Source organism: Furipterus horrens, unplaced genomic scaffold, assembly GCF_987537825.1.
Source record: "Furipterus horrens unplaced genomic scaffold, mFurHor1.1.pri manual_scaffold_17, whole genome shotgun sequence".
NCBI lineage: Eukaryota > Metazoa > Chordata > Mammalia > Chiroptera > Furipteridae > Furipterus > Furipterus horrens.
This window is the reverse complement of record NW_028327187.1, coordinates 4,771,825-4,916,003: the sequence shown is the minus strand read 5'-3', so window position 1 is coordinate 4,916,003 and position 144,179 is coordinate 4,771,825. Positions and strand designations below refer to the sequence as shown.

Genomic DNA, 144,179 nt, shown 5'->3' with positions numbered 1-144,179 from the left:
ATCTGATATTTTTTTTGTATTTCTTTTAAAAATGTCATTGGGATTTTCAACAACAGCTCTGGTAAGGGATTAATACTCAGACTATATAGAAAACTCATACAACTCCCCACCAGACAAACTATTCAATTAAAAGAAAAAACAAGCAGAGGACCTGAAGAGACATGTCTCCCAAGAAGACATGCAAATGGCCAACAGGTATATGAAAAGATGTTCAACTTCACTAACTGTTAGGGAGTGCAAATCAAAACTATAATGAGCTACAACCTCACAGCTGTTAAAATAGTTATTATCAACAAGGCAAGTAGTATGAAGTGCTGGAGAGGTTGTGGGGAAAAGGAACCCTCAATCACCACTGGTGGGAGGGTAAACTGGTACAGTCACTATGGAAGGCAGTCTGGCCGTTCCTCAAAATATTAAGAATAGAGTTAACATATGATCCAGCAGCCCTGCTCCAGGGTATCTATCCAAATTTTTTAAAATGTTGATTTGCAAAGATATATGCACCCTTATGTTAATAGCAGCATTATTTACAGTGGCCAAGATGTGGATACAACCCAAGTGTCCTTCAACAGAGGACTGGATGAAGAAGATGTGGTACGTGTATACGGTGGAATACTACTCAGCCATAAGAAAGATGAAATACTGCCATTTGTGACCACATGGATGGAGCTTGAGGGTATTATGCTCAGTGAAGTAAGTCAGTTAGAAAAAGCTAAGAAACATATGATTTCGCTCATATGTGGGATATAAAACTGAAAACAACAAATGAACAAACAAGACAGACAAACAAACAAAAACTCACAGACACAGACAGCAGTAAGGTGGTTACCAGAGGGAAGGGGGTGGGGTTAGTAAAGGGTAAATGGAGTCAGATGGAAGGAGATTTGGTGGAAGGAGATTTGACTTTGGGGGGTAAACACACAATATGCAAATCATGTATCATAGAATGTACACTTGAATCCTGGATAATTTTATTAACCAATGTCAACCCCATAAATTTAAACATGTTTTAAGAATAGATAAAAAAGAGCCAACACTGAAGAGCAGTACCACTTTACACTCTCACCAACACAGAAGTATGCCCACCTCCTTACCTTGGCTAGCGTGTAGTATATTAAAAGATACTAATTTTTACCTGTTGAATAGGTTAAAATATCTTGTTTAGATTTGTATGTTTTTAATTATGAGTGAAGTTGAACATATTTTTATGTTTGATGGCCCCATAGTTTGTTTTTCTCTGTGAATTGTTTGATCATGTCCTTTATTCTCCTACTTCATTTCCTCTTTTGTATTTTGAAGGTTTTTTTTTTTTTTAATACTGGTATGTTTTTCAGAGAGAAGATTTAAGTTTTAAGTAATTTCATCACTTTCTTTATAACTTTTTGATTCTGTTTCTTGTAGAAGCATTTCCCCCATTTCAAAATTATAAAAATATCCATCCATATTTCTCTTTATAAATTATATAGTTTCACTTTTTATAAAATTTTTCACTCCCCTGGCCTTCTTAAAAAATTTTCTTTCTTTGTTTGTTTGTTTTATTTTTAGAGAGAGGGGAAAGGAGAAAGAGAGGGAGAGAACCATCACTGTGTGGTTGCCTCTCACTCACGCCCCCGACTAGGGACCTGACGTGCAACCTAGTCATGTGCCCTGACTGGGAATCGAACCAGTGACACTTGGCTCACAGGCCGGAGCTCAACCCACTGAGCCACAGCACCCAGGGCTAGACTTTATTTTTAAGGAGTGAGTGAGGATGTAGTTTTATATATTTTTCTAAATATGAGTCAATTGTCTCTGTATAAAACTAATCATATGTAAGTGAGGAAGTTGAGGCCTAGAGCAATGAAGCAACTCACCTAAAATTTCTAAGTTATTAGCAAAAGTTGAGAATAGAAATCAGGTCTCCTACTTAACTTTTGGCCTGTAATTTTTCCAGCAAAATGCACTGACTCATTTTCACGGCCTCTGTTTAAGTAAGTACTTTCCTGGCTTGACAGTATTGTGACTTAATCTAACCCACTAGAAATTGGATGAAAAAAAAAGCTTTTTGTTATAAACAATTATCTGCTTGCTACCAGGAAAGTGTGAATTAGAAAATGATTTATTTCCTTGTATAGGAAGATCTATACCAGGAACTTCAGAGAGAGGGAGACCAGCTGTGCTTTAGACTGGGCTTGGAGAAAGCTGGGAAAGTAATGATTACAATGCTATCATGAAAGAGATTGTGGTGAGAATGGGAGCAAGATAAGATGGGGAGCTGGACTTCTTTAAATTTTCCTCTTGGGTCATATCTTCAGAGAGTGAGTACTTGGAGATTATTAGTAAAATATCCCTTACTTTTCTCCGGATTAAATTAATAATAACAATAACCACTTACTGGAAGCTCACTGTGTGTGAGATACTGTTTAGACTCTATAGAAATTATCTCTGGTCCTCAGTTTACAGATAAATTTAGTAATTGCTGAGCCAGAATTCAGACTTGGATGAGCTTGACTCCAGAGTCTTTGATCTTTTAATAACATTTCAATTCCTTCAACATGTAATGAGCATAAAAATACCTGTTTATTTTATCCAGTAATTCTGCTTTCGAATTATAGTTTTAAAATCTATTATTATAAGAACACTCAAAATAAAAAATTGCTAATGTAATTAATTAGATACTGTGGGATCCACACTACAAAATGGTAAAATATTGAAACCAGCAAACTGTGATATATTGCAACAACCCAGAGCAACCTCTATAAAAACTACACAAAGATATACACTTAAAAACAATATAAATAATTACAGATAGAATATTAACATGTTTTCAAATAATAATCAGATAGGCAAGGAAAGAGAAACAGAAGAATGAGAACCACAGGAAGCAAACAGAAAACAATAATAAATGGCAGACTTACGCTCTACTATATCTATAATAACATTAAATGCAGATTGTCTCAAAACATCAATCTAAAAACAGAGATTGCTTAGTGGAAAAAAATGTTTCCACTATATGCTGTTAATGACAAACTCACTTCAAATTCAATGGCATGAATTAGTTGAAAATAAAAGTGCGGGAACAGATATACCACATAAATATTTTAAAATATTTAAAATATATTTTAAAAAGTCAGAATCACTCTATTAATATGCAATAAAGGAGACATCAGAATAGAGAAAATTACCAGAGACAGAAGGACATTAAATAATGATACAAGGATCAATCCACCAAGAAGACAAATGTTCCTAAATGTCTATAAAATAAACAATAGAGCCTTAAAACAAATACACGAAGCAAAAACTGATAGAGTTGAAGGGATAAAAAGACAAATCCACAGGTATAGTTGGGGTCTTCAACATGCTCTTCTTAGCAACTTACAGAACTGCTAAGCAGAAAATCATCAAGTATATAGAAAGAACAATACAATCAACCAAGAGAAATACATATGTATGAAGGTCTATCCAGAAGATATCCAGCATGTAATATGAAAAATAGAGACATTTATTGAAGAAGATACAAGATACAAGAAACATTGTACACAGGACAATGATGCCTCAGTCCCCTTCAAAGTAGGGACCTCACACAGGTCTCCCAATCACCATCAGCTGTCTCATTGTATTTTCCTGAATCTCATCGATGGTCTGAAACCCCTTCCCTTTCAAAGGTGATTTTAGTTTTGGGAAAAGCCAGAAGTCGCAGGGCACCAAATTTGGGCTGTAGGGGGGCTGAGTCACCTGGGTGATTTGATGTTTCACCAAAAAACTCTGCACAAGATGTGGTGCATGAGCGGGTGTGTTGTTGTGATGAAGCTGCCAATCACCAGTTGCCCATAGCTGCAGCCTTCTGAATTACCCAAATAGTTTCCATGGAGGGATATTCAAGCTTTATGCAAAATTTGATGCAGATTCATTGCTCTACTCACTCAGTCATTTTGAATGTGACGACCACATAGTACACATGCTCACTCAATGGTGTCTGCTCCCCCCACTGACTAGTACAGTGAAGTTGTCATTGTTCACACATGCACATTCCAGTCCACTGTCCTTGGCTGCCCGGTTACATTGATATCACGCAAACCGTTCTTATATTAACAGTGGCTGGACTTTTTGTGGACAGACCTTATATATACACACACACAAACCACTCCACCCAACAACACTAGAAAACACAGTTTTTCCAAATACCTATTGAAAATTCACCAAGATAGACTGTATTCAGGGCCATAAGACAAACATCAACATATATGAAAAAACTGAAATTATACAGATATGTTCTCTGACCACAATGAAATCAAAGTAGGAGTCAGTAATTGAGAGACAACAGGGAAATCTCCCAGTACTTGGTAATTAAATAACACACTTCTACATAATCCAAGATAAACTCTAGGGAAATTTTTGAAATTGCATAGAACTAGATGAAAATAAAAATAAATGTATCAAAACATAAGGGATGCAATTAAAATAGTACTGAGAGAAATTCATAGTACTAAATGGTTACAATAAACAAGAGCAGAGATCTCAAATCAATAATCTAAATTCTTTGGGAAACTACAAAAAGAAGAGCGAAGTAAACCCAAAGCATGCAGAAGAAATAAAATAATAAGGACATACATAAGTGAAATTGAAAGCAAGAAAGCATTAGAGGAAAATCAACAAAATAAAAGCTTTATTTTCTCAAAAAATTAATAAACCCCTAGCAAGCTGTCAAAGATAATAATAAAAAGGACACAAATCACCAATATCAGAAATAAAACTGAAGATATCACTACAGATCTTCCAGCTATTGAAAGGGTAATAAGGGAAGAATATGAACAACTCTACATTCAAGGATTGCTCAAGTTAGAGGAAATGAATCAGCTTCTTGAAAATTACAAAGTGCTAAACCTCAACCAAGATGAAGTAGTCTTTTTTACCAAATATTAAAAATTAATTAACATCAATTCTACATAATTTCTTCCAAAAACTCAAAGAAGGAATACTTTCCTACTAACTTATAGGCTGGTATTATGTTGCCACCAAAAATGACAAAGACAGTATAAAAAAGACAACTACAGGTAAATATCTCTCATGGCAATTTCTTATAAAAGTAAATATGCAATTAAGCTGCATCTCAGCTATTGCTTTCCAAGGCACTTTTTTTTCCCCTAGAAAATTAAATCTTATGTTAACACATAGTCCTGTACAGGAATGTTAATAGTAGCTTTATTGATAACAGCCAAAAACTATAGAAACTCATATGTTCTTCAATGTGTTAATGGCTGTGGAACAACTATACTGTGGAATAGTATGCACTGATGTAATAGAATGAACTATAGATGCATGCAACAACCTGAATGAATCTCCAGGGAGTTAATATGAGTGAAAAAGTCAACTACCAAAGGTTACATGCTTTATGAATCACTTTATATAATATTATTAAAATGACACAATTTCAGAAATGAAGAAATAATTAGAGATTGCCAGATATTAAGGACAGAGTAAGGGGTGAAGAGGAGGCTGGGTGAGGCATGGACACAAGGAGCAGACTGACAGTGACCAGAGGAGAAGAGGGAGGGAAAAGGGGGGAAAGAAGGGGGAGGGCTAGTCAAGGAACTAGTATGAATGACCCATGGACATGGACAATGGGGTGGGGATTGACTGTGAGGGGGGTGGGTGAGGCAGGGGAGAGCCATGGGGGAAAAATGGGACAACTGTAATAGAGCAACAATAAAAAAATGAAAAAAAAAACCAAAACACTAGGGAAAGAAAAACAACACAAGGGATCCTTGTGGTGATGAAATTTTCTGTATCTACACTTGACTGGGGATATACACACTTGCACATGTGATAAAACTGCATAGAACTTAATACAAACACAAATGAATGCAGAAAATATGAGGAAATATGAATAAGATTAGAGGATTATATCATATCAATTATTGGTTTTGCTATTGTTTTATATGCATACACACACACACATATAGTTTTGAAAGTTGTTATTGGGAGAAACTGAGTAAAGGGCACAGGGGATCCCTTTATTATTTGTTACAACTCAGTGGAAATCTATAATTATATCAACAGTAATTTCAATTTAAAAAACAGATAGTGGGTCAGATTTGATCCATAAATTGTTGTTTGTTGACCCCTCCTTTAAAGAGTATGCAACACCATCTTTTTTTCAGGAATTAAATGGTCATTCGTGGTAGTTGTTGAATGGCTGGTGTTTTCCTGCGATGTTTGCCTCCAATGTAGTATTGGAAGCAATTTACATTATGCAAATGTGTTCTACCTCAGGGTAGGCCAGAGTATGGCCAGAAGTAAAGCAGGACCAACACATCTCAACAACAGCTAACATCATGCTGATTCAATTGTTATTTAGTCATGGTGAGAGAGCCCTCAACCCAAAGTTTAAAGTAGAGTTAAAATTTCAATCCTGGTTTCCTCTGTCTACAGCTCTTCCTTCCAGATAGCTAAAGGTTTTAGTTCTTCAGCTTCTTCTAGTATTTGATTAAATATCACTTTCTCAGGGAACCTTCCCTGATGATCACATTTAAGACTAATCTCCTTATCCCCTTTCCTTACTTTATTTACCTCCATAGCACTTACTATTTTCTAACATACTATTTGATTTATTTGTTTTGTTTATTTTGTCTTCTGCTCTAGAACGAAAGCCTCCTAGAGCAAACAATTTTGTCTGCTTTGCTCACCACTGTATCTCAAGTGCCTATATCATAATGTCATTGATAATTACTTCTTATTCAATAAGTGAATAGCCAGGTATCTCCTCAGTATTTTGTTCTGAGAAGAGTTCTTGGTAGATTGACCTCTTCTTGGGCACGCTGTCTGTATGATCATTAAAGCAGTCATACCATGAATGAGTTTTATTCCCCAATTCCCTGAAATCTGTCATTATGTGGGTCTATATGCAGGTTATATAGGTAACCAGGATTCCCCTGACTTAAGATAAAGCTAGAGGGAGAGAACCTAGCTAATTTTTATCATTATCGAATAGCTGTAGCATTTCTTGCTGATGGGCCCAGCACATACATACATAAAATGACTGACTTCTCTGCAATAAAATATTTCATGCTTCTGCATTTACTCACTCCCGACTGGTGCTAGACTGAACCAGGATGGCTAGGAGCTGGGTCCAAATGTTCAGGTAGCCTTTCAGCTATACACGCAGGATCAGGTTTATAGCCTTGGCTATCTAAATCAGTTGTTTGCATAAAAATATGTAAATCCTTTCTTGCGTGTCTTGTTTAGAACAGCATCATCCCATACCATACCCTTTGTATAAACTGGAACTCATTCACAGTGTCTGCCTTCTGCTCTGGAAGTACTAGCACCTCCTCATGAGCAGGACATCAGGTAACATCCGAAGTGCTAATACCAATGCAACATAGGATGTGTAGTGTTTCTGGAGCTTTGGGTTTTGTAATATGGTGGTATTGGGTGCCTGCCCTGGCTGGTTTAGCTCAGAGGATTGAGCGTCGGCCTGCGAGCTAAGTGTCGCTGGTTCGATCTTCCAGTCAGGGCACATCAGAGAAGGAAAACTCTGACTCCAAAAAACCTCCGCTGCCTTGCGGCATACCTCTTCAGGGGAAAGGCTAAGGGAGTAAACCCCGACAGAAAATCCGGAGCCGGAGTCCCTAAGGCGGTTCGACGTTGTAGTCAACACCGGCAACTCCTGCGGCGCACCTGAAGCCAAGCTGTATTGACTCCGTCTTTCCCTTGGACCCTTCAGCTGCGAAGAGAGGGGGGGTCTGCTGCATGGGCAACAGCAGACCCTCCATATCACCCTGCCCAGGCTCTGTAGCTTCAGCGTCATCACAAGATGTCGATTCAACACGGGAGGAGACGGATACCATGTCACTCCCGAGTCGGACTGCACAACCATTCTCGGCGGTGCAGATAGACTCTTAAGAAGCTACACCATCGTCTCTCGAGACGGACGGCTGCCGCCGCCGCCGCCGCCGACGGTATTGGGTGAGATAGTACAAAATGCAGTCCTTTGGATTTCCAGACTTGCTGATTTCTCAGCAAGCTGAGAAAACTATTCAGCTGCAAACATGAATTCTTATTTTTTGCAACAAGGAAAGATAGCTTAGAGTTGGAACCAAGTGACCAGAAGGTAGAATGAGGAGTAATAGCAACTTCTTAACAGTAGGACACAAGAGGAAACGCAGCATGTCCATTCTTAGATTTAAGCATTCCTATAGTCTTTCTGTGCCCCCCTCCTCTCATTTCCATTAGTGTCTCTAGTGGCTATGTTAGACCTGCTCCCCCAGTTGTATGTTGGGTATGTCTACCAGATAAATTATAGTTTTAGCTTTTCTATCTTCAAGTCAAGATATACTCAAGGAACTGTATCCAAAGAAGCAAGTCTGAGGATATTCATTTATACCTGGACTTGATTTAGAGAATGAGATCTGGTAGATAAACGTCTGTCGTATGGGATTAGACTTGGAGGAAGGGATCAGTGTATTTTGCATGTGAGAAGGATGTTAATTGTTGTAGCCAATGGGTAAATTGTGACAGGTTGTGTTTTCCAAAGTTAACTACAACAGTATCTCCAATAGCACACGTTCTTCTTAAAATGTGACTTTGACATTTATTTCATCAAGAGCTGGGGTTTACGTTCCTTCCCATTCAATCTAAGTGGGCTTGTAATTAAACAGCTGATGCTGTTTGAGTTTCAAGGCTAGAATATAAAAGGTGATAGAGTTTCTACTTTGTCACTATTGGAACACTTGCTCTTGGAACCCAGTCACCATGCCGTGATGAAGTCTAAGCAGCTACATGAAGAGGTCACATGTTCCAGCTGGCTGTCCCAGCTTAGATTAGAGTTGAAACCATCAATTTCCAAACATGGGAGTGAGTGAGGCTTCAGATGAAGTTAGCCATCTTTGATTCTTCCCAGCTGAGTCCCCAGACACTGTTGGGCATAGACAATCCATCTCTGATGTGTGCTTTCCCAATTCTCAACCCATAAAATCTGTGTGCATAAGCTACATGCCATTAAGTTTGAATGTTTGTTATATTGCAATAGTAACTGAAACAGGACCTAACAGTCAATAGACTTCATTCCAGATAGGCAGAGTGTGCTATGATACTTCTGGTTGAGGAGGTCCATCTCTAGACTTTCGAAGCTGAATCTTAAAAAATTTAGCCTGGACAGTACAAAAAATGTATTACTGCTTAGATTAGGAGTTTGTCAGAGAGATATCTGTGAAATCTGTTAAATATATCAAACAGGTCAGTCTTCTTAAGGCTTTCTAGCCTCCTAACACACATGAGGAATGAATCCCTTTCTCGTAAGTAACAATTTCTCAATGCAGCAGTGGTATTTAGGTATAAGGGTAGGAGGTATATATCATAATCTATAGAGGATAAGAAGATGGAATGCATAGTTTGAAAAAGCTCCTTATCCCTGGAAATTCTTATGTGTTCTCTATTTGAGGTGCAATGATTGACACACTAACATGCCTCTCAGACCTGAGACAAGATAATCCGCAGGTTTCAATGTCTCAGCAGCCAGGGGCATTGAAAAAGACAAAGGGAATCATTAGGAACTGAATTTATTTTACGAGTGTCCCACTGAGTTTATTTTATAAGTGCCCTTGAGTTGCTACATAAGGCTCTGGAGTTTCCTATTTGTTTAAAAGTGGCCCTTTGGTTGATAACTAATTTCAGGGATGCACAAAAATAGATAGAAGCTCCGCAGTACTAATAACGTTATTTCCAGGTGAAGCAGAAAAGCTGTCATCACTTATGACTAGGCTCTTTCTATCAGTGATTCCCCTCCCCTGCAATGACAAGGCTATGTCAAAAGTGCTGAAAAAGTCTAAAGTACTACGATCAAATTTTAGTTCAGTGAGTTTATTGTGTGGTCTGACTCACATCTATTTGTTTCCTGATGGAAGTAAAACTCCATCTCAGATAAACAAGAGCTAGGAAGGATACAGACTCAGAAAGATGATTGTTTGAATTTACCTCTATTTCCTCTAAATCTTTCTTTCCTAATGCATGCTGGCATTTCCAAACCAGGCCCACCCCTTTACTCTTACTCCCTCCAATACTGTGTAGCTAATGTCCCATCTTTGTTATATTTTGTCAGTCTCAGAATAAAGATGTTTTTGTCCACTTATCTTAACTTGGGTCTCTAATGTAATTTATTTCATTATGAATGCCTCTCATTCTTTTTATGGAGTATTTATCTCTTTCCTCTCGACTAAGGTCAATGTGTCTCTAGTGTCTGGATTGCTCTGCTATCTCTTTCGCTTATTCAAAGTAACCACCACATTTGTAGGAAACCTATGAAGTCACATGCAACACTGAAAAAAGCTGCTGCAGTGGGGGGAAGGGGAGAATAGGATCGCATCCAGTATTTCTTTCTAACATTGAAGGTGGGGAGTTGAGGTTCTCAGAGAACCAGTGGGTTTAAAACACGGAAGACCTCTGGAACCCTTGTTTTATTATTTAAAAAAACTTGCTATACAATAAGCTTACTTCAGGTCTGGTGTTTTTGTCAATTTTGTTTTCCAATTTATCAAAGTGCTTACAATATTTTCTGGCATATAATAGGTGCTTAATATAAAGTTTTACTGAATGATTAAATGCGATTCTCCTTCTGTCTAGGAAACAGCCCGATATACTGGATAGACATTAGCTCTTAATTGATCCTTTATCTGACATCAAATGTTGGAGTTACCTAAGAATTTAGTTATGGACTACTTTCTCTTCTAAATCTATATTATTTCTTCAGTCATTACCACCCACTTCCATGGCTTCAATTACCATCTGTAAGCTGATGATGCCCACATTTTTATTGCTACCTCCAATTCCATATATTCAATTACCTGCTTGACAGCTCTGCTTGAATGACTCACAGGCCCTCTTCAATCTCATATTTAAAATTGAACTCATTATCTGTTTCCTATATCAGTCACTGAGATGAGTTCAGCCAGTTCCGCCATGGTGTACATAACATTAATTGAGCCTAATTTTAGCCTCTTTAAATCCTAGAATATTATTTACAGCAGCAGGCTGATGATATATCCATAACAAAACTCCCTTTACTTACCTTATATACACTTGTTCATGAGAATTAGAGACAAATAGAAACAAAAACAACTTTCAATCTCTATTTCTTCTTCCTGGCTATCATCCTAGAAAAATTCCATGTTTAAGATCTGAGCTAACTTAATTCTGAGTTTGAGATCTAATCAAGTTTTGAGAAGTACAATTAGGGCTTGAGAAGGAATATCAGTATTAGGGCCAATGTATACTCTTTATGTAAGTGAAAAGGTATATAAAGGGAATAGCTCACCTTAGCTTTGAATGAGTCAAGGAAATATTAGGGTTAAATATCAGGGTCAGGACAGAATTTTTCAACATCAGCATCAGCACTATTGACATTCTGGACCAAATAATTCTGTGTGTGCACGGCAGGATGGGGGGCTACCCTGTGCATTGTATGATGTTTAATGGTATCCTTGGTTTCTACCCACTAGACCTCAGTAGCATAACTCCCACAAAGTTTTGACAACCAAAAATGTCCTCAGACATGGCTAAGTATTCCAAGTGGCAAAAAGTACCCCAGTTGATATCCATTGATCTAAGAAGATTGTTTTACCAGAGGTTAATGATCTGAGAAATCATATTTAAAATTATAACTAATGGGATTATTACCAAATCATTCTGTACATACACCTTACCTGTTGCAGTAGTGAGAAAAAGTCTGAAAATTTTTGAGTGGCCATGGATTATCATACTCACAGTTACTATGACCAGATACAAGATGTATAGTATGGCTTGTTAGGAATTCAATAAGTTACCCAATTATATTTGTACAGCGTGAATAATAAAATCGCAATCATTGATGCAAGGGAAACATATGTTTATCAGTTTAAGAGGCTGCTTCAGAGAAAAACAGTAGTTCTGCCACCCCACAACACCAAATGGAAAGAGATGGATTAGGTGAACTACCTAGAAGTATTGGTAGTTCCAAATGACAACATTGCCTTTATCAGGGCACTGAAAGAACATGGATTTTGGATAAAGTCCCAAGCCACCTGAGTATAGCCAATTTAAAAAGATCTTTAGAAAATATTAGTTCTGTTGAGATGCTATTAGAGAGAGACTCACATAAGGAAGAACCTCATACATCTTTGGCCTCAGCCATTAAGTTGCATGAACAACAAGATTCTAAGTGGTCATTTCTGCATCATTGCTGTTATTGACCCCTAGGATGCCATATCCGTCATTGGTCTTCATTGTCTCCAATATCTTGCTTGCTTTGGGGAGGGGATTCAATAACACCTTCAGATTAGATGCTACTGGGCATAAGTGGGTGGCAGATTTTTCTAGATTAAAGTTAAAGGCTTTAATCTATGCTACAGGACCAGGATTAGCAACAGACATATGCCATCTCAGGTCTTCAATCTATAGGAAATGGAAACTATTCCCAAGGAGGAAATTAGAACTATTTGGAATTCCTGGAGTACCTGGTACTCTGTTTTTAGCTAATATGTCTGAAAACTTGTGTCTGCCTCCAGATGATATTTGTAGTAGCTGTCAGCTCTGTTGCCCTACATAAATCCTTGTTGCCCCAATTTATGGGGTAAAGGATAGATGCAGAGCATTATGAGCTAAGAGAAGAAGGCCTTCTAGGCCAAGAGGACTTGTGATTTATCAATGAAAATAAATTTCAATTTTTTCTACTACCCACAGTATGAAATAACTTTTATGTCTCTATCCATAAATGTGTATGCATACATAAACACAAAAATATTTAACAGAAACATGTTTCAAAAAATAATTATTTTTCTAAATGCCATGCATTCTTATATTTCTTAGTCCTATTATACTTCACTTTATAAAAATGCTGTTTGGAACCCTCTGACTTGATTTCACATCTTAATGGGCTATGATCTGCAGTTTGAAAAGCATTTTTCTAGGGTGATTAAGGTTTTACTTTAAGAATGACATAATTTGGAAGCAGTCAATCAGATATTATATCAACTTTTGTACTGCTTTGTGCAAGGGAAATAGAAACATTAGTTTTCTTTTTACGTGTTTGGTTTTCCTCAAATGATACTGGCATATATTTACGAGAGCATTAGCAATGACTGTGTCTATTAAAAGAGAAAGACCCTAGACCTACTTAGTCCTGGATTTTCATTTGTTTGGTTTGCCAAGGGTGACAGAAGATTTTAAGTCCACTACGAAACTTCTGCACACTGTGAAAGATGTCCAAATTTGGCAGCCTATTTGGAAACAATCCACAACGGCAAACTCATAGTGTTAATGAACAAAGCTGTCTTGTTTTAAACCAGATAGCAAAATTGTGGGAGAAGCCAACTCTTGTAAATCAAATATTTTACCCATCATGCCCACAATTAAAGGGATCTAAGCATAGGTACTTAGATTTTGTGGAAGAAATGTTTCTCAATATATAGACTATTAAGCAAAGTAGTACAGATGATGGACACACAAAAATCCAGAACCACGCCATCATTATTCTCAGGAGATTCACTACCTAAAAGGTTTGATTGGACTTTACTGAACATGCCAGGAAACAGGAGTGTGGACAGAGCAAAAGAGTTAGCACATGATATTCTTAGCACTTGGCTATATAGATTCTAAAAAATGCCACTTTCTTTAACCTTCAGTTTTTGACACTTACAGAAAATCTTGACTGTCTTCAGACTCCTAACTTGTAGTGGCTGTTCAAAATGGTAATTCAGTAAGCCAGGCCTATCGTGTGGCTCCATAAAATGACAAACAACAGGACTTTCTCAGAGGAAAAATCCCCGTGGTTCACAGCAGTGATGTCAATGCACAAGTGTGGTGCCAGGGACTCCAAGATGGGTGATGAGTACTGTTACAGACTTTGGGCCACCTTGTCCAGTGTATAGTGAATGACAGATGAACATTACACTCCATCTAGCTGGATTAGTTTTGAGGCCACTACTTATGCAAAAAGAGCTGGTATAAAATGAGGTGGATATAATACAGGGGGTTCTATGGACATGATGTATTACCTGAAGATGAATCAGGGAAATATACTTTTCTTACATATGTATGTCTAGCACTTGGGAACCAAAGCAGGAGTATGAATCATCTGCCCATGAGAAAGATAGGTAGAAAGTGAATCAGAAGATGAGATGGGAGTAGTTGTAATCATAATCCGTGGTGTCTGCCTACCCATAACCATAGACTTTCTAATGGACAGTGTTTTTTGAACACATGGCCCACACATAGAGCCTCAGCAAGTTCCAGAAAACATGAAAGACCTGGAGGCTTACTTTCCTAGGCTAAAAGGGATCAGAGACAGAAAAGAAGATGCTCATCTTGAAAAAGAGTACTAATTCACAGCAGAGGTTATTTGAAATCTGGACCAAAGGCCAGCTTTATTCTATCACCCTGGTTGTGCTAAGGGAGGATGTCACAAACAAAGTTCAGGGTTGTTTGGTATGTGAGAATCTGGGCCTGTGAATAAACCTTAGGATGATTAGATAAAGGAGAGCTTATTTTCCACATTCTTGCAAGAATGTAATAATTCCTGCATAAAGATTTACACTGTAGCTTGTATACAACAAAGTTTTTAGTTGAAAGAGAAAGTTGTAAGGAGTCTCAGTATGCACCCAAGTTTTGTTCCAGTTAAGTTTTCACACATTTACACATATTTGGGGAACTGTTGGAAAAGCAGTCCTAGAAGGCTAGTTACCTGAGGGACCAAACAACCTTTTGGAAAATAACTTATCCTCAGAAAACAAAAAGTCCCAGAACTCAAGCTGAGAGCAATGGGTCAGCTGCATTAGAAAGAGTGATTTCAGCCCTGGCTGGTGTGGCTCAGTGGATTGAACGCTGGCCTGTGAACCGAAGGGTTGCTGATTGAATTCCCAGTCAGGGCACATGCCTAGGTTACGGGCCAGGTCCTCAGTTGGGGGTGCATGAAAGGCAATCACACATGGATGTTTTTCTCCCTCTCTTTCTTTCTCCCTTCCCCTCTCTCTAAAAATTGATTTAAAAAAAACTTTAAAAAAAAGAAAGTTATTTCAATGATAGCACAGGTATGTATCACTCAGTTGGATTAGTCACTGACCTCACTCGTTCACAGGCATCCTAGAGGGATGCCCGAACAATAGAAGACTGAAAATGTAGTGAATTGTCTCACCTATTACACTGCAGTACACAACTGTTTTATCGCAGCTGTGTCATTTTTCATGACACATTATTTATTTAATCCTTACACTTAAGTATCAGGAGCATTAATGTCAGCAACCTTAGATGGCAGATGACATTTTCAGTCCACAGTCCACCTATTCTTGTCAGGCTAAGGAAGTAAGCATCACCAAGCTTAATGTAAAAATTTCCAAGAGTACCATTAGCAGTGAGAACCTTCAAAAGCCATCAGTAATTAGTGGTGCTTAAGAGCAATGGGTTCCAGAGTTTTTGTTTTGTTGTCTTTGTTTTTGTTTTGTTTTGTTTTTTAGCGTGGGCAAGGACAAGGCGTTACTACAGCAAAGAGAGTAAGAAAATGAGAGGCACCAAGTAGTAGCCAAAAGACTGACTGATTCACACGCAGCTGAAAGATGTATCCTGAGGATTCTCAAACTTATTTGTGTTGCACTAGTAGGGTGAGGTAGTCAGAAGGCACTAGACTTTTTAATGCAAGTGAATACACAGTGATATAAATACTAGTTGTTAGAATAAATCTATTTTACTTACATCCATGAAAGTGTGGCCTGGCAAACAAAGGCCAATTATGATTATATTAATTTTCTAGAAAAAAATTAATATATAACTAAAAAACTGAATAAGGAATGAGGGAAAAGTAGGTTTACAGTCATGGGTTTACAAAACAGTTTATTGTTGTATTATTTATTAATTATTTTATTATTTTCCATATGAACAACTAAACCTACTTTTGCCCAACCCTGTATATTAAGAAAATAAAACAAAACTAAGTCACATCAGTTTGTCTACTAATGTTAATGATTAACTTATAAGACTATAAGTGTATGCACTAGAGGCATAAAGAGTAAAATCAATGATCCTTCAAACACTAATAACCAGTGATTATCAATCAGATATATCAATAATGAAATGTACCTTATATCTTCTTCAATAAATGTCTCTATTTTTCATATTACACGGCTGGATACATTCTGGAATTAAACTAATACATCTCAAATCCCTCAAATCTATCTACACAGTAGGAATAATAGTAACTAACATGCGAATTGTTCCACTCTGCGTGTTAATTACTGCTATTCCTATTATGTGGATAAAGAAGCTGAGAAAGAGAGACTGTGGTGTGGCCCTGATATACTACAAATATGTGATAAAGTAGGGATTGCGATCTTGTTCCCGTTGACTTCAATCTTCTGCTACAATACTCTGCCTTCTGAGAATGTTGATTTTGAGCACAGAAGAATGTACAGCGCTGCTGCAAGAAGAGCGCTCAAAGGGAATCTGCCTTCATATCCAAGCTGCGTATTCCAATAAATGCAGGCATAATTTTGTGACTATTAAGTGATTGATACAATGCATTTGAAGATCTGCTTATGAGAAAATGAGATTTCATATATGGACCAACCAGAGGCCATGAAATTTCAGCTTTCATTACAGAAAAAAGTACATGCATTTTAAGTAAGGGGGAAGGAAAATTAATGGCAGTGTAGTAACATCTGAAAAGGTAATGATTGTACAAATTTTCTTCTTTTCACAAGTAAAACGTATTTTCTTTACAAATATAATTTATTGTATTTTTTTACAAATATAAACTTCTGAATCCTGAATTCTCATATGTCAGGTAGCCGATTGGTTCTAGTGCTTCATAAAATTCAGGAGTTGGTGGAAATGTGAATAGAAATGTAATGGCATGTTTCCAGGCTTAAGAATATAATTTAATCACTTTTGACTCACATATTGGTGAATGACACCCTAACAGCTTGCATTTCCTTGTGTATTTTCATGTGAGCTAACTGATAAACATAGAAATATTCAAAATTTTCCTGAACTGAAGGTGTACAACTAAAAAATTAAACTTTTCAGTGACTCCCTATTGTTCTAAGGATAAAACCCGAAGTCCTATGACCCTGGAAAACCCTGCATGGTTTTGCATGAGCCTCTTTCTCTGCACCTCATCTCAAGTCACTCAAAGCTTTGATCACTACACTCTGGTCACACTGTTTCATGGTCATTGTAAGTACTGTACCCAAATTATGATACATTGTTGAAGTTATTTTGCCCTGCCATTAGAAAATATTTCAAAGATAAGTATATAAAATGAGAACTGGTAAGTATGCTCACAAGGAACTATTTGAAGAATTCTAGATTAATGTAATAAAGTTTAGATTTATCAAAAGAAAATTACTTTTTATGAATCACATGTCCTGATAAGACTAAATATGCTGGGCAAAGCTAAATGTTATTTGCTTAAATCCTATTTCTTTCTTGCAAGAATTGAGGAGGCTCTAAATCTAGCTTTAAAGAGTGACACTGCACTCTTCCGTTTCTCCTCTGTCTGCTCCTTAAATGTATATACATAATACAGGGAAAAACGGGGGAGGGATAGAGAACAAAGCAAACAAAAGACATAACAAAAAAATGTAATGTGTGGATCTTATTTTGATGGCGATGAGAAAAAAATAAATGGTTATTAAAAGACATCTTTAGGGTAATCAGGAAAAAATTAATGTAGCCTGGGTATTGGTTGGTATTAAGGAATTACTGTTAATTTTTTTTAGGTATGATAATGGCATGGTAGTTATATGAAAAGATAAGTTCTGTAAGTTAGATATTATGTTTACGAGGGAGAAGACATAATGTCTGAAAATGATTGTAAAACATGCCAGCAAAAAGCAAAACAAAAAATAGATGCAAAAAGATTTTTGTGATGTGCACTGAACATCCACGGTAAACTCCCAATGTTAAAGAAAAAAAGCTATGGAAGAACTAGAAAAAAGCACAGATAATTTTTTTTATAATCTAGTAATAGAAAAGGCTTTTAAAATTATGTGGTGCAAGATTCAGAAGCCAAAAAAAGAAAATATCAATAATGTGAACTAATTTTTTAAAAAGACACTCTGTATGACCAAAAAACAAACAAAAACAAAAACAAAAAACCCAAAACCCCATATATTTTAAAAATCATAAAAAGCTGGAAAAATATTTGCAACTTATATCACAGATGAGAGCTAATATTCCTAGTTTATTAAGAGGTCCTAGGTCAGAATGGCCATCATCAATAAATCAACAAACAAGTGCTGGCGAGGATGTGGAGAAACGGGAACCCTAGTGCACTGTTGGTGGGAATGCAAACTGGTGCAGCCACTGTGGAGAACAGTATGGAATTACCTCAAAAAACCAGAAATGGAACTGCCTTTTGAACCAGCGATTCCACTGCTAGGATTATACCCGAAGAATCCTGAAGCCCCAATTCAGAAGAACTTATGCACCCCTATGGAACCAGAGGCATGTAACAAAAAGCAGACTGACAGTGACCGGGGGTCGGGGGGTGGGGGAGAGGAGGGGAAAAAGAGGGAAAGGGTCTAGTCAAGGAACTAGTATAAATCACCCATGGACATGGACAATGGCGGGGGACTAACTGTGGGAGAGGGTGGGGTGGGGGAGGAACAATGGGGAGAAAAGTGGGACAACTGTCATAGAAAAACAATTAAAATGATCTAGAGATTATCTGTAATCCCAGGTTCATTGCAGCATGTTCACAATAGCCAAGATATGGAGACAACCTCTGTGTCCATTGACAGAAAAAAATTTTTTTCATTAAAAAAAGGTCCTACAAACTGATATGAAAAAGACAAGTAATCTAATGTAAAAATTGAGAAAAAGACAGACAGTTCATAGAAAAATGAGTAGAAGTTCTGCATACACATAAAAAATGTTCCATCTCAGGGCTGGGATTGCTGGGGAAAGAGGGATACTGGGTGGAGGGGAGCAAAGGGGGAAAAATTGGAACTATTGTAACAACATAATCAATAAAATATACAAAATAATAATATAAAAATGTTTCATCTCACTCATAATAAGAGAATTGTGCATTAAATAACAACAACAGATAATTTTTACCAATCAGCTTTGGGAAATAAGCATTCTCAATACCTATGGAGTATAATTTGGCAGTATTTGTAAAAAATATAAGTGAATTTATCTTTTGACTCAGCAATCCTAATGGGAAGTTACATCTACAAAAATATCTTCATGTGTATACAAAGCTATTTATTGGTGTACTGTTTGTAATAAAAGGTTGGAAATAACCCAAATGTCCATCACTAGACAACTTGTTAAATAAGTTGTGGTAAACCATACAATGCAACACTATACACCTGTTTAAAATAACCATGAGGAACCTATCTGTATATACTGACATGGGAAAATCTCCAGGATATATAGTTAAATGAAAGAGAGCAAGAAAAAGAAGAGTATCAATAGTATAATAATAAATAAAGGATGGACATGATAATGGCATATATCTTCATTTTCTTATATTTACATAGAAAAACACTGAAAGTATCCACAAGAATTAATAAAAGCACTTAGTTGCAAGGTGTAAGAGAAAGAGGTGCAGATGGGGAAGAGATAGAAATAGGACTTTCCAATGTAAACCTTGATTTTTTGCTTTATTTTTTGAATCATTTAAGTATATTCTATATCCAAAACAGTACAAATAACATTTTAAAAGAAAAAAGTTAACTCCTCAACAAGCCTTGCACATTTCAGCCAAGCAGATTTAGTCTTTTTCTTTACTATACTCCCACACTATTTTATTTTTATTTTTAAGTATATTTCAGTGATTATGTTGTTACAGTAGTCCCAATTTTTCCCCTTTGCTCCCCTCTGCCCAGTACCTCCCTTCCCTCCAGCAATTCCAGCCCCCTTAGTTTATGTCCATAGGTCATGCAATAAGCTCTTCAGCTCCATCCTTTTCTATATTATTCTTAACTTCCCCCTGTCTATTTTGTACCTACTGATTATGCTTCTTAATCCCTGCACCATTTCCCCATTTCTCCCACTTCCCCCTCCCAGCTGGTAACCCTCCAAATGATCCCTATACCTATGATTCTGTTCTTATTCTGGTTTGCTTAGTTGGATTTCATTTTTACTTTATAGATTCAGTTGTTGATAGTTGTTTGTTGTCAGTTTAGTGTTCATAGTTTTGATCTTCTTTTTCTTAAATAACTCCCTTTAATATTTCATATAGTAATGGCTTGGTGATAATGAACTCTGTTAGCTTTACCTTGTCTGGGAAGCACTTTCTCTTCCCTTCCATTCTAAATGATAGCTTTGTTGGATAGAGGAATCTTGGTTGTAAGTCCTTGCTTTTCATCACCTTGAATACTTCTTGCCAGTCCCTTCTTGCCTGCAACGTTTCTTTTGAGAAATCAGCTGGTAGTCTTATAGGCCCCCCTTTGTAGGTAACTCTGCTTTTCTCTTGCTGCTTTTAAGATTCTTTATTTTTCACCTTTGGCATTTTAATGATGATGTGTCCTGGTGTGGTCCTCTTTGGGTCTAGCTTGTTTGGTGCTTCCTGGACTTGTATGTCTATTTCCTTCAGCAAATTAGGGAAGTCTTCCTTCATTATTTTTTCCATATAAACTTTCAATTTTTTGTTTTTCCTCTTCTCCTTCTGGCACCCCTATGATTCAGATGTTGGCACGTTTAAAGTTGTCCCAGAGGTTCCTAAGTCTCTCCTCATTTTTTTTTTTCAATTCTTGTTTCCTCATTCTGCACTGGTGATTGTTTTTTTCTTCTTTATGTTTCAAATCACTGATCTGAACCCCAGTTTCCTTCCCTTCACCATTGGTTTTGTGTGGATATTTCTTCGTTTCACTTAGCATAGCCTTCACTTCTTCCCTTATTTGTTTGCTGTACTCAAGCATATCTGTCAAGCCTGTGAGCATCTTTATCACCAGTGTTTTGAACTCTGCATCTGTTAGGTTGGCTATCTCCTCATCTGTTAGTTTGGCTATCTCCTCATCGCTTAGTTCTCCAACTGGAACCTTGATCCATTTCTCCTTTTCTGCCATACTTCTCTGTTTCCTCAACTTGACAGGCTCCTGTGTTTGCCTTTGTGTCTTAGGTAGAGTTGTTGCACCTGTTATGTTGTAACGGGCAGAACCTTAGGTATTCATCAGTACAGGGTGACCCGTTTCACCATGTTGTGGCACTGGGTGTGGGGGAGGGGTCTGAGAGGGAACAATGCTGCTTGCTCAGCACTCGCCCCCTTTCCAAGCACTTCTCCCAGTTCCGTATGGGACTGGCACCTCTCTAGGGGTTGCCCTGGCCGTTGTTCCCAGAGTGGGTGGGTCTGTGGGTGTTCTAGGACCATGGGGGCCCTTTAAACAAGCAGACTCTACTGAGAGAATGGCAGTTTCTTTGTCTACCCCAATCCCCTCTGGTTTGCACAGTCAGAAGCAATGAGGTTTTATCTTGCCTGGCACTAAAACTGTGAGCTGTGTGGTTTGGTCTGGTGCTGGGAGAGCTCTCTAAGTGTCTCTCTCGACTTTTTAAAACATGTGACTGAACTTTCCGCTGGCCTACCACTGCTGCCACCACTGCCACCACTACACTGCATCCTCTCTGTCCCGGCTCTGCCCGTCCTGCCTGTCTGGATGAGTTTTCTTTTTTACATCTTTATTTGTTGGACTTTCATGCAGCTTGATTTTCTCGAACTTCTGGTTGTCTCTAGTTTTGAGGCAGTTGTATTTCTTCTTCATTGTGGAGGGAGACCCAGCGTGTCTGTCTAGGTCTCCATCTTGGCCGGAACTCTCCCACACTATTTTAAATGCAGTTTTGTATAAGACTCTTTACTCACTTCCATAAATTTTGTTTCTTGTCAGTCATTCCTACAAAGCTATGATCTTCTTAAGCATAGGAATCCTGTGTTAATGCATTTCTGTCTCTTTCATAATGTGCACAGTGCTTTGCATGTAGTAGTTGCCCATTAAATATAGACTTTTCAGGTCCAGCTTCTTTTAATTAATCTTTTCCTGTAGCATCTTACCTTTGTCCCCTTTCTTGCATTTATTACTATCTCATATTATAATTATTTATTTGGTTTTGTTTATTTTTATCTGATGGTGAACCCCTAGTGATTTACTAGGTATTCAATTAAAATAATGAACTGCAAGGCCTTGGATAATTAGAAATATTCTTTTCCATAATTTCTAAGTTAAATGACAGCAGTACTATCAAAATACTTGGTGATATCAAAGACAATCACTCCATAGTAAAATAATAGAACCTCATTAGCAGAAAATAAGAATCACACCTTTAAAAAATCTTTGTTCATTACACTGATGCACTTATCCATGAAGACCTCCCACATCTTACAGGTCTTTATTAAAGGTATGCAGAAATCTATGAAGCTGCTTTTAAAATCTACCTTTGGGTTAGTTTCCATAATTTGAAGAATTGATTTTGAAAGACATTTATGATATTTAGACAGATTTCTATAGACCAGTAGGGTAGAACAACATTAACAGATAAGAATTGAAGTTCCAAGACTGATAGAAATATTTTCCTAGAAAGCACATAAGTTCTTTGGATGCATGAAAGTCCCTAGCTGAAATTTATTTATTTCTTTTACAATATTTTAAAAGATTTTTACTTATTTATTTTTAGAGAGAGGGGAAGGGAGGGAGAAACAGAGGGAGAGAAACATCAATGTGTGGTTGCCTCTCACATACCCCCAACTGAGGACCTGGCCTGCAACTCAGGCATGTGCCCTGACTGGGAATCAAACTGGCAATCCCTTGGATTGCAGGCCAGCACTCAATCCACTGAGCCACAACAGCCAGGGCTGAAATATACTTATTAACATATTAATTCATTCAGCAAATATTTTTGAACAAATGTTATGCCAGGCATTCTGATGTATTAAGATATAAATGAAGGCCATGGCTGCTATAGCTTAGTGGATTGAGCATTGGCCTGCAAGCCAAGTGTCGCTGGTTCGATTCCCAGTCAGGGCACATGACTAGGTTGTACATCAGGTCCCCAGTTGGGGGTGCGAGTGAGAGGCAACCACACAGTGATATTTCTCTCCCTCTCTTTCTCCTTTCCCCTCTCTTTACAAAAAAAAAAAAAAAAAGATATAAATGAAATATAATTTTTGTCCTCAGGGAGGCAGTATTGCATAGTGGTTAAGAACATATAAAATTAAATAAACATAACTTTGAAATATTGTTCTCTACATAACCTTGCACAAGTTACTAAACACTGCCTTATTTTTATATTCTGTCAAAGAGGGCACTGAGAGCTATTTCACAGGATTGTTATGAAGATTTAGATTAAATAATGTGCATACAGACTGTACACAGTGCTTGGCACATAATAACCACTCCAAGGGTTTCTTTCAGTCTTATTGTCTAAAAATGGAAGTATTCTTTTTTTGCACTCTATCTGTTCATGAAAGTAGCATTCATATCCTTTATTGTAGAATATAGTCCCATTCCAAATACTTATATGTTATTCACACATGGTACCCTTATCCTAATTCTCAGGCACTATAAGGCATGGGAGAACAACTTTTTAGAGTAGTGAGGATATTAGTAAGTGAAATTGATTAATGATTATTAGTCCTCTTAATAAGAATGAAAGATGTTTTCCAAAACTGATGATGGGAAAATACATGTTATTTATTTGATAAGTGTTATTTTAACAAAAATTTTATTTTTTAAAGAATTTATTTATTTATTTTTAGAGAGGAGAAGGGAGGGAGAAATAGAGAGAAACATCCATGTGTGGTTGCCTCTTGTGCGCCCCCAATTGGGGACCTGGCCCACTACCCAGGTCCTTGCTCTGATTGGGAATTGAACTGACGACCCTTTGGTTCACAGGCCAGTGCTCATTCCACTGAACCACACCAGCCAGGGCTCATTGCAGTTTTAATTTGCATTTTCCTAATAGCTAGTGAAGTTGAGCATCTTTTCATATGTCTGTTGTACATTTGAAGGTCTTCTTTGAAGAAGTGTCTGTTCAGGTCCTCTGCCTATTTTTTAATTAGATTCTATGTTTGTTTGGTGTTGAGTTGTATAAGTTTTTTTATATATTTTGGAGATTAACCCCTTGTCAGAGTTGTTGTTTGTAAATATGTTCTTCCATTAGGTTGGTTGCCTTTTTGTTTTGTTGGCTGCTTCTGTTGTTGTGCAGAAGTTTTTTAGTTTGATATAGTCCCCTTCATTTATTTTTGCCTTTACTTGCCTTGCCTTTGGGGTCAAATTCATACAATCTTCTCTAAGATCGAGGTTTGTAAGTTTAGTACCTATGTTTTCTTCTATGTATTATATGTATTATTGTTTCAGGTCTTATACTTAGGTCTTTGATCCATTTTGAATTTTTTTTTGTATATAGGGATAATCAATAGTCTAATTTCATTCTTTTCTATGTGGTTTTCCAATTTTTCCAGCAGCATTTATGAAAGAAACATTCTTTTATCTATTTTATGTTTTTAGTTTCTTTTTTATTTTTTTAAATTTTATTCTTTGGTTTTTCAATTACAGTTGTCCCATTTTTCCCCCATTGCTCCCCCCCTCAGCCCATCCCTTCTCCCACAATCATATCCCTCCCCGTTGTCCGTGTCCATGAGTCATTCATACACGTTCCTTGACTAAACCCTTCCCTCACTTATCCCCCTTCTCTCCCTCCCCCCTCCCCCCTACTGACTACTATTCTAGTCTTTGCCTATTTAGTTCGTTTGTTTGCTTTGCTCTTTAGTTTCCTGTATTAGGTGATATCATATGGTATTTTGCTTTCTTTGCCTGGCTTATTTCACTAAGCATAATTCTCTCTGGTTCCATCCATGTTGTCGCAAATGGCGGGAGTTCCTTCTTTCTCTCTGCTGCATAGTATTCCATTGTGTAAATGTACCACAGTTTTTTGATCCACTCATCTACAGATGGGCACTTAGGCTGTTTCCAGCACTTGGCTATTGTAAACAGAGCTGCTATGAACATAAGGGTGCATAGGTTTTTTTGAATTAGGATTTTAGGATTTTTCGGGTATAATCCTAGCAGCGGAATCACTGGTTCAAATGGCAGTTCCATTTTTAGTTTTTTGAGGAAATTCCAAACTGTTTTCCACAGTGGCTGCCCCAGTCTGCATTCCCACCAACAGTGCAGTAGGGCTCCTGTTTCTCCACGTCCTCGCCAGCATTTGTTGTTTGTTGATTTGTTGATGATGGCCATTCTGACAGGTGTAAGGTGGTCTCTCATTGTGGTTTTTACTTGCATCTCTCTGATGGCCAATGATGTTGAGCATTTTTTCATGTGCCTATGGACCTTCTGTATGTCCTCTTTGGAGAAGTGTTTGTTCAGGTCCTTTGCCCATTTTTTAAATTGGGTTGTTTGTTTTCTTGATGTTGAGTCATATAAGCTCTTTATATATTTTGGAGATCAGTCCCCTGTCTGAGATATCATTGGCAAAAATGTTTTCCCATATGGTTGGTTTGCTTTTCATCTTGCTGATGTTTTCTTTTGCTGAGCAAAAATTTTTTAGTTTGATGTAGTCCCTTTTGTTTATTTTTTCCTTTATTTCTCTTGCCTTAGGAGATGTATCCGTGAAGATATTGTTATGTGGGATATCTGAAATTTTCCTGCCTATGTTTTCCTCTAGGACTTTTATGATGTCACGGCTTACATTTAAGTCTTTGATCCATCTTTAGTTTATTCTTGTGTGTGGTGTAAGTTGGTGGTCTAGTTTCATTTTTTTGCACGTCCCTGTCCAGTTCTCCCAGCACCATTTGTTAAAGAGGCTCTTCTCACTCCATCTTATGTTCCTTCCTCCTTTATCAAAGATTAGTTGACCATAGAGGCCTGGGTTTATTTCTGGGCTCTCACTTCTGTTCCATTGGTCTGTGTCTTTTTCTGCCAATGACATCCTGTTCTGATTATTGTCTAAACAGGATTATTTTCAAGTGCTAAAGATTGTTGATGAAAAAACTTTTGTAACAGTGAGAGTCTGGATGATATCTTATTTCAAAGAGTAATTACTATTGCTTTTGGAGCAATATCAGATTACCTCAATCTAATCAATGACTCTTTGGAATGTGGCCCAGTATTGTTTTCTGTGTTTGGATTATGGCTTTTTGGAGAAGCAATGCTATGTGACTTCCAAGGTAAGGTCATAAAAGGTAATAAAGCTTCTGCCTTGTTTGCTGGAGCTCTTATCTGTATTTTAAGAAGATCAACTATCCGAAGCTGCTCTGCCACGAGAAAGACGGAAGTCACCTATTGAAGTCACATGCAAGCACTTTAGTCAGCATTTGCAGTTGAACTTAGTACTTGAATCATCTCCATAATATGCACCAGATACATGAAGGAAAAATTCTCCAGATGATATTTGCCTCCAGTTGTTAAGTGACTCTCACCCTTAAAGACTTTGTAGATGAGGCCACAGACACTGTAGATAAGACACAAATATTCACTGTTGTGCTGTGGCTGAATTCCTGACCTAGAGAATCTTTCAGCATGATGAAATGTTTTTTCTCATGACACTATGTTTTTTAACTATATTTTATTGATTATGCTGTTACAGATGTCCCAATTTTTCCCCTTTGCTCCCCTTCACCCAGGACCCCCATCCCTACAGCAATCCCTCCTCCCTTACCTGATGTTTATCGGTCATGCATGTAAGTTCTTTGGCTTCACCCTTTCCTATATTATCCTTAACATCCTCCTGTCTATTTTGTACCAACCAATTATGCTTCTTAATCCCTGCACCATTTCCCCATTTCTCCCCCTTCCCCCTCCCAGCTGATAACCCTCCAAATGAACACCATACCTATGATTCTGTTCCTGTTCTGGTTGTTTGCTTGGTTTGTTTTTGTTTTTCTTTTTCAGACTCAGTTGTTGATAGTCGTGAGTTTGTTGTCATTTTAGTGTTCATAATCTTGATCTTCTTTTTCTTAAATAAGTCCCTTTGACATTTCATATAATAAGGACTTGGTGATGATGAACTCCTTTAGCTTTACCTTGTCTGGGAAGCACTTCATCTGCCCTTCCATTCTGAATGATAGCTTTGCTGGATAGAGGAATCTTGGTTGTAAGTTCTTGCTTTTCATCGCTTTGAATACTTCTTGCCTGTCCCTTCTTGCCTGCAACGTTTCTTTTGAGAAATCAGCTGACAGTCTTACAGGCACCCCTTTGTAGGTAACTCTTTGCTTTTCTCTTGCCACTTTTAAGATTCTCCCTTTATCTTGTACATTTGGCATTTTAATGATGATGTGTCTTGGTGTGGTCCTTCTTGGGTCTAGCTTGTTTGGGACTCTCTGTGCTTCCTGGACTTGTATGTTTATTTCCTTTGCCAAATTTAGGAAGTTTTAATTTATTATTTGTTCACATCAGCTTTCTATTTCTTGCTCTTCCTCTTCTCCTTCTGGCACCCATATGATTCAGATGTTGGCACGTTTAAAGTTCTCCCAGAGGTTCCTAACCCTCTCTTCATTTTTTTTTTCCAATTCTTGTTTCCTCATTCTGTACTGGTTGGCTATTTATTTCATCCTCATGTTCCAAATCATTGATTTAAACCCCGGTTTCCTTCTCTTCACTATTGGTTTTGTGTGGATTTTCCTTCATTTCACTTAGCTTAGCCTTCACTTATTCCCCTATGCATTTGCCATAATTAAGCATGTCTGCCAAGTCTCTGAGCATCATTATCACAAGTGTTTCAAACTCTGCATCTGTTAGGTTGACTATCTCCTTGCCACTCAGTTCTCCCACTGGAACCTTGATCTGTTCTCCCTTTTGGGCCATACTTCTCTGTCTCCTCAACTTGACAGCCTCCTGTGTTTGCCGCTGTGTCTTAGGTAGAGCTGTCACACCTATTATGTTGTAAGGGGGTGAAGCCTTAGGTATTTGTCAGTGTGGGGTGCTGTATGTGGGGATAGGCCAGAGAGGGAACAATGCTGCTTGCTCAGCACTCACCCCTTTTCCAGGAACTTCTCCCACTTCCTGTATGAGAATAGTGCCCTACTAAGCTGTTGCCCTGGTTGTGGTTCCCAGGGTGGGTGGGTTTGGGGACATTCTAAGACCATGGTCACCTCTAAACAAACAGACTCTGCTGAGAGACTGGCAGCTTCTTTCTCCAACCCAACCCCCACTGGTTTTCAGTCAGAAGCAATGAGGCTTTATTTTCTCCAGCTCTGGAACCATGAGCTGCATGGTCTGGTCTGTGGCTGGGATTGCTCCCCAGGTGTCTCGCCTGACTTTTTAAAATGTGTGACTTCACTTTCTGCCAGCTTTTCACAGCCACTGCCTTGCTTCCACTGCTGTTGCCACCACTTTTGCCACTGTTGCTGCTGCCAAACCATGTCCTCTCTGTCCTGGATCTGCCCCTCCTATATATCTGGATGAGTATTGTTTCTTTATATCTTTATTTGTTAGAATTCCATTCAGCTCAATGTTCTGGTAGTTCTGGTTGTTCTTAGTTTTGAGGTAGTTGTATTCCATCTTATAGTTGTGGAGGGAGGTGAAGTATGTCTACCTACACCTCCATCTTGACTGAAAGCACATGGCACTAAATTTTGGAGTTTTTTATTACACAGAAATTGTAAACAGAATGAGTGTTTTAGACATGTCAGTTCAATAAGAAAATGAAAATAGTATGATAATGGAAAGAAAAATAAAACTGTCACTTTCTTAATATCAACATTTGTGTTTAGCACAGTTTCTGGACACAAGGTCACTATCCAAAAAACAATTGTATTTTTATATTGCGGTTATAAACATTCTAACTTTTTAAAAGAAATCATAGAGGACTATGAACAGTCAAGACACTTAACAAAGAAGATCAAAGTAGAAAAACTTACTGTACCAGATTTCAATATATTAAAGTTGATAGTAACTCAGATAGTGTGGTACTGGCACAAAGGTAGATGGACAAATGGAATGTAATAAAGATACCAGAGCACACCAAGTCCCAGTAAAGGCATCCACAAATAACAAATTGTGCCATAGCTCAAGACAGTTAGCCCAAGGCTGGTTACAGCCTGTGTCTGACATCAACCTACACTGGAACCCCACCGTAGTGGATCCAGAACAAACAGAACCAATGGAGGACATCAGACCACACCAGAGCATGATCCCACTAAACACACAAGTGGCACACCCAAAGGAATATCCCAGCAAGAACCAGACCTTGCATGAAAAAACTCTACCTCGGAGGCAGCCTCTGCACAGTGGCCATACACTGTGATTGAGGTCTATCCTTACAGTCAGCCAGACCAAGTGTTAACCTCACCCACAAATGGGCCAACAGCATTATAAGACACTGAAGAAAGAAACTGTAGAAGATACTAATAAGCAGAAGCATATGCCGTGTTCATGGATAAGAAGAATTAACATCATTAAAATGTCCATACTATCCAAAGCAACCTATAGATTCAGTGTAATCCCTATTAAAATACCAATGACATATTTCACAGACCTAGAACAAATACTCCAAAAATTTATATGGAACCAAAAAGCGACCCTGAATAGCCTCAGCAACCTTCAGAAGAACAAAGCAGGAGGAATCACAATACCAGACATCAAACAATACCACAAAGCCACTGTAATCAAAACAGTCTGGTACTGACATAAGAACAGACATATAGATCAGTGGAACAGAATAGAGAGCCCAGAAATAAACCCAGGTCTCTATGGTCAACTAATATTTGACAAAAGGGGAAGGAACATAAAATGGAATGAAAATAGCCTCTTCAACAAATGGTGTTGGGAGAGCTGGACAAGGACATGCAAAAAAAATGAAACTAGACCACCAACTTACACCACACACCAGAGTAAAGTCAAGATGGATCAAAGAATTAAATGTAAGCCATGACACCATAAAAGTCCTAGAGGAAAACATAAGCAGGAAAATTTCAGATATCCCACGTAGCAATATTTTCACTGATATAGCTCCTAAAGCAAAGGAAATAAAGGAAAGAATAAACAAATGGGACTACATCAAACTAAAGAGTTTATGCTCAGCAAAAGAAAACATCAGCAAGATGAAAAGGGAACCAACCATATGGGAAAACATATGATACCTCAGACACAAGAGATTGATCTCCAAAATATATAAAGAACTTATACGACTCAACACCAAGAAGTGAGATACCACCTCAAACTAGTCAGAATGGCCATCAGCAACAAATCAACAAACAACAAGCAAAGGAAACAGTTTATGCTCAGCAAAAGAAAACATCAGCAAGATGAAAAGGAAACCAACCATACGGGAAAAGATATTTGCCAATGATATCACAGACAGGGGACTGATCTCCAAAATATATAAAGAGCTTATACAACTCAACATCAAGAAAACAAACAACCCAATTAAAAAATGGGCAAAGGACCTGAACAAACACTTCTCTGAAGAAGACATACAGAAGGTCCATAGGCACATGAAAAAATGCTCAACATCATTGGCCATCAGAGAGATGCAAGTAAAAACCACAATGAGATACCACCTTACACCTGTCAGAATGGCCATCATCAACAAATCAACAAACAGCAAGCGCTGGTGAGGATGTGGAGAAACGAGAACCCTACTGCACTGTTGGTGGGAATGCAGACTGGTGCAGCCACTGTGGAAAACATTATGGAATTACCTCAAAAAACTAAAAATGGAACTGCCATTTGAACCAGTGATTCCACTGCTAGGATTATACCCAAAAAATCCTAAAACCCTAATTCAAAAGAATTTATGCACCCCTATGTTCATAGCAGCACTACTTACAATAGACAAGTGCTGGAAACAACCTAAGTGACCATCATTAGATGAGTGGATCAAAAAACTGTGGTACATTCATACAATGGAATACTATGTAGCAGAAAGAAAGAAGGAACTCCTGTCATTTGCGACGGCATGGATGGAACTAGAGAGAATTATGCTTAGCGAAATAAGCCAAGCAAGACACATACCATATCATCTCACCTAATACAGGAAACTAATGAACAACACAAATGAGCAAAATTGAACTAGAGGCATTGAAACAAGAAGCAGAATGAGAGTGACCAGGGAGAGGGGGGAGGGGAAAGGGGGGAAAGAAGGGGAAGGGTCTAGTAAAGGAACTAGTATAGATGACCATGGACATGGACAACCGGGTGGGGAATGACTGTGGGAAAAGGGGTGGGTGGAGTGGGGGGGAGCAATGGGGAAAACGTGGGACAACTGTTATAGAAAAACAATTAAAATAAACTGGGAGAGAACACCAAGCTCAATCCCTTTAAATTTGTGGGGCTAAAGAATTTTCCTTGTACCCCTGAGAGCCTGTGTAAGGTGCTGTCTATGGATTTCCCTTTTGAGGTAGATGGACTTCTCTTCTACCACAAGCAGAGCCACTATAGCCCTGGAAGCACTCCTCTGGTGGGCTGGCTGCGCCCATACATGGTGTCAGATATTCTTGGTGTGGCTGTGCCCGCTAGCCCGCTGACCACCAGGCCGGAGTATGCTGGCCACCAGCTCCAGCAGATTATTGAGCACAAGAGGAGCCAAAAGGAGGACGTGATAGAGAAACCCATGCACAAGTCCTTTGACAACGGGCACTATGAGCTGGAGCACCTGTCTACGCCTAAGCCGAAGAGCAATCCGCGCCAGCCCGGGAGCCTCATGGAAAACTAAAGAGGAGAGTCTCCTTTGGGAGTCATGGGATGGTGCTTGGTCCCAGAAGGGAGGTTGGGGAGGAGAACAGTGACAACAACAGGTGACTTCATTTTAGAGTGGACTTTCCAAAGCCACTCCATTGGAAACAACTCCTGTAAAAAGTGTACCCTGAATCCACAATGTAAATATATGTGATTCTTAAGAAAAAAAAAAAAAGAAAAAAAAAAGCTGTTTGCATTTATTAACCAATGCCACCCCAATAAATTTAATAAAAAAAAGAGAAAAATTATGAATGGACACGTATAAATGAAAAAAAATGATACAAACACTTGTGAATGTTTGAGCCCTTGATTTCTGACAAAAGTGGCATTGCAAACCAGTGGAAAAAGAATTCTTTTTCCCAGAATTCCTGAGCAGGTATTCCACAAAATAAAATATCCAAAAGGCAATAAAATGTGAAAAGATGCATAACTGCCTAGTAATTAGAGAAATGCTAACTAGAGCCACAATAAGATAATCATTTCCCACCAAGTAGAAGGAATAAAAGAGAAACACAGGGTCCAGAATGAGGACGCCATGTTACTCTATATGGTGCTAATTAAAGCATATTTGGAGCATGAAATTCAGTTCTGGAGGCCACTCTTTCAAGAGAGATGCTGACAAACTGGAACATATCGAAAGGAGCGATCTGTAGACATCACGGCACACAGAGTATGGTTAGAGTAATGGGAAATATTAACTTAGAGAAGGCTTCCCTTACAAAAGCCTTCAGAAGAATAGAGATGAGTTTATAACTGTGAATTATTAGTATGAAAGAAACATAAAAGGAAACAGTTCTCAGCTCAACCTCAGAAAAATATTTCTAAAGTTTTGAGCTGACCGAAAATGGAATAGGGATGTCTCAAGAACTGTGAGCCAACTGTAACTGGAGGAGTTCACAAGCACTGTCTGGATGAGAATTTGATGATGTCATTATTGTTAGGGTGTGGAGGGAGCTAGGGGTGTTAGACTGAGCTCTGAGGTTCTTCTCAGATTTATAAATCCACAAATCATGGAGTGTGTTTCTGTGTGAAAGAGATCTTAAAGCAATCCTCCCTTTGGAAGAAATAATGTCTGCTCCCTATCCCCCATTACATCTCCTTTTAGTGATTACTGAGTTGACTCACTACTCTTCTGGAATCTGTAATTCCCAATAAAAGAATAACAGACCAGTTGCCTTTACTGCAATTACAAGAAGATTTTAGAAATAATTATTGGTGTTGCTGGAGTCCTATTGTTCCCTAAGAACTTTTCTTGTTACTTCTCAGGGACAATGGATAAAATGACATTCTACACGTGTCTCTGTTGGGATTCTGTATGGAGCCGATAAGCTTATTTTTAATTTTGCTTTCCTAATCACGGAATATTTATTCTCCATGGGTATATAGCGCCCTCTAGTGGCCACAACTATGGACATAACGTAGTGGGTGAGATCAGAACTCTGGACTCAATACAGCGAAGACAACTTTTGGCACCAAGTCATGACGTGGCTTTCTGCTGATGCCCCTCACCACGTAGCAGATAAGTGAGACAGGCTTAGAATTCTTAAGCACAACACTCTACTGACACCCAGAGAGAAAAACAGTTTAGTCCTCCAAAGTGCAGTATTTTTCTGTATTTAAATATTTTGTGTTAATGTGTTGTTTGTTAACAGAAGAATAATGTAATATTCCTAGTCTGCCACTTGCCAGAGCAGCCATAAAATTACGGATTATGTCATCACTGAGTAACGCTGTTGATGATTCAATCTAATCAAATCTCTTTGAATACAATCAAGAACCCGGGTACTCTTATTGTGGAAACGCCACCCCACAGTGTGTTAAAAAATAAAAACTCAAATGTACCTATTTAGTTATTTGTTCATTTATTCATTTATTTATTTAAATTTTACTTATTAATTTTGAGAGAGGGGATATATATATATATATATATATATATATATATATATATATATATATATATATATATATATAAATTCAGAGAAGGAAAACTCTGATTCCAAAAAACCTCCGCTGCCTTGCGGCATACCTCTTCAGGGGAAAGGCTAGGGGAGTAAACCCCGACAGAAAATCCGGAGCCGGAGTCCCTAAGGCGGTTTGACGTTGTAGTCAATACCGGCAACTCCTGCGGCGCACCTGAAGCCAAGCTGTATTGACTCCGTCTTTCCCTTGGATCCTTCAGCTGCGAAGAGAGGGGGGGTCTGCTGCATGGGCAACAGCAGACCCTCCATATCACCCCGCCCAGGCTCTGTAGCTTCAGCTTCACTGGAGAGGACACTCCAGCGTCATCGCAAGATGTCGATTCGGCATGGGAGGAGACAGATACCGTGTCACTCCCAAGTCGGACTGCACAACCATTCTCGGCGGTGCAGATAGACTCTTAAGAAGCTAAACCATCGTCTCTCGAGACGGACGGCTGCCGACGATATATATAAATTGATTGTTCCACTTATTTATGCATTCATTGGTTGATACTTGCATGTTCCCTGATCAGGGAATGAACCCACAATCTTGGCATATCTGGCTGATGCTCTAACCAACTGAGCTTACTGGCCAGGGTCCCTACCTTCTTATTTAAATAGACATGAGAAAATGCCCATTGTAACTAATCATCAGAGAAATGCAAATTAAAACCACAATGAGATATCACCTCACACCTGTCAGAATAGCTGTCTTCAATAAATCCACAAACAAGCGCTGGCGAGGATGTGGAGAAAGGGAACCTGCATGCACTGTTGGTGGGAATGCAGATCTTTACAGCCAGTCTGGACAACAGTATGGAGCTACATCAAAACTTAAAAATGGAGTTGCCTTTTGACCCAGTGACTCCACTTTTGGGAATTGATCAGAAGAAACCGGATACACTAATTCAAAAGAATCTATGCCTCCTTATGTTAATTTCAGCGCTATTTACAATAACCAAGGTCTGGAAACAGCCCAAGTGCCCATCAGTAGATGAGTGGGTAAGAAAGCTGTGGTACATTTACACAGTGGAATGCTACTCGGCCATCAGAAAAAGTAAATCTTATCTTTTGTGAAAGCATCGATGGACCTGGAGATTATTATGCTAAATTAAATAAACCAGGCAGAGAAAGACAAATACCTTATGATCTTCCTTGTATGTGGAATTAAACTGAGGAACAAAACAGAAACAGAGGCACGGACACATGGAACAGACTGGCAGCTGTCAGAGGGAAGGGGGCAAGGGGTCTTGGATGAAAGAAGGTGAAGGGATTAAACAAAAAACATAATATGACACATAGACACAGACAACAGTGTGGTGATGGCCACAGGGAGAGGGGTGGAAGCTGGGTGGAGGCGGGCAAATGGAGGGTAAATGAGGACAGAAAGAGACTTTGCTCAGGGTGGTGGGTGCAGGATGCAGATGCTGTTTTGCTGAGGTGTACACTTGAAACCTGTATGGTTTGTGAACCAATGTCACCCCAATAAAATTAATTTAAAAATAAGTAAACATATATATTAAATATATATTAAATATAAAGTATTAAATATAAAGTATTACAATTTTATAATTTTGTTTTTAAATTTAAAATTATTTAGTCCCAAGCAAATTATGAAACTATGCTTGACAGTGATTTTTTGGCAACCATTATAGATACTTGGGAATTCTGCTGAAGAAAATTTAACTCCCAATTGCTTCCAATGAAATGGAAATTTTATGAACACTAAATTTAATATTTAAACAAGTTGATATGGTAATGTTTTGTAGACATTTCATTAAACATTTCTTAACTGTGTATTTTTAGGCTTTTTTGTAATGTGGTGTAAATAGTATTTTTACTTTCTCAAAAGTTTAAAAATAGGAAAAAAAAACTTACTCTGGCCATTGTGGACTAGATAATCTGGAAGAACCCTTTGCTAAAGGAAATTTGAAATGTTAGAAGACACTTTACAAAATTTTCTTAAAAACATTGGCGATCTAGACAAGAAAGTGAAGAATTACCAGGTTAAGAAAAGGGGATAGATTACAACTCTGAAAAGCTCAGCGATGACCTAAAGCTGCTTTTGCCCTAGTCAGACCTTTTCTTTTGGCACGAGGAATAAAGATAACCTGCCTGGAGACTCCTAACTTTCAGTGGGGTGTGAGAACACAAGGAGTCTCCACTTGCAGGGGAACTGCTGCCCTAAAGAAAAAAATGATCAGTGAAGGCAAGGGGATAGAAAGAACACCCAGAGAAAAGACTGAAGCTGTACGAGTGTTTTCTCATTATAAAATAGAACTTCCAGTGAGTGCAGTGAGCAAGTTTGGGAAAGAGGAATGGATGGACACTGAAGCCTGAAGTAGAAGTTTTGAATGGAAGATGTCTTTTTGTACTTATACTGTGCCATATGCATGACCCATATTACAAAAATCCTCTATGGAACCCTCCCATGTGAACAGATGTCCTCAATTCTGTCTCCTTCTTATTCTTGTTGTTCACCTATGCCCATCCCTTACACCCTAATTCTTCTACTGTACGTACAGCCCACTAAAACTGTACTATACTATCCTCTAGCTCAACAGTTGGTCCAAAAATGTAGGACAGAAAACAAAAATGTGTATTTTGGGTAGTGATGTACTCAATCTGACGCCATGAATGTTATGAGTATCTGATTCATCAACAGGATTATGGGGCAGAGAACTATTTGTAAGAACTTAACTGTCACCTTAGAAAAGTGCTGAATGTTAGGGACTTATATCAAGATAATCAATGAGGAGGCAGAGGGGGGTAAAATTCTTGTGACTGGGGTAACATCAGCTACTTCTTCAATACAATTGTCACTTGCACTCTAGACCATGGCAACACTGGGCCCAAATTATAACATTGTAACAATAAGCTGGAATGCCTATCCAGTTTGCCAACAATTCCACATCTAGGGATTTATTCTGAAGAAATTATTAGAGAGGTGGACAAGAATTTATTGAAAAGTATATACTTCAGGATACTGAGACTTCTGGTCAAGATGGAGGCGTAGACAGACACACTGTCTCCCTCCACAACTAAGAAGGAATACAACTACCTCAAAACTAGAGACAACCAGAAGTTCCAGAAAATCAAACTGCATGGAAGTCCAGCAAACAAAGATATAAAGAAGAAATACTCATCCAGACATGTAGGAGGGGCGGAGCCAGGGTGGAGAGGACGCGGTGTGGTGGCGGCAGCAGAGGCAGCAGTGGCATGCCGGCAGAAAGCACAGTTATATGTTTTAAAAAGTCAGAAGAGACACCTGGGGAGCATTCCCAGCTCCTCACCAGCCCTCACAACTCACAATCCCAGCACTGGGGAAAATCAAGCTTCATTGCTTCTGACTGTGCAGGCCAGAGGGGATTGGGGTGGAGGCAGAAATTGTGGGTCTCTCAGCAGAGTCTGCTTGTTTAAAGGGCCCCCATGGTCCTAGAACATCCGCAGACCCACCCACTCTGTGAATGACGGCCAGGGCAGCAGCTAGAGGGGCACCAGTTCGGTGCGGAAGTGGGAGAGGTGCCTGGAAAAGGGGCGAGTGCTGGGCGGGCAGCATTGTTCCCTCTTGGACCCCTCCCCACATACAGCGCCACAACGTGGTGAAATAGGTCACCTTGTACTGATGAATCCCTAAGGCTCCATCCCTTACAAAGTTACAGGAGTGACAGCTCTACCTGGGATGCAGAGGCAAACAAACACAGGAGCCTGTCAGAATGAGGAGACAACTTCTGGCCAAGATGGAGCCTAGACTGACATGCTCCGTCTCCCTCCACAACTAAGAAGGAATACAACTACCGCAAAACCAGAAATAACCAGAAATTCCAGAAAATAAAGCTACATGGAAGTCCAACATTTGAAGTTATAAAGAAGCAGTGCTCATCTGGACGGGTAGGAGGGGCGAAGCCACGGTGGAGAGGCCGAGCTGTGCTGGCGGTGGCAGCTGTGGTGATGGCGTCAGGACAGCGGTAAGCACAGACACCTGTGTTCAAGGGGAGGGAAGAAGCACCTGGGGAGCACCCCCAGCTGCAGACCAGACCCATCAGCTCGCGAATCCAACACCGGGGAAGGCAGGCCCCCATTGCCTTGGGCTATGAGAGCTGGAGGGCGTGGGGATGGAAGAGGAGGCTCCCTGTCTCTCAGCAGAGAGTGAATGGGGGGAATCCATCTTGGACTCCCCACACACACAAAGCCCCACAGCGTGGTGAGAAGGGTCGCCTGGTTGTGACGAGTACACTGGGCTCTGCACCCTACAATGCAGGAGGTGTGACAGCCCTGCCCAGCAAGCAAAGGTAAACACATAACTGTCAAGATAGCACAGATCACAATAGAGATCCCAGTGACGCAGCTGACCAGACAGCAAATATCTAATCTAACGGCTCAGCAGATAGGAAATCTTTGTGAGGCTCAGTTCAGAGCTTTGGTTATATGAATGCTTACAGACCTAACAGCAGATCTTAAACAAGACAAGGAAGGAATGAAGGCTAGTCCTGCTGAAATGAACAAAAACACATATGAAACTAGTGGTGAGGGAAAGAAAACCAGGGATCAAGTCAATAAATCAGAACACAGGGAAGGAACAAACAGTCACCCAGTGCAGAAAGAGAAAACAAAAAGTGAGGACAATGAGGAGAGGCTCAGAAACCTATGGGACAGCTATAAGCGGGCCAACATCTGAATCATAGGATTGCCAGAAGGTGAAGAAGAAGAACTAGAAATTGAAAAATTGTGTGAAAAAATAATGAAGCAGAACTTCCCTAACTTGGTGAAGGAACTAGACTTACAGATTCAGGAAGCACAGAGAGTTCAAAAAAGCTGGACCCAGGGAGAACCACACCAAGACACATTATAATCAAAATGTCAAAAATTAAAGATAAAGAGAGAATCTTAAAAGCAGCAAGAGAGAAGAAGAGAACTACGTACGAAGGGGTCCCAATTAGACTATCAGCTGATTTCTCAAAAGAAACTCTGTAGGCAAGAAGGGACTGGCAAGAAATATTGAAAGGAATGAAAAACAAAAACCTACAGCCACGATTACTCTATCGAATGAAGCTGTCATTCAGAATAGAAGGACAGAGAAAGTGCTTCCAGGACAAAGTAAAACTGAAGGAGTTCATTAGATCCAAACCATTGTTATATGAGGTGTTAAAGGGACTTATTTAGAAGAAGAAGGATCAAAACTATGAACATTAAAATGAAAACTGTATCACAACAACCAACAACAGAGACTAGGGAATAGAAACAAAGACAAACTAAATAGGCAATGAGCATGGGAAAAGAACTATAGGTATGGGGAACATTATGGGGGCAGGTCAGCAGGGAGGGGGTAGGGGGGAGAAGGGAGGGAGGTGGTGCAGGAATTAAGAAGCATAGTAGGAGGGAGCAGAGAAGACAGGGAGATGTTGAGAAGAACTACATGCACAACCAATGGGCATGGACTAAGGGGGGGGACAAGTGGAGGGAGGGGGGGTCACTGGGTGGAGGGAAAAAAAGAGAAAAGAAATTGGGACAACTGTAACAACATAATCAATAAAACAATTTAAAAAAAGAAAAGTATATACTTCAGCATAAAGTGCAATATAAAATAATTGAAAAGCAATATGTTTAATAATGCAGAATTATTTAAATAACTTTGGTATGTCTATAAAATGTAATGAAGTAAAGCCATGGAAAATCATTTTGTAAAAATCATACTTTCTGACATGGGGTAATTTGTTTTATTTTATTTTCAATTACAGTTTACATTCAACCATTCAGTATTATTGTGTATTAGTTTCAGGTTTTTACCATAGTGGTTGGACATTTATATATAAAATTTACAAAGCGCTCCTCCTGATATTTCTAGTACACATCTGACACCATATGTAGTTATTAAAATATTACTGACTATACTTCCTATACTGTTCTAACTACCAATCTGTACTTCTTAACCCCTTCCCCTGTTTCACCCAGTCCCCCAACCCCTATCCCCTCTGGCAACCATCAGTCTGTTTTCTGTATGCTTTTGTTCTGTATAATTTTAAAAATATATTTTCTAAGTGAAAAAGGACCATTTACAAAATAGTATGTATCTTATCATAAATTAATTTTAAGAACATATGTACTCTCTCTCTTCCTTTCCTGCCACTCCTCTCAAATCCTCATAGCTATCCTCATGTCTCTAATCTCTGACTAGGCCTGGAAAGATTTACATCTACATATTAAAAAATGGTTATCTCCAGATATTGGGAGTATGGATGATTTTTTATTTTCAATGTTTATTTAGTTTTCTGCACACGCATGTATTTATTTTATAGTTTTTGAAATTTGTTAGCATTTCATTAATAATAAATAGATTTCTTATGACCATAGATCACAGATACTGTTGAAAAACCCTTTGATCCATCTTAATCAGGCTTTAACCTTTCAGTCAAATTATATGAACAAATACTTTTCCAGACAGGGCTGTGAGGGAGTAAAATGGTGCAAAAATGACCATTCTAGGATATACATTCCAGGGGTGGTTGAATATAGTAGGTAGCAAGCCCAATATTATCTATTGTGTTAATTTCTAGGACAAAAATACTGGTAAAGCGCTTCCCCCAAACATGTCCTAAATGTTCCTGTTAATAAAGATCAACAGATTTTGTTCATATATCAATTTATTGGGGATATTTCCACTTATAATAATACATCTGTATTTAAAAGAAATTAAGTATCAGAGAACATCTGCCCATTCATCAAAGTTTCAGATAAGGCCCACTGGAGGCATTGCTAATCCTGGTATTTAGTTCTCTGGAGATATGAATTTTGTCATATGGATATGTAGAATAAATAGAAGAGTTGTTCTTTTTTTCTCTTTATTTTTTTCATCAATTCCAAAAAGACTATCAGTTCAAATAGAATACATGTTGGGCACTGAGGGTGGCAAGTTATGTCAGTTTTCCCAAATCAAAACGCGGAGGAAGATTTCCCTGTCCTGTAGCCTGGGAAGCGCAATAAGTGTCAACCTACTGCTGACAATGATGAGGGTGACGTAGGTGAGCCTGCGGGGTCATCTGAGTAACAATTTTAATTCGGATCTAGAAAAGGTAAGAGTTGGGCAGATGGGGCGGGCAGAAAAGAATGTGAGGATGTGGGAAAAGGTGAACAAAAGGATAAGAAGAGCAAAGGCATGAAAATGAGTAAGTAGTGCGATCGCAGTGGGGAGTCAACAATAATTATGCAAGGAAGTTAGTTTAGGGGAACACTGAAGACCCTATCAATAGTGTAGCGCCAGTTTATGGTGGGAGCTCCTTAGAAACGTAATTCAGGTTCGATTTGATCATCTGGAAATTTGAATTACAGTCTGAAGTATATGGGCGCTCTCTGGACATCATCAACTGTTTGCTTATTTTCCCAGAGCTACAAATAACCATCTGCTCCCTTTCTGTTCACCATTTGAACATGTCCTGCAACATAGGATCCAAACTCCGTTTCCTCAGTGAGTTAATAAGGAAACAATGCAGTACGAAACAAAACATCATTTACTTTCTCACACTGCATTTTCAACAGGTTTTTTTTGTTTTGTTTTGTTTTCAATTTTCTTCCTCCATTCTTGAGTTTGCCAGTCAGTCTTCCTGCATATTCCCACAGAAGCAGGATTCCTTATCTTAACAAAAAAGGCAAGGTCCAAAAGCAATCAAATTCTGCCATTTCTGGTTTAGGGAAACCTGAAACTTTTAAAAACCTTCTGTGGCATGGCTAAGTCCTTCAGTGCCCAATTCTTGTCACCAGCTAACATCAGAACAATCAGTACATAATAAACAGGTTTTAAGAGCATGGGCTTTCTTACGTGCCTGCATTCAAAGAATATCTGTCTTCTTATTTGCATACATTTCTGAGCGGAAAATTATATGTAGAACTTTTAGTCTCCGTGGGAAAAGGTCCTTCATTCTAACCTAATTTAATTAAATGCTCCTTTTTTCTGTTTCTCCTATCCCTCTTCTCAGGAAGGGAATAGTAAAAAAAAAAAAAAAAAAAAAAAAAAAATGTTAACAGATCTCGCGGTGCTATTCGAGATTCCTTTAAAAAAAAAAAACTAGAAATGATGCAAACAAGCCTGTGCCTTCCGGGGTTTGGGGCTGGGAACCCAGCCCAGTGCAAGCGGCCAAGGGAGGAGGCGGGACTCTAGCGAGTTCCCCTTCCACATTCCCCCACCCTTGTCTTCCAGCCCCTGATCGGTGGCTAGCTCAATTCCAGCCCCTGCTGCCGCTGCTCTCCAGCCATTTGCAGGACCCAAACCACCGCGGCCGCTGTTTCCAGGATGGTGATCCGCGTGTATATTGCATCCTCCTCTGGCTCGACGGCGGTAAGGAGGGCGGGGAGCCCATCTTTGTTGTTTTCCTGCACGCCCCGCTTCTGCTGCCCCAGAACCGTTAAATTGCAGAAGTTCGTTGGGCAGCTTCTCTTTCGGAAGACACTCCCACCCCACCCCCTTCTTCCCTTTCTTCCCTTTGTTGTACTGACTCATTTTCCCATGGAGTTTAGCTCCGTTTCCCTTGTGACGTTGGGACCACGTTTCTTCTTCGAAAGAAAAAGGAAGCTACTGAATTTTGGTAGATGAGAGATGGTGGTATAGAGTCTTTAAAGTCAGGTGAAGAAGTCGGGTAAAAATCACACAGCGGTGATTTTCATGAAGGGGACATTTGACATGTGTGCTGTAGCTACTGAGGTGAGGGGCAGGAGTGCACATCTGTAAAGGATGTGACAAGTGAATGGGGGCCTGCTGAGGCATTGCGATTACTTTCAGAAAGGAATACCCCTGTAATCAAAGTGCTATTTTACTTGCATGTAGGAGAGGCTGTTCAACTTCCACCTAAAGACTTTGTCAGAACTAGACAGAATGGGAGGGGAAGTTGGGAACCGTGGTACGAACTTGTGTGTTAAAAAGAAAAATAAAGATAAAGGATCTTTTTCCTCCTCCCACATTGTACCTTACTTTGACCTTTGCTTTTTTCTTTCAAAAGGTTTTACTTCTAACAGTTCCTAACTGCTTCAAATACACCGAGCAAAATGAATGAAAAGGGAACCGAGGAGTGGTTTCTTGGGTAGTACCAGACCAAAGTTACTGCTTCTTCAAATTATAGGACATACGGGCAAAGTCACATGCTCACAGTTTACAATAATGTTTTATCAGCAGCTATGGGTAGCAAAAGGATAAACCTGGGTGAAAGCTGCGTACGTATCCGTGATGAAAGTTGCCTCCATTTTCCCCAACTCAGAAGAAAAGCCAACACCAGCAAGAGCAGATGTGTGGGATCAGACTTAGGGTGTAGGAACAATACCCTCCCTCTTCTTCTGCGCTTTAGAGCAGCAGCTTCTCCATGTTTTTGTTTTTGTTTATTTAACCCCTAAGAGGATTGGGAGTACAATTGAATGTTGTGTGAAATCACAAGAACTTTCATTGAACCTTGAACTTTGACCTCTCTAGCCACCATGTCTGAGTTGTTTAGACAGTTTTGAAATAGAATACTTACTTTACACTTTTTGAGCAAGTTCAGGTTCAAAAAAGAAAGCTCTTAAAATTGCCTTTGAACATCACTTTTTTGAGCTTCTTGCCTTATTATTTTCCATATATATTAATTCTGATGTTTCAAAGTAATATTTGAGTTGTTCAGAATTTCAAGTCCAATACAATGATTATAAAATTTTAAAGACCTGCCCTGGCTGGTGTGGCTCAGTGGATTGAATGCCGGCCTGTGGACCAAAGGGTTCCCAGTTCGATTCTCAGTTCAGGGTACATGCCTGGGTTTCAGGCCAGGTCCTCAGTTGGGGGCATGAGAGACACAACCGATCGCTGTTTCTCTCACACATCATGTTTCCCTCCCTCTCTTTCTTCTCTCTCTAAAAATAAATAAATAAAATATTTAAAAATTTTTAAAGACTAGCTTAATACCCTTAGTTAAACCCTTGATTAGATTAAACAAATAAGGAAATTAATTTCATTTTGGGTAATAGGCAGTTTCGATATCGCTGTTGATTCTTTGTTTTCTTACTCTCCTACACCTCCCCCAAAAGCATATTCAAGAAGAAACTCCTTTCAAATTTCTATTCATGTAAGAACAACTGCACCTCTCTGTTTATTAAGACTTAAGTTTCTAAGGGCCTTAAAATTACTGCTGTCTCCTATTATGTTCATTTTTAGACTCCATTGTTGAAGACTATGCAAATAAGAAATAGTTATGTTCCCTGTGTTTTGTTTCAATTTTATTTTCTAATGGCTGATTAGAGATTTGTATATTGTTGCAGTTATACTTCTGATGAACCTGTTATCAAAGTTCTACTGCATATTGCTGAAATAAATCATTGTTTTATTGCAATCTTACAGCATTTTAAAAAAATACTAAGTATAAAGTGAGTATACTTCAGGAAGTGATCCTTTCTACCTTAAATGGGGACACTTCAGTTTGCATTATTAAGGGTTTTCCTTCAATACTGATGACATGTTGTTTTTAAAACAGGATTTAGAAATTTTGCAACAAACATCATAATGGGAACCCAACAATTGCACAAGTGAGATACTCCTGTTAAGTGACTAAGTGTAGTTCTCTGAAGAACATTTAAAAGATAGCTTTTGCTTTTGTATTGGCAATCTGACTGTTCTGACTCTTTCTAGTGGTTGTCATAAAAATAACCAGTATTAGATGTTCTATCAAGTAGCATGGGATCTATGAGAATTGCAAGACAATATTAACTTATTCTTTCCTTTTCTGAAGATGCCCTGTCCCTCATAGACTGATTTTTTTTTAAAACAAGTTTTCAAACTTGTCCTCAGCTCTGCCCCAATATGGAGGAATAACACCTGCTTCTGAAAAGTTTAGAAATGAAAGCAAGTGCGTTTGTTTTTGCAGTGGATTTCTTGATAGTACCCATAACAATGATAATGGAAACACTTAAGTTTGCCAGATACTACCTCATTTTTTCTTGACAATTTGTAGTCCTATGAATTAGACACTATGATTATCTCTTTTTCAGATAAGGAAATACAGGTAGAAAGGTAAACAGCTTTCTCAAGGTTACACAACTAGTAAGCCACAGAGCTGGAATCTAATACAAGCTGTTTCAATCCAAATAATGTGTTTAAACACCAAGAAATATATCCTCCCAGTGATGCTTGACAGCTAGAAGGAATGAGCAGATAAACATTGACATGAGGGGAGAAGTATGGAAAATAGTAAGTCCTGTAACTGGAATAATTGCCTGGTTATATGCATATAGGGGAATGGGAGAAAAAGGAGCTAGTGTGAAGGAGGGATAGTATATCTAAGGGTGAATTTCACCGTGTGGGCTAAATGGCTATTCATTCAAGGCCAGGGGGATTGCAGAGACATGCACATTTGGAACTGATCTTTTATAGGTCAATGTATGAAAATTCAGTTCTTAATACTGCTTCTTTTTTATGGAAAACATTTAGCAGAAATGCAACCCTGCAATTGTCTATAGGAAGTGATTTCTGTCTATTCAGAACTGTTCATGCATGTCTTAATCCACTGTAACAGTAATATATAGCATGCATTTCTTGAGATTGTAATACCTTGCAAATTTACATTTAATGGGAAAAGAATAGCAAGTACAGGGGTTATCTAGTTTAATAAATTTCAATAACTTTTTAACAAAGATCAACATTGGCCTCTGATCAGAGTTACTACAGTGATAACAGCTTGGGTTTAACTGGTCCGGGAGTTTTCTTTCCCTAATCCTTTACCTTAGATCCATAGTAATCTCCCTTTTGTGGCCTCTGTGCATTCTAGGTGTGCTTGGTGTAGACATTTTAAGGTTTTGGTAGATAGATGATTTTTGAGGGTTTCATTTAGGGAATAACTTTTAAAAAGTGGTCTCTTTTATGACTGCTGAAGCATAGACTACTTGCATTGTCCATATAGCAAATGAAATATACATACTGTTCCTCTATGGCAATATTCAGTGCACATGCTATAAAAACAAGTGAGGAAAATGAACACTTGTGATAGCCAGTGCAGGAGTCACTAGTCACAGTGTTTTCTTCATTCGGATAATATGGATATAGAATAACAATCCACAGTTCTTTGCCTGCATAATTCTCAGTTAATTTCATAGTAGGTGACAGAGTATTTTTGCTGCTCTGTCTCTCTATTTATAAATTGAACACTGGTTTGATTTACGCAGTGGTCTTTGTCATAGCTTCTAAGGTTTGATTGAATGCTGTTTAAAGCTATTCATTAACTACTTAGAAGAGCAAAATCAAAAGCTGTTCATCAAATGACTGCTTGGACATGCATTTTTGGATGTCTTGAACAGTAAAAAAAAAAAAAAAAAAAAGGGCATATTTACATGGTAAATGCAGGAACTCAAGACCAGTGCCGTCAGCTTGGTGCCCTCTATTTGGTGACTGATTTCCTAAACTTCACAGGAATGGTGAAGCCCTTGGAATAACTTGGCCCAACTTAAAGAGGCTTGGGAAACAGTTATCAATGATGATGAATCTTGGACATTTAAAAAGGTACTTAAAAGTCAATTGTTTGTACAGAAGAATGTATTGTGGAATTTAGTAAGATTCATCATCTGGTAGGAGGGATGGATTCATCTCTAGATCAAGTACTTTATTGAGGAAGGGTTTTGATCAATAAACCTTAAGGTCAGTCCTCACTCTGGGTTGGCTTGGAAAAAAATAAATTGAAGCCTCACCCACAATCAGGTAAAATGTTCTAACTCTCTAGTTAATCTCTAAATTCTTTTCTGAAATATATATTGTACAATCAAACATATCTTTTACAGGACTACCTTCTGATTTAATTGAATTATCAAGGGTGAATGATATAATTCATTTCTTACTGATAAAATTAAACAGATTGAGAATCTGTTGGTGACTATCTGACCATCTGTTTTCTTTTGGTTCTATTTAGCAGTCCACCAGGAGGCCTTTTAAACCCATTACGTAAATACTTACTCCAATCCACACCAAGATTAAACAGACTATACATTCAGAAAGAAGGGGCAGCTCATTTATGGTGGTGGTTTTTAGTAGTATGAGAAGCAAAGCTGAGTTTTTTCATTCGTCTAAGAGGGAGCAATTCTAAGCAAAGGAATTATGTTTTCTAATCTAGTCTCTCACATTTTGGCTTTATTAGTTTGTTTGAAGTATTATAGATTGCCAGACATCAGGTAAAAATTAAATATAAGTTTAAAAATGTGACAATCTCAAAGTCCATATATTTAAAATTATCCAGTGTCAGTGCTGCTAGCTTTTTTGGTTTTAGTACCCTTCTATTAACATGATTGGTCAAAATTTGACTCTAGTAATAGTAAAAACTAATATTTATTTATGCATCATATATGTCAGGCATTGTGCCCTGTGCTTTACATACATTGTCTCAATTATTTTTATGCTTAAAATAACCTTGTGAGGTAAGTGCTTTTATTAGATCCATGTCATGTAATGGGAGGGTGTGTTTCTAAGATCCAGAAGTATTAGGTACATTGTTCAAGATCAAAGAGCTACAAATGACAGAACTGGGATTAGAACCCAGGTTATTCTGACTCCAAAACCCACTCGTAAACACTGTTATTTACACATCCTCTTAGTGTATAAGTATTGAACAGAGATTATGTCACTAGCACATTAAAACCTTGTCATGTGATTAGGAATCTATAATTGCCATTTAAGATGGCATGATTTCTGAAAAAAAAAAAAAAAAAAAAGACTGGGTGATACTTAACCAAGCAAATGTGTCTGTATCCATAATCTGCGTGTCAGTTAAGTGAGCATGGGGGAGGTAGGAAGGTTGGTAGCACCATTTTCACGTGCAGTTTAGTTTTTTAAAAAAAATAAAATTGTCGAACCAAGGGCACATTTTTAAATAACATGTGTGCCACATGTTGACCTTTTATGTCTTTAATTATTTCCCTGAAAAGTAGCTTTCTGTGGTTAAACCAACAATTAAAAGGTGGCTTTTTATGATTCTGTAAATCTTCAAAATTCATTAGGAATGCAGTACTACTCTAGTCTTTGAGTCCTTTCCCTTTGACTTAATTCTTTCTCAAAATGAGACCCTGTCAAAGAGTTGGAGTGGAGGCAAACATTTTCGCTTAGGCGGTTTCCAAAAGTGATTCAAAACAACTAGAACTTCACTTTTTAAACACCAGAGAATATTCATCTCATTTAACAGTTATAAGTAAAATTTGCCAGTTTCATCAGTACCAGTCAGCCAACTGTTTCATCAAAGTGCAGCATATTTTTCAATGTTAAAATTGTAACAGTAAGTATATATTTAATAATAGCAGTATGATCTCAGAAACCACTCTACCCAGTGTGATATTTCACAGTTAATTTAGAAGGAAGGTGAGCGTAGATAATTACTTACCATGCTAAAAATATGATACACCATTTCACTTTAATTTCTCATGCAATTAATTTGTCAGCTTTAGTTGTTAAAAAGAGCTATCATTTTTTGAGCAGTTAAAATGTGCAAGGGATAGTGGTAAGAACTTTACATGTATTATATTATTTAATTCTCGTGGCAACTCAATGAATCCAGTAATCTTATGACCATTTTTAAGAAGAGGAAACAGGCCCAAAGAGCTAACAATGTCGGAAAACTAGGAAGGTACCCCCAGTTTATCTGACTCTGGAGCCCATGATTCTAACCCCTTATGCTATTTCTGACTACTCATGAACATTTATTAATCACTCACTTGAATGTGGCTCTGCAACTAATTTAAAAGTCATTGAAAAATGGCTTTTCTTATGAACCTGGAAAATTAGAAAAAAAAATACTTCTTAATTAATTGGTCTCTAGAAGTACCAAGAATAATTCTAGTGGCCTGTTACATCGTGTAGAGAACTTAAAACTCTTCAGAGCAGAAAATCAAAGTTCTATAGTATATACTATTAGTTAGAATGCAGAGCATGTATACAGTTATTCCCATATAAGAAATTCACCTTGTGTAAGGCCGTCTAACTAAAAGTAGATGGACAAATTATTTTTGGAAGGGATTTTAAGCTTTTAGCTAGAGCACATAGCTTTAGAGTGATGTATGCATTATTGGCTCTTGCCTGTGTGATTGAGTAGGTCACTAAACCCTTCTTTGCTGCTCATCACCCTCACAAGTAGAATATAAATGACATAAAGTGAAGAGTAGCATGCAAGAAAGCTTCTAGAAATGTTGTTATTGGAAATTCGTTACTGGAAATTATGGAATCTGATATCACACTTTCAGAAAATAAAACATAATTGAGCTTATGGATCAGCTAAATATTTTGAACTCAAAAGAGGCAATAGTTGGGGCAAAACTTTTTTCAGTGAACTTCTACTTTAACAAAAAGGGTTTGAATTTGAATTTTCTGAGCATTGTTGAGAGAACAATCAGGAGTGTTGGTGATACAGAGAGTTAGCTAGGTGACAAGACAAACATCTAGTGAGTTTTAATGGGAATAAGTAGGAAATGTAACAAGATCTAAAATAAGGCCAATTCTATACCAGACTTCATCTGATTTTTAAAAAGAGGTTGTTAAAAGGCAAGTACAAAACTATTATAAGAAAAATGTGACTAAACATTTACTTATTCTCCAGTTGCATTTAGACTTATGATTACATTTTGAAGTTGAAACTGAAGAATTATTTTGGACTAGTAAGTGTTTCCACCCCCTTAAACATTGTATGATTATGATCAGGCTCTGCATAGGGTGCTTAAGAGAGAAGCATATATTTCTCACTTGGAATTGAGTCTGACTCTACTAAAAGGTTGACTTTGAGAACTAGAACTGCACATCGTTGGGGATCCTTACACTGCACAAATGTCTGGAACTGCTTGGGAGAAGTCCCACCAGCCACAGTGCATTGTGCGTACCTTTAAAAGTCAGTGACTACATTTACATTTCATGAAAAGTGATGTACCATGTGATGTTTTAAAACACAACACATCTAACACAATCTTATCTAAATAATTTACATCTAGATGCGCAAATGGATTTACTGTAAATCAATTACTAATTACTTTTTGAAAATCATTCATTTACAGAGATAGATGTGATATTTTTCACTGCATAATGTGGTTGGATAGAGACATATTAGAATTGTACTTTTAGGTTATGTATAAAACTAGGGAAACAGTGCATAAAAGTATTAAAAACAAAAGGTGGTAATGGTACAACAATTAGATATCATATTGCGCAACAGCTCATATTAAGAGATTCTGGGGGAAGAGAAAAGCAAACTTTGAACACTTGGGTTTTCAAAACGTAGATTGCTCCAACAATTACAAAGAAAGGTAGTTCGATGATCTTCCAGTGAATGAGATAATTATGGCCTAATTCTATACCCCCCACTTGCAAAAAGGACCACCATTTGATGTCCTTTTAAGATTTGAGGTTGGAATGGTGGGCATAAATTTATGTGTCTATTTTGTTTTAGTGAAAGTGTGTAGCAATTTTCGTTTCATAAGATTAATGATAAGCACTTATTCTATGTAAAAGAATATAATAAAAAAGAGAAGGACATGTATATATAACATTAATTTTTTTTCTTCTAAACCTTTTTTAAAGCTATGGAGATTGTATCACAGTAATTATTTTAATTCACATACATAAAAAAACAGATTTTGAGGCCAAATCAATGTTTTCACAATTAATGTCCTAGCTTTTCTCCTTTTATATTGATGGGTCTGTCAAAATTCAAGATATTTTGTGGAGATCTACTTTGGAATAGCATTTCAAAATTCAACAGAGATATCAACAACTAATCTATTCTTCTGCACCAGACCATGAGCTTCTTACTGCCCAGCATATTTTTATACATGGTAAGCTTCTAAATAAATGTTTGTGATGCACAAATGGATGACATGTTTAAATTTAAATAATCTAAATAGAGTTGTGTAGTTGCTAGCAGGAAATGTGTGACTAGAACTTGGGAAAGATGGTGGCTGGAGAGTAGATTTGTGAGTCATTCACAAAGAGGTGCTTGAAACCGTAGGAAAGAATGACTCACTTGGTGGGCAGAATTATAGAGTGAGATGGAAAGAAGGCTGAGAATAAGGACAGGACCCTGGTGGATGTTCACATTTAGGATAATGTGAAAGGAAGCAGGTGGGTAAGGAAACAAGAGGATTCATCGAGACTTCAGAGTAGTGTTCTTTAATGGAAATGGGTAGGGAAAAGTTTTCAAGGAGGGTGAACATTGTTACTGGTGCTGTACAAAAATCATAAAAGCTGACTTGAAAAGGCCATTTAATTCAAAATAAGGAAATTATTACTGAAGTTGGAAAGAGGAGTTTTGGTGAAATAATGAGGACAGCAGCCTAATTGGAACATGTTAAGAAATGCAGTATGGGAGAGGAATGCTCTGCCTGAGGAAGATGGCTCCTGCAGTATGGCGAGTGATTCAGCACAGGGATCCAGGTGACTGTTCCTTCAGTTGTCTCCCCAGAGCCACCATCCCCAGACTCTCCCCAACCATCTCTAGTGCACTTTATCCTCCTTCTGCTGGAGCCTAGGATAGAGGCATAGACAGACACGCTGCATCTCCCTCCACAGCTAAGAAGGAATACAACTACCTCAAAACTAGAGACAATCAGAAGTTCCAGAAAATTGAGCTGCATGGAAGTCCAGCAAACAAAGATATAAAGAAGAAATACTCATCCAGACAGGTAGGAGGGGTGGAGCCGGCGCAGAGAGGATGTGTGCTGATGGCAGCAGTGGCAGCAGTGGCAGGCTGGTGGAAAGCGCAGTCACACATTTAAAAACTCAGAGGGACACCTGGGAGGCGCTCCCAGCACCAGACCAGACCTCGCAGCTCATGGTCCCAGCGCCAGGGAAAATAAAGCTTCTGATTGTGAAAACCAGTGGGGGTTGGGGCGGAGGCAGAAACTGCTGGTCTCTCAGCAGAGTCCGTGTGTTTAAAGGGCCCCTACAGTTCTATAACATCTGCAGACCCACCCACTCTGGAACGACAGCCAGGGCAACAGCTAGAGGGGTGCCAGTCCCATATGGAAGTGGGAGAAGTGCCTGGAAAAGGGGTGAGTGCTGAGCAAGTGGCACTGTTCCCTCTCAGACCCCTCCCCCACATACAGCACCACGACATGGTGAAACAGGTCACCCATACTGACAAATACCTAAGCCTCTGCCCCTTACAATATAACAGGTGCAACAGTTCTACATAAGATATGGAGGCAAACAAACAACGGAGCCTGTTTAAAATGAGGAGACAGAGAAGTATGGGCAAAGAGGGAAAAGATCAAGGTTCCAGTTGGAGAACTAAACAACGAGGAGATGGCCAACCTAACAGATGCAGAGTTCAAAATGCTGGTAATAAAGATGTCCAAAGGCTTGACAGATATGCTTGAGTATGGCAGATGCATAAGGGAAGAAATAAAGACTATGCTAAATGAAACAAAGGAAAATCCACAGAAAACCAATGGTGAAGGGAAGGACACCGGAGTTCAAATCAATGATTTGGAACATAAGGAAGAAAAAAGTCAACTAGTACAGAATGAGGAAACAAGAATGGAAAAAAATAAGGAGAGGCTTAGGAAGCTATGGGACAACTTTAAACATGCCAACATCTAAACCACAAGGGTTCCAGAAGGAGAAGAAGAAGAGCAAGAAATGAAAAGCTTATGTGAAAAAATAATGAAGAAAAACTTCCCAAATTTGGTGAAGGAAGTGGACATACAAGTCCAGGAAGCACAGAGAGTCCCAAACAAGCTAGAATAAAGAGGACCACACCAAGACACATCATCATTAAAATGCCAAAGATGAAAGATAGAGAATCTTAAAAGCCGCAGGAGAAAAGCAGAGAGTTACCTACAAAGGGGTGCCTATAAGATTATCAGCTGATTTCTCAAGAGAAACTTTGCAGGCAAGAAGGAACAGGTAAGAAGTATTCAATGTGATGAAAAGCAAGGACCTACAACCAAGATTCCTCTATCCAGCAAAGTTGTCATTTAGAATGGAAGGGCAGATAAAGTGCTTCCCAGACAAGGTAAAGCTAAAAGAGTTCATGATCACCAAGCCCTTATTATATGAAATGTTAAAGGGACTTATTTAAGAAAATGATCAAAACTATGAACATTAAATTAAGAAAAAGAAGACCAAAACTATGAACATTAAAATGACTACAAATTCACAACTATCAACAACTGAATCTAAAAAATAAAAACAAAATCCAACTAAGCAAACAACCAGAATAGGAACAGAATCGCAGGTATAGGGATCATTTGGAGGGTTATCAGCTGGGAGGGGGAAGGGGGAGAAATGGGGAAATGGTGCAGGGACTGAGAAGCATAATGGTTGGTACAAAATAGACAGGAGAAAGTTAAGAATAATATAGCAAAGGGTGAAGCCAAAGAACTTACATGCATGACCCATGGACATGAACTAAGGGGGTTGGGACTGCTGGAGGGAAGGGGGGTACTGGGCAGAGGGGAGCAAAGGGGAAAAAATTGGGACAACTGTAACAACATAATAAAATATACTTAAAAAAAGAATTGCAGTGTAAAGACAGAGCGGTGAATATATATATAGACTAATATTTGAGTAGCTTGGTGAAAGGAAAGAAGTAAGATAGTTGAAAAAATGAAGTTATTGTAGAGCTATTAAAGAAGAAAAACACTACGTGAACTATAATTTTGCCTTGAAAAGTCCCTTTTGTCAGTTTTCCAGAACATTGTTGATTTAAAAAAATTTCACTGTAGAATCAACAAAACTAATTCAATGACTAATGGCTGAAATATTAAAAAACTAATATTTTGTAAACTATGACAAGAGAGAAGATGAATATTTGTGATTACAAAACAATGAAACCAAATGTGCATCTTTATGATCTATATCTGAAAATGGCCAACAGATATTTTATCAAGAGAAATACAAATTACTTTAGACAACATTGTCTTTGAAGAATAAGAGCCTTTGTTAATTTCAGTTAGAGATAAAACCATATAAAGTCTGAATTGACCATGTGGAAACATGTCTTTCTTTTTAGTGGCAAATTTAAATTAGCCTTGTAAGAGAATAAGCAGGAAAGTTGTTCCTATAGAAATTAATATGAACAGCTGGACAACTTCCATTACCCTACTTGCCAAACTTCAGTAAAGACCAGTTTGACTCTTTACAAAATATTGTTCTAACTTCTTGCTATGAGATGGATTATTTTAGTCATAAGAAAGTACAACTAATGTTTGTTTTTTTAATTTAGTCTTTTACATTTGGTCCACTCCCCCAATCCTAAATCAGTTTCCAAGAGGCTGAAAGGAGTTATAGGATTGTCAGGTCAATAGGCAGATAGCCCACTTAAGATATCTGGAATGACTTGGGATGTGATGAATGCAATTTAAGAAAACAAAAACAATAAAAGGTAAATGGAAAGAAATTAGAAATTTGGGATTCATATAAATTCAATTATTAAATTCTAGATCCGAGTTAGCAATATTTCTAATTGAACAATCATAATAGTATATGTACACACATATACCATATAAGCACATGGCAGAGATGCTCAACAGCACAGCCTTACATGGGGGCAGGTGGACAATTTGAATAAATTACATAGACAATTTGAATAAATTATGTAGACAGGCCCTGTCAATTCTGGATCTATAAGCTGTACTGGGGGTTCTCTTCTTCTACCCCAAATTTGTTTATTCACAAAATATTTTTTGCCATGCACTGAGCTGGATTCTCGACTAAGGTGCTTGAGGGCAGAGAAGGACCAGGATTGAAGGTTTCTCAGCCTTTTCCCTGATCCAGAATATGGAAGGAAGTATGGGGATATCACTTCAGGGACTAAACTATGTCTGCAAAAAAGGAGGCATATATGATAGGCTGAAAGACAGAAGTACTTTAGTACTACTTGCTTGCAAGTTGGTATACTGTATCACAGGAATCAATCTCCTGCCTCCCAACAAATTTTCCAAAGTATTTGGTCTTCCCCTTCCGGTCATCTGGGCGATGAACTCCTCCTTGAATAACTATTGTGGAAACAGCAATAGTTTATGAGTTCAGTTGAACTTCTATTCAGTTTTCCTGCCATTTCGCTAGTGAAAGATGTGGGAAGTAGATTGTAAGCACAAAATGCCCTTTCCTCTTATATCTGAACACTTGGCACAGTCATGATTATTGCACAGTTCTGATTAAAGCCAAATGTATCAGCAATGATGCAAGCTAAAGATCTGTGGTTTCATTGCCTATTTCTACCTGTTATCTTAGGATTCTGCAACGAGGCATTCTAAATGGCCCTTTTCACTGTCTGAAAAATGCCTTTTAGACTTTGTAATTCCTTCACCTTGGGATCACACTGGCCTTGATTTTTGTGTAAACAATTAAGCCTTACAAAAATCTTAGGTGTATTTACTAACTCCTTCATTTGTAACAGTCCAGCCATCTTATGCTTGTCTCTCCCTTCCTGCTCTCCTTAGCTCTTTCCATGTTTCCCGAGGATTTTTGGGTTCCCAATAGTATGTTTTAATGTTTGGTTCAGGGTTCTGCTTATCAGTGTGCTTTATTTACTTTGGGTTTAGTTCATGCCACTGCTACAATGAAATTTGATAAGGATCTCTTGTGCTAGACCTTCCCCTGTGGGCATTACTCAGTGTTTGCCTTTGGTCAAACATATGGCAAAGAGGGCAAGTGCTGAAAATATCAATATTTCTCCCTATGTTTCCACCAAATCATTGTATAAGTAAAGATAATCTTAGTTCTTTCTTCATCCTTCCAACATATTTCTAACTCTCCCCGACACAAACATTTGAACTCTGTCAACAATGGTTGCCTCATTACCAAGAGTTAATAAGCATGAAAATCTAGTTCGGTCCTGTTGTTCTGGTATATAACTTTTCTCCTACTATCAGATTGTTCTTCTTAAAATAGCATTATGACTTTCAAATTTTTATAATGGGGCTCTTGTACACTAAAATACTTACATCTAGAAAGAGGGGGCATAGAAGAAATTAATCTTTATTGTGATTAAAAGCACTTGTTATTAAGAAACACAGAGTATAATACTGGAAATCCCTTCTCCATTGCAGAAAAAAGTGACTTTTGGTCTTTTTCATTTTTATTAGCATCAAATATACTGAAAATAAAATATCAGAAGCATCTGGTTAGAAGGGATCATAGGAGGTCATCCAGTCCATCCACATAAGGAGTGCTTGTGAACTGTCCCAGAAAGATTGTAATCAATTTTCTTTTAGTAAACTCTCCAAAGAAGGAAATATACAACCTCCCTTGGTAATATGCTGCAGTACTACTTTCTATTACTTGTTGTCCTTGACTCTAGGACTAAGATTGTGGAAATCTGGGTGACCAATGAAAGATATTTTTTTTTACCTCTTTTTGTGTAGTGAAGAGGAACATTATATATTTGAAACCATGAAAGCGAAGGAAGTAAAGCACTCTAAAATATGTAGAGATCTGCCAGTTACTAATTTAACATATATTTCCTAAGTATCTGCTGGAGAAATGTTCCACTAAGGACAAGGTCTTTCTCCTACCAGAGCTTACAACCTACCTTGGTTTGGAAAGCTTGAAATAGGTCTCTGGTTCTTTTCTCTTTTCTTCTGACCCGTTTCTTTTTAGGGAAGCATGATGAATTCATGCTTATAGATTAGTACATTATAAGACCATGCCTTAAGGGAATAATCTCATATTGGTTATCTTGCCATATTCATGATTTATTAAGTTTAAAGTAGTCTCAAATAAGCCTTTTAAACATTTTAAAATCAATAAGTCCCCGAAGCCCAAGTTTTGGGCATTGTTCATTCATGATACAAAATGGTGTTATTAATGCAGAAAATAATATGATATGGCTAACGTAAAACCTCATGCAATGCTTTAAAAAATTTCAATTTCTGGAAAAATATTTTGTTGTGAAATTATGAATGGTACTGCTTGCTGTTACAGAAAAAAACCTCGAGCTGTTTCAGAACTCTGAGTTGAAGGCTGTGACTTTTTAATGTTATTTAATAGTCATTTGTTTAGACTCGTTACCATCATTAGTGGACTAATCAACTAGGAGGGCCTGTATTGGGGAGCAAAGGCCTTAGGCTAATAGGTTAATCTCTATGCTTTTTTCCCCTCTGTTAAGTGGAAGAAATGACATCATCCCTACTTCCAAAGAATGTTACTTAGATTTTAGAAAATGTAATTAATAATAATTACCTTGAGTTCCTTTGGAAGAATTTTTTCATCAGCAGCCCGAAATAACTTCTCAAAACTGTTAAGGCACTTGTCTTTCTCTGACTGGCTTATTTCACTTAACATTATGATCTCCAGGTCCATCCGTGCTGTAGCAAAGGGTAAGAGTCCCTCTTTTTATGGCCAAGTAGTATTCCATTGTGTAAATGTACCACAGCTTTACCACATGATTTCACTCATATGTAGAATATAATGAACAAATTGAACTAACAAGTAAAATAGAGACAGACTCATACATAGAGAGTGGGCTGAGAGTTGTGGGGATAGAGGGATTGGGGGGCTTGGTGAGGGGGGGTGGAGGGATTGAGCAAGAAAAAGAGAAAAACTTATGGACACCGACAATTGTTTGGTTATTGCCGGGGAGTGGGACGGAAGAGTGGAGGAGGAAATAGGGGAGATAAATGATGGATGGAGACTTGACTTGGGTTGGTGTACAGATGATGTGTTCTGGAATTGTGCTCCTGAAACCTGTATAATTTTTAAAGTATATTTTATTGATTATGTTGTTATAGTAGTCCCAATTTTCCCCCTTTGCTCCTCTCTTCCCAGTACCCCCTTCCCTCCAGCAATCCCATCCCCCTTAGTTCATGTCCTTAGGTCATGCATATAAGTTCTTTGGCTTCACCCTTCCCTATATAATTCTTAACTTTTCTCTGTCTCTTTTGTACCAACCAATTACGCTTCTTAATCCCTACACCATTTCCCCACATCTCCCCCTTCCACCTCCAAGCTGATAAGCCTCCAAGTGATCCCAGTACCTATGATTCTGTTTATATTCAGGTTTGCTTAGTTGGGTTTTGTTTTTATTTTTTAGATTCAGTTGTGGATAGTTGTGAATTTGTTGTTATAATTTTAATCTGTTTCTTAAGTAAGTTCCTTTGGCATTTCATATAATAAGGGCTTGGTGATGATGAACTCCTTTAGCTTTACCTTGCCTGGGAAGCACTTCATCTGCTCTTCCATTGTCAATGATAGCTTTGCTGGGTAGAGTAATCTTGGTTGTAGGTCCTTGCTTTTCATCACTTTGAATACTTCTTGCCAGTCCTTTCTAGCCTGCAGAGTTTCTTTTGAGAAATCAGCTGATAGTCTTATAGGGACCCCTTTGTAGGCAACTCTCTGCTTTTCTCTTGCTGCTTTTAATATTTTCCCTTTGTACTTAAACTTTGGCATTTTAATTATGATGTGCCTTGGCGTGGTCCTCTTTGGGTCCATCTTGTTTGGAACTCTGTATTTTCTGAACTTGGATGTCTATTTCCTTCTTCTTCAAGAACACCCTTTAACATTTCATATAATAATGGCTCGGTGATGATGAACTCCTTTAGCTTTACCTTGTCTGGGAAGCACCTTATCTGCCCTTCCATTCTAAATGATAGCTTTGCTGGGTAGAGTAATCTTGGTTGTAGGTCCTTGCTTTTCATCACATTGAATACTTCTTGCCAGTCCCTTCTTGCCTGCAAAGTTTCTTTTGAGAAATCAGCTGATAATCTTATAGGCACTCCTTTGTAGGCAACTCTCTACTCTCTGCTTTTCTCCTGCTGCTTTTAAGATTCTCTCTCTTTATCTTGAAACTTTGGCATTTTAATTATGATGTGTCTTTGTGTGGTCCTCTTGGGACTCTGTGCTTCCTGGACTTGTATGTCTATTTCCTTTGCCAAATTTGGGAAGTTTTTCTTCATTATTTTTTCACATAAGCTTTTCATTTCTTGCTCTTCTTCTTCTCCTTCTGGAATCCTTATGGTTTAGATGTTGGCATGTTTAAAGTTGTCCCAGAAGTTCCTAAGCCTCTCCTCATTTTTTTTTTCCATTCTTGTTTCCTCATTCTGTACTAGTTGACTTTTTTCTTCCTTATGTTCCAAATCATTGATTTGAACCCCGGTGTCCTTCCCTTCACCATTGGTTTTCTGTGGATTTTCCTTTGTTTCATTTAGCATAGTCTTTATTTCTTCTCTTATGCATCTGCCATACTCAAGCATATCTGTCAAGCCTGTGAGCATCTTTATCACCAGTGTTTTGAACTCTGTGTCTGTTAGGTTGGCTATCTCCTCATCACTTAGTTCTCCCACTGAAACCTTGATCAGTTCTCTCTCTTGGGCCATACCTCTCTGTCTCACCTTGACAGGCTTCTGTGGGTTGTTTTTTTTTTTTTTTTTTTTTTTTTGCCTCCGTATCTTTGGTACAGCTGTTGTGCCTGTTACATTGTAAGGGGTGGAGCCTTAGGTATTCGTCAGTATAGGCGACTTGTTTCAACACGTTGTGGCACTGTATGTGGGGGATGGGTCTGAGAGGGAACAATGCAGCTTGCTCAGCACTCTCCCCTTTTCCAGGCACTTCTCCCACTTCTTATGGGAGTGGCGTCTCTCTGGCTGTTGCCCTGGCCCTTGTTCCCAGGGTGGGTGGGCCTGTGGATGTTCTAGGACCATGGGGGTCCTGTGTGGATGAGTATTTCATTTTTATATCTTTGTTTGTTGGACTTCCATGCAGCTCGATTTTCTGGAACTTCTGGTTGTCTCTAGTTTTGAGGTAGTTGTAATCCTTCTTAGTTGTGGAGGGAGACGCAGTGTGTCTACCTACGCCTCCATCTTGGCCGAAAGTCTATATAATTTTATTAATCATTGTCCAAGATTAGGTTTCAAGAGAACTTCAGCTTCTTTTTTGCTTTGAAATGCTAATATTGGCTCAGAATAGTGTCCTACCTATTACTATTTCTTTTCCTTTGAAAGAGAATTCTTCTCTTAAGGAAAAATATTGTGGGCTCTATCTCTGTCTCCCTCCCCCTCTCTCCCCCTTCCTTTCTCTCTGGTTCTTTTGTATGTCCTTGAAAGAATGCACAGTAATTTGCAATAAGTTGAGTGTGATATGTAATAACAAAGGTGAGTTCCAAAGGAGATATATTTTAAGCAAGAAAAAGGTATAAAAACGTTATACAGGATACTCAACTCTGGAAAATGGGCTAATAATGCTACTTGCGACATAAAAATTTCCAAATTAGAGTTGTCCCACACAAATAATTTTGCATATTTATTTTTGTGTTTTGGAAAGAGAATCCTATGCTACAGAAAATGATCACATTCTTTTCATTGATAATCTTTTTCTTCTTAGATGATTTCCTCTGCACCTTCTGTTTCTTCTGAATCATTAGTAGCTCTTATACTTATTTGTAAAATATTAAAAATATTTTCTCTTTGGTTATACTTCAACTCATACTGGCAAATTTGTAGTTACTTCCAGTTTCAAGACCATCCTAAATTATAAACAAATTTATGATGTCTTATGGTATATACCCCAAATATGACTACTTTGAAGTACAATTTATGAATCAGGAATACAAGCTGAGGCACAGTTTATGGTTATCCCAAAACCACATAGTTGGAGGCAAGACTGAGAATGAACCAAGAATAGCTATTAGCAGGCATTATTTCAGGTCACAATTAATGTGTGAGGTTATTTTACACATAAATCTTACTTTGAGCATCTATTATGATTCCACTGCATTTTTCTTAACCTCCATTTTTTGATAGTGTAATAAAAGGACCACTAATAATTCTTTGTTTTAGTCTATTTTGTCAACAGTCTTTTTTTTCTCAACTCTGTGTTGGGAACATGGGTTTTGTTTTGTTTTTAATAGAGAAACCATAAGAGGGGTGGTTTTATAATTTCTGCTTAGTGATTTAAAGCTAACTCAACTTGTCTTTTCTAAAGAAGATAATGGATCAGATAATGACCTGATGAAAGATATACAGAGCTAAGTAAATCCGGTTTCCTCATAAAAGCCCTGTACAAGTAGAGACTATATTTCACTCAACACCCAGAAATTTTTCAAGAGTTTTAAGCCTGACATAAGTTCTGCCACCCCCACCGTGACCCTAGTTGGACTGTTTAACCAAAACTATGGCTCACCACCAGTTATATGGAAGTAAAGTCAGCCCAGAAAGAGGAATGCTGCGCTTTAACCTGCATTCAGCTCAAGATTCTTTTGCATGTTCTTTGGTGAAATCTATGCATTTTTAAACATTAGTTGAACGATTGCTCTTATGAAAGTTTAAAAAATGAATTAGTTATGTTGATAATGTTAAACTTGATAAATAGAAGGGATGGCTTAGCAATCTTAGAATCCAGTTGATAATGTATATATTTCTGAGAAACACAGGCTAAATCCCAGCTGAATTAAATTGGTACTTTACCGTTGATTGGGAGAAAAACCAACCATTCTCACAAATGTCTCTGCAACCCATTGCATCCAAAATCCCTATATTAACTTTCCTAATTATACTTTATTCTTCTCTATGAAATACCTTCAACATAAGTGTGTTATAATCCAGTAAAACCTTGTGCATATTTTATTGTGTATTGTCTTATAATTTTCTGTTTACATCTGTCTTCTCTACTAGACTATGAGCAACTTGGGCTCATGGACTTTGTTTTGTTCATCTCCACTGTGTTCCCAAACTGTAGCACAGTGCCCAATTCCTAAGAATTATGTAATGAGTACATTCTTTTGGAATTAGTGTGTGCATAAATAAATGCATGTGTGAATAAAGCAGTTGGTTTATCCCAAACAGTAGTATCTGTGACTCATGGGTTTGATATGCTAATTGCCTATTTTTTCTGGTACATATTAGTATAAGCACATAGAATTGGATAAATATTTTCATTCATGTACTAGTTCTGGCATGTGCCAGGTGTATCTCAACCTCTATGCTTTGTTTCCAGTGTTTGCTCCACCTGAATTATCCTTCTCCTCCCATTCCACAGGCTTTGGTCTTACCCATTCTTTACTCCTCACTAATGAAGTCCTTGGCTATGTAAACTAAGGAAGTTTTTTCTCTACCTCTAAGTTATTTTGGCACTTATTGTCTATGTTCTTTGAGGGATGCTACTTATATTGTCAGTTGTCTTTTTTTGTGACCATGTTCTAATCACTTCATTAAACTCTTTAAGGATAGGGACTATATCATATATATCTTTAATCCCTAGCCCAGAAGAGATGTTCAGTAAATGCTTGTTGATCAGTTTCTTTACTTTTACTTAACAACATTGTTGCCTGAATAAAATAAGCAACATCAGGGTAAGATTTTATGTGGAAGGAATTGTATCTATTGGAGAAGTCTAATTCTAATCTCATAGAATGTTCTAGGTGAACTGGAACTATAGCCCCATTTTCCAACATTTTATTCAATGCAGACGTCTTTTATTTTTTTTACAACCTTTTAAATATTGGCATTCTCCAATCTTCAAAAAGATTGTTTCATTGTTACACAACTGGTTAACTTATACTTCTAACTATTAATTACTACTACTAACTACTAAGTTAGTAAATGCAACTTCTAGTAATTCTAAAAATAGTTTGTTTCATTATTAGACAACTTTAGTTATTAAAAAGAATGTTCAATTAAGCTGAAATGTGGTTCATTCTAAACCCTACCCATTGGTGTGGACTATTGTGTCTGTAAATGCTCTCCTTGATATCACAGCCCTTCACCTGAAATGAGACCCCTTTCATGTCACCCTGCAGTTTTCTGAAAAGATTTTTTGAATATCTGTCTCCAAATTGAACATTCCCAATTCTTTGAAACATTGTATATTATACATATATTTTATGTTCTTTACCATCCTGGCTGCCACCTTCTAATCTGAACCTCAGTAATTATTTTTAAAGTTTTTAATCCTGAAACCTTTAGTGATGGTCTTCAATGTAGTCTTGGAGATTATATATGTATGAAATTTAATAAATTTTAATAAAAGCGTATTCAGACAGATGGTATGCTCAAATTGTCTTTGTGAATGAGAGAGACTCTGATGACAATGGCACCTGGAATAAATGTTGTTATAGAGATAGGAGCTGTGCTTCTGTTTTATAATTAATTACAAATGTGATTTTCAAATCCTGTTTTCTGTTAAGAAAAATTGAGGAGGAGCAGTTTTGTGATCATTGGGCTACTCTGGACACATTCACTGGGTGAATTCATTGAGTGAATTTATGCAGCTGATCTGTGTCCAGTCGCAGTGGATTAATTATTGGTGTTAGGGCTAATCGTGGTCAGCAGAGTAATGGCTTCCCAGGTATATCCACATCTTCATCCCTGGAACCTGTGACTGTGTTACCTTATATGGAAAAGGAGGCTTTGAAATTGTGATTAAGTTAAAGATTGTTAGATGAGAGAGTATCTTGGATTATTCTGGAGAGACTAATATCATCAAAAGTTTCCTTATAAGTGAAAGATGGAGACAGGAGACTCAGTGTCAGATTGATGCCTTATAAAAACAACTTCACAGACATTTCTGGCTTGAAGGTGCAGTAAAGTGCCAGAAGTGAAGAAATGTGGACAGCCTCTACAAGATGAAATAAATAACAAAATGGAATATCGCCTTGAGCCTCCAGAAAAGAATGCAGCCATGCCAATACCTTGATTTTAGCCCAGTGAGACATGTTGAACTTCTGAAACTCCAGAAACATAAGATAATAAATTTGTGTAAGTTTAAGCCACTAAATTTGTAACAATTTGTTACAGAAACTAACACAAATGTTCACATTTAATAGTCTGAGTTTTCCCTGACATAATACAGAGAATTGAAAATAGGAGGTTCTAGAATATTGCCAGCAGTGAAGAGGCAGGATGATTTTCCTTTATGAAACAATTGAGCATTTTTCCAATGATCTGCTCATTTTCAATTGACTATTGCCCTGGCTGGTTTAGCTCAGTGGATTGAGCGTCAGCCTGCGAGCTAAGTGTCGCTGGTTCGATCTTCCAGTCAGGGTACATCAGAGAAGGAAAACTCTGATTCCAAAAAACCTCCGCTGCCTTGCGGCATACCTCTTCAGGGGAAAGGCTAAGGGAGTAAACCCCGACAGAAAATCCAGAGCCGGAGTCCCTAAGGCGGTTTGACGTTGTAGTCAACACCGGCAACTCCTGCGGCGCACCTGAACCCAAGCTGTATCGACTCCGTCTTTCCCTTGGACCCTTCAGCTGCGAAGAGAGGGGGGGTCTGCTGCATGGGCAACAGCAGACTCTCCATATTACCCTGCCCAGGCTCTGTAGCTTCAGCGTCATCACAAGATGTCGATTCAACACGGGAGGAGACAGATACCATGTCACTCCCGAGTCGGACTGCACAGCCATTCTCGGCGGTGCAGATAGACTCTTAAGAAGCTACACCATCGTCTCTCGAGACGGACGGCTGCCGACGACGATATGGGACTATGACCAGATCTCTGGAATATCTAATCTAGCATCACAGGAATTGTGCCTGTCTGCCTGTTTTTTGAGAAAGACACATCACTTTGGACACAGTTAGTATGCTATGTCTTGTCTGTATAACTTAATTTCCATATGAATACTTTCTGACTATATAATATAAATAGTTACAAGCCAGTATAGCAGAAGGAATCAAATGCAGGCCTATTTTAAAGTCTAATCCCAAAGTTTTTCTGTCTCAAGAAAGATACTAAACAAGTCTCCCTGCTTCTCTATGCCTAAGATCTTCGTGAATAAACAAATGTGTCATATCTCTCATATTAAAGGCTGTTAGCACATTGTATGATATTTGTGTTATTGGTTCTTCTCAAAACTTCATGAAGATGATAAGCAATGGCATATTTAACTTATACGAAGGTTGTTAAGCATCGGTTCATGGCAGAAAACTAAGGTATGATGATATTAAATGACTGCCCTGGCATTCTTAGAGAAGTAGTAACAAAGTGAAAATTAAAATTTTATTGGTTTCAGTGAGTAGTATTTTTAATTGTACCATATTTTACTATAGGAAGGACATTATTCTAGGGGGGTGATTTATGTCATTCATGGAAATAACTTTTTATCTGAGAGAATTTTTGTTTCATCTTGTCTAGACTCATTTCACACATAAAACAGTTTCAGAATGATGAAGAGATTGGACCAAAGTTACACAAGTCACTAGTGATCTAACCAGGAGAACATATACAATTTTACATATATTGCTGATGTCAAATGAATCTTAGTAATTCAGATGGAATCTCCAGAAATAATTTGTTGACAGAGGTAAAGATATTTTGGGGGTGGGATGGGGGAGATAAGGATAAGGAATTAGTGGGTTTATCTAGATTTCTGTTTCACTTGCATTATTTGAACTTAATAGGTAAATACCAGCCATCCTTTTCACTTACGTGTATATAGGTCTGGCTTTTCCTCTACCTCTTGGACTACTGATTGCTATCTTAAAGCTAGAATTTAATTTAAAAATATAACTATGAAAATATTTTGCTTTGTTGCAGATTGGCTCCAATACTTATTTATATTTTCATTATTATTGTATGTTTTTCAGAAGAACAGTTTTATTTTAAATTACAACATTGATAATCTGTTTTAACAATGTCTATATATGGGGAGAGAGAGAGAGAGAGAGAGAGAGAGAGAGAGAGAGAGAGAGAGAGAGAGAGAGGATGAATGAATGAGAGTGAGTTATTTCTTTTGCAAGAATTCCAGAGTCACCGAGAAAACCAATAGCAACCCACGGCAGCCATATAACTGTGGTTAAGTCATCTTTAGCTTAGTGGATGAAGCATGAATGTGCTTGGATTTGGTTTCATTCCTGAAGTAGGCAGAATAATAGCCCGCAAAGATATCCAGGTACTAATTACCAATGTCTGGAACCTGTGAATGTTACCTTATATGGCCCAATGGACTTTGATGGTGTGATTAAGTTCAGGATCTTGAGATGGGGAGATTATCCTGGTGAGCCCTAAGTGTAACTATAAAGGTCCTTATAAGAGGGAGGCAGAGGAAGATTTGATGAAAGAACAAGTAAGTGCTATTATGATGGAAGTAAGAGGTTGGAATGACACAAAGAAATGCTGGTGACCTCTAGAAACTAGAAGAGGCAAGGAAAAGAGAGTGCACCCAAGAGCCCTCAGGTGGAACCAGCACTGACACAGTCTTGATTTTAGCCCCACAAAACTAATTTCAAACTCTGACCTCCAGAGCTTTAAGTGAATAAATCTGTTGTTTTAAAACCCTAAATTTAGCCCTGGCTGCTGTGGCTCAGTGGATTGAGTGTTGGCCTGCAAACCAAGTGTCGATGGTTTGATTCCCAGTCAGGGCACATGACTAGGTTGCATGTCAGGTCCCCAGTTGTGGGTGTGAGAGGCAACCACACAGTGATGTTTCTCTCCCTCTCTTTCTCCTTTCCCCTCTCTCTAAAAATAAACAAACAAACAAATAAATAAATAAATAAGACCCTAAGTTTGTGGTGATTTGTTATTGCGACAATAGGAAACTGAGAATTTCCATCTCTGACATTGATAAGTTATGCACACTCAAACAATTCGCTGAACTTTGTCACTGCTTTTGTTTCTCTGAAATCAGGATGGGTTTTACTTGCCTGTACTACAGATCTTTCAAGCCTGTCGTGGGTAAATTTGTAAAGCTGGACCTGAAATAAAATCTTTGGGATTTGCACAATAATGATAATCATTGTGAAAAATGGAAGGCCAGTGGCCAAATGTTGAGTACTTGGTTGTTGGACCCCACGTGAGTTAGAAATATGGTGCCAATTGTTCAGTTACTTTATGGATTTAAAATCGCCACATTTATTATACTGATCTGAAGGAGATCACCAAAGCCATTGCTAAAGCAATCAATTAGTCTCTCATTAAAGAGTTCCATTTTATCTTTCTACTTAAAATTAACTAAAATATCTCCTTTTGTACATTCTCCACCAATGCATATCCTAACTCTACTGGTTCTGTTCGAGAACAAAGAGCCTGCCTCATTATTTGTAAAACCCTTGAGAATTGAGTCTGTGTGACGAATGAACAAAAATTTGTGAAGAAACTATTAGATGTGACTGTTGACAGCCTCCTAGCCTAAAGGAAACCAGTTATTTTATGCTTTTAAATTTAGCTTTAGAAATGACTTATTTTTGCTTGCTGTCTTGCTAAGTATCTAAATGGCACAATAATTTCATTTGCTTTTTAAGGTTTAAGTAATACTATTTGCTCGCAAATACTCTTTTAATTATGGAATTAATTTTATTTCAGTTTGTGGAAGTTGGACTTGCTTTCACTATGCTAAGCTCAGAATGGGCTGAGTACAGCGAATGGTGAACTAATGCCTGGAGCATTAATCCACATGATAACCCACTTCACTCACTCCTTGGATTGCAGCACGCACTAGCAATTTACAGAACTTATTGCAAAATAAACAGTAGTTATGTAGCTCTATGTGCTCTCAAATATTTCACCAAGCAGGCAATTTTAGATACCAGTACTCTAGAATATATGATTATAGTGATTTTACATAAATATGTAGAGACAGTTCCCGGTGGTAATTAATATTAATGTGTTTATAAGAAAAAAAAAAAGGTCCATTTAATCTGTAATATATGGTAATCTATTTTTCTGTGTTCATATGTTTTGGGTTTATAATTCTAAATTGTTTTACCAAAATGACATTGAATGTGACGCATGAGCTACAGCTTGTGAGTTGCATATAGGATTTAGAGGTGTTAAGAGGAGCTGTTACTGAAGTTGGGGAGTCCTGAGTGGCCTGCATGGAATAGTGGTCCTCTTTTGGAAAGAACATAGATAACTGATTGACTCTTTTTTTAAGGAAGTCTGTGATGCATATTTATCTCTGGTGCCTAGAATTCATATCCAGAGGCTACGGAGGAGATACAAGTGATTAAATAACATGGGGTTACTAGTAATGAAGGAATTTCTAGATATGTGGTGGAAAGGAAACTGGATTTGGAATAAGAAATTCAGAGTTCGAATTTTAGTTACTCCATTCATAGAGCCTTGTTATAGGTCCCCTAGTTTCTATGAACCACAGTGACCTCAACTAGAAAATGAGTATATGTATTCTGAGTTTGTTGTAAAGAATGAATAAATATATATTAATTAATTTATTAATTCATCAAGTATGTTTCAAGCATTTTCTGTGTGCTTGTTTGTTCAGGTCCTCTGCCCACTTTTTAATTGAGTTGTTTGTCTTCCTGGTGTTGAGTCATATGGGTTCTTTAACAAACTTCTTTATATAACTCTCTTCAGGTAAAGGGAAGGCTTGTTTTCTCAACTAGTTTCTAGAGGAGACACAGACTCAGGAAGAATTGCACATCGTTTATCTTATCTGTTTTTTCTGGCCATTAAAGTAGAGACTTCATGGAACAACAGCATGGTAGAATGAGAAGTGACCTTACAAATTAGCTATTTCAAATCTCTCATTATATATAAAGAGCTGCAGCTCAGGGACTAGACTCTAAGTCACCTGACTCCAAGGTCCATGAGGTTTAGAATAATTGTTTGATAACATTGAAGTAAAGCAGATATGTTCACTAGTTGGTGGTCTGTGGTTCTCCAGGAAGAGAAGCCAGAAAAACCATGTTGGGTTGCTCTTGGAAAATTTTCACATAGAAATAGATTTAAATATTATTTTAGTACAAACCTGTGAACTCAAATGTGATTCACTTTTAACCTTTTGTGAAAACCAGTTTTCTGCCAAAAAGAGTGACACATTTTACCAGCTGTATATCTAAAATGATCAACTTGCAGATGAAGTTCTCTTCGTAAATTGGGAACCAAGGGAATACTAATCACTGCCTGACTGCTTTTATTATTAAAACAGCTGGGAAGAACAGTGTTCTTAGGCTTTTTTTTAAAGAGGGGAATTTCATTTCATTTCATATGTTGTTAGTCCCTTAAGGCATTGGTTTTTGTCATTTGTCGTTTTTATTTTTTTAAATTTATTTATTTGTTTGTTTGTGTGTTTATTTATTTATTTTTTACTTTTAGAGGGAGGGGAAAACAGAAAGAGAGGGAGAGAAACATCACTGTGTGGTTGCCTCTCACACACCCCCAACTGGGGACCTGACATGCAACCTAGTCATGTGCCCTGACTGGGAATTGAACCAGTGACATTTGGTTCACAGGCCATTTGTCATTTTTAGAACAGAGAAATGAGATTATAGTTTTGGACACTTTAAAAAAAATTATTTCTATCTGATCCTAAGGCTTTAAACAAAGTAGTAAACTTTATTATGGGAGCTTTGTCAACTCTGCTGGAAAGCAGTCAACTTGTTGCTATAGCTGTTTAGAAGGTGGGTTCCGAACTCATACCAACTGCCAGCAGTTATTAACTTGACCGAATTGCCATCTGTTAAATGATGACGGTGTCCTCAATTTTGTGATGAACTGATCAAATTGTTGCTGAAAAGTTAAGTTCAAAGCAGAATATTTAATTTGCGCAAAATTCATGCGCTAACAACTTTCAAAATGAGTGAAGTTTTAGAATACCATTGTGAGATTTTATATACATTTGATCTTTGTTTCTGGTTTCTGGCACAGAACTCCTAAAACCCAGTGCCTTTTGTTATTCATAGTGAACCCCTTTCAAGCCAGCCTGAGTTTATGCTAATGAGGTGGCTCTTGGCAGGTTGGAGTCTCTAGGTAGCTTCAGGAACGGGGCTTGTCTACAGAGGAACCAATCAAATGATTTGAGTGAGAAGCCAAAGAGCGTTTAGGGATTGACCAACTGGATATACTATGTTTCTGGTGAAGTGAAGCATTTTCGGGGACATGAAAGTCAGCCACGTTTTGGTTTGATGACATGGCACCCTGGGCAGGAGCTGTATCATCTTGGTCCTAGGAAGTTATTTCAAATATAGATATGTCTACACACACACACAATCACGCCTCTCTGCCTCTCTAAGCCTCAGTAGAAACGAGGATAATGATACCTACCTATGTTGCTTGGCTGTTATAAAGTTTAAATGAGGCAGTATGCTTAGGACAGTGCTTAAAACAGGAACTGGTCAACGTTGTTCGTTATTGTTGTCACAGGTGTACTTGGATAAATTAATATTGTTTCTAAAATTTTTTATTAGGCACAGCATTGTATACAAGCCATTTAATTTCCTCTGACCCTCGGTTAATAAAACAAGGGCAATCAAAGTACATATACATCACAGAATCATTGCGGTGACTAAACAAGATGAAGCTCTCAGTGTTGTGCACACAGTAAACATTCAGCAAATAGCAGTGATGATGACAATGACGATAAAGAACATGATGTCACCTGCCCTTTGGAAAATTCAATGTAGGCTAGCTGTCAGCCTTTCTAAACTGCAGGGCTTTTACTGCTTCATTAATACTTTCCCAGAACTTTTGTTTTCTATTCCTAAATTCAGGGTTTCAACATGCATACCCATCACTCTCCTTCTCTATCTCTATCACCTCTACCTCTGCCTCTGCCTCTATCTCTATCTCTGTCTCTATCCCTAATCACTCTTCTCAAGCCTTTCCTATCCCCAGTGCTTCCTGTGGTTTTTGCATGCCAAAGGCAGATGTTTCTTTGTGAAAACGCCCAAGGCCTGGATCGGGTTACTCTTTCAGAGGTCCAGACAAACATTTCCAAAGAGCCCTTTTCATATTATGCAATAGTGACGGCTTTTCCTTCTTTAGACATGAAGGGTCAAATCTCAATGTCTTTATTTAAAACTTGGCATTTTTTGCATTAATTTTTATTTTTAAAAATTTCTTTAAAATATTATTTATCTTGATTACTAAGCGGTTTGGTGCTTTTTAAATTTTCACCCAAGTGCCTCACTTCCTTCACCCTAGTGCAGTTGAAACAATGGAAGAATACCATACAACTATAGAGCAACTCGTGATAGTGGGGTCTAGCTTTTCAGAGTGTAACTATGGAAATCTACCTGAATAGCAGTTGACTTTTTACTCTCCATTGATTAAGAAAATAAATAATAACAAATAGCTACCATTAAGTTGGTAACACTTTGAAATGAATTTATATTTTAATTTATGCAACAACATCTGTACATTAGGGAAAACAGTCATATGTTTCAGTGCAAGGCTCGTTCTTTCAGTCTCTAGAAAATGTTTTGTGTACTTAGAGCTTTGTAGGCCCTGTACACTAACTTTTCTTCCCCCCCCCTTACTCCCCTCGCCATAGTGATAAGATATAGGGAAAATCAGTGTGCCTAAAATATACTCTACAAAAGGTAGGACTCTTGCCTCAGTTTGAAGAATGGGTAGGAGTAAAGGAGGAAATGGGCATAGAAAGACTTTGTATTTATTGAGTGCCCTGCAGTGCCAGGCTCAAATCCAGGAACTTTATATTCCTCTTCTCGTTTATTCTTTACCTCTGTGAAGTAGACATATCATGCTCATTTTACATATAGTGAACTCGAGTCTTCAAACATTTGAATACCTTGGCCATTGTCTTTTGGAAAAATTATTTTTCAATTACAGTTGACATACAATATTATGTTAGTTTCAGGTGTACAACATAGTGATTAGACATTTATATACTTTACAAAATGATCACCCCAATAAGTCTTGTGCCCATCTGTTGGCTGAGGTCTTATAGCCAGTAAATTTGCAGAGTCATACCAAGGACTTTTACATTATCATTATTCTAATAAGGGCAGAAATCAGCTACTGTTAATGATGATAAGCAAAATATGCATTTCAACTGCTAATCGTGGAGTCCACAGAAATTGTAGCAATTGTTTGCTTTTGTACTTCCTCATGTGGGAAGCTCATATTAATTACCTCAATGTTTTTGAATATGCTGTTGAGAAAGTTATGTTTCTAGACCATCATAAAACAGATTATTTCATCTTTGATTGACTTTATTAATAATGTTTAACTCTACTGCCTAGCCTCTTTCCATGGTCCAGAATAATCTATTTTTCACAGACTATCTAGAGCAGGTCACAGAGACATAGTGCCTTGATCAGCCCTTTCTAAATTCCTCAAATTGCATGTGAAGAAGCAGGTCCCCATTACAGTTTGTGCCAAAGTAGAAATACCTTAATTGCTTATTTCCTAAAAATATTAAAGCAAACATTATCAAGTCAATTCTGCATTATGCCTGAGGAAATGATTTTCATTACTATGCCTTTTTAAAAATTTTATTTATTTATTTTTAGAGAGAGGGGAAGGGAAAAAGAGGGAGAGAAACATCAGTGTGTGGTTGCCTCTCGCACGCCCCCAACTGGGACCTGGCCCATAACCCAGGCACGTGCCCTGACTGGGAATTGAACTTGTGACCCTTCGGTTTACAGGCCGGCACTCAATCCAGTGGGCCACACCAGCCAGCGCTCATTACTTTGTCTTTAGTTTTCTTCGATGAATTTTACAAAGTGCATTTATGAAAACTTCAGTGCAACTTTTACTTTTTAAGATTTTAATGATTCTTTTCTTCCAATGTTGTTCTGGTTATTTTTTGTCCAAATACATCCAGTACATGTGATTTTTATTACATTATTTTATAATTTATGTCACAGCAAAATGTTTTCTATTGAGTTTTTTTCCCAGTAAAATAGAAATACTTTCTTCTCTTGTGACAGGATTCTAAGTTTTAACATACTGATAGAAGTTGTGAAAATTTTAAAGTTCTTAGATGAGCTTTAACTGAAATTATTCATTTTTTCCAATTAAGTCTCCCTTTAAAATCATTAAATGTCTCTGGATCTTTGCAGCACACACATACTAAATTATGACTGTATAAACTTGGTAATAAAGATTTACCAGGCATGTTTTAATATCTGAAGGATTATAATTTTGGGCTTTGGACTATGTCCTTTTCTCATGCCTTTAATATTTTTGTGACAGTGTTTTTGACCCATGCCAGTAGTTATTGCAGATATTTATGAGCTGCCAAATAATGAAACATCTGGGTTTCCACAGGCTGTAGTGTTATGCAATTAAGGACACAGACTTTGGATTCAGGCTTCATGGGTTCAAATTCCATTTACTGGTGGTTTTCTCAAGTAGATTACTTAACTTTTCCCTCTCAGAGACTATTTATTTATCTCTCAATTAAAGTTAATATCAGCCTTACAGATTTATTTTAAAGATTAAGAGAAAATGTGATATGCTTTGCACTATGTCTAACACATACAGGGCACTCAATAAAATGTAAGGTGGGGATGATGATGGTGATGATAGTGATATTTAGCTTTAGCAAAGAAAACAATGTGTTTATGAGCTTAAGGATTTGGGATCTAGTATGCCTCCCAGAGACTGCTGACTACTGATCTGTCTCAGAAAAGTAGTGCCCTTATCTTTTGTGAAACTTAAAGGAGCCTCTAATTTTAAGAACCCAGAGCTTGTAAGGATGGATAAAAGAATTAAGAGGTCAGAACATTTTATTTTTTAAATGCTTGGGCTTGCTAGGTCATTGGGGATCTCTGCAAGGCTAATGTGAAAACCAGCAGAGGGAGAAAACTAGTGCCTCGAGCAAACAGTGAGCAGCAGTAGTTCAGTTTCTCAGGAATGACTTACAGACTTCCCACCTGCACCTAGAGGAATGTTTTTAGATGCAGATTCCTGGGCCCAGGTCATACCTCTTGAATTACATTCCAAGTCACACTAAGGTTTGAAAATATACTAGTATAGTGAAATCAGGTTGATTTGGGTTCCAAACCCTATTTTGCCACTTTTAAAAAATAATTTATTTGTTTGTTTATTTTTAGAGAAAGTGGAAGGGAAGGAGAAAGAGAAGGGGAGAAACATCAATGTGTGGTTGCCTCTCACTCACGCCCCCAACTGGGGACCTGACGTGCAACCTAGTCATGTGCCCTGACTGGGAATCGAACCAGCGACACTTGGTTCACAGGCCGACGCTCAATCCACTAGGCCACAGCAGCCAGGGGGATATTTTGCCACTTATTAACTGTACCCATGGCTTATATCTTTCTCATGTGTCACTGCCAACTCTACTCGTAGCTCCCTCCTCCCTCCTTCTCTCCTTGTTATTATATAACCAACTGCACAAACTCACTTAGGTAGTTGTGTAACTAGCTGTCTTTCTCCCTGAGACCCTTGGGTATTATCAAATGATTGCTTCTTATTGAACTTGTACAGTTTTCTAGCTGACAACTATTTTTCTGTGTTTAGTTCTCATTCTCAATTGTTGGTTTTGACATGGCTGCCTGTTCTCCTTTCCAGCTCTTATGGAGTTTGAGTTACTCCCTGGACCAATCAGGTAGCGAGTGTTGTTTACTTTTCTATTAGCTTACCCAGTTTACAGGCCTTAATAGCAAACTTAACTCAAGGGCACAGACTTGGATGTAAAATGTCAGTGTGTGGAGCCTAGAGACTGTGTGATCACTCAGTACTTCCTTATACCCATGTGCTGATAATGTCCCATATCTGTTCAGTAGAAAAGAGCACAAGCACCTAGTACGGGCAAAATGGACTGGGAGGCTGCATTTCAGATGGATGTCAAAAATTAGCAATACTTTTCTTTATCAGAGATAAAGGGAACGAGCATTCCTGAGAGAGGCAACAGTAAGAGCAAAGATCTGACTAGGGGACTGGTGAATGACTCAATGTTACGTATTCTCTAAAGACTTCATTGTTTTTCACGGTGTGCTGTGTGGACCACATGCTTCAGAAATTGCATATGAATACTATGCAGAATTTTATTCATGGATGCTGTAAACCTATTGATTTAAGATCTATGGGGCTATAACTCAAGACACTGCATTTTAAACAACAGGTGCAGCATCCAAAAGCATCAAGTAGCTATATATATATATATAATTAAGGTTATGAAGCCCAGGACCTGGTAAGAGCAACCCAGCTCTTTCTTACAGAGCTGGAAAATACATAGTTACGAGAATGAATACTGACATCCTAAAAGTGGCAGTGCTTGTAATTAGTCTAAGTACAGGGACCCAATCAAGATAAATACATAGGATTCTAGGAGATCAGGAAAGAAAATTATCTGAAGTCAGTAAGTTTTTTAGTGAGAGAGATGGTGAGACGGCAGGGGAGAAGGGAGAGGAGAAGAGAGGGGAAAGAAGAGGGAAAAGAAAGAGAAGAGAGAGGAGAGGGGAGAGAGGGAGAAAAGAAAGGTAATAGTGCAAAGAAGCCCTGATATGGCTTTGAAGTACCAAGGATATCCAGCAAGGAAGCAAACACAGCCTGGAGATTTGGGATCATGGGGATTAGATAGACTCAAGTGACATGTATGATAGTGAGAGTAAAGTCAAATGATTTTGTTGAATTAAATCCATATTTGATATTAAACCCTTATCAGATATATTGACAAATATGTTCTCCCACCCAGTGGGTTGTCTTTTCATTTTTTTGATCCTTTGCTGTACAAAATCTTTTCAGTTTGATATAGTCCCATTTGTTTGTTTTTCTTTGTTTCCCTTGCCCAAGGAGTTATATCAGAAAAAAATACTGCTACAAGAAATGTCCAAGACTTTACTTCCTATGTTTTCTTCTAGGATTTTTGGGGTTTTGAGTCTAACATATAAGTCTTTAACCCATTTTGAGTTTATTCTTGTGTGTGGTGTAAGAAGGTGGTCTAGTTTTATTTTTTTGCATGTATATGTCCAATTTTTCCAACACCATTTATTGAATAGACTATTTTTTACCTCATTGTGTGTTCTTGCCCTCTTTGCCAAATATTAATTGACCATAAATGTGTAGTTTTATATCCGAGCTCTCTAGTCTGTTCTTTTGACCTATGTGTCTGTTCTTGTACCAGTACCAGCCTGCCTGATTGCTGTAACCTTATAATATAGTTTGATATCATGTAGTGTGATTCGTCCAACTTTGCTCTTCTTTCTCAATATCTCTGTGGCTCTTTGGGGCATTTTTGGGTTCCATATAAAATTTTGGAATGTATCTTCTAGTTCTGTGAAAAATGCCATTGGTATCTGGATAGGAATTGTATTCAATCTATGGATTGCTTTGGATAGTATGGACATTTTAATGATGTTAATTCTTCCTATCCATGAACATGGTATATGCTCCTGCTTATTAGTATCTTCTTCAGTTTCTTTCTTCAGTGTCTTATAATTTTCTGAGTACAGGTATTTTACATCCTTGGTTAAATTTACTCCAAGGTTTTTTGGTTTTTTTAAATGCAATTGTAATTGAGATTATTTTCTTAGTTTGCTTTCCTGATAGTAAAATTTATAAAGAACTTATAAAACTCAACACCAAAAAAGGAAAAAACCCAAACAATCCAATTAAAATATGGGCAGCCCTAGATGAGTAGCTCAGTTGATTCGAGTGACATCTTGATACACCAAGGTTGCAGGTTCAGTCTCCGGTCAGGGCACATACAAGAGGCAGCCAATGAATGCATGAATAAGTGGAACAACAAATCAGTGTGTCTCTCTGTCTCTCTGTCCCTCTCTCTTCCTTGACCTTCTGTCTCAGTCTCTCTCTAAAAGTCAATCAATGAAATTTTTTTTTTAAATGAGCAATGGACCTGAAAAGACACTTCTCCGAAGAGGACATACAAATGGCCAATAGATATATGAAATGATGCTCAGCTTCATTAATCATCAAGGAGATGCAATTAAAACCAAAACAACATCAGTCAGAATGACTACCATCAACAAACAACAAGTGCTAGCAAAGATGTGGAGAACAGGGAACCCTAGTGCACTGTTGGTGGGAATGCAGACTGGGGCAGCCACTGTGGAAAGCAGTATGGAGATGCCTCCATCCCTTTACTTTTAGTCAGTGTGTATCTTTTATTCTCAAGTGGGCTTCTTTCACTGCTGGTGAAGATGCAGTTTAGTGTAGTCACTGTAGAAAACAACATCAAGTTACCTCAGAATATTAAAAATGGAACTGACATTTGACCAAGCAATTCCACTTCTGGGAATTTATCTGAAGGAACCTGAAACACTAATTCAAAAGAATATATGCACTGCTATTTTCATTGTAACATTATTTACAATAGCAAAGATTTGGAAATTGTTCAAGTGCCCATCAGTAGATGGATGGATTAAAAAGTTGTGGTACATTTGCACAATGGAATACTACGCAGCTGTAAAAAAGAAGAAAATCTTATCTTTTGTGACTTGGATAGTATTAGGCTAAGTTAAAGCCAGTCAGAGAAAGAGAAATACTATATGATTTCACTTATATTTAGAATCTAATGAACAAATAAATTAACAAACAAAATAGAAACAGACTCAGAGGGAAGGGGATTGGGGGCTGAGTGAAAAAATGAAGGGTTTAAGCAAAAATCAAACAAACAAAAAACCCCTAACAGACAGGTAACAGTATGGTGATTACCAGAGGGAAAGGGGGTGGGGGAGGCAGGGGAAGGTAAAGGGGAATAAATGGTGATGGAAAGTGATCTGACTTAGGGTGGTGAACACACAATACAACATAGAGATGATGTGTTACAGAATTGTACACCTGAAACCTATATGATTTTATTAAGTAATGTCACCCCAACAAATTCAATTAAAAATCTTTATTTGGTCATGTTTACAAAGTTCTCTTACATTTATTCTTATATATCCACATTGATATAATAACCTATAAGCACAATTCTTCATATCCTTCTTTTGGAAATTAAGAAACTGAAAACCAGAGTATTTGACATTTGCTTATGATCACATATCTAGTAAGTAGGACAGACTATTTAAAAATTAAATTCGTTGAGGTCATGTTGCTTAATAACACTACATAAACTTCAGTTGTACATTATAATTCTATATCTGTATACTCTATTGCATGCTCACTATCCAAAGTCTAGTTTCCTTTTGTTAGCACATATTTGTTCCCTTTTACCCAATATTTCCTCTCCCCACTACCCTTTGCCTCTGGTAACCACCATTCCGTTATCTATATCTATGAGTTTGTTTTGTTAGTTTGTTTCTTTTTGATTTTATATTCAACATATGAGTGAAATCATATGGTTTTTGCCCCTTTCCATCTGATTTATTTCACTTAGCATAATAACCATCAAGACCAATTCATGTTGTTGCAGATGGCAATATTTTCCATGTCTTGGCTATTGTTAATAATGGTGAAGCAAACATAATAGTACATATATCTTTTTGAATTAATGCTTTCATATTTGGGGGGTACTAAATACCCAGAAGAGGAATTGCTAGGTCACATAGAATTTGTAATCTTAGTTTTTTGAGAACCCTCCTTTCCAGACCAGATCATTCCATGCAACTAAGTTCTCAGCCTGGAAGGAGGGTTTGGTGGGGCCTCTGGTCTGTGCTAGGGTAGATGGAGCATTACTTCAATATACCAGACATCTTGATAGGGAAGGGAAAAGTAATTGCAGCTGTCCCTTCAATGGAAAATTTTAGCATTGCAAATAAATTCCATCTGTGTCTGCACATATAGTAGTTACAAGAAATATTCCAGCCTCACTTTGGTCTAACTGATTACTCAGTGGTATGATAAGAAACACTGGAATTTCCAGACCTTCACTAATCACATCTTCATCTAGATGAACTCCACAGAAATATGACCAGATGTTATGATGAGAATTGTTCTCTGAACTGTTCAGCAGTTGTTTGTTTATTTAGGAAGTGAATGTATTCAGTACAGCCTCAAGGAAAATATATCTGATAACATACCATCTGGTAGAGAGTAAAAAAAAAAAAATACAGTTTTAACTTATACATCCTAATCTAAATTTCTGATATTTTAAAAAAACAAAAACAAAACCTGCTGGATTTAAGTGAATAAGTAACTAAAGAAATTCCTTGAGACTTTCCTGAAGCAAGGAATACCTAGTTCTACCCTAATTATCATAAACTAAGTTGGACAATGTAATAAACGATGTCATTATTGTTTGTTTTTTAATGGATTTTATGCAATATCACTGTAAATCCATTTATAATTTTAGTTCTAGACTTGCAAAAAAAATGAATGCTGGTAAATGTGTTAGAAATAACTGCTTAAAGTATTTTTTAAGTATTAAAAGAACTTTTGTACCTTAATCCTATAGTTTTTCTTCTATTACTTTAAAGCCATTGATCTTGCTATTGGCTTGACTGGTTAGCTTTCCCATTTCAATCCTTAGAATAAAAGTATTCTAATAATTTAAAATTTTTCTGGAATTGCTTTTTTTACAGCTCACTTAGTTACATAACTTCCATTCATATAATGCAGTGGTAAAGATCATGGATTTAAGCTGTTTACCTTGAATTTTTGTTCCACTATTTTCTAACTGTGTCTTCTTGGGCAGAGTTAACTGCTCTAAAAAATTTTCTCATCTGTTAAGATGAGCTAATGCATGTAAAGGACTTAGTGTAATATTTGGCACATGACATAAATATTTAAAAAATATACAACTATCACAAGCATTTTACTGTAGTGTGGCAAATAGAATTGTGTCTTACTAAATTTAAAATTTTTCTGAAACACAAATCCTGTCTTCTCCTTTTATGCATCCTGAAGAGCTAGGCTGTGTAACAAGAACTAATCTACAGGATGTGTGGGAGGGGGCATTGAATTTTACTGTCAGGATATTTCATAGAAACTTAGACTGAAGAAAGTAGAAAAAAAAGATTTTTGAAAATTTTCTTTTAATTAAGTACAACATAGCACCAAATCTATTTAAACTATTTCTCAACATTTTGACTTGTTTTTACACCATGTGAAATGGAATTCCACACATTCTGGAAAGCTGGGAATATTTAGTGATTTTTTTTTCACACTCCCCTACAAAACTAGTCACTAAAGTGGTTCCGTGCCTCCAACCTAATGTTAAAAAGTTGCAGGCCTCTCTGATGAAGAATTATTTACAAATCTTTATCGTACAGATCTTTCATAAGAACCGTAAAGTTTAAGAAAACTGTTTCTCTACCCAACAGTAAGCAGACATGAGACATTATTGCTTTGGTAGATTAAACAGAGTTAATCAGTAACATTCACATTCAAAAGACCGTGATTCTATGCTGTAGTCGACATGAGTTCAGTGCTTAGGGCAATTATATGTATTTCAACAAATTATCGATTGTTGGATCACTAGGTGATGCCTTAGAATAATTTACCCCCCTTGTGCATATGAATCTTAATGAAGAGAATCTCTTATTGGCTCACTGCAGAAACGCCTGTAATTGAACCTTTTCAGTATATGGAATCTCATTGGATCCTACACAGGTTTTGGCCACCTTTGTAGTAAGCAATGACAGCTTTTAAAAATCATAAAGTGACATGAGTATTTTAATGTCTGCAATTTTCCCACTAACTTATGCTTACTTCTAATGATAATAAAACAAATCTTATCACCTAAAACAGGAAACTAAGGAACAACACAAACAAATGAACTAAATATAACAAGGAGCAGAATAGCAGTCAATAGTGGGGAGGGGGGAGGGAGAGAAGGGGGATAAGTAAGGGAAGGGTCTAGTCAAGGAACATGCATGAATGACCCACGGACACGGACAACGGGGTGGGGAATGACTGTGGGAAAAGGGGTGGGCTGGGTGGGGGGGAGCACTGGGGTGGGGAAAATGGGACAACTGTAATTGAAAAACCAAATAAAAATTCTATAAAAAACAAATCTGCTACACAATTTATAGTAGTAACACCAAACATTCGAGTCATTCTTTACTTTACTTTCAGTAAGGATTCTATAGTAATAACTACCAGGGTTTTTTTTTTCTTTTTAAAACTCCATTAGTATTATATTTATTTCAAGAAATTATTTCCTGAACCAGGATCAAAATCCTTAAGGCAAAACCATGTTTACAGAGAGACTAATTGCTTTGTAGCTTATCTAGACTTTAAAATGGGATCGTGATTTATTTTTGTCTTTTGGCATACATATAGATATTTGGTTTTAGACTGAGAAAAGTTAAAGATGTAGCATTGATCACAAGAGTTGATTTTACAAATAACAATCCACCCTCTGAGGAATTGCTGAATGAATGGGTTATTCTTGGAGGCAGGAGAGTTCAGTCTGGCTTGATGCACTTTTGAAAACTCCATGATTTCTATTTTTAAATGACCTGCTATACGACTTAACTCCCATCATTTTCTGTTCAACCAGGTGATGAGATTATATAAGCTTTCATTCCCCAAAACTGTAGTTGACGTTCATATTAGCTCCCCCTTCAGAAACCTCTAAGACAAGAGCTGAGAATCTTATAATAGCCAGATAGGTTGCTTTTTTTAAAAATATTTTTTTCATTTTTAATTACAGTTGACATATAATATTGTATTAGTTTTAATAATGAATGCCAACTGTAATTGAAAAAGAAAAAACATTATATTGGCTTCAGGTGTACAACATAATTACTGGACATATGTAAAGTTATGAAGTGATTACCTTGATCAGCCCAGTATACCCATCTGACAGCATACATAGTTATTACAATATTCTTGACTATCTTCATAATGGTAGATGCTAGTAGACAACTAACCCTGGCTGGTTTGGCTCAGTGGATTGAGCGTCGGCCTGCGAGCTAAGTGTCGCTGGTTCGATCTTCCAGTCAGGGCACATCAGAGAAGGAAAACTCTGACTCCAAAAAACCTCCGCTGCCTTGCGGCATACCTCTTCAGGGGAAAGGCTAAGGGAGTAAACCCCGACAGAAAATCCGGAGCCGGAGTCCCTAAGGCGGTTTGACGTTGTGGTCAACACCGGCAACTCCTGCGGCGCACCTGAAGCCAAGCTGTATTGACTCCGTCTTTCCCTTGGACCCTTCAGCTGCGAAGAGAGGGGGGGTCTGCTGCATGGGCAACAGCAGACCCTCCATATTACCCTGCCCAGGCTCTGTAGCTTCAGCGTCATCGCACTTGATTCAACACGGGAGGAGACAGATACCATGTCACTCCCGAGTCGGACTGCACAACCATTTTCGGCGGTGCAGATAGACTCTTAAGAAGCTACACCATCGTCTCTCGAGACAGACGGCTGCCAATGAGGACGAGTAGACAACTCTCCACTGGGCTTTTGCATTGGTGTACCTCTTGTGAGCAGAGACATTGACTACCTTTGTTCTACATGAGCTTTATAAGAAAATGCTGATACTTTGGCTACTGCTGTTGCTGTGACCCAGAAACCTCATGGTTTCTGCCATCATCTTTAAAACTGGTAGATTTACTTGTTAGTTTGCAAGTAATGTAAAAACATCAGCTTTTTCTCCATTCTTACTGGACATGCTGTTGTTCCTGATGGTCATCGTCCAAATAACAACAGTAGGCAATTAAATTGCACATAAGCTCACTGACTGTACTGAGTCCACAGAACGGCATGATCCAAGCCGTCTTTGTTTTAGCAGCTTTGGTTTACTAGTCGGTTAACTTCTTGAACCATTTGATCTTGGTCTAATTTAGCTAATTAGGTAATGCGTGGCAGTTCTTCTCAGTTGGACAGTTTAGAACATGCTTTATTGGCTTGCGTCTGGGAGTACATTCACAGTGTTCTTTGGAATGTTCATCTGGAGCACACTCGTCAGCTAAGGCTTCAGAGTAGTTATTTTTCTTACAGCAAAATGATTTTGTTTTGGCCAGGAGACAGAATTTGCTGAGTTCCCATGCTTCCTTTAAAGGAAAGTATATTTAATTTCCTTGGTAATGAAATGTTGCTGTCGCACCAGCTATAGGAGAATAGAAGCAGTACTACAGCTAAGGTAGTCTGAGAAAGTAGTATATTTGTTTGTTTGGCTTTGTGTGTTTTCTGAAGACACAGGCAACCCTTTAGTGTAAAGGCTATACTATGGACCTGCCATCATCTGGTTCGCTGCAGGTATTTTCCCAGAGGGGTCTAGAGAAGGTAACCAAGGATATGCCTTTTTTCTTTTTTTTTTTTTTGAGTGTGAAGGTAACTTGGACCAAGAATTATCTACCAACTGAGCCTGTACAATGTTGAAAAAGCATCAATATAAACAACTTTTAGATTGTTAAACAACATTTAGTAATGTACATTTCCTCGTGGAGATTCTTGCAAATTCCTTAAAAAGCAAAAAAAAAAAAAAAAAAAAAAAAAAAAGCAAAAAAAAGAAAGCAATGATCCTATGTTTGTGTAAGGCCACTTAAAATCCTTTACTTTGAATAGATTATAATTGAGGGTTAGCTTAAGACTGGGCAGCTGTGTTTGTTTTCGGTGTGTATAAAAAGAATAAACCCATGCCTGCTTGACTCATCATATGACATGAATGAAGCGTGCTATTTAGTTACACAAAATTTTCATTGTTTGGAGAGCTGACCATATGACCTAAAAATTTGACAGGATCATTTGTAAAAATTACCCAGTTAGGTAATGTGTACAAAGATATGCTATCTCTTCTTTTTATGCATTTGATAGTAATTTTAAGGGTAAAGAAATTGAATTAAATTTGAATTAGGGCAGTTATGACATTCCCATGAATTTGATCAACGTGCAAAAGGATCCTGGTTCTTCCCTGCATTGGATTTTTTGCTTCCTGGTGGGTGTTAGGTTGAGATTCTCTCCCTACTAGAGTGATTCTATTCTTTATGTTTTCTTCCCCTTTTTCTGTTGCCACTATAATACTGCTCTTGAATTTGAAAAAGCCATTGTTTTAGAATATTTTTATTGTACTGAGAGAGAATTAGGTTCTAGCAAAGAGGTGTTTATTGGGTTGAAAAATGCAATAAAAAATATGCAAACCAGCTTCCTTTCTCTTTAAAAATTAAAGAAAAATGGAAAGATCATTTTCTTTCATCCTTGAGTCATTAGGATTTGCATTTCCAAAAATGTGCATGTGTCTTTGTATTTGTGAGTATTGATTGGTCTTTTTCATACAATGATTTTGGGGACTTTCAGAAATTAAGTCAATGACCTCCTTACTCACAGTTTCACAATATTTTTGGTCTTCCCCTTTCCATAGAAACAGACGTTGGTGAATTTTTACAGTGAACACTAACTGAGTGTTGTGTGCATAAACGTTTATGGTTCAAATTGACTTGACTCTGGATTTTTTTTTCTTACTGGGGCATATTCTTTTGTACTTGGTAATTCTTTGTATTTGGAAGAATTTAATAGATGCCAGATAAAGTAGCTAATCTAAGAAAAAGAGCGGTTTTATAGCATGGTAGGATGTTTTTAATGGCAATGGACTCTAGGGCTCAAGAAATGGATTGCTTGACAATGTTTAGCTGCCAGTAAACTTTCTGTTAGACTCAATAGAAGCACCTTCTTATGGACTGTTATCCAAATAAAATCACTTACTTCTGTTGATACTTTGGGATTTTACTGTGATGCAATAAATAGCTGCATCTTTCTGAGGTTCCTCAGGGAGAAAGTTACAAGATCTGAGTGGTCCCTCAGACATTTGTTGGATGTGTTAAACAACTCATCTTGCTTCTCAAAGGCCCATGAAGTGAGTGAAGAAAGTCATTAGAGTTCATGAATACTCAGGAATCAGCCCAGAATGTTACAAATCACTTTCTTTATAGAGACTGCCTAGTGACTACACTACCTGCTTTAAATACTTTGTCACCTTCATAAGTAGTTTCTATTGATATTGAGAGCAGCTTATCAAAAGGTTGTACTGAGTTGTGTCTCTTCCTCTGCATTTCCTCAGTATCACACTGCTCCAGGACGACTGTTCTGTTGTGATTGATGCACCATGGTGTAATTCATTGTTTTTAATACATTGAGGGTGGGGCTCTCTCTTGATTATGTACAACTACAATTCATTATGCGTATTTAAAGTAATGACCACAACTCATTTGATACATATTTATAGAATGCTGGCTGTGGGTCAGGCACCAGATAAAATGACGAGTAGGATAAACAAGGTTCTACCCATAAGAAAGCTTACAATTTACAATCTAGCCTACTTTGTGGCAGGCAATGTGAGAGGCGCATTGCTTCTCTTATCTATACTTTTCTGTGCAACTGTTCTAGAAGGCAGGTATTACTCTCAACTGAGTGAGGAATTTGAGACTCAGAGAGATCAATCAACTCGGTCACAGAGATAATAAGTGGAGGACCTGAGATTAAATCCCAGGTCAGTTACATTCTGTATTAATTGTCTGTGTTGCATAACAAATTACTATAAATTTAGTGGCTTAAAACAATACATATATATTATATCACAGTATCTGTGGGTCAGGAGTCAGTCAGTGTGTCAACCAGGACTGTCTTCTCTTTTGCAGGCTCCACTATGGAAGAATCCACATTCAAGCTTACGTGGTTGTTGGGAGAATTCATTTTCTTGAGACTATAGTACTCATGGTATCTTGTTTCTTCACAGCCAACAAAGCAGGGAAAGACTTTAATGTGAGTCCGCTAGAAAGATAAAGCCTTGGATGACATAGCATCATCACTAGGGTGACATCCCATTACCTTTGCCATATTCTGTTAATCGGAAACAAGCAACAGGTTCTGTCAACACTCTAGGGAGGGGATTATACAAGGGAGTGAACACCAGGAGGTGAGGATCATGGGAGAAACATGAGGGTATGTCTACCACAGGGTCCACAGTCTGTGATCTTTCCACTGTACTCTGCTGCCTCTACTAAGATCTCAATATATATTAATTGATTTTTGAAATATTTTAAAAATGCATAAAGCAATATAAACCACTGGGAAAGTTTTGTGGAGGGATTTCCATTATCTCATCATCCCACCACAATTCAATTAGTCTCCTGAGCAATGTACTAAGCACTCACTTCTACTATCTCTAAGCAGTCATAATAATTGTGTTTCAATTCTGGTCTAGTCTTTTAGAAACATACACAGTTCTTTTCGCAGAATCATAGCAAATACATGATTGTCTAAACTTATTGTTCATTCACCTTATTATATTTTTCTTTGTTGCTACATAATCATACAGTAGTCAATTTCTATGTGTCCATTACAATCTTTCAAATGACTACACCACTATTTACTTGATCAAGTCCGAATGGTTGGATATGCAGGCAATTTTCAGTGCTCTACCACTAAGAAACAAATTAACAACAACGACAACAACAAAATATACTAAAATATTGCATAATCTTTTCAGGCATGCAATTTTAACCTCTTTTACATTATTTACTTAAACTAGGAATCCAGAAGTAAAATTACTTGGTTTTTTTTAAATGAATGTTTTCATAGTTTGATTTTATTTGACTTTGACTGAATAACCAACTTTCAAACTTTCCAAGAGATATGATGGTGCTAATTGGAATTCTGTAATCATTGGAAAGAAAGATAATACCTTACCTGCTCTTAATCATAGAGGTTTGGTAGGATGAAGTAGAGGAAATTATCTTTTCTTCATGGCTATGGACTAGATCTCAGGATGTTGTTCTATCCTGGAGTTCAAGGGAGGACAAGGATCCCCTCAGGACTTTCCCTTAGTACAAAATGATGTCACTTATATGGATATTTTTCTTGTTCATAGTGTAGGACAGTACCTTCCCTATAATGAGGCAGAGGCTATTATCCTGAAACATTGGTGAATTCTATATTTCCTTCTGTACAGGTGCATATTGGACTAATTTATTTATTCAGATGGAATACCCTGCTGTTCAATACGTCCACATTGGCAGCACATTTCACAGTAGCATTTCCTGCAGTGGAAAAGGAAAAGAAGAAAAAGGCAGAGCTAATTTAATACACAACAGACTGGCTTATGTTTGTCACCCAGTTAAATTTAATAAGAATGGATGAATTGCATATTATTTTCTTGTGATTCAAAGACTGATAGTTTGGAGTTGGTGGTTACAGCCCTTTAAAAAAAAGTATCTGTTGTGAGCTGGAGAGTTTAGCTACCATATTTGGTTCTCATATGCCTGCCCTGTGACCTTACATCAGCCTCTTGGAGGATTTGTGTGTTTTTGCTTAGCCTTACATGGGAAAGCTGCCTGGAAAATATGCGTGACCAGAATTAGAAGCCCTGTAGTGTTTTCAGGAAGTGTGGCTTTAAGGGAAAGCTGTAGTTTGTGAAATGAAGTTTGCTTACTGCCAGAATCTATTTCATAGACGGGTAGTGATTTGGAGAACACCTTTGCTGACTATAAAATCACCAGCATTTTATACCTCTTCATATATCAAGCAAGTTCCCTTCCTTCTATTACGACAGTGTTCTAAAGAGAATTAAAATCTGTATGGAAACTCACTGTATTGAGTCGATAATCATAGTGATTAGTGCAGGGAGGTGAAGGCTGGAAGAAACTTGTTAATTTTAAATTCTTAGTGCAACCATAGTAGGAATTGTTTTTGGAATGTAAGGTCCATATTTGTTAGACTAGCACCTGTCACAAATATTTAGATTTGATATTGGACTATAATAGTAAGTGTGATTTGTTTCAAGGAAAACTTTTCCTTTAAGGGGTCTTCCAAAATTGCTGGCACAGACTAGAGTAACTGTTCCCCTATTTCTCCCTTAGCACTAATTTCCTGTTGCCACCTATGGTGACAAGTCACTGACACTTCTGTGGAAGCAAAAATGTCCTTACCTTGACACTTCATTTGTCCAAATACATTACAGTTTTAAATGGGAATGCAACTTTTTTATTCCAGTAAAGGCAATGGAATTCTTATGAATCATTGCTTCTTCACTGTAACTTCTTACCAAAATGTAAGGTTCCAGGAGGCTTTTATTGCTCGTTGGCATGTTTCTTTGTTTCATTAACACAAAACCTCACAGTGGGAAAGAATGGAAGGGGTCACCCAGTAAAATCTATCTTGTATATAAAACCTTTGAAATAACCAGTAGGTTTTCTTGCTCTTTAGGGCCAGTTTTGGAATTAAGAACGATACAAAAGTATTATCAGCCATGCATGCACTACGGGACCCATCATTCAGCTGACAGTCTAATTAGCAGGAGATAACAAATATGGTGTGCATTACTCTGTAGTGTTTAACAGGTGCTTTTTAATCTGACAGAGCTTGGGCAAGTGTGTGCTTTGGAAAAAGTTCCTAATCCAGTTGAGTATTTGTTTCTTTTTTAAAAAGAAATTAATTAATTAATTGATTTGGGTTTTTTTGTTTATTTATTTATTTGTAGAGAGAGGGGAAAGGAGAAAGAGAGGGAGAGAAACATCACTGTGTGGTTGCCTGTCACTTGCGCTCCCAACTGGGGACCTGACGTGCAACCTAGTCATGTGCCCTGACTGGGAATCGAACCAGCGACATTTGGCTCGCAGGCCGACGCTCAATCCACTAAGCCACAGCAGCCAGGGCTCGAGTATTTGTTTTTTTATGTGTAAATCTGGAATGAAAATAGTAACAGCTGCCTCATAAGATTATCGTGAGAATTAAATAAGATAAGCATGTAAAGGACTTAATATAGTGCCTGACCCATAGGCAGCACTTAATAAATAATTATTATATTATGCTTTAGAGTGAGATTACACTTGGTGCAAGGCAGAGAGGTGTCTGGTACCTATAAAATTCTGCAGTCCATTGTTCGCAGACCTTAAGGTCAGGTCTGTGTGTCCCTTTGTTTCCCCTTATTAGTGCAGCCCTAATTCACCCACTTCCCTGCAGCAGAAAGAGGCCAGACTTTGATTAAGAACTGGCTGGAGTCCATCCCTTAAATTGTCTGCTACTAGGGAATTTATAATCCTATAATTATAATTTATAAATTCCTTGAGACACAAAGGATACCTCTGTTTTATTTTATTTTTATTTGTATCAGGGTCAGAACAATGGCCTTGGGGCCCAGTGTATACTAAGCACCTGCATCCTTGATTGGATGGTAGCCCCTTCCCTAGCAGCAGAGAACCTTAGAGCTGGAATTGGGTTGTGCCGGTCACTTTTTGTTCTTAATGTGGAGATTGGTTAAATGGTGCTCATACATACTCATTTGAATGATGGTGGAAATGAAAGCATAGTTTAGTGACTAGAATTTAGAATTAAACTATATAGTAAGTGCACATTAAAAATTGTATTAGTCTTTAGAAGAGGTTGTCAACCTTATATAAAATCTCTTAAGAAAAATTCATATGAAATATCATGAAGCTAGACAGGAAAATGTAGTTGGACAAACTTCAGCTTTTGAGTCAGGGACATCAACGTTAGAATGCTGGCCCTGCCACCCACTACCTTTGAGACTTTGTGTAAATTACGTAGCCTCTTTGAGCCTCGTTATTCTAATCTGTAAAATGGTGGTAATAATATCTATTTTACAGAGTTATTATAAATATTAAATGAAATAACATGTAAAATACCTACTTTTAGCTACAGTCACTTAATTGGCTTTCTATAAATGGTAGTTGTAATTGGTATGAGTAATTAGAAGACAATATGTCTCCTAGTCTTCACCAAACACAGCCATAACTTGAAATTTCTGTGAATTTGGGAATAATTACTGAATACCTTCTGATACCCCAAAGTGTCTCTCTATGCTGGATGAACCCAAAGCTTCTGTGAACCCGAAACTAATGCTTGTGAAAGGTTTGAACTTCAGTCCTTCTGTGGTTTGCTTAATGTAGCTGCTCTGCTACCATGGAATGTGTTAGCAGTGAGGTGTTCTGTTGGGCTTTGGAGATTTCTGAGGGCTCTTTTTTCTAATCGACTTTGTCCTAGGATTTTCAAGTGATATTTTAAAAATAAAGACTTACCTTGGTAGTTTGGGATGGAAAAGAGTCTGTGTGCAAATAGTAATTCTAAACAATTACCTCCCTGCACTCAAGTCTTGGATAAATGGAAGGTATATAGGCATATTGAAAATACCAGTGATCAGTACCTTCAGAGTGGCAAAAATATCTGATACTGAAAAAGGTGGCTAAAGCATAACTAAAATTCACTAATAGATGGAGTTTTCTCCAATCCATTTTCGGAGAGCCCATCAATCTAATTTGATGCACAAGATGTTTAATAGAAGGAATTTCTTTTGAAGATGCATTTTTGGTTAACAGTTAATCTATGAGCAATGCAGCCCAGTCACCTTCAAAGACTGATGTGTATTACTGCTGAATAAGCTCTCATAGGTTGCTGATTTATAGCCACCTGAATTTTCTCAAACTTCCTGACTTTTCTCAAACTTTCCTAGAAAGTATTGTCACATTTCCAGTATTCTGCAAGGGTTTTCAAAAGAGCACTTTGCTTCCTTTATATGTCTGGACTTACTTTCTTCCAGCTTTATTGAGGTATAATTGGACTTATTTACTTGCTTCCAAAACATAGAGTGTGGAAAGAAGAAAAATAGTCATTTTTCAGTGACTATCTTAACACCACAATTAATAAGTGATGTTGATATCGTGTGTCCCTGTTAATCATGTGAAAGACACTCCTTTGCAACTTTCTTCCTAGAATTCTCTAGCTTCAGTCTAATCATTGGAAAAACATCATACAAACCTGAATTGAGGAACAGTCTACAAAATAGCTGGCCAGTACTCCTCCAAACCTTCAAAATCATTGGAAACAAGAAAAGTCGGAGAAACTGTCACAGACCAAAAGAGACTAAGGAGACATGACTGCATGTAATGTGGTATCTTGAAAAGGATATCTTGAAGGGATCTTGAAACCAAAAATGGATATTAGTGGAAAAACTAGTCAAATTCAAATAGTCTGGAGTTTCATTAAGAGTGGTGTACCAATGTTCGTTTCCACTGTGATGTAAGATGTTAACAACAGGGGAAACAGAGTGATAGCTATCTGGAAATTTTCTGTACTATGGCTTCAAATTTCCTGTATATCTAAAAGTATTCCAAAATTGAAGTGTATTAAAATAAAATTTAAAAACAACTGAAGACATTTTTGGTGGTGCTCAATTGAGAACAATACTTTTTTTTCAAAAAAATTTTTAAAAGATTTTATTTATTTATTTCTAGAGAGAGGAGAAGGGAGGGAGGGAGAGAGAGAGGGAGAGGAAGATCCATGTGTGGTTGCCTCTCTCACGCCCCCAACTAGGGGCCTGGCCCACAACCCAGGCATGTGCCCTGACTGGGAATCGAACTTGCAACCCTTTGGTTCAAAGGTCGGCACTGAATCCCCTGAGCCACACCAGCCAGGGCTGAAAACAATATTTTGATCAATCAGTATTAGCTACTTTGTGCCCAGCCTGAAGGTGAGAACACTGTCGAGAGACATAAGCAAAAGGCGTGGACTATCCTTTCAGGTGCTTATCAACTAACTAATTGAAGAGATGAGAATTTGGCATGTGAAGAGATTAGCAAACATTGGTATTACATGTATTTGATTAAGCTCTAAACTTGGTAGGAAGTCAAAGAGTGAGGGCTGCAGTGGCCAGTGAAGGGGCTTCCCAGAGGGAGTGAACCTGGATGCGTGGTTAGAATTACAGTTGAAGGGAACAGAGAAAAAGCTCGGAGGTCTTGAGTAGGATAGACTCAGGGAAAGGGAAAAGCCACTTGATCTGATCCGGGAGAGGGAGACGAATGCATATCTATGGAAAGCTAGAGTAGGGCCTTTATGCAGAACTTGAAAGTTAAGCCTTTGGGGTGGGGTTGTAATTGACCACAAGAAGCCAGTGTACCAGCAGTATGAATGCAGTTTATGTTTCAATTTTGTGGCTTTTAGCCCTTGGACAAATGTATGTCTATCATTTATTAACCTGCTAATACTTCTCTTGACATGTATGATACATTTGATACCATTATATAGGGATGAAGTTCACTTGCAAAGGGTAAAAGTAAAGTCATGCTCATATTCTGGATTAAAAGGGCTTTTCTTGACTAAATGATATATCCGTTTTGAATAACCTCATCCATAAGCCCTTTCTTATCTGGAACTTTTCTCTGTGTATACTCTTCCAGAATCAGAAGAAACTTTAGTCCTTTTGTCTGTTACCGATTCAGTTAAAGCTTGTTTTTACTATCAGGTGAGCAGTGCATTGTATTCTGATCATTTTGTTCCTTAGAAATATTGTTGGACTTTTTTTTGTGATAGGTACACTGCTGATTAAAAAATAATAATAAAGAATTGGAAGGGTCTGATGTCCTTGCACTTTCTTGTCTGTTTCTTGGTAAACTTAAAGTACAGAAATTAACACCCTCCAGAGCAACTTTGCCCACTGTAGAGCTAGTAAGTGGCTGACCTCTTGACGAAGGGAAGGCACAGGCTGCATCGTTCTCTGTGCAGTTAGTGAGAGACAAGAGGTCCCATTCATTCTTTTCTTACGCGTACCTGCTGCCTATAGGTAAGCAAGCTCACAAATTGGTGGACTTAGGAATTCACTGGGGTCAATTGAGACTGGGCAAGGGAAAAGAGACCAGAATAGCTAGGAATTCAAATAAAATAAATAGGGCTATTTCGAGGACAACATAGGATATCTCCATTTTGTTGGCTTTTTAGTCAGTGCCATATAGTTTATAAGGAAATTTTCATATACATCACTCTTACCTCCCCAAGTACAAATTGAGAATTCTAGTATGTACTGCATATAGTGAAAAAGAACAGGGCTTTGCAGTCAGATTTAGATTTGTGATTTGGTGCAGGCAATTAAGCATGCTGTCTTTTTCGGCAGGTTCCTTAACCTATGTGAGTGTTCATTTCCTTTGTTGTAAAATGGGGATAATCATACTATTACCTTTAAGAATTGTGCAAATAGCCTCACAAAGAGTTTGATACTCAGAAAGCACTCATCAAACGTTAGTCTCCCTTTCTCCTTAAAAGTCTTTATCTTATGCAAAGCTTAACCCAGTACTGACATGTAATAAAGCTTGGAAATTTCCTCTTGGGATTATCCAAGGAGGCCATTCCTGTTGCTCTTTCATGTGATCCTGTTAGAGTTCATGTAGGAACAACTCTAGGTGCAGTTGTAAGGCAGACAAATAAACTTTACTGTCATCCTTACCTGTGTCTCTCCAGGCAGCGCCTCCATGCACTCCAAATGGACACACTGCCTGCCCTTTCTATGAAGGCCCAAGTAGTAAGTCAGTAGTGGTGGGGTTTCAGGCCACAGAGGATAGAATTTTAAGGGAGGGGGGGGAATGGTACTCCCAGTGCTCCGTATCTCACAGCATACTGTGTCTGTACAGAAAGCAACCTCTGAACGAATGGGAGAGACACTAAAGTTCCTTCTGACTCTAGAAAAAATTATGGGCCAATAAAAATGCCAGATGAGGTTATTCAGGACCATCTGATTTATTTAAGAAAAACCTTTTTAACCCAGAAAATGGGCATGACTATAGTTTCTTTACTGTGATCACGGTAAGACATAGCTATTTTTGAGAAACTACCGTTAATACCTAATTTGTCCTCTTTTCATATCAGACTCTACTTTTGAAATCACTTGGGCCTTAACATCTTTTAACATCTAACCATCTCTTTAGACATGGTTAGAATTGCAACTGCAAAGGAAGTTATAACAGCAGATTTTTTTTTCCCTTTGGCAGCAGGGAAATAGCAAACCTTAGATTGCACTCTTTTACTGCCACATCTTGGGACATCTGTCAAGCGAGAACTCTAGGGAGCTGTCACCCATTTCCCACCCCACCCCGCCTTTGCCCTCTCCACGCAGACCCTGGCCCCCACCGAACCCAGATTTGTTGCAGACTTTCTGGCAAAGAGCTGTGAATGATAAGTTTTACATGGCCGATTGTGATCAAAGCATTTTTGAAAATATTGCAAAACAGAGCAGCTGACAACAAGTACATCTTGCTGTGGTTGTGCCATTTGATTAAGCAATAGGAAGCCAGTGGTCTTGAGACTCATGACAGTGTTCATTTAAAAAGACTAAAATGGCAGCTTTAAATGCTATTTATTCACTCTCCTTTACCTCACTGCGACATCCTTAGGCATAGGCCAGGCAAAAACAGGCTTATTATTTTCCTATACAAGAGCGGCCCTGCTTAGAGGGTAGTGCTTGAAATAAACAAAACCAATGGGAGGGAACCTGTATATCTACATTTGTCTTTGCAGAAGTTGGCTAGGTACCAAGTTATAGCCTGTTGAAAATGACAAAATACACACTCATCGAGTTGTTTCTTCACCAACAGGCCTTAAGTTTGTGGAAGAATTTAGTCACAGAACTTGTGAGTGTCCATTGAGCAAGTCTCCAAGTTATTTTGTCGTTTGACATTTGTCAGCTCAGGTTTCACAGACAGCCAGTTATGTTAAACTTTACATCATCCTTTCACTAAAATTAAAAGTGGAATTCATGGATGTAGCATGTAGCATTCGTGCTATCACTATGAACCTCTAAGTGGTATAAATAATAACTATTTGTGCTTGCTGTCTTTTCTAAGTTTTTTGCACTCACTGGCTTTGCCATTCAAGAAGCCCTTCTTACCTAACTACCTTGTATAGATAACTGTCTTAGCTTCATATTTAAACATCACGTTGTAATTGAACTTCTTGCTATATTTGTGGCTCAGCCTTCCTACTAGATTGTAATCCTGCATGGGAATTTCTGCTGTTTTCCTTCAGACATTTTAGAGAATCTAAAATAAAGTTTTTACACATGTAACAAGAACCCAAGAAATACTGTTGAAATGGCTACTAAATACAATTTGGGGTAATCCTTTTAGATTTTAGTGCATTATAGTTGGAACCACTTGTCAGTGTTCATTAAAGTGTCAGCTGAGACAATGTGACAGAGGTAAATTATAAAAGAAGACAAAAACCCTACCTTCATTAAATGTTTTACAGTAGGTTCACACTTTCATGAAAAAGACTCTTGTTTTCCCACTTGAGACGTAATAACTGAAGTTTTATTCTTTTGAAATTTGAACATTTACACTGGCACCTTATAAAGCAGATACCTTCCTTTAAAAGAAACTTTACCCTTGGCACGAGAGACGAAGCAGCTTCCTGAGGCCAGCTGGAGAGTAACTGTTTTCCTCCAGGCTCTGCGTCTTTGCAGGGGAAGATACCTTGAATTTCCAACCCTGACGTGTAGACAGAAGAAACTGCACACTCACTGGATGGAGGTGATTGGTATGGTTTTCTCTTTGAAGATTGATTTAAATTCCTGCACAATGCCACTGTCTACTCCCAAGTGCATTTGTGTGTTGAAAACAATAGCAATAACTGTTTAATACCAAAATTGTTTTCCCTGTAGGAAATATACATTTTATTCCTTAGTGAACTCTTACAACACCTATTCCTAATTATTCTTGCAATGTATGGTTTTCAATCACATGTGTTTACTGCGTCCCTTTAAGTCCCACTGGGGGATCATGAAAATTAGCATCACCAGAAGCCCCTTTATTAGGGTGCACGGTAGTGAACATGTGCTTGTAGTTGTATAAGAAAAGCAATAACTATTTAGATATAAACTATCCCATGTTGGAAATAAACTTGAAATGGGAACTTTTTGACCTACAGGTAATCAAGTTAGGAAACATTTTTTTTTACGTTCCCTGAAGATTCAAAGCTAAACAAATGTTCTCATTTTACAGGGCAGAATCTACTAAAAAGTGTTATTATAGCCCGTTCTCTTCAGCCTTTTGGAGATATAGAATGCTATAGGACGCATGTGTACTTATTGGGTAGTTCCAGAACATGGGATAAATACTTGTGGTGCAGAGATGATGGCTGGAGGGTAAAGATATCAGTAAAAGTGTGCTATAATTACAAGTGATACCAGGCCTGGCCACCATCTTCACTCAGCACAGTGAACATGATCTCAACATAGTAAGATTCAATGAGGTGGGAAGGCTTCAAAGACTCATTTATCTTAAAGGTCTTAGGCCTTTAGTCTCACACAAACATGACAGGTGACATTCATCCAGAGCCACATACAATGCTGAGCACATTAGCTAAACATTATCTCTTTATTCATTAAAAAATATCTGTTGCAATGTCAAGTGCCTGAAATCGCCATCTTTATAAGAAATCATGATATTTACTTAAATTTGTAAATATGCAAATGCTTGACAAATTACTTGATAAATTTCACAATAATTGAATACTCCCTATTGTATCATAAAGACCTGAACCTTTCATCAAGTGTTTATGGCAGCTATTTTCAACTTCTTTCTCTCCTGGCACACATAAAATAGTCACTAAAATTCTGTGGCACACCAAGAAATTTTTTTTTTTTTTTTGCCAATCTGACCAAGAAAACAGATATAATTTTGATTCATTCACGCTGGACAGTTATTGTTGTGTTGGCTGTTGTCACGTTTAGTTGACAATCTAAGGGAAAAGAGGTCAGTGCCCCTGACTAAATAGTCATGTACTGCATGTTTTAAAAATTCTGTGGCACACTGGTGTGCCTGCCATGGCACACTGGGTGAAAATTGCTGGTTTAGTCCATTAGACACCCACTCTTGATTATCTGATTTTTACATTGATTTTTCTCAAAATTAAAAAGGAATCATATGTTACATTTAGAACTGAAAATTTGACTTTATGAGCTTAATAAGGAAATAAAAATTATCTCATTGCAAACTGTACTGATAGCTGATCTTTAAAGAAGGGCATTCTATCCTCTGATCTAAATAGCCTATAGAAATTTCTGTTCTTATTGGGAAAAATTGAGAATTTTTTCTTTGTGGTTATATGCGAGAGAAAATTACTTGCACACAATCACAAGCAAGTTACAAGGACAAAAATACAACCTATGTTTATGCGTATGTGTGTGTGTGGGGTGTAAATCCAGAGAGGACTTGACTGTATGGAAGTTTTTTATTTGCATTTTTATTTCCATTGGGAGGACCGCTTCTTTTGATTTTATGTTTCTGATGATTCTACTCTATGTGTCTGTTTAATGTGACTCCATGAAGAAACTTTTGATTATGCGCTGCATCTCAGAAATGTTAAGAGTTTTAACTTTGAATAAATTATCATAGATGTGTGAATTAAGCTTCTAAAAGAAATGCATATTTGAGGAGAAGCCTAACTAAAAGGATTAATTTTACTATTTTAAAACTCTCTTCTAGGTATGATTAGGAGACAAAATAAATATATTTTCTTTACCTGTTAACCTAACTGAGGAAGTAGCAGAGATACACATGAAAGATACCTTAGGAACACATATTAAGGACTTATAAGTGGTGCATGTGTATTCCAAACATAGGATACAAGCACACTTCGCTCTTATATCTTCTTATTCAGTTTATGTTCTAACAGTGGACACTGAGACCTAGAGTGACTCTGAGGGGCTTGTCACGTCCTCAAAGAAAGATTCGTTTCTGTTCATTACTACATGGTGCCATTGAGACTGGTAGTAGACGTGGGTTATTTGAGAAGACGTTCAACAGGGGCCGAAACTAACAAAGGCTTGTAGATGATCAGAGGACAAAGCTTCCCACTATGCATACTTGTGAGTTAACTGCGTATTATGTTACTGATATGCCTCGGTTAGCTTTGTGTGCGCATCATTAGATGTGGGAATTTTTGACAAAGAGAAAAAGAAAACGGTTGACAAAAGGATGTGTGGTCTGACAGCTCTTCAGTCCACTTGTGAGACATCATTAACAGCAAAGCACTAAAGAGAGAAACCGTGTATCTTCTGCGAAACTACAGATCGTGATCCGTAAATTTATTTATGCCTTTTGGCGAATTTGAAAATAACAACAGAAGCTGTTCAACATATCGTTTCTTGTCCTTTGGGTCCTAGATTAAGAAGAAACAGCAAGATGTGCTTGGTTTTTTAGAAGCTAACAAAATAGGATTTGAAGAAAAAGATATTGCTGCCAATGAAGAAAATCGGAAATGGATGAGAGAAAATGTACCTGAAAACAGTCGACCAGCCACAGGGTACCCCCTGCCTCCTCAGATTTTCAATGAAAGCCAGTACCGTGGGGTAAGGAATCAATTTACATTTTGAGACTTTTTGTTTGTTTGTTTGTTTTTTGAAACAGATTGCCTCAAATCCATCCCGTCCATCTCACCCCTTTGCCCAGACCTCCACACAGTAATTTCTCCTGCTCATTCTCTTCATCCATCCTAGGTAGTTCAGATATTTTCCTTAGACTGGAAGGCAAATGAATGAGACACCACCCAAAATTACCTGCAAATGTATACAGACCTTGGACATATAGCTTTACATTTCTTCATCTGAATTCCAACAAGAGCAATTATGTTAGTGTTTCTGGTATGTCCATGGGAGTCTGTGAAAAGAGGTCAGTCATTTGACTTATTTAGATGAACATTACTTAGAAAAAAAGCAGAATGCCTTATTTTCTGCTTGAAGCTAGTAATACTCTTATTCTGGTATCATTAATGAATTTCGTTAAAATTTTAATTTAGCTCATTGGACTTATGTAAGGCATGAGGGAAAAAATTATTTTTGCCTTGTGACTGGTGCTTTCAGAAAGGTCATCTTGTTTAGTCTTCATTTAAACCATGGGGTATTTTTCTTCATTCTTCATTCGCTATATATTTAAGTATCATTTATAGCGTATGACCTTTCTATGCACAATGGCAAGTACAAATATTTTTTTTTAAAAACCACTTCTTTTAAGGAGCTGGTTAGGAGTGGGGTGGGGGAAGAATCATACATAGCTGAAAAATCAGAGTGGTTATGAAGTCATTGTACAGAAAGCATATTTAAGAGCTATAAGAATTTCCAGTGAAGAACTGTTTGCATTGCTATATTCCCAGAATTGGCATGACTGAGAAACAAATGTTTTTAGAGCCAGCAATACAAATCTTGTAGCTCACAAGTTTATATGGGAATAAGATGGATATTTTTTTGGTGGGGATCTCTTCATGCACCAATTCAAAGCATCTAAGGTACAACTACAGCAAATTTGAGTTCATTGGCACAAATGCTTGTCTGTGAATGGAATTTGTCAGTTCTGAGGAGGGAGGATTGAAAATTTCATCTGGTGCTGCAAACACAGCCCATGTTTAAAGATGTTCTCTGCAGATAAGGAAAAGGCAATTATGCTACCCATTTAGATAGTGGAACCTCAGTTCCTCTATATTTGAAATTTCTGAAAATTGGTAAATCGGACGGGTTAGTAGAGGCCTCAGAGTTCATACAGCCCAATCTAAGCCAGCATATATTGTCTTAACCTCTCTCTCTTTTAAAGAAGACATTTTTATTTGTTTGACTTTCAAAAACAGGCACATTTTGGTTATAAGAGTAACATTTGAGAAACCGTATTTGTTTGGCTTCTTTCTCCTTTGGAAGATGGAAAAGAAGGGGCAGGAGGTGAGACTCAACCAAACAAACAAACATTTCTTAGTGGAAAAGAAATTCAACCTCTACTGAGTGTTTGCTGTGTGCCAGGCACAGAGTTAGGAGTTCAATAACAATGAGGATGAAGATTTGTCCCTATATAGACACTTAAAAGAGTATATAGCAACCATTCATACAAAACATATTATATGTTAGCTATTGCGCTACATGTTTTATGTGTATGATGTCATAATCTCATGAGGTAGGTATCATTATTCTTACTTTAAATAGATGAAGAAATTGAGGCCTAGAAGAGTTTAACCGACTTCCTAAATCACACAATTAATAAGTGATGCAGCTAGGAGTTAAACCTAGATCTGTCTTACTCCGAAGCTGTTATTCCTTCTGTTAAATCACTGCAGTATTCATTTCCCCGTTTACTCAAAGTTCCCATTTTCATTCTTTTCTTGCCCTGTTATGTATAGTGCAGGGTCTGACCTCAGCAAATTACATTTCCTAGTCTGCATTGCCAACTGGCTGCCTATTAGGTTTGGCTGGTAACAGGAGGTACTGGCTGGAAGAGCGGCAGACGGGGGGAAAGGAAAAGCCGAAGAATCCCCTTCCCTTCTATCTGGAGTGTCCATGAACATAGTCGAATCTCTATTATGGTACCAGCTGTATTAGGTAGCGCAGCTCCTGGGTCCTGAATTACCATGTTGCCCACTTTTTCCTTTTGCCCTAGATTTGGCAGCAGCTTCTTGCTGTTGCTAATCTCTGGGTTGCCTCACAACACTTGTTTGCCTTTCAGTTTTTTAATCTTTTCTAAGTCACCCTTGATATTAAATCCCATTTAAACTATCTCAGGGTTTCCCAACCTTGGTGCTGCTGACATCTTCAGCTGGACAATTCTTTGCTGTGGGTGGCTGCCCTGCACATTATAGGATGTTTAGCAGTATCCCTGGCTTCTATCCTTGAATGCCAGTAGCACCATCACAGTTGTGAAAAACCAAACATATCTCCAGACTTTGCCAGATGCCCCCATGGGAAACATTACCTCCTATTGAGAAACACTGAACTATGGTGGCTGAAGATCTTATTTCCTGACTACAATATGACTACATATGTGAGGCTCTGATATAGAAGATGCAAAATTTATAAAGTAATATTTGTTCTGAACAAGCTTATGCTATGTATATGAAGAACTAAAACACATTTCCATGAAACAATAAATGACACCAATATATAGAATATATTCTGGATTAATGTTATTAGAATCCCAGAGATGTAAATAAATTATCTTTATTTTTCTCAAGAGAATTCCTATATAAGAAGCAGACTATGTCACAATCTGTTTTGTTTACTCTTGTATTCTTAGCACTAAGAACAGTGATTGGAATGTAGTAGGTGCTCAATACATATTTGCAGATTAAATTATTTAATCTGGCTTAATTGAGAAACTAATCTTTTCTCTCAGAGTTACAAACCTGTTTGTGTTTACTGAGTCCAAAACCAACAAATGATAATGTATTTTGATTCTAAAACGCTTGAAACGAAGACCAGAGTTCTTTACATAGCATTTAAAAAAATCAGATTTCAGTAAAGCTAAGGATCTTTTTCCTTTCACATAGATTTAAAGACGGACATGCATTGTTTTTGTTGTTTTGATGTTAGTAAGAAATACCTCTTGTATGACTGTTGGATTTTTTAAACTATCATTTTGCGGTTACTTCCAAGTGGTTAAGTATAGATATGCCCTATTTTGTTTGTTTACCTTGAGTAGCTTATAGGTCATATGTCTCAGTATGGAACTGGTATCAGGATCCAGTTAGCTTCACGTTTGAATAGTAAGCTCAAAGAGTATAGGAAGCTACTTGGATATGCCTGTTATTTAGGGTTTATTCCTTTGCCAGTGTGTAGGGTACGCAAAAAGATGCTTTGTGTCAATACTTGTGGGGACTTCAGTGGTCCTAAACAATTATGACTGCATTAGAAAGAACCACTAAATAAGACAGAAATTCTGATGTGTCTCTGGGTGGGGTCACTAGTCACTTGAGAGGCTCTAAAATTGATACCTCCAGATCCTCTAGGTGCCAGCAAATTATGAGTGCTTTCTATCTCTAATAAATCAGATAAAATGCTAAGGTTATATCTGTGCCTTTTAAATCAAATAGACTTAGGCCAGGTATAGACCATGGTTGTGTTTTCAAAGTAGGTTGGCTATTGGTTATGTCATAATCAAATTTAGGCAATTTTGCTTATTACTTTTGGAGCATACTTCATGGCTTAGAGCAGTGGTTCTCAACGTGTGGGTCACGACCCCTTTGGGGGTTGAACAACCCTTTCACAGGGGTGGCCTAAGACCATCAGAAAACACATATATAATTACATATTGTTTTTGTGATTAATCACTATGCTTTAATTATGTTCCATTTGTAAGCATGAAAATACATCCTGCCTATCAGATATTTACATTACCATTCCTAACAGTAGCAAAATCACAGTTATGAAGTAGCAACAAAAATAACTTTATGGTTGGGGGTCACCACAACATAAGGAACTGTATTAAAGGGTTGCGGCATTAGGAAGGTTGAGAACCACTGGCTTAGAGGATGGCAGTGGAAAGAAAGCCCAGCCAAATTCAATCCCGTGAGGCTTTTTTGGAATCCCTGGATAGGAGCTTTTTAGTAACTCACTTGTTCTTTTGGTCATAGTTCATGGAAATCACATTCTCTTCCCCCCAAACACAGTACAGATTTACTATTCTTATGGCTTTAAGGTATATCTACCTGATATCTAGTTTACCATAGGTTCTGAGGGAACCTCTATTTTAATTAAAAATGGGAGAGAAATAATGGGAAACTGGAACAACAAACCCTTGCTAGAATAAGTAACCTCTTACTGGCAAATAGTTGGCTGCTTTGGGCCGTGGAGAAAGCTGCTTGCCCAGAGACAGATTTTAATTCTATGTGATATGGAATAAGCCATTTTACAGTTTCTGCCCCACAGAACAACGTATCTTCTAACGTACATTAAATGAGATCCCATAAGCCTTGCTCTTTATGGTCCTTTCCAGGTTCTAGCATTATGGAAGTTAGATAGCCTGCCGCCACCAAGGAGGTTGACTAGTCAAGCTACTTTGAATAAATGTCCTCATTGTCTTTCCTTTATTTGGTTGCATATTGCTAATTCTTTTTGCCTTTTCTTTTCCCACCCAGGATTATGATGCCTTCTTTGAAGCCAGAGAAAACAATGCAGTGTATGCCTTTCTAGGCTTGACAGCCCCACCTGGTTCAAAGGTGTGTATAGGCCATTGTATTGCTGCTCAGTTTTTTAATTAGTAAGATCTCCACCTTTATTAAGTACTCAGAGTAAGCAAGAGGGCTTGCAACATAACTGAAAGGGAATGTCCCTGCTCTGCATGCATTTCATCCCTCGTAAGACGGTCAGATGTGCATAATCAAATACAGAAGTATGTGAATCAGAGGTAAGCCAAGTGACTTCTCCATCAAGCTACTTGAGGCAGCAAATTTCTCATTGACCCATTTGCAAATAAGTGGTAAGCACTTTAAAGACTCTGTTATTTTGGCTGCCTTTCGACATAAAGCATCTTAGTTCATAGTAATCTTCTTGGCAGCCATTTATTGTCTTTGTGTGAGGCAAATGTTACAGTCATCTATTCAAATTAACTGAGAGCATGTGAGTTTCAAAACTGGTGGCTAAATGGCTGGCTAAATTTGGGGCTCTTTCTCTGCCAAAAACAAATTAATTTCTCAAGTGGCAGTGTTCCCATGGATACCAGATAAAGAAAAGGACCCAAAATTAAATTGCTTGTATAATGAAATGTCTCAAAACTATGGAGTTTAAATGTACCTTTGCCTTTTACCACAGGTCTTTTCCATGCTGGCTGGCTTGATCAGAATATATGTCCCCTGTACCATCAGTTTATATTTTGCTATTAGCAACTGATGTTAATGTTAAACAGATTCATTAAACTCCAGCTCCTTCTGCAATTTTGAGAGTCTGTGTTATTCATGTTTTCACTACATACCGTTTATTAGCATTGTTATCCGAGTCACTCTGAAATTCCGTTTCCTCATCAAACATTCTTAAAATTGCTTATTTTAGGCTTTTGTGTAATTTCAGTAATAAGGAATGTTAGATGAGGCGTTTTTATTTGAACAAGGTAGTAAAATCCAAGTTAAGTCAGTGATGTCAGTGCATATTTTAGGAAGTATGAAAGGAACAATAGTCTGTTTTCTGGGACAGTGACTGCCTCTCCTTCAATTAAAAGTAGGAGGCATTCATTCGTTTGTTCATTCAGCAAGTATTTATTGAATGTCAGGCACTGATGGACATTTATGGTGGGGCAAGTACAGAGAATACATCGTAGTCCCTACTTTCAAAGTGTTAATAATCTAGTGAGGGATATGTATACAAATAGTTATACAGATATATGTCTACAAATAACTATCATTCGAGACATATTATGGTAAATTCTATACAGTTAGTTGGCATGAATAAAGTGCTATAGGCATCCTGAGGAAATGACCATACATTACTAGTAAGGAATCTGGGGAACAGTTCACAGAAGACATAACATTAGACCTCTTAGGGACTCCAAGATACTGAAGTGACACTAAGGCAGCTTTTACAGATGCAGCCACAGGAACCACCACATTGGAATGTCCCTGCACACTCCCTTACTCATGGGGGATACATGAAACCACCGATAGTACTCAATCTTACACATCCTATGAGTTTTCCTATACGTACATGCCTAGGATAAATGTTAATTTATAAATTAGACACAATAAAAGAGTACTAATAAAATAGAACAATCATCATTATCATCACACTACACAGTAATGAAAGTTATGTGAATGTGGTCTCTATCTCTGTAAAAACTTCTCAATTCTCCTCTACTCACCTTTACACTTCAAGGAAGCACCGGACGGGCTTGTCTTTGGCACATTCGAACCTGCCAGCGTCACCGCTCCTGTGGTTTGGGGCCATCGTTCAGTAAAATCAGGATGACTTGAACACAAGCCCGATAACACTAAGGCAGTTGGCCTGATAACTGGGACAGCTGCTAAGTGACTGCTGAGTGGGGACAGTATACAGTGTAGATATGCTGCACCAAGGATGATTCATGTCCTGAGTCCGGCAGTCATTTCCTAGGACCGCTTTCTGCCTTTCACTGTTCTTAGTAATTTAGGCTCATGTAGCCCAACCAAAATACCCATGGGTGTCTGCTTTGTGATATTGAAATCTAACTGTTTTTTTTTTTTTTTTTTTCATTTCAGGAAGCAGAAGCTCAGGCAAAGCAGCAAGCATGAACCTTAAACATTCTGCCTTAAGCATCCTGGAAAAGGAGTCTCCATTGTTTTTATAAAAAAGCAGAATTATCTTGGCTTCAAAAGAAATAGGCTTAGCGTTGATATAATAGATTAGTTGGTGTTTTCGCATGCAAACAATCAAAATGAATGCATAGTTAAATGTGAATGTTATGATGAGGAAAATGCCAGATGAACGTAAAATTTTAAGTAGCTGTCGTGGAATAGTTTTGTTATCTGCCAAGGTATTTTATATACTTCAATGATTTTAGAAAGCAAACACTTGTGTACTTTGTTGGTATTATTATCGCAGCTTAAGTATATCTGTACCTCTACATTGAGGAATTTAAAAAGGAGAGAATATCTGTCTTTTATTTCCAAATTGCCTCATTAATTTTAGTGAACAAAAACATGTACCTTTTTGATGTGACGTTATTGTGGCTAAAATGTAGTTGTGGGTAATGTTTATGATATGGCAGACATTGTAATTTCCTACAGGAATTATAACATTCCCATTCTTTTATAGTTGTGAAACCTCTGTATACTGAACCACTGGTTTTCTGGGCCTCTAAATGTAGCCTTTCATGGCATACTTCATTTATCAGAACAGATAACCTCACACATACATACACACACACACACACACACACACACACACACACACACACACAAGATGCATCCAGTTAACAAGTTTCTTGTGTAACTACACGGCTATGATGCCATCATGTTTTGAAGTTGCTTGCCTCAGGGTGCTCATGTATGTTGTGGAAGTGGGATGGTAAGCACATTTAAAGTGGCATCCTTCTGTAAAAAGCTCAGACTTTTAATTAACTGTTGTAAAATAAGTCTGCATCCATTGTCCAAGACTTTGTGGGGGCGTCTTTGCTAAAAATATCTTAGTGGTTTTACCCCTTCTAAGACAAATTGTGATCACAAGTGCCACTATCTCTCAGATAGCTGAACTTTTTATTTCAGCATGGCCATATATTATATGAATACATTAGTCTAAGTATAGAGAATATTTTCTATGCCTCTGTTCCAGTGAATAGCACAAGTATCAGATACAATGGTCATTGTTTTTTAAATGTTAATTCTAAAAACTTCTAAGAAGACAAGAAACATCATGGCCTTAATACCTTACCAAGAAGATATGCATATTGTACTTTAGTTCCATACTACTTTATTAATAAAACACCTTTTTAAATTACATTATCATATCATTTGATATATTCAAGTCTGTGTTCTTTGGTAAAATCGGCACATAATGAAGACATGACTTTGTTTACTGAGATTCAAATTCAATGTGATGCTTTAAAATAAACTCAGTACTTTTAGAAATATAATTTATGTGTTCCTGGAGTTTCTGAATAGTTTAATTGTAATTTTAGATGAATAATGCATATTTTTTCAAGAGTGGGGAAGGACAAAAGAGATAATAACAAAGAAAACAACAAATGGAATTTCTAAATTTTCTGTTTAGGGTCCTGAATTTTGCAATACAGACCGAAGTCAAAACAATATTCTTCCATTGTTTTGTGTAAAAAAATATGCTCTAGAACTCTAGAGAAAACAGGGTGCTTTGTAATAGATTGTGGAAAATGTGTTAAAAATTGGTCAATATTTTTTCCTGAGCTTTATTAAATGCTGATGATGCCACTTGCAATATCCTATGTGGACATTTTTACTTTTATTTTAGTATACGATAAGTTAACACTGTCAAAACAGTCCTCAAAAATAAATGACCTCTTTGAGATGTTTATATCTACTAGAATATACCTTACAATTAACATATATGTATATTTAAAGTAAAAGGTTGGATTGAGTCTTCCTAAATTGCCACCTTTCATTTTGTCAGCTGAGTTCTATATGTCTGGTAGATATCATAAAAGGAAGTGAAATTCTGAATATTAAGGTGAGTTTTATAAAGAATTTTCACAAAACCTGCTTGCAAAATGTAACTGTTGCTCCTTGTTATATTACTTTTGAGGTCTTTCTGTTTGTGGCTCAGACCTGCTAATATTTTATTTTCCTTTTTTAGACGTTAATCGCTCTTAAGAATATATGACCTTCAGGAAGATTTCCATTTTCACCAAACAATGCAAATGGGTCGTTGATTGTATTGTTAAAAATGCCAACACTTCTTTGGGAATCTGAGTGTACTGGGGAAACCATTTTGAAACAGAGATTGTTAATTCTTTGCTTGGAAAGTCTAAATACAGAGAATTTTGTGGAGACAGGTTTCATGACATATATTCCGTTAATTCAGCAACAGAAAGACTCATGTGAATGTTGTTATTACTCAGCTGTTGATGTTGAAAATATAGAAAGATTGGCATTGATACTGTTTTCTGAGTAAAATAAATTGGTATTTCTTTTCTTTTGAAAAATTCCAATATAACCGATGAAGAGACATTCACATTTGATTAATTTGATCCTTCTCATTTTCCACCCTCAACTTCTCTACCTCACTGTGGAGTGTTATCAATCATCTCCTTTTATTAAGCAAACAAAAATGTAAATTTCTATGGAAATAGTAACCATACTATTTATACACTTTTTATTTTAGTGTGATTTCCTTTTTAACGTTTTCATTGAACTAAAAGTCACATACCATAAAATTGACCCATTTAAAGTATACAATTGAAGAGTTTTAGTATATTGTGAGCTGTGTAACCATCACAATCACAATTTAAGGTTAGAATATTTCATCACCCAACAAAGAAACTGTATTCATTGGTAGTCATTCCCCATCCCTTCCTCCTTCAGCCTATACAACCACTGGTCTACTTTCTATTGCTATGTATTTACTTACTCCTAATATTTCACATAAACAGAATCATACAATATGTGGTTTTTGTGACTGGCTTCTTTGAGGTACCATGTTTTTGAGCTTCATCCATGTTGTATGTATCAGCACTTCATTTTTCTATTGCCAAACAAGATTCCATTGTATTGATATAACCATATTTTGTCTATCCGTTAATCAGTTGACAGGCATTGGGCTGTTTTCATTTTGGGGCAATTATGCATAATACTGCTATGAATACCATGTACATTCTGTTTTGTTTCAACACATGTTTTTAGTTTTTTTGGAGTATATATATGAGTAAGTCATATGCTAGTTCTATATTTAAAAAATTTGAAGATCTGCCAAAATTTTCCAAAGTTGCTGCACTATTTTAATATTCCCACCAGCAGTATATGAGGGTTCCAATTTCTCCATTTTCTGGCCAGGAGTTATTATTTGTCTTTCTGTGTATAGTTACTTTAGTGGCTGTAAATTAGTATCTTGTTATAATTGTAATTTGCATTTTCTGATGACTAAATATGTTGAGCATCTTTTCATGTGATTATGATTATCTGTATATCTTCTTTGTAAATATATCTTTCAAACATTATACATTTTTCAATTGTGTTATTTGTCTTTTTATTTTTAAGCTATGTTTTTTTATACAGTATATTCAGAATACAAGTCTTATCAGATAATGTGATTTGCAAATATGTTCTCCCATTCCATGGATTGATTTTTATTTTCTTTTTAAATGTGTTATTAAATTTATTATTCATTTTTAATTACATTTTACATTCAATATTATTTTGTATTAATTCCAGGTGTACAGCATAGTGATTAGACAATCGTATACTTTACAAAGTGTTCTCCCTGGTATTTCCAGCGCCCACCTGGCACCATACATAGTTATTACAATATTATTGACTATACTTCCTATGCTGTATTTTACATTTGCATGACTATTTTGTAATGCCAATCGGTATCTCTCAATCTCTTCACTTTTCTCACCCAGTCTCCCTCTCCCTCTTCCCCTCTGGCAATCATCAGTTCGTTCTTTGTGTCTATGAATCAGTTTCTATTTTATTTGTTTGTTTATATTATTCTATATATTCCACGTATAAGTGAAATTATATGGTCTTTTTCTTCCTCTGACTGACTTATCTCACATAGCAAAGTACCCTCAAGAGTGGTTGGGGGACTGGGTGAAGGAAGTCAGGAGATTAAAAAGTACAAATTGGTAGTTACAAAATAGTTATGGGGATATAAAGTCCAGTATAAGGAATAGTATCAATAATAATGCGATAACTATGTATGGTGCCAAGTTGGTACTGGGAATATTAGGGAGAACTGTTTGAAAGATATACGATTGTTTAACCAGTATACTGTACACCTGAAACCAATACAAAGTAATATTGGAAGTAAACTATAATTGAAAAGTAAAAAATACAAAAAACAATGTGAGGTCAAGCCTCAGTACTGAAGAAAATGTTTGCAAATCACGTATTTATGAAGGGTTTGTATCTGAAATATATAAAGAAATATATTTTTTAATATTTTATTTACTTATTTTCAAAGAGGAAAAGAGAGGGAGGGAGAGAGAAAGATCAATGAGCGAGAAACATGGATTGGTTGCCTCTTGCACACCCCCAATTGGGGACCTGGCCTGCAACCCAGGCATGTGCCCTGACTGGGAATCAGACCAGCAGTGTTCAATGCACTGAGCCACACCAGCCAGGGCAAGAACTCTTAATAATGAGAAAATGAAACAACTCAATAAAAAATTGGAGGCAGATCTGAGCAGATATTTCACCCACAAAGAAATGTGAGTGGCAAATAAGCACATAAGAAGATATCCAACATCATTAGTCATTAGAAAAATGCACACGTATTAAAATGTTTACAATCAAAATGCTGATTAGGCTAAATCATATGTGGAGGATCTGGAACTGCCCTACACTGCTGTTGGGAATGTAAAATGGTACAACCTTTTGGAGAACTATTTGGCAGGTTCTTAAAAAGTTAAACAAACATCTACTTTATGACCTGGTCATTCCAATCCTAGGAATTTACACAAGAGAAATGAAAGTGTAGGTCCATACAAAGACTTGCACATGGATGTTCAAAGTAGCTTCATTTGTAATAGTTAAAAACTGGAAACAATCCAAATGTTTACCAACAGGCCAGTAAAGAAACGGTGGTGTGGTCAGGCGATGGAATACCATTTCGCAGTAAAAAGGAATAAACTATTATTGATACATGCTGTAACATGGCTGAATCTCGAAATAATCATTCTCAATGAAAGAAACCAGAAAAGGTATGGTACATGTTGCATGATTCTATTTATGTAAACTTTGAAAAATACAAATGAGCGTGCAGTGACTGACAGACAGCAGATAAGTGGTCGCCTGGGGGTTGGCAGTGGCAGAGCAGGAAAGAGGGATTACAAAGAGTTCTATAAATGACTCATGGACGTGGACAACGGGGAGGGATATGATTGTGGGAGAGGGGTGGGCGGGGCCAGGGGGAGCAATGGGGGAAAAATGGGACAACTGTCATTGAAAAACCAAAAAATAAAAGAAAAAAGAAAAAAAAATAAACAAACAAACAAATAAATGGTTTTCTCTGGGGAAAAAAAAAGAATTTTTTTGAGGTGATGGATATGTTCACTCTCTTGATTGTGGTGATGGTTTTATGGGTGTGTGTGTGTGCGTGTGTGTATCTAAACTTGCAAAATTATACACTTTAAATATGTTCATTATATTATGTGTCAATAAAGCTGTTAAAAAAAGAAAAAAGATAAAGTGAGTTTCTTGTAGACAGCATATAGTTAGATGATGGTTTTTAATCCATTATATCAATTTTTACTGTTTGATTGAAGAGTTTAATCCACTTACATTTGAAGTAATTACTACTAAAAAGGGGCTTCTGCTATTTTGATATTTTTGATATGCCATACTTTCTCTGGTCCTCGTCTCCTCAATTACTGCCTTCATTTGTATTGAATATATTTTTATAGTTTATTGGAAGGCATTTTGATTTCCTTCTCATTTCCTTTTGTGTATATTTTAAAGATTTTGTGTGGTTGCCAGAGAGATGACAATTAATTTTCCTAATTTAAAACGATTTAGTTTGAATTTACACCACCTTAACTGAAATAGCATATAAAAATTCTTCTCTTACACCGGTCTTTCCTAACCCCCCTTTGTGTCATCACAACTGCATCTTTATTTTGTAACAGTAACACAGGTTCATTATCTCTATGCTTATATCTTTTCGATGGAATTTTTATACACCAATAATGAACTATCAGAAAAAGAAACCAAGAAAACAATCCCATTTACTATTACAAAGAAAATAAGGCACTTAAGAATAAATTTAACCAAGGAGGTAAAAGACCTGTACTTGGAAAACTACAGGACACTGAAGAAAGAAATTGAGGAAGACACAAATAAGTGGAAGCATATACCATGTTTATGGATAAGAAGGATTAATATTAAAATGTTCTTAATACTTAAAGCAATCTAGATTCAATGTAATTCCTATTATAATACCAATGGCACATTTCACAGATCTAGAACAAATACTTAAAAAATTTATATGGAATCAAAAAAGACCCCGAATAGCTTCAGCAATCTTGAAAAAGAAGAACAAAGTTGGAGGTAACACAATACCTGATATCAAACTATACTACATAAGCCACTGTAATCAAGAGTCTAGTACTGGCATAAGAACAGACAGATGAATGGAGGAGAACAGAGACCCAGAAATAAACCAACCTTTTTATGGTCAATTAATATTTAACAAATGAGGCAAGAATATACAATGGAGTAAAGACAGTCCCTTCAATAAATGGTGTTGGGAAAACTGGACAAAAAAAAATAACTAGAACACCAGCTTACACCATATGAAAGAATAAACTCAAAATGGATAAAAGACTTAAATGTAAGTAGATAAACCATAAACATCTTAAAAGAAAACATAGGCAGTAAAATTTCAGGTATCTCCTGTAACAATATTTTTGCCAATATATGTCCTAGGGCAAGGGAAACAAAGAAAAATAAATGGAACCACATCAAACTAAAAAGCTTCTGCACAGCGAAACAAACCAACAAAATAAAAAAGGAACTCATTGAACGAGAGGACGTATTTGCCAATACATCTGATAAGGGTTTAATATCCAAAATTTATAAAGAACTCATAAAAAACACCATAAAAACAAACAATCCAATTAAAAAATGGGCAAAGGACCCAAATAGACACTTCTCCAAAGAGAACATCCAAATGGCCCCAAAACACATGAAAAGATGCAAATCATCAGAGAGATGCAAATAAAAACGACAATGAGATACCACCTCACACCTGTCAGAATGGCCATCATCAACAAATCAACAAACAAGTGCTGGCGAGGATATGGAGAAATGGGAACCCTACTGCACTGTTGGTGGGAATGCAGACTGGCTCAGCCATTGTGGAAAACAGTATGGAATTGCCTCAAAAAACTAAAAATGAAACTGCCTTTTGAACCAGTGATTCCACTGCTAGGATTATACCCGAAAAATCCTGAAACCCTAATTCAAGAGAACTTATGCACCCCTATGTTCATAGCAGCCCTGTTTACAATAGCTAAGTGCTGGCAATAGCCTAAGTGCCCATCTGTAGATGAGTGGATCAAAAAACTGTGGTACATCTACACAATGGAATACTATGCAGCAGAAAGAAAGAAGGAACTCCTACCTTTTGCAACAACATGGATGGAACTAGAGAGAATTATGCTTAGTGAAATAAGCCAGGCAAAGAAAGAAAAATACCATATGATCTCACCTAATACAGGAAACTAAAGAACAACACAAACAAAAGAACTAAATAGGACAAGGAGCAGAATAGCAGTTAATAGGGGGGAGGGGGGAGGCAGAGAAGGGGGATAAGTAAGGGAAGGGTCTAGTCAAGGAACGTGTATAAATGACTCATGGACATGGACAACGGGGAGGGATATGATTGCGGGAGAAGGGGTGGGCGGGGGTGGGGTGGCAATGGGGGAAAAATGGGACAACTGTCATTGAAAAACCAAAAAAAAAACAAAATATATATATATATATTTTATATATATATCCAAATATCTTTGCCCCAATTTTAGAATTCTGAGGCAGGGCTCAGTAACCTGCATATCTATTACGTTCTCCAGATGATTCTGAGAGATGTGTTTCTCCTACACCACTTACTTGTGAGACACTTTATGCTGCAGGCTACACACACTTAAACTTATGCTTTAGAATGATCTCTGTAATGCTGTTGTTCCCAAGTATAGTTGCATATAGAATCATTAAAGATCGGATCCAGACAGTTTTTTTTACAGTTCCTCAGGTGATTCCACAGTTCAGTCTAGATGGAAAAGCCCTGATTTAGCAGCAATGAGGAGGATATATATTAAAGTAGTAAAACTGGAAATAGGAAGTTAAGATATTATTACAAAAGTACACACAAAAGCGGTGAGGACATGAGCAAAGACAATAGCTGGAAAGCTAGGGAGTGTGGGGTACCTGGGATATTAAACCTAGTTCCTCTAGGGTTCGGTGGTTGATTGCATATGGGTGTGTGTGTGTGGGGGGCAATATTAAGGATGATGCCCAGGTTTTTGAGTCAGGGTTTGAGGGAATGAAGTTGCCATTCGATAAGATAGGGACCACGGGAGTAAAAACAGGTTTGGAAGGAGACTACCATTTTATAGCAGAGCTGGAGGTCAAAGGAGAGGTGACCTAAAATTGCTCTTCTTTACTATTGATTTCCAGACTTAAGTATACAAAACGAGATCACCAGAGGAGTTTGTTTAAAACACAGATTTCTATTCTCCCCCATTTCCATTTAGAAGGGCTTGGAATGGGGTCTAGTTATCTGCTGTTTTCTTTTTTAACAGCCCCCGTACAGATTGTAAACCTTTGTCAAATGTGCTAAGAAACATTAAAAAAAAAAAAAAAAGCTGGAAGTAAATTGAAAATTGCAACAAAAGTCTATTTCTTGCCTATAAATTGACAGCTACTGGTGACTTAAGGATAGATAATAAACAATGTTTTCCTTTTTACAGTTTTATAAAATGTTCACAGTGTGACAATTTTAATGCATGATTGAAATGGTAAAGCCCTACCTCTTAATGAATACAATTTAATATGGGTAGCAATAAATTTTTTAGGTATATTTTATCGATTATATTGTCACAATAGTTCCATTTTTCCCCTTTGCTCCCCACCGCTCAGCACCCCCTCCCCCACCAACCCCACCCCTCCCCAGTCCATGCCCATGGGTCACGCATACAAGCAGGTAGCAATAAATTGTAATGAAATAGTTTTATTTTTATAATTAAAAGTAATGAGTGTAAGTGGAAATATATGTAGATCCATGTCAGTAAACATCTTTTGTGTCATTACTGTCTATTCATTCCATCTTCAGGAATTTCAGAATCTCTTTGTTCTCATTTGCCTTATTAAACTTTTCAAAATCCTAAAAGGAATAAAAATTAATTTGTAATATCAGTGCTGAAAATTCTCATTTATAAACTCATTAAACTCAGATGTCTAGGAAAGTTTCCTAATTCTCTTGCCTGGGCCTTTGCAAACTTCTGCCAGCTAAGTTAGATAAAAAAAATTCCCCAGAGGATCAGTATGTTCATACTATAACATGATGAAAAATACTGCATAAGTATTCCAAAACAAACACCGTGATACAGCTTCTTTTATGACAATCTTTTTGTACTAGAGTACAGATTGCTTTGTCTTTAGGCATGTATTCTAAATGGAGAAACCTGACCATCATACTTCATAAATGTATTATTTCCTCATGTACAATATGTGACCTTAAGATATAAAATAAAAAATAAAAATTGACATTTGTACTTACTCCACAGTACACTCGGTCATTGAATATCTGAGGTGGTACAGCCTTAGAGATGGAAACCTTTGCCGTCATTTCTTGAAGTTTTTTCAAGCTGACAGAAATATCTATTAATTCATAATTTATTTTGTACTCATCTAAAATTCTGGTAACTTCTTCCTGTTTGTACTTTATCTAGGTAAAGATGTGAAGCAATAGAAAGTTAATCAACTAATCCCAAATTGTTATATTTCATTTTTATTTTCCCCGTCCATTATGCTATGGAAGAGGAAAATATTTTCATGATGTGACACTTCTTTGAGGAGCAAAAATTATGTAATTTTCATATGTAGCTATATCACATACATATAGTATATACAATATAGAAGTATGTTTAAGGTGTGTAGGAATAATTATAGCAAGGTGTCAGTGGGGCGTGAAAATCTCTATTGGGTTATAAATGTTTACCAGAAACCTGTGCCTATATTCCAGAACTGAGAACGTTCTGAAGTTCTAAAACGAAACATTTCCACTTTGTGAGTCTCATTAGCTTTTAAAATTGCACAAGTATGGTGCCTATGATTTAAGTCAACTTTTGTAGTGGTTTTTCAAAATCTATACAAATACACCTTCATATTCTGTGAGCGCCACCCCACCCCACCTTACCTCCCACCCCAGAAACCTTAGGAGGAAGCTGAAGAATGAAAGGCAGGAAGAGAATGGTAATACATTAGCACAATCCTCAAGTCCCCAATTAAATTGTGTTCACTCTAGTCTTATTTATATGTTACCGGCTGGTGTTCTTTTCTTTCCACTCACCTCCTCAGACCCTAATATGCTGGAATAATAGACTTTAATGGAGCTCATCATTCCCAGTCTGAGACTACTTGACAAACGTAGACCACCGTCAGCCACTTCAATGTTGTCCACTGCTCAGGTACTGAGGTTGCTAGCCGGCCCTTCTTAGGGCCGTGGCTAAGAACCGGCAGCTCTGCGCTCAGGATTGGCTGAGAAAGTAGGTGCCTTTGTAGCGCCTGTGAGCTTCTGAACTTTCAGGAAGGTGGCGGCCTCATGACTAGTAACCAGTAGTCTCCACCGGCCAGGGGGGAGAATCTGCATTCCCACATGTCAGAAACACCACTTAAACACTTCTTTCTCATCTGCGAGGCCCAGGTGACAAGAGATAGGAAGAGCAAACAGTCTCTACGTTACTGCTGCGCGTTCTTGCACCTACCTCCCTGCAACCGAGGCTGTCAATGAAGGGTCGAGACACCCGAGGGAGAAAATGGGCAAAATACAACGTGACAAATAAATAAAAAGAGATAAATTAAAACTTGCATTGCCTAGGTTTCTAGGGACAGAGCGAATGGTGCCAATGCAGAGCTGCATGGGACTGGACCATCAAAGCAATCTTTGTTGCCTTTCCTCGTAGCCCTCCTTTCCCACTCCAGTGGTCCTCCCTTTTCGAGGACTTGGTTTGCAGGGCACCCTTTCCTTCTGGGGGCTGACCTTTTCGGCTTTCGTAATTGTGGGTGCCATAGTTCCTGACTCTCATAGCACTTCCTCTGTTCCCTTTAGGAAAAGATGACCTTGAACTATGATGTCAGCTTCCTCTTGAATACATTCAAAGCTCGGTATTCCTGCTTTGGTTTTGAAGTTTTAACCTTTTCCAACAGTCGAAGATACCGATAACATTACCAGGATTTTAGAGGTTTGCCAAAAATTGGCAATAGAAATTAAGAGGGAAGGGCAAAGAACCTTAGCACTGGCTTTTGTGTTAGGCGTATTTGGGTTCCATGGCTCTACAATTTACTAGCTATAGATCATCAGCAGATTCTTTCTTTCTGAATGTCGGTTTCTCTATTGATGCCCCCTGGCCAGCCTCAGCATAGGTAAGATTCAGTAAATTCAGTACGTAAAAGTGTTAGGCACATGGTCTGACATGTACAAGTAGTTTAGAAAATGATAATTATAATTGATGATAAGTGTCAGATTCTGTATTCTGCTTGGGAACACACATCAATATGAGTAAGAAAAAGCATTTACCTTCAAGGAACTGACAGAGCGATAACCAATAAGATAAAGTAAATGAAATGTAGAAAAATCTTAACCAGGCTAGGTGCTTAAGAACTCAGAGCTAAATAGAAACCTGAAGAACATATAGTCTGCCAGGAAATAATAAGAATAAAGGACTTGCAGGTAGAAGGAACAAACATGGCAATTGGAGACTTGGGAGCAAGTGTAGGAATAAAAGCTGAAAAAGTAAACAGGGAAAAGAACATAGACCTTCAGGTTTCATGTTAGATTTTGATTTTTTTGTCCTTTTAAGGCTGTTCCTTGTTTTGTAAAAATGTGCAAAATCATAACTTGCAGATTTACTTTTAGGATTACATAAGCACAGATGTTGCCTAAGAGCACCTTTCACGTAGAAGGTGCTCAATAAAGTATTATTATTATTAATCAGTGGATAGTTACAAGTTATTGAAAGATTCAGCAGGTCTTGGTGAAAGGTAGATCTAACATGTCTGGTGGATTTGAAAAGGCAAGATTGGAAGTAACAAAATAACCCAAGAAAGACAGAGATCGTTACATCAGGGGGCTGCTAGGATTGGAATAAGCTGGATACAGGGGTGATCGAGGCAAAGGAGATAGGATAGGACTAATGAAGGAGTCTAGCTTAGGAACAATTTGAGATCTCTGTTTTCTTTTAATATTCCTCTGTGGTGACAGGCGTAGAAAACTTACTTTTTTCCAGTTGCTTCTATTATCTTTCTGGCAGGCTGTGTGCAAGCTAGATGTATTTCCTCATTTTGCTGTGAGCCATTTCCTTGAGTTCAAGTGAAATTAATACACTACTTCTTATAAGAGGATATCTTTGACAGGCTAAAATAAATCGATTGGTATGGCATACAAAATTATAATTAACCTATTCTCTGGGATGTTCGTGATCATTACTTTGAAATAACTATTTGTAAAATTGAAACTATTGATCACTGTAGCCAAAAGTATGGACTATGTAGAAATTTTGCTCAGTCTAGTTTGGAAGTTTGTATCTGGGTGTGAAAACACTCTAACAAATGTGACAGACACCTGTGAGATTGGAAGAATGATTTATAAAGAAGGCTGTATACTTTTTCTTGTCCTTTTGTGCATGTGAATTATTTATTTTTCAATTGTGCAAATAATACATGGATATGTATTCCTTGTAGAAGAATTCAAAGCATATAGAAATATAGGAAGCAAAAGGTAAAATTAGCCTTTCACCTTCTACCTGCCACCCTCCTCCCAGAGGAAACTATTAACAGTTTGATTTATAACCTTTTCCAAAAACAACATTACATATATTAGGTCAATTAAAAGGGAGAAAAAGTCAGTTATAACAGAGAATATAAGCACACAGTCTTTGAAGCCAAGCTTCCTGGGTTCAAATACAGACTCTGTACCACTTACAACTGTGTGATATCGGGCATCTTATCTAATTTCTCTGCACCTCAGTTTCTTCACTGGTAAAATGACAATTATACTATCTGTTTCATAGAGATATTAGGAAGATTAAATTAGTTAGTACATGGGAAATATTTAGAAAAGGGCTGGCCTATAGTACATATTCAAGACATGATGGGATCCCACTATATATGTTGTTCTGCAACTCACATTTCATCAGCACACATGGAGGAAATACAGTGTAGCGATTAAGAGCATGGATTCTGAACTCGATTGCCTGGTGCCCATCCTAGTCCCACCATTTAGTAGCTTCATGGCCTTCAACACATATAGAACCCTTCTCTATCATTGTTTCTTTTGTTAAATGGAGATAATAGCTTCTGTTTTAAATTAAGTAGTATGTGTAGCACATTTAGAATGTTTTGTAATAATTACTTAATAAATGCTTATTATAATTCCATTATTAAAAATCCTTACTTTAGTATTTAATGTAATAGATGTGTCATAATTTACTTAACCATTACCTTGTTGATGGCTGTTTAAATTATTTTCCTTATTCATTGTTACAAAATATGCTAGTTTCCAGACTGCTTTTTTGTTTTACTTAAAAATTCAAAAATAACTTTGTCTCTTGTCTTTGCTTAGAGGAAGAAAACTACTGCTGTCAGTATTTCCTACTGTCATTGTCATTTGCATATTGAATAAATACTTTCAAGATCCTCTTTTGGTGTGTGAACATGATGACCATATCATATATGTGATCAGCCCACATTTTCCTGTTTGCTTTAGTCCTACGGCATGAATGGAAAGCAGAACCGTCTCATTTTGCGTGGCTGAAGTTATCTCTCTGAGGTATAAACAAAAGCTAAGAAACAAAGAAGCCAAAAGGTACTTTTGCTGTGTTTGGAGTGTTGGAATCTCAGAAGATTGATTCTTTTGGTATCTTCATATTTGGAAAAGGTAAATCTAAATTCTTACATATTTTGTGTTGTATTGTTTGATCTTCTTTTAAATATGAATAAGTAGGTTTCTTGGAAACATTTATAGTAGACACTATAGACTTGCTACAGAAAAATGGTGTATTGAATCAAGTCTGCTTTTTCCTTTTGCACCCTTAATCAAGTTTTCAGGGAAAATGAGAGTCTTAAAATTTCATGCAAAAGGCTGAATAAGTGCTTTGAGAAATAAGATTTAAGTACACAAGAAAAGAATGGATGGAAGAAAGGAAGGAAAGGGGAGTAGGAGGGAGGGATGGAGGAAGGGGTGGGAGAGAAAGAGAGAGAAAGAGAGAATGGGAGCGAGAGAAAGGGAGAAAGGAAGAAAAGGGAAACACAAAAGAAAAAGAAAAAAGCATGGTAGTGAATTTGACAAAACTATTTGCATTTATTTATCTATTTATCATTTTAACTGTTTGTAAGTGTCCAGTTTTTTTGGAACTCTCTGTGCTTCCTGGACCTGTAAGTTTATTTCCGTCCCCAAGTTTGGGAACTTCTGCTTCATTATTTTTTCACATAATTTTTCAATTTCTAGTTCTTCTTCTCCACCTTCTGGAAACCCTATGATTTGGATGTTGCCCACTTATAGCTGTCCCATAGGTTTCTGAGCCTCTCCTCATTTTCCTCACTTCTCGTTTCCTCTTTCTGCACTGGTTGACTGTTTGTTCCTTCCCTATGTTCCAATTTGTTGATTTGATCCCTGTTTTCTTTCCCTCACCACTAGTTTCGTATGTGTTTTTGTTCATTTCAGCAGGACTAACCTTCATTCCTCCCCATCTTGTTTAAGATCTGCTGTCAGGTCTGTAAGCATTCATATAACCAAAGCTCTGAACTGTGCCTCAGAAAGATTTCCTATCTGTTGATCCGTTAGATATTTGCTGTCTGGTCAGCTGCATCACTGGGATCTCTATCATGATCTGTGCCATCCTGACAGTTTTGTGTTCACCTTTGCTTCCTGGGCAGGGCACTGTCACATCTCCTATGCTATAGGGGGCGGAGCTCTGTGCTCTCATCACAACTGGGCGACCCTTCTCACAACGCTGTGGTGTTTTGTGTGGGGCGGGGGTCCAAGATGGATTCCTGCCATTCACTCTCCTCTGAGAGACCGGGAGCCTCCTCCTCCATCCCCACCCCCTCTGGGCCTCACAGTCCGAGGCAATGGAGGTCTGCCTTCCCTGACTTTAGAATTGCGAGCTGATGGTTCTGGTCTGCAACCACAGGTGCTTCCCAGGTGCTTCTAGTCTTCCCTTAAATATGGGTGTCTGTGCTTACCGCCGTCCCACCACTGTTGCTGCAGCTGCTGCCGCCAGCACAGCTTAACTTCTCCTCCCTGGCTTTGCCCCTCCTACCCATCTGGAGGAGCACCACTTCTTTATAACTTCATACGTTGGACTTCCATTTATTTTCTGGAACTTCTGGTTATTTCTGGTTTTGCAGTACATACTTGTATTCCTTCTTAGTTGTGGAGGGAGACAGAGCGTGTCAGTCTAGGCCTCCATCTTGGCCGGAAGTCCTTTTTTGGTTCTATCTCTATTAATGTCTATTTCAATTTATATTATTGGAAAAGTAAGTATCTACATTTACAGTTTAAATCTGAAAGTGTTCATGAGTCTAAACTATGCATACATATGCATTCCTTGTACACATTCTAAGGCATGATAATTTTTTCAATGTGTGACTCAAATGACATTAATTAATGCACAGTTAAATTAAGACCAAGTCCTTGAAACCAGGTTTGATTTTAAGTAGATTATTTGATGATAGAGAAAGTGTTAGGTATTTTAACCAATAACTTTAAAATATGTCATTTATGACAGCTGAATATGTACACTTGCATAACTTTGTACTTTTTAAAACATTTGCATATGCATCATATAATATCCTGACAATAGTCCCGTAAATAAAGCAGGGGAGTATTATCACCATTTAATTAATGGAAAAATTGAGACCCAGCAATTAAAAAATTAATGGCAGAACTGGAACCCAAGTCTCCTTATTCCTGGTCCTATTTTCTATCCTGTGAGCAATACTGCCTCCCTAATTAACCTGTGTATCATGTAGAAGATAAATATTAATCTGACATTTTAATATATGTTGCCTTAATGAGTTCTTTTATAATTTCAGGAATATACTGCAGTCTTCTGTTTAGAAATCTTGCCTAATAAAATGCTTGGCGAATCCTTCCTAATTGAATTTCTATACAAAGAACAGAAATATACAAAATGTAAACCACTTACATGTAAGAAGACCTCAAATGCGGAAAAGGAAACCTGGAAAAAGCAGCTTTTAGATATAGAAGACAATTCACTTTCCCCTGATAAAATAGAAAATCATCATAAGGTTGAGAAACAAAGTTTAGGAGAGCAAATTAATGATACAAATAAAGGAGAATCTGTGGATGAGATAACTGTAGCAAAATGCAAAAGTGCATCCTTTCCAGGAAATGTGTCTGTTGCCTTACCCATTCCAAAGAGAGAAAAATATGATGAAGGACAACTGGATTTATACCGATCTTGGTCATGTACCAGTATTTGCCAGAATTATCCTGACCTACAGATTGGAGGAGACCACGTGGGGAACATGTATGATTCAGGCTGCTTTGTGGAACACATACGTGATGATGCTATTAATGGTCCCCTTTTACTTTCAATAGATATCTCACTGGGCCATTCACCTATCACTGAGGCTCCAGAGAAACTACCTGCCTCAAAACTTTTGAGTGGGGATGAAATTCGAGAGAAAAGTATGTTGTTTTATAAGCAGCCCCTCTCTAATTCTATGCTTAACACTTATATGGAAAAAAAAGTGGATGAAGTCTACAAACAATTTTTGGAAGAAAATCTCAGTAAGTGCCTCTCCATAACCAACCTTATGACTTCCAATTTGCTAATGAATAATGCAAATCAGGTTAGCCTTCAAATATCTCAAGAGCAGAACACAGAGGCATTGAAAGGCCTGGAAACTCTCAAAAATTCTTGCTCAAGAAACAGTTCTGAATTCAGCACTCCTAACCTACAAATATCAAACCAGAGAAGTAGGGAATTTGTGTCACATCTATGATAGGAATGAATAATACGTTTATTGCATGAACTTAAGGGACTGGAGTAGCAATAGTTTTCTCTGGTTTGACATGTCACCGCAGGTCTCCTTTGGGATGTGGTTATTACATTTTCTGACAAATTATTTGACCAATGGTACATCTGCATTCTTTTAGAAGGTGATTTTAATAACTAAGTCATATGACCATGTTTTCTATTTATTTTGACATCTTTAATAATTGCCACATTCATGTTTGTAAATTTCATATGTACAGCACTTACTTATTTAATTGCCACTGGCAACCCAAATCCATTACCTCACTCTTACTCTATCAGCTTTATTTAATACAAAAGTGGTACAAAACTAGGACAAGGAGAGGAGTGATTATTGCTTTCAGTTACTGAAACAACCACTAGAAACGATATCATACAGGAGCATTTATTTTGCCACAAAGTTTTTAAAGACTTATAAGTAATGCTTAAATATTCTTTTTTATTTTATTTTCAACATTCATAGTTTATTGACACTGACAATCAGAATAGACTAAGGAAAATTCTTCAAACTAAAGTTGTATTTAAAAGTTGGTATTTGCAGAAGTATGAAAGAATTGTTTAAGGAAAATATACAATTTGACATTGAAATTTGCAATTGAAATCTGATGCTTTTAAACTTACCTGGAGCAAGCATTAACTTTTGTATGTCGTTGTGTTATGCATGGTGGTTTTAAAGGATACGAGGAAGGAAAACATACAGGGAAAGAGAACAGAGTGCATGGAGAACCATCACCTAGACGTGAAGAGGCTCTCTTGACAACTTTTGACACTTGTTAGGTTATCCTCAGTCAAGATCCTAGTTAAGGATAAGTCAGCAGGATGTTATGGTGATTTTGGAATCTAAATTACATAAATTAATTTAAAAAACATACCTAAAAGAATGGTATGGCTTATTGCAGACTTGGAAACAAAACTCTACACTTAACAGGTTACAATTCTCCTGGATATAGTAAAATGATTAGCATGCACTTTTGCTTGCAAAGTAAAATTGTACATATTTGTTATGAAATTATTATGATTATATTATATATTAATGATGTGTGCATAAGTGATTATGTATTCCACTCCAATTTTGTCTTTTTGGCCTGGGATTACATTTTATAGACTGAATTACCCCAGTGCCTTCACAAGTTGTTTGTTCTGATCACCCAGTTTGTTTTCATCCTCTTTACATTTCTATGGTCTAACAATAAAAGCACCCCTGACTTACCTTGTTTTTATCTTAATCACTTCTTTCTCCAACATCCCCTCCCATAACCCTGCTGATCAATATTCATCATTCACACATTTGATTCTGAAGAGACAATGGGGAAGAGCTTCAGAAAAACTGACTTGGTGTCTTGTAGATACTTAGAAACTGTTGTGTGTCCATTGTCTTATATATTGCTAAATTTGTACATTTTAATGAGTTACCAAAATGATAAAATATTGATGTTATTTTTTGTCTTTTCTAAACTGAATTAAATCTTGTTGGGTAACATTATTGGTGTGAAATTCTCTTGGATGTATTAATACTTTATAAAGCATATATATTTATAAATATTAAAACTACATTGTATTGTATAAAAGGCCACAGTATTTAACTAGTATCAATTTAGAAATGCATTTAATTATACTCTTAGAGTTCAATTTTCTCTACTATTTATCTCTTCAAAATGCTTATTATCAAAGATACTCACTTGTTAAAATGTCCTAAGAATTCCATGCAATATTTAAAGAAAAACAATACATTTGGTATTATTATGTTTTTATCTTGACCTCATATGTACTGCCTTTAATGTTTGAATGCAATATGCATATGAGATTGGGGCTTGGTACATTCTGGCCTTAAGTAATTACTCTTCATTTTGTCTTTCATCATGGGTTTCAGTTATATGACAATCCTGCTCCCTTTTAAAATGTTATTCGAAATGTGTGGAATGATGTATTTCTTTTTCTCGCTTTTTCAGGATTTTAGGGTATTCCTTTTGTGCTTCTATAAAAATGTATAGTATTAATGATTCAGTGTTGCAAAGGATCATCCTATTTTTTTAACTTCTATTGTTGACAGTACTACAGATGTCCCCATTTCCTATCCTCCCTTCCCTCTGGCCATCATCACACTCACTGTTGTCTAATTTCTGTCATGAATATATGTTCTTTGGATAATCCCTTTGCCTTCTTTCCAAGAAGCAAAGAAGTTGAAGAGGTTAACAATGATGCCCGGTATGGCCTTGCTTCCTACCTGTACAGGTCACTTTAACTTATATCTCATCTTTGGATATTAGGTCACTATTGGAAAGTCCAGAGTAGGTTTGGCCTAGTATCAGGTAATTTTCTGTCAGGAGTGTCCTTCAATCATTTAAACCAATTCAAGAGATAGAGTCTATATTGCACTTTTGTAATTTTTAATCTCCAAAAGTAGCCAGGCTTCCTGAGGTTCTTAAGAACCAAGGTAATACTAAGCTGGTCTATTCAAGGTTGTAAGCAGACTTTCTGGCTCTTACCTTTAATATTTGGAGCTTATCAAAACTGATTTTTGGAAGTAGAATAACTAAATAAGTAGCTCTCTAGGGATAATTTTCCACTTGCTATTTACTTCCTGTGAGGCTGCTTTGAGGGTAGGAGTAGAGTAGATGTTTATATACATACATATATATTTATCTTCAAATAAAATGAATGAAACTTCAGGTAACCTGAGCACTATAGCATTACTACATAATATGTATGTGGATGAAGGATGAAAGGGTAGCTTGTGAGAATTAGTATGTGCAGTAAACTGGAATAATTGTGTAGTTAAGTGGGTGATTGTTTTTAGTAAATACAGGAAAAAATCAATCAACAAATCAATAACAATAGATATTCATTAGATCAAATGGACACCAATGTAATATTTTCATGACCAGTCATTTGTATGAAAAACTAGCCAAACAGTTATGTATGTGTGAAAATCCATGATAAATGAAATAATATTTGAAAGCAAAAAAAAAAAAGAATGATGGTAAAAATATTTTCATGATGTTAAAATAAAGATAACTATCTTTTGGAAAATGTTTATTGGAAATTCAGGACTTTTGATTTCCAAGCATGTTCGTATGTTCTTTCCCTCAAAGTCTAGTAGAAACTTATAAAAGTGTTCTTATTATTTCCTGTTGGTTTCATATTTATTATAGTGTAAATGTATAGCATCGTTTGTCACAATTTTATGAATTAGCCTTTAAATAATTATATTTATGAACATATCTATAAAATGATGAAAATCAAACTATAGTCTATTGACATCAATTACAAATACTAAATTATTTTTATAGGCAGCCAATTCTCTGAATTGTTCTATATCTCTTTAAAGATGAGAAATATATAGATTACAGAATTACAATGTAGTTCTGGTTTTTACTTCTGCAAATGAACAGAGGCACTTTATCATGAGACCTAAATTGTCATAAGAACTTGAATGACTGCAGCTCATAGGTAACCTATTTCCTGAAATTTCTTTCTCTCTACAATTGCAAACTGGACCCATATCTACTGAACACACTTTGAGTGGAATTGAAAGAGTTTACAGTGCAGTTCAGGATTCTGACAACTTGTGTGGTTCTGCCCCTCTCCTTTAGGGGTTGCACTCCCTTTTGGGGCTCTATACTGTGTATCTTGTCCAAACTTCCACAAGTCTTTATTCTGCTCCAGGTACATCATTAATGAACATTTAATGGTTCCTAGTACTTGTCATATTGAGTTAAATTTAAAAATTGTGCATATTTATAGTGCCAACAGTAATATATCATTGTTATCACAAACTCATAAAAGATATTTTGTTATTGATTTGAAAACAATTAATGCGTACAAAATAACAAGGCATATTTTAAAATGCAAGGAAAACATTATCTGAGAAGAGTGCCTTTTTGACATTTAGGGTGTGACTTATTTTGTGTAGTAATTTTTTTCTTTTATAAATCATTGCCATATATTATATCAAACCTGTAATTTCTTCTCCAAGCATAATAATAATTAAAGATGGCTTCAACTGAAAGTACACAAACATTGAAAAATCTTAAAAGAGCTATCACAAAGAATATACAAGAAAGAAATGGGGATAGTGTTACTAAATTTTGTTCTGAGCATTCTGGCATCCAAATGATAAAGAGAAACATGTTGGATTATTAAATGTGTATTATCCAGTAATCTATTTTCAAACATATCTTTGAAATACATACTCAAGAAATTTTGAGGTTATAATTTGTTTTGTTGTGTGCGCAATTGAAAATCCACAAACATACTACCCCAAATACTTTTATTCCTTTCATGATCTATAGTAACCAGACATTTTCTGTTCTACTGCTTCAAATCTTAGAGATTAACTCCTTCGATTTCAGCTCTCCTTACCTCCCCTCCCCCACTCTTCCTCTCTCTCGAGATTTGACCCAATATTAGAAAATCAGGATGCATGCTGTGGTTTAGGAAATACTGCAAAAATAAAAAAATAAAATAAAAAATAATCTTTAAATTGCCATTCTATTTTACCCACTAGTGCCACCTAGTGGAAATACGTGGGAATTGTAGGTTTACGCTAGAAAATGTTTAGAAGCTAGTGAGTAATCTTTTTATCTTCTTTCCAAATTATCCATGATAAATACTTATTACCTTTTCAGCCGTGAGAAATAAATCAAAATTAAAAATTTAAAAAAGTTAATATATGACCTGTTTTCACCAGTTTTGTTTCCATTACGGTTTCAACCTACCATCATGTTGAAACTGCGTATCATGTGATGTATAGTATTCTCTGCTTTTCATTATGAAATTTTGTTATTGTCTATATGAATACAGAAGGGTTTTACTCTTTAAATAATGTAGTAATAGCTGCAATTTCCTCACTATTTCCAAGGCATTATCTCATTTAATCCTGTAAGGGAATACGATTATAATATCTTTTGTATACATGAAATTGAAGATCTAGAACCAAAATAAATTTCTCAGGGTCTCTAAGGGAGGAAGTTATGGATCAAATACTAGACTCTAAACCTTTCTGGCTCCAAATAAAATACCGTTAAGCACATTCAAGGGTCTTGAACACAATCTGGTTACTGGTTTTCTCCTTTGATGTAATCCACCTTCATTTGTTATAACTGAGAATATTGACTAACATCCAGTTTTAACTCTTTCTATTTAAATTGAGGAATATAAATGTGGATTTCATTCATTCTTTAACAGATATTTGGCCAGCATGCAAGAATTCTCATATTTTAAAATGTAAAGATAAAGAGAATTCATGTTCCATTCTAGTCCCTTGTTATATCTTAAGTAAACTGTACCAGAACAATACAAATTTTTAAGACTTCCTTTATGTTCCCTACTTAATATAAATTTCCCAAATCCATATATTTACAAATAAGTATTATCATAAGGAAAATGATCACAAAGTCCCCACACATTGATTTAATTTGGTTTTAGTAGTAGTGACAGTTAACTTATTTTGAAATACTGAGTGATAATAAAACAGGATATGAGATTATTGTATATAGAAAATGAAGACATGCTTTTAAAAATATTTTATATAGTTATTTTTAGACAGAGGGGAAGGGAGGGAGAAAGAGAGGGACAGCAACATCGATGTGTAAGAGACACATTGATTGGTTGCCTCTCTCATGCCCCCAACCCCCAACCTGGACACTTGGCTCACGCTCTCAAATGGGGACCTGGTTGCAACCCAAGCATGTGCCCTGACCAGTAATCAAACTGGCGACCTTTCTTTTTCTTTTGATATTTTTAAATCGTTGTTTATTCTATTACACTTGTACACCCAAAGAATCCCAAAACAGCAATATACAGAAGAACCCACGTACCCCTGTGGAAACAGCACAAGTGCCCATCCGTAAATGAGTGGATCAAAAAACTGTGGTATATTTACACAGTGGAGTACTATGCGGCAGAAGAAAGAAAAAAGAACCGGCAACCTTTCAATTCCCAAGTGAGCACTCAATCCACTGAGCCACACCAGGCAGGGTGTTTTCTTTTGTTTTGTTTTTTAATTGGGAAACTTTAAAATTTTATTATATGGGTTCCTTTTGCAATTCTAAAATATTTCTTCATTTCTACAGAATAATACAATGAGAACGCAGCTGAAATTTTTTCTAAACTATATAGGGAAAATAGAGTTTTGAAGTGAACTTTAGTCATATGCTGAGAAGTGTATTTCAAGAACGAACATAGTAAAGATTGTATTCACCATTTTTACCATAAACAAAATTTGAAAGTGGAATTCTTCATAACTGTAGGCATTAGTAAGCTACTAATTGGCACAGGTTTTTCTAACATGAGAGTTATTATTTGATGATGACTATACCCATGATTAAAAGACTGCCTGATCTTATGTTATAATAATAATAATCTATCATTTAAACTACTATTTATGGATGCTTACTATTTCCTTGGTATAATGCTTTACATTTATTTTCTTCACAACAATCCTACTGGGTGGCTGGTAATTGTCATTATGCTTATTTGGTAGTGGGATAACTGAGGCTTCTGGAGATTTGCAAATTTCTCCAAAATCATACAGCTAGTAAACGATAGAATTGATATTCTAATCTAGAATGCTTGCCTCCAAATGTTGTCCTCTTAACCCCTACCCTGCATGAAATACTTAACTTCTCGGGCTATGCTGCCTTAGAGGGAAAGTAGTGGGTGTATTTACTCAGAGTCCCTCCCCCTCCCCTCCCCTCCACACGTTTTGTTTTTAGAAGTGAAACGTCCATCCAGGTACCCTCTAGAGCCGTGGGCAGAGGTGATTCTTAGCCTCGTTCAGTGACAGCTAGAGATTTGCAGCTTCCTAAAATAGGATTTCTGTGAGTAAGAACGTAAATTAATTCAGCGTGAAAAAAATAATTAAAATATTTACAAATCACTGACTCTATGCCAGAAATGCTAGTAATCAATGTTCTCATTGTAATAAAATAGATATAAACAGAGTGCTTTGACATTTCTAAGAAGGAACCCACTCCTTCTGCCCGTAAAATTCAGGAAGAGTCTGAACAGCAGAGGTGCTCTTTGAGACGGGTCTCAGCTTTTGACAAGGGGAAAAGAGGAGACATTTGTCGGAGGGATGAGGATAAGTAAATGTATACAGGCACGGGGATGCGAGGGGACTTTGGAGAGTGATGACTAGTTTGATGTGACTGGGTCATAAGACTCATTGTTACAGAAAGGGAGCTTTGCAACGTCAAGGTGGAGATGTAGTTTGGGGCCAGATAATGATGTTTTGAATGTTCTGCTAAGGCATTTGGACATTAGCCTATGGTCGCTAGGGATCCATTGGAGTTCTTTTTTTTTTTTTTTTTTTAAGCAAAAACAAATATGGATGAACCTGATTTGTAGTTAAGAAATAAAAATTCCTCAACTTCAAGGTAGAAGATAAATTGGACAGGATATGAGTGCATGCATAAACCAACTGTTGCCAAGACTCCAGTAAAGAGCTTATGAGAGCCTGAGATAAAACAGTAACAGTGGGGGAAAAAATCAGAAATGTTTTGAGGGATACGGTCAATAAGATTTGAAACTCTGAAGGTGGTAAAGGGGATAGAAGAATGAAAGATTATTTTAAGCAATATTCCTAATGACTGAGAGGTACAGGTTGATTAGGATAAAGCAAAAGGAGTCCACTTTTATTGTTCTCAACTCTCTACCGAATATCTATCATATTGCAAGATAAAAAGGAATTAGTCAAGTGAGCTGAGTTAATTACAGTTAACCTGTATTCACACCAGATGTCACTGTAATAATTGAGGAGGGTTTCTGGGTCCAAACTTGGTCCAAGAAAATGGAGCTTTGGGAGATACGAAGAGTTGACATTTTCTCAAGAGATATATTTGTCTGTATAAATAAGGACTACAATGCATAATGATTCTCCCCACTTTTTAGAGACTGTGTTTTTCAGAAAAGTTTTAGGTTCATACACAATTGATTGGAAGGCACAGAGATTACCCATATACCCCACGCCCTGAATATATACAGCTTCCTCCACTATCATTATTCTTCACCAAAGAGATATATTGGTTATAATAGATGAACCTATATTGACACAACATAATAACTGAAGTCCGCAGCCCACATTAAGGTTTCTTCTTGGTGGTGTTCATTCTATATATTTTTGGAAATATATAGTGGTGTATCCTCATTTTAGTATCATATTGTAACTGAAAAGAGGACGTGGCCCTGAGTGGGTCTGCCTTGGGCTGGCCTGTAGTGTGTGGGTTTTTTACTTCATGCAGGGGAGATTTCACAACACGAGTCCAGGTGACTATGAGAGTACATTTATTGAAGTTGGGGACAGTGAAACAAGGAAGGGCCTAGCATAGAGGAAGCAACAGGAGAGCCCAGGCTGCGCTGCCTTGGCTCAGTGGAAATGTTCTAGGAAAGAAATGAGCCGAGGTGCTTTAGCTCACTGAGGAGTCAGAGGAAAGGGGCCTTGGAAACAGGTCCAGGGCTTTTCCTCAGATCTGCTGCTGCTGTTCACTGCTGCCCTGGTTGCAGGCCTCATGGGGTCCCCTAGAGTTTAGGAAGTGCAGGTCTGTGGGGGAAGAAGATGGGCGTAGGGGAGGGGAGAGGCACAGATGTGCTCCTAAGAGGGAGAGGGAGAGTGCACGGTAGGTCCGTCATCCTAAAAGCCTTTAAGGATGGAGAGCTGAGGGGAGGATCTCAGTAGAGCAGCATCAGCTTTCCAGGTGTGCCCTCTCAGAGTCATGGTCTCTGATGAGCGGTTGATGCCAGGGTAGAGGGCCATTATTCAATGCAGCTGGTCTTGAGGCCAGCCACGGTGTCTATTTGTCTGCTTTTGCTGCTTTTCTGGGCCTGGAATGGAAACACAACTGAGGCCTAGATGTCGTCTCCAGGGAGATAAATTGTGAATTGCCATTGTGTTCAGCTGTCTGTTTCAGTTTCCCTATTCTACTTGCCAAGGAAATTTCCTAGCTTCTTACTGTTCTGTCTCATTCCCCCCTCAGAGACTTCCATCCCTAAAATCTTTTAGGCATGTTGAGGGAGGAGGGTTTCTTTCTCTTAAGTAACTGCTTCCTACTGCAAAGAGTTTTGGTCCCTCCCTGTGTAGGGTCTGGAAGTCCCTCCTCGCCTGATCTAAGGGAGATAATGGAATGGGATCTGGGATTGGAATAGAAAGACTGTTAACTGCTTCTTCCAAAGTAGCGAGAGGCTGCAATCCCCGGAGCACCGTCATCTTGACATGAAATTGTTATATTAGACTCAACCATCCAGTCCTGACAACAAGTCAGTCAGTTCAGCCAAATTGCCGAGTCTCCTTTCAGGAAGTAGCAATACAGATGGGCTTCTAAAGTGTGGCCTCTACAGTGTAAACATGCAACAAGGTAGATAAGGTCATAGTATACATTTCACGAAAACAGAACACAAAGGTGAATAGACACAGCAAATTATAAACTAGTTTCTGAGCCTGCAAGACTGTCAGTTGAGAAGACTTCCAAATGCAAGATTTTCATTGGAATGAAATGAAGCATTGGCAATCTGATACATCTTCTTCGTCTGTAATTTAAATACCTCTGGTGATGTCATCAGGGGCTCAGGTAAATTCTATATGGCTGACACTGCATCAGTAGGTCTCAAGAACTCCAAGTCGAAGGATGAGGGGAAAAAAATGAAACAGTTAAAAAAAACACTAGAAAAATTCAGGATCTAATTCAGTTTGTAGGTGAAAAATAAAACTAACTAGAGTGCACTATCCGCAATTGTGTATTATAGATTTTATTGAAACATCACTATACCTACATGGAGAAATGGGTGCATTTGCAGTGCATAGCAAACTCTCAAACGATTTTGAACTTAACACCAAACCTTGTTTTTGAAGATGAAATAGAAATTCATAGGGGTTAATTAAGCTGTCCAATATCTTAGAACTAACATCTAATGGGGAAGGGGTCTAAACTCCAGGTGTCCTGATTCATAGTATGTTGCTCCTCTGTATTTATCAAGTCCCTCTGATTTCAGTCTTTTATCTTATACTATGAATTTAGTTCATCATTATCCTCTTTGGAAGTTTAAATTACATAAGCCTTATTAACAATGGGTTAGAGAATTAAATACTTAGCCCTGTATTTTTTAAAGGAGGAAAATACCTAGCAATAATTATGATCATAGATAATAACCCAAAAGAAATAAAAACATGTATCCACACAAAACCTGTTCAAGAATATTCATAGCAGCCACTTTTTTTTTTTTTTTTTACAGTAAGCCAAACTAGTAACAACCCAAATACTCATAAATAGAACAATGGATAATCAAATTGTGGTATATTTATAAAATGGGACACCACTTGGCAATAAAAAGAAGTGAACTACTGATATATATAACAACATGGATAATTCCTATAGATAATATGCTGATTGAAAGAAATCAGAGAGAAAAGAGTATATACTGTATGATTCAATTTATATCAAGATCAAGGACAGGCAAAAACTAATCTTTATTGAAATAAAATCAATATGGTGGTTTGTCTGTGTGTTAGGGTGGGCACAAACTAAACAAAACACAAGACAAAGTTTCTAGAACTTCCTTTGGATGATAGTTACAAAAGTGTATATAAATTGCCAAAACTCATGAAATTGAATGCTTCAGAACTGTGCATTTTATCATCTATAAATTATATATCAATAAAAAGAAGAAAGAGTAGAAAGGTATTGTTTTCATGGGTGACCTTCCATAAATCCTAAAATCACATTATATGACTCTTACATAACAAGTTAGACGTAGAGAATGAGGTACAGCAATATGAAATATCCCATGCCTCGTATGGTTATTCCAGAATTTGATCTAATGGAAACATGGAAAATAATTACCGAGAATAGCAGTCACTGATCTAAAAGTAACGTGAATAGCTAAAAGTTAAGTACAGGATGATAGTAAATGAAATTGCAAATGGAGAAGTTTATAGGGTAATAAAATTTAAGTTGTCAGGTTTTTCAGTTATGCTTCACCCTTTTAAAATTCGATTTATATTTATGTTAAAAATTGTTCCCCTGTGTTATATATATATGTATATATAAAATCTGTTAATCTGTTAGCTCTATGGACAGTATAATGTGGATGCTTATCACTGAAAATTCAGGAGAAGGAATCACACGGAGATTACGGAAAGTCGTTTCTTTATTTTTATATGATTGGTTTCGTTCTCTCTTTGAAGCTAATAATACAATACATCCTACTTTAATGGCATTTTTCCCTGGTTGCTACAGACAAAATAAATAGTTCAGTATTAAATGTTTGATGTTATTCAATTTGGTAATCTATGTACTAAGATGTGCTCTAAAGCTTTGATAAAGGAAAACAAGAGAAAAGAAGACACCAGGCTTTGAATTCATGCCTTATTTTAGGGTAATAAAAATGAAGAGGGCATGACAGCAGAGGATGATATGTGACCACTCTGGGGTTCAGCTTCTGTGGTTAAATCTTACTGAGTTCATTAGCAAGCAGTACATATTAATCATGAGGAAACTTGAGTAATCTGATTAACAAATAAGATAGGCAGAATCTGCACGGGGTGTAAGTGGGAGTAGGAGTTCTTGCCCTTTTTAAGAGGCTCTATCCACAGTTATCTAGAAGATAGAAATTGTGGTAAAAATAGCACTAGCAACCTGCTCTTAACTACTAGGCCACTTAGAATAAAGAAAAGGACTTTCCCCTGGAGTTTCAGAGTCAGCTGGTTTAAGTTTGTCAGTAATTCCCCTCTCCCTGTGAAAACCAGGAGCTCTGTCTAGAGTTTCCCCTGAAAAACAGCTTGAAATGGTCATTTTAGGATTCTTGTATGCAGATACCTTGATAGTCTATGCAGGTTTAGGAATCCTTATTGAATAGTTTCCCATACCCACCAGGGACTGGAGTGGTCTTGTAGTAAGAAAATAGATTGTCAGGTGGCCAGAATTCAGTTCCCAGTGGTTTTTCTCTATTGAGAGTTCAGACTGAGGATAAAATCCTTTTCCATGTCAATCAGTCAATTTGTCCCAGCTTCCTCCCTTTGCTGGCTCCAGGGTCTAATCTCATTCTAGGGCATAATAGCCCATCGCATCTCTTCAAGGACTCCAGGGAGCTTTTGGAGTTCCCACTGATCCATTGAGTACTGGCCAGCAGATCAAAGGGTCAGGGATAGCAAACTGCATTTGCGAGCAGCTGCAACTGGGGAAGAGATGAAGTACTTTAGCAAGCACTTCTGGCAGAGCTGGTGATGGCCTCTGGCAGAGGCTTCTGTTTCCTCTGCTGCTTGGGAGGCTCTGCTCCCAACTCCTAGGAACCTCTGGGGACAGCATGCGGCGCTACCGGGACCTGAGCGCAGACCAGGGCAGCTGGGGACTCAAAGGAACACTGGGTGTTCCCTGGATTACCAGCATGTGCAGGTCTCTTTCAAGATCACACTGTGGATCATGTTACCCTCTCTGGCACAGATAGGTAAGTGAGGAGTTTCTCAAGGCTCTCCCAGTGTGTTGCCTAGCAGTAGGGACTGTCAAGGGCTTTTACAAGCTGTTAAAAAAAAAAAAAAAAAGACCAGAGAAAGGCAAGCTGGAATTTATTTGCCTCCTTCTGTCTGCTGAATTTTTTTTTTTTTATAGCTTAAGCCCCCTTGCAGTGATTATATTCAAGTGTTGGTAGTCTCCCAGCAGATGGAGGAAGGAATACATTTAGTACTAGAATTTAGACTACAAAGGGTCACCATTGTTCAAGGGTTCAGAAGATAAGGCTTTAAAACTTTGAAAGGGAGAACAGAGAAATATTATGAGATTGATTCTAGATACTAACTAATCTGTCAGGTATGGAGAAAGTGGGACAAGTTCATTTCTATTTTTGAAAACATATGCCTTTTGCCACCACTCAGAATTCAAGGGAAAAAACAAACAGAATAAATCCAGCAAAAAAACCAAACCAAAACAAAACAAACAAACTGTTATATTTTCACTATTTTGCCTTATAGACATGAAGAATTGCTAGTTTTATGGCTCTCTTAAGGAAATTTATTCTGTCATTCATTATATGTTCTTGAATAATTTATCTGGCTTTTGCCTTAGTAATATGAAAATTATGAGAGTTCTTTTATAGTTCAAAGTGTTTATTGAATGAGCATTTCTTTGTAGATTCAGAACCAAAAACAATGCTACTAAAACATGGAAGAATTTTATTTTAAAGTTAATTTATTCTAAAATAAATCACGTTTAGCATTTCAAATTTTAAGTGACGTTACAGATAACAGTTTTCTCATTCACGAATGTAATATTTAACACTGACACGTGAAATTCATAGATTCATAGCATGATAGATTGGAAAAAACCCTTAGAGATAATACTCATACAGTCTCCTCATTTTATTGATAGGAAATCTGAGGTCCAGGGAGAGAAGATGCTTTGTGAAGTCCATAAACCAAAACTAGAATGCTGATCTCATGCTTCTTTCAGTATAAGTACATGCCGTCTTGTGTGATTGTAATTAGCACTGTGGATGGTTAATGTTCTTTTAAATTATTTTTACAGTACTAGAGGGTATTGATTGGAATACATAGTCTAATTAAATGTTAATGTCAGGCATATAGGGTAAAAGGGACTTTCCAATAGGTCACCCATCCCCATTTGTTTAAGTAGAGGTTTATTGAACCATCACTGAAAGATGAATTTTTTTGCCATAACCTCAGTATGAAAATGTAAATTTAAAAACAAACTAACATGTTAGCATTCATTCAGCAAAAAAATTTTAGTACATTTTATGAATGGGACATTATATTGGGCCCATGGGTTACAGAGATGAATAAGGCTCCATCTTTTCTACTAGCAGCTTTTAAATTATTTCAATTAATAGATAAAAGAAATGATTCTATAGAAGATAAAGAAGGAAGTAGCATGGTGAAGGGGAAAGGGAAGATTATTTTGAGCTACTTAATATTTGTGCAAATTTAGGAGCCAGTGCCTGGCACATAAGCAATCAATAAGTATGCATTAGATGAGTAAAATACTTCTTGATGACTCATTTTTATCATTTCTAAAATAAGAATAACGATATTTATATTGCTGTGTTGGCATAATAGAATATAATAGGAGAATATCTGTGCAAACACTTTTGAAGTTATTGAGAAATAACGTCTACCTTAGGAGCCAATTGGATTTCTTTTCTGAAAATGTAGTTATTATTTATTGGACAAATATCTGTTGAGCTATTTCTATGCTCCAGCAGTGTGCTAGAGGATAAATGTAAAACTACCCTTAAAGCTTTGAGAAATTTGTAGTCAAATTAATTAACATATATATTATAAATGGATTTCTGCAGTGTATTGGTGAGGACTCAGGTAGAGAGGAAGGAGATGGATCAGACAACTTTAAGTCCTTTATGGGGACTTCCGGCCAAGATGGAGGCATAGACAGACATGCTGCATCTCCCTCCACAACTAAGAAGGAATACAACTACCTCAAAACTAGAGACAACCAGAAGTTCCAGAAAATCAAACTGCATGGAAGTCCAGCAAACAGAGATATAAAGTAGAAATACTCATCCAGACAGGTAGGAGGGGCGGAGCTGGGCAAAGAGGACGAAGTGTGGTGGCAGCAGCAGGGGCAGCAGCAGCAGGCACAAAGCACATTCACACATTTAAAAAATTCAGGAGGGACACCTGGGGGGCCCTCTCAGCTCCTCACTGGACATCACAGCTCACAGTCCCAGCACCGGGGAAAATTAAGCCTCATTGCTTCTGACTGTGCAGACCAGTGGGGGTTGGGGTGGAGGCAGAAACTCCTGGTCTCTCAGCAGAGTCCGCTTGTTTAAAGGGCCCCCATTGTCCTAGAACACCCCAGACCCACCTACTCTGGGAATGATGGCCAGGGCAGCAGCTAGAGGGGTGCCAATCCCATAAGGGAAAGGGAGAGGTGCCTGGAAAGGGGGTGAGTTCTGGGCAGGTGGCATTGTTCCCTCTCAGACCCCTCCCCCACATACAATACCACAACGTGGTGAAACAGGTCACCCTGTACTGATGAATCCAAAGGCTCCACCCCTTACAATGTAACAGGAGCGACAGCTCTACCTGGGATGCAGAGGCAAACAAACACAGGAGTCTGTCAGAATGAGGAGACAGAGAAGTATGGCCCAAAAGGGGGAACAGATCAAGGTTCCAGTGGGAGAACTAAGTGATAAGGAGATGGCCAACCTAACAGATGAAGAGATAGCCAACCTAACAGACGCAGAATTCAAAACACTGGTGATAAAGATGCTCACAGGCTTGACAGATTGCTTGAGTATGGCAATACTCAAGAAGTGAAGGCTATGCTAAGTGAAATGAAGAAAAATCCCCACAAAACCAATGGTGAAGGGAAGAAAACCAGGGTTCAAATCAATGATTTGGAACATAAGGAAGAAAAAAACAGCCAAGCAGTGCAGAATGAGGAAGCAAGAATTGAAAAAAAGAGGAAAACTTCCCAAACTTTGAGAAGGGAATGGACATATAGATCCGGGAAGCACGGAGCGTCCTGGGCAAGCTGGACCCAGAGGGGACCACACCAGGACGCATCATGACTGAGGTGCCAAAGGTAAAAGATAAAGACAGAGTCCTGGGGCATCAAGAGAGAGGTGGAGAGTTGCCTACAGGGGGTGCCTATAGGACTATCAGCTGATTTCTCAGAGTGCACTTTGCAGGCAGGAAGGGACTGGCAAGCAGTATTCAGTGTGATGAAAAGCAACCTATAACCAAGATTACTCTATCCAGCAAAGCTATCATTTGGAATGGAAGGGCAGATGAAGTGCTTCCCAGACAAAGTGAAGCTAAAGGAGTTCATCACCACCAAGCTGTTATTATATGAAATGTCAAAGCAACTTACTTAAGAAAAAGAAGATCAAAACTATGAACATTAAAATGACAACAAACTCACAACTATCCACAACTGAATCTAAAAAATAAAAACAAAATCCAACTAAGCAAACCAGAATAGAAACACAATCATAGGTATGGGGATGATTTGGAGGGTTATCAACTGGGAGGGGGGAGGGGGAGATATGGGGAAATGGTGCAGGAACTAAGAAGCATAATCGGTTGGTGCAAAATAGACAGGGGGAAGTTAAGAACAATAGAGGAAAAGGTGAAGCCAAACAACTTATATGCACAACCCATGGACATGAACTAAGCGGAGTGGGATTGCTGGAGGGAGGGGCATTACTGCGCAGAGGGGAGCAAAGGGGGGAAAAATGGAACTACTGTAACAACATAATCAGTAAAATATACTTTAAAAAAAGTCCTTTGTGTAGCAGAAACAGTTGACAATAATTAGAGGCATTACCTTTAGGCTTCCTGTAAACTAGAACATGATGATGTGGCATATAATGTAGGGGAAAGGCAAAAGAATACAAGTTAAAACACAGAACTGCTGCCATGTGTGCTGCTAGAGGCAGCTGCATTTCCCTCATGGGATTAAGGGCTCATCATTTTATGAGAAAAAACAAAGTTTATAATTGGAATTGTATTTTGATAATCCAGTGGTATGAATTACTATAAGCCCAGGTCTGTCAATCAGACCAAGTGGCATTTTGAGGTCCTTATAGGAACACTGGGCTGGGAATCAGGAGACCTAGCTGGGTTGTCATCCCATCTCTGTCACATACTTACTGTATAACCATGAAAAGTCACCTTGCTTCTTTGGCCCCAATTTCCTTATAAATAATTAATTATGATTACTTATCAATGAAGAATTAGTTATGATTACTAAAGCCCTTTTAGCTCTTATTATTCAAAAGAGACATTTGACAGTTCTCATTCCTATGCTTTTTAAAGCTTCTGATATCTATTAGTATGATCTTGAGAGCAGAAGAATATTGCCAACTGATAAATGCATAAAGTCATTGTTTGCATTTTAAAATATATGCCCACATTTGAAAATGTTTCAGTGGGCACATGAATAATCTTATTGTTAACTGCATTTTATTCTAGTAGTAAATATTTTTCCATTATAAAGAATAATGTCTCCATTATGACACTGCATCTTTATTAAGTCATTATTAAAATGGAAAATGTGAAATGAATGAGAAGCTATTTTCCTGAAACCATGAGGCTTGACAAGAAGACTGACATATAGAGATGTTTGATAATGAAGATATTATAATACTCTATTTCGCTCTTTCCCAATATCTCACCCCTATAATACGATGCCCACAGTTGCACCTGAAAGCTACCTCTTGATATTTGTAGGTCTTATCATGGGAGAACTAATTTATAGTTTAAATGACAAATCCCCACCAGTATGGTCAGTAATATATTTTTCCTGTATTTACTTTCACTTAGTTCTTGATGCAGAATATTTTATGCCCAGTTGGCCATTTTTGAAAAACACAAGGACCATTCTGTTGTATGCTGTAGTTGGAACGGCTGTGGAATGCATTTGGGGTAGGTCTTTCCTTCTATGCAAATGTCAGGTGAAGTACTTTAAAATGTGTGATTGCATTCATCCTTGCCTGTACACACCTGTTTTTTCCAAGTCTTTCTGGTCTTTCCTTGTGCCTTAAGGTCCCTTCTAGCCATCTTTCAGGAAAACAACCTTCGTTCCTTCCCTGGAAAGATTGCTGTGGACCGCACAACCAACCATGGTACCAGGCCTTTTATCTCACGGGCTTTTATTACCTTTGAAAGTCATTCCCAGTTCCTCAGGGCTTTCTGGTAACAATCTGAGCCCAAGTATGTTTCCTTTAGGAAGCAGCTAGAGGAGCTTGAGACCTTCGCCCATTGTCCTTTACAAGATTACAAAGGGTCCTAATATTTGGGGGGGGGGATAGTTATTTTTTACGAACCAGGGGTATGGACTTGGGGGGGATTGCTGGGGGAGGGGGGAGCTGGGGGGAGGGGAACAAGGGGGAGAAAATTGGAACTGTTGTAACAATATAATCAATAAAAAACATTAAAAAAAAATGTGTGATTGCTCTATAAACTTTGGTTTGGTAGTTTGATTGCTGCTGTAGATCCTGTGGCTCTACTCTCTGTGTATTTAAAGAAATTCATGTGAATGAAAGCTTCACATGTTGGTATTTGGACAATCCATACTTAAGGATGCTGTTACCGTTGTAAGTATCCCAGGCATGAGCTTTGCAGGGAATGCTTCAAGTTTCCTTATGCTCACCCCTGAAATATAAATAATAATTGGATTTTGGTTTAAGCTATAGATGGGCACTTTGGTCCTAGGGGTAAGTTTATGAATTGAGAGAATATGAATTACTGAACATTAATAAGCTTTAGAAAATGTCAGTGCTTCCTTGGCACTCTATCTTCTGTCCAGTTTATTAAGCTAAAACTGAGATAGACCTGTAGGCTGCAGTCTTCCCAGTCATCTGAGATGCAAATACCTTACCCATGCAGGGTATCTCCACAGCCTGTCAGTTTTCAAATAGAATCATGCATACGTTGACATAGATCTGTAGAAATGTCTGTTGACACAGGTAAGCTTTCTGGTAACCCATGCTGGGAGGGAAATAAGGATTTGGACTTGAAAGTTGAGAAACCTCAAATTATAACAATACATAGGGTATAATTTGAGACTTTTCTGATAGATACATTCACTCTAATCTTTTTCTTTTTCTAGGCAGGTGCTCTATAAACTATCAAAATCTTTCTGTGGAAGACCGTCTATCAAACCAGTGCAAATTTTGGCTGGGATAGGATTTTTTTTTTTTTTTTTTGAGAAGCAGGCATGGTTGCTGCCTTTACCACTTGCTTTACAAACAAGACCATCCCGGTCATCAAATGTCTCTTTGTCTTCTTATATAGTTACCTCTCCTACCTGGCAGCTGAAATGTTCCATCTTTCAGGGATTGTGGAGGAAGTATCTAGACAAGTATTTGATTTAGAGAGTTTATTACAGGAATTGCGTTTGATTTTCCACTAGAAATCTAGGAAATTTTATCTCCTGGATATGGTAAAAGGACCTTCCCTTTATGCTCTTGCAGAATTTCCTGTTCTAATAGAGACTTAATCATAGCACAGCAAGTGTTATTGTGACCAAGTTTATGCGTTCCCTGTAGAGATTAGATGGCTACATTGAGACTACCTTGCCTATGTCGGGTTTGGGGGTCAGTTTGAATAACTCAATTGCATAACAAAAATGCTGAGAATTAGGCTTGTTGTTACCTAGGACAGTTCTCTATCTTTGGTGCTCCCGTGGTAACTAATTACATGACATACCATACACAGAAGCTTGACAGTAGCTCTTCATGTACAGATAAACTTTCTGCCATAGTAATTAAACATTTTAATGACATTTTTCATAAGCTACATGGCATTTGCTATGCTTTTCTATTATCCATCACTGACATTTAACCAGTAATGACAATACCTCATGTTTAATAGTAAACTCAAAGAGCTAAATACCCACATAGTAAGTGAAATAGCACTAAATCTAGATGCTTTTGTATTAGGATTTAGACAGACCATCCCATTCTAGGTTTTTAAAAGAAATAATGAAATGCATTTTTTCCAGTGTTGCAGGTTTTCTAGAAGCTTAAAAAGAAAAAGAAATGATTAATTTTTTAAACAAAAAATTATATTTAAAATACAGTATTATATTATATTATTTCCAGATGTTCAACATAGTGATTTGACATTTATATCCCTTACAATGTAATCACCACAATAACTCCAGTAACCATCTGTCACCATGCAAAGTTATGATAATATTGACTGTTTTTTCTGTGCAATACAGTACATATCCATGATTTCCTTTTTATAACTGGAGGTTGGTACCTGTTATTCCTGTTCACTTTTTTTAACCTAGATTTCCAACCCCCTCATCTCTTGCAATGATAAATTTGTTCTTTGTATCCATGGGTCTGCTTCTCTTTTGTTTTATTTCTTCATTTGTCTCATGTTTTTAGATTCCACATATAAGTGAAATTATTAGTTATTTGCCTTTCTCTGTCTGACATATTTCAGTTAGCATAACACTCTCTAGGTCCACCCACGTTGTCACAAATGACAGAAAGTTATTTTGTTCTATTTCTGAGTAATATATCACATTATTTTTATCTAATCATCTGTCAATGGACACCTAGGTTGGTTCCATATATCTTTTTGAAATAGTATTTTTGTTTTCTTAATAACAATGCTCAGAAATGGAATTACTGCATCATATGCTAGATATATATTTAATTTTTTGAGGAACCTCTGTACAGTTTTACATAATGACTGCACCAATTTACAATCCCACCAACAGTATATGAGGATTCCCTTTTCTTCACATCCTTCGTAAAACTTGTTATTGATTGATTTTTTGATAATAGCTATTCTGGGAGGTATATCTCAAAGTAGTACCTCAAAGTGGTTTTAATTTGTATTTCCCTGAAACTTAGTGATGTTAAGCACCTTTTCTTTCTTTCTTTTTTAAATCCTAACCCAAGGACACGTTTATTAATTTTACAGAGAGAAGAAAGGAGAAAAAGAAACATCAACGTGAGAGAGAAACATCGGTCAGGGATTGAACCGGCAACCTCGGGTATGTGCCCTGAAACCTATTGGTGTATGGATGACACTGACCAACTGGGCAAGTCAGCCAGAGCTGTACAATTTTTTTTTCTTCAAAATCAGATGATACTTTCTCTAGAGTTTTTAATTGCTTTTTTAAAAAACTTAACATTGTGGAGCTCATCACCACAAAACCATTATTACAAAAAATGTTAAAGGGATTTCTTTAAGAAGAAGAAAGAGCCCTGACCAGCATGGCTCAGTTGGTTGAACACTGTCCTTTTGCTTTTTAATTCTTTTTCCTTTTTGGTATCATATTTTTTAGCCTCCCAGTGTCTGTATTTTTTTTTACTTTTTTTTGTAATTAATTTTTAATTTTAAACTGTTGTGGTCAGAAAAGATGCTTATATGATTTCAACATTGTTAATTTATTGAGACTTTTTTCCGGCCAAACATGTTGTCTATCTTAGAAAATCTTCCATGTGCACTTGAAAAGAATGTGAACTCTGCTGTTCTTGGTTGGAATGCTCTGTATAAATCTCTTAAGTCCATCTGGTATAATGTTTCCTTTTTGACCCATTTTCCCTTGTTGATTTTTTTGTCTGGATAATGTATCCATTGTTGTAAGTGAGTTATTAAAGGCCCATATTATTGTAATACTCAGACCAGCATGAGATTCAGGAAAATATGACGGGGCAGCTGATGGCGTTTGGGAGAACTGTGTGAGGTCCCAAGGTGCCTACTTTGAAGGGGACTGAGGCGTCACTGTTCTATGTACAATGTTTCTTGTATCTTCTTCAATAAATGCCTCTATCTTTCATAGTACATGGCTGGATACTTTCTAGACAGGCCTCATACGTTTATATTTTTTGTATTTTCATACTAAGTTATTGGTTTGTGGTTACCATGAGATTCAAATATAACAATCTATGTCTTTAACAGTCTGTTTTAAGTTCATAATTGCTTAATTTCAAATATATTCTACGTTTTTAAATTACCTCTTATATTTATGTTTTTGACATCACATTTTACATCATTTGTGTGTATTTATTAACTTATTGTTGTGCATGCACCCTATTTTCACACTTTTGCCTTTTAACCTCTATACTAGCTTCATAATTGGTAGATATACAACTTTTACTAAATTTTTTATCATTAAGATTTTTTCACATATATTTTCTCATTTTTAGTTTTGGCTTTTCCTTCTCTGCTTAAAGAAGTTCCTTTAGTATTTCTTGTAACAGTGGCTTAGTGGTGATGAATGCCTTCAGCTTTTCCTTGTCTTGGAAACTCTATCTCCTCTTCAATTCTGAATGATAACCTTGCTGGGCAGTGTATTCTTGGTTATAGGTTTTATCCTTCCATCACTTTGAATATATTGTGCCATTCTCCTCTGTCCCAACAATTTTCTGCTGAAAAATCAGCTGATAGTCCTTTGGGGATTCCCTTGTACAGAACTACCTGCTTTTCTCTTTCTTCTTCTAAGATTCTGCCCTTATCTTTATCTTCGGGCATCTTAATTATGATGTGCCCTTGCATGAGCCTGTCTGGGTTCATCTTGTCTGGGCTTCTCTTTGATTCCCAGAGTTGCGTGTCTTTTTCTTTCACCAGGTTATGGAAGTTTTCATCTCCCTTTTCTTTTTTTTCAAATAGGTTTTTGGAAGTGTTGGTATGCTTAATTTTTTCTCAGAGGCGTCTTAAACTATCCTCATTTATAAAATTCACTTTTCTTTATGTTTTTCTGATTGTGTGCTTTCCATGTCTGTCTTCCATGTCACTGATCTGTTCTTTGTCACCATCTAATCCAATACTGGTTCCCACCAGTGTATTTTTCCTTTCATTTCTTGAATCCTTAGTACTGATTTTTAAAAATATTTTCTGTGTCTTTGAGATTTTTACTGTCTTCTCTTTGTCTGAGGTTTTTTTTTCAGCATATTTATAACCATTGCTTTGAATCTTTATCTGTAGATTGCTCGTCTATGTTTTGTTTACTTCTGCTTTTTTGCTATTCTTTTGTTTGGAACACATTTCTCTCAGTCTCATTTCAGCTGCTGTCTATGTGTGTCTGTTTCTATGTGTTAGGTAAATCTGCTGCATCTCCCAGGCTTGAAAGAATGGCCATTTGTAGAATGATACCTGTGATCTCAATAGCGCAACCCGCTGTAGTCACCAACCAAGTAATCCAGTGGTTTGCGTGTCCCCTTCGATTGTCATTGTGTCACGGTTGCTGCAAGTACACCACTGTGTGAGGCTGATCCTCAGTCTGACTGGGTGCAAGAACCATCCACAATTATTGCAGAGAATCTTGTGTGTAGGGGATGATCCTAAAGGGCAGAAGCTGCTTTCGAAGGGTTCTTGTACTAGATGAGCCCAGCTGCCAGATGTGTCACGTCTGGAGTCTCTTGGCAGGGGCTGTGACTTGTCCCAGGTTTAGGGCCATGTGTTACCAGCTATAATGTGAACCAATGCAAGCTGTTGCTTGTGCTGGGCTTGGAGCCTCTTATTAGGAACTATGATGTGAGCCACGAGTAGCTACCACTTATGCCAGGATTGGGGCCTCTTGGTAGGAACTATAATGTGAGCCAAGGCTGCCTTTGCCTTATGCTAGGTTTGAGGCCAGCTTGGAAATTTGATTAGATGAGCTGAGGCTGGCCACCATGTGTGGCAGATCTAAAGCTATTTGGGAAAGGCTCTGGCTGACACAAGTGGGTTTGGTGTCACGGGATCTCAGGAGAATACAGAGCAAGGCAAATAGTGTTAGCCGTGTTAATGGGAGTTACAC

The 144,179-nt window shown here is 37.4% G+C and overlaps 3 protein-coding genes across 4 annotated transcripts; 2 read left to right on the top strand and 1 right to left on the bottom strand.

Annotated features, from left to right (window-relative positions):
* The first annotated feature begins 41,658 nt into the window (after window positions 1-41,658).
* On the top strand, window positions 41,659-107,160 carry SH3BGRL (SH3 domain binding glutamate rich protein like). 2 transcript variants are annotated; one of them, XM_090265070.1, is made up of 4 exons: window positions 41,659-41,906; window positions 96,921-97,106; window positions 101,645-101,725; window positions 103,733-107,160. In XM_090265070.1, the coding sequence occupies exons 1-4, from the start codon at window positions 41,862-41,864 to the stop codon at window positions 103,763-103,765; spliced, it is 345 nt and encodes a 114-aa protein (XP_090121196.1). In that variant the 5' UTR covers window positions 41,659-41,861; the 3' UTR covers window positions 103,766-107,160. The 2 variants fall into 2 exon arrangements, with proteins under 2 accessions (XP_090121196.1, XP_090121194.1); XM_090265068.1 differs by lacking the exon at window positions 41,659-41,906 and adding an exon at window positions 84,677-84,739.
* A 5,819-nt stretch (window positions 107,161-112,979) lies between these two features.
* Window positions 112,980-114,281, bottom strand: LOC149990371 (SH3 domain-binding glutamic acid-rich-like protein 3). The gene is made up of 3 exons (XM_090264956.1): window positions 114,234-114,281; window positions 113,442-113,609; window positions 112,980-113,045 (listed from the first exon to the last, which is right to left on the bottom strand). Exons 1-3 carry the CDS (start codon window positions 114,279-114,281, stop codon window positions 112,980-112,982), a joined length of 282 nt encoding a protein of 93 aa, XP_090121082.1.
* A 3,380-nt stretch (window positions 114,282-117,661) lies between these two features.
* LOC149990370 (TLR adapter interacting with SLC15A4 on the lysosome-like) lies at window positions 117,662-122,098 on the top strand. The gene is made up of 2 exons (XM_090264760.1): window positions 117,662-117,818; window positions 119,978-122,098. Exon 2 carries the CDS (start codon window positions 120,020-120,022, stop codon window positions 120,911-120,913), a length of 894 nt encoding a protein of 297 aa, XP_090120886.1. The 5' UTR covers window positions 117,662-117,818; window positions 119,978-120,019; the 3' UTR covers window positions 120,914-122,098.
* Window positions 122,099-144,179: the final 22,081 nt, after the last annotated feature.

Bases quoted from the DNA above. Each gene is read 5' to 3' on its own strand.
- LOC149990371 (XM_090264956.1), bottom strand. From the start codon at position 114,281: ATGAGCTCCATTAAAGTCTATTATTCCAGCATATTAGGGTCTGAGGAG. The intron at 113,610-114,233 runs GTGAGTGGAAAG...ATCTTTACCTAG, and splicing joins GCATATTAGGGTCTGAGGAG to ATAAAGTACAAACAGGAAGA. The intron at 113,046-113,441 runs GTAAGTACAAAT...TATTCCTTTTAG, and splicing joins ATGACCGAGTGTACTGTGGA to GATTTTGAAAAGTTTAATAA.
- SH3BGRL (XM_090265068.1), top strand. From the start codon at position 84,692: ATGGTATCTTGTTTCTTCACAGCCAACAAAGCAGGGAAAGACTTTAAT. The intron at 97,107-101,644 runs GTAAGGAATCAA...TTTCCCACCCAG, and splicing joins ATGAAAGCCAGTACCGTGGG to GATTATGATGCCTTCTTTGA. The intron at 101,726-103,732 runs GTGTGTATAGGC...TTTTCATTTCAG, and splicing joins CAGCCCCACCTGGTTCAAAG to GAAGCAGAAGCTCAGGCAAA.
- LOC149990370 (XM_090264760.1), top strand. From the start codon at position 120,020: ATGCTTGGCGAATCCTTCCTAATTGAATTTCTATACAAAGAACAGAAA.